The sequence below is a fragment of the Trichosurus vulpecula genome, chromosome 6, assembly GCF_011100635.1.
Source record: "Trichosurus vulpecula isolate mTriVul1 chromosome 6, mTriVul1.pri, whole genome shotgun sequence".
Lineage (NCBI taxonomy): Eukaryota > Metazoa > Chordata > Mammalia > Diprotodontia > Phalangeridae > Trichosurus > Trichosurus vulpecula.
This window is the reverse complement of record NC_050578.1, coordinates 232,593,049-232,737,227: the sequence shown is the minus strand read 5'-3', so window position 1 is coordinate 232,737,227 and position 144,179 is coordinate 232,593,049. Positions and strand designations below refer to the sequence as shown.

Here is a 144,179-nt window from a genome sequence, read left to right as displayed (position 1 = left end):
CAAACCATTAAGGCATAATATAGTAGAACTTCAATTACGGTGGAACTTCAATTATTTGCTGGAGCCCTCTGCCAAAAGCAGAATACCTGACACACTCTTGATTTCCTTTAAATCTTCAAAAGGTAGAGAAAATGGTAAGTAATGCCACTACTTTGAACTTGAATCTGAAAAACAAGGAGGAAATAATTGCTCAAACACAAATGATGTTAATTGTTGGGGGAAGCAACCGTTTCTCTAGCATCCTCTCTGGGGCTACTTTCTCAACTTCTACCAGAATTGGCAGGCTGGTTCTTCAGATAGAGGCCAACTACTACTCTACAGAGGGTTCTAGGGGTAACAGGGATTGAGGTATGTAATGCTGTCACTTATAAGCCCCAACTGGTGTGCTTCCCATTGATTATCAGCCAGATATAATTAACTTATAGAAAGGATGTTTTCTAAGCAAGTACAGCAAGGACAGTTGTTACAGACACCAAACCTCCAAACCAATGGCCTACTTTCCCCTTGTACATACAAGGTCCCTGTGGAGAACGGACTCACACTTAAAGTAAAATGGTAGTGAGGCACATGTGTAGGGATTCCATTTATCAAAGGAATACTCATAGCTCCTGGTTTTTTCCCCTTGTAAGATTTTCATGAATTTTCCCCTAGGTTTAGCTCTATGCTGTATTCTGAAGGTCATTGCCTTTTCAAGTTCTGAAATGATCTTTCTGCAGTGTGTTTAGTTTGTCCTTATATATTTTTTAGCTCCAAATGTGGAAATTTCCATCAGGTACTTCTCTTCTGAGGAAGCTGCTACTGATGATTGTGGTCATTGCTACTGATTCCAACATAACCTGCAGGTCTTCAGACCTTTCAAAGTTCATAATGTCATAACTTTTTCAATTTCCATTTCTGGATACTGGTCTTCAGACCTTTCAAAGTTTGTAACATCATAGCTTGTTCAGTTCCATTTCTGGATACTTGGCTCTCTCTTCTTGGGAAAACTTTCGTTTGACTTTGCCATGTCTTTTTCTGCTCCTACTTCTTTTCGGTGCATCATCTCCTATCAGTCAAATCTCTATGGTAACTTGATCACTGAGGAGGGGAGAAGAGAGGAAGAGGGAGGCACCCTTTCCTCCTCTCCTTATCCCCAGTGATTCCCTCTCAGAGACCTATAATCCAAAACTCATGTAATTTGTGTCTTCTCTCACTTAACTGCCTCTAACACAGTTTGTTGTTTTATACATAGCCCTATGAAGCACAACTGATTTTCTTCAGCTAATTATGAGACGTAGCCTGTGTAACATCATCTATTTTCATTCAATGATCTGAAGCTATTCGGATTAATTCAATTAATTAAGGATTTAGACACATCTTGATTGACTCAGTTGAGATATCTGGGCCTTGTGTGATTAATCGCAGTGGGAGTGAACCTCCACCCTTAAAACTCTACTACAGAGCTTATGATAGAAGAGATGCAAACTAGAAATAGTTTGATATGCTCACTCCAAATCTGGAGTGGCTATATTTTTTAAGAGATTCAGAATAGAATGAAAAAGCATATATTAAAAGCTTACCTAAGTGTCAAGCACTATGGTAAGTCCTGGGAATATAAATACAAAATCTATGTATTTCCTGCTCTCACAGAGTTTGACTTCTAATTGGGGGAGACAACACACAAAGTTGGACTCATATTTATGATCAGTTCATGGGAGACTGAAAGACTAGGGGAGTACTCAGGCAGGGGAAGTAGGAGGGTCAATGGCAAGGCAGTGAAGATCTTGGGGAGACCTGGCAGGGTAAATGATGTGCTGATTATTTGGCTTTTTTCTGACCATACACATGCATATATGCACACACATATGTTTATATATGTAATATTTACATACATTAGCTTTCTTTTCTTTTCTTTTTCTAGTGGGAGGGGGCAAAAAGGGAGAAGGTAGCAAATAAAAAGGAAAGTAAGGAAAGAAAGAATACCTGTGAGGCATCTTTTTTTAGCAAAATGGAGAGAAAAGAATAGAAGGAAAGGACAAACAATTGAGATTGCTTTAAAAGCTAAAAAGTGATCTTATTCTACACTTTAAAAATTAGAGCAAGTTCTATATAATAGGGACTTATAATTTCCCAGATAGTCTTCTTTTTATCTTTTGCTATGTATGTGAAAATTCTCATGCTAGTTGGTGTTAAGTTCAGAATAAAAATTAATTTTAAAAATTTTTCACAGGTTCAAAGAGAAAGCCCAATCAAAATGAAATCAAACAGGGACAAATATAAAAAAATGAGCCTCCTGAAGGGTGGAGGGAGTCATGATGAGAAAACAGCTCCTGTGAAATCTAGGGTTCTAGTTGCCACTTGGGTTCACTGCCCTTAGGCAGTTGTTGGAGATACCCGAGTAAGGCTAAAACTCATTGGAGTTTAGCTCTCTGCATTTTCTTGTGACAGGACAATAATATTTGATATTTCTAAAGCACAGGTTTGACCATGCCAGCAGATTCCTCTTATCTCTAGGATTAAAACCAGACTACTCTGATTGACAATTAAGGACATTTACAATGTGGTTCCAATCCAGCTTTCCAACTTACCGTATGGTCCGATCAAATTGACCTTCTTGGTCTTCCTAACACATAGTGTTTCTTCGCTCATCTTCATGGCTCTCCACAGTCTTCCCCCACGAAATTTATCCTCACCTCCATCAAAGTCCCTAGCTTTCTTCAAAGCTCAGCTCAAATGCTACCTCCTATATGAAACCTTTCTTAATCACTCCAACTGTTAGTGCCTCAGCCCCAAAATTATCTTGTATTTATATTGTATAGTTATATGAGTTTTCTCTCCTAAAAGAATGTAAGCTCCTTGAAGGGAGGGATTTATATTTTTATTTTTGTATCCTCAGCACCTGAGCAGCTAGGTGGTTCAGTGAATAGAGTGCCAGGGCCTGGAGACCTGAAGACTCCTCTTCCTGAGTTCAGATCTGGCCTCAGACATGTACTGGTTGTATGACCCTGGACAAGTCACATAACCCAGTTTACCTCAGTTTCCTCATCTGTAAAGTGAGTTGGAGAAGGAAATTGCAAACTTCTCTACTGCCTCTGCCAAGAAAACCCAAATGGGGTCATGAAGAGTTGGACACCATTGAAATGACTGAACAACAAATCCTTAGCACCTAGCATGGTGTCTGGCACATGTATGGTGCTTAATAAATGTTTGCAGATTGATTTTCTCACTTTTACTTGTCAGTACATTCCTCATGCCCTAGCAGAGACAGAAGCAAATTGAAATTAATCCACAAATAAAAACCCAATTACCTAATCAGATGAATCTTCTATGTTTTCATGCTGGTTCTCCTCTTAGATATTGTTTCCCATGAATGACTGGAGTCTTATACTTTTCTTCTGCCTATGCTGTGCCTGCTGCTCTAGGCTTTGCAAATTTATGTGGGTAAGACTTTTGGGAGCAAAGATGGGGGTGTAAGCAGTAAGTCGCTCTCACTCTCCCGTATTGACCTTGAAAAACCTAGAAAACACTGGCCCAGGAAAAATCCTGGAACAATGGAGTCAGCAGAAAGATGGGGTGCAGCAGTTTTTTTAGCTCGTGAGGCTAGGGGAATTAACAGGAAAGGTCCCTCTTGCTGTGACTGAAGGAGACCAGTATAGGACAGGATTCATCTTGGCAAGACCCACCTCAGCAGACCAGCAGGAGGTCCTGAGCCTCAGGGCGGAGGAGCAGGCAAGAGCCTATACCAGGGCCCTCCCTCCCCAACCTGCCTTTGTATAGACAGGGGAACTGGCAGACACCAGTGAGGGGAAACATCACCTGCACCGTGGACAGGTGTATACCAGTGCCTGAGCCTACCCGTTCTCTAGCACATCCCCCAGGGAGGAGGAGACCTAAAGTGGCCAGACCACCCCCACCCCCACCCCTACACCTCACCTCTCAAGCTTCAGTCTAACCCAGGGGAAATGCGGTAGAACTCCATGTGGCATATACACACACCAGCCAACACCACCAACTTCCAGCTCAGCACCAGGTAAGCTATAGCCTCTACAGCCTCCAGCTGCCAGAACCTGAGGTCCCAACACACAAAGCCAATAAACAGGTCCCTTGCCCCCAGCACAAGAGTGCGGCTCAGTGCCCCCTGTGCCCCAGAAGCAGAGACCAACTTTAAAAGCCAGGAAAAAGGCCAACACCATGAACAAGAAGCAAACGCAGAAAATCAAAGACCATAGATTCTTATTATAGGGACAGGGAAGACCACAACACCTCAAAGTGGAATATGAGCTGGTCCAAAAAAAAGCCCACAAAGCCTTCTTGGAAGAGCTCAAGAAGGATTTTAAAAGTCAAATTAGAGAGGTAGAAGAAAAATTGAACAGTTCCTTTAAAAATGCAATTGACAAAATGGAAAAAAAGCACCCTGAAATTTACATGGGTAAATTTGTCTTTTATCCTTTCTTCTCTTTTTAGAGTCTTCTTGATAAGTTTCACATTCCAGCCATTGCCAAGAAGTCTAGATTCCTAGATTTTAAGACATGGTCCAGAAGTCAAACTCCCAATCTCAGATGCCATCTTGTTAGTTAGCTAGTTATTCATTTCTCAAATCTCCCTTTCTCTCTTGATTCACATACTGTCAATCAACAACAGGAGTGAAAATATCATCTGTGTCCTCATGACCTTCCTTTCCAGGATTTCATAATCTTAAGTGATTCTTTTTCAAATTTTATTATTTATTTACTTTTAAAATGAACCTTTTTAGAGAATACAGAACTTTTAAAAATTCATTTAATTTTTAATTTATGAAATAAAAGAAGTATTTTCATAACATAGTATAATTTTTAAAAAATGATTGCACACAAAACTGCAAATCTATTATGTACAACTTGCTATTCCTTTTAAATATATAATAAAGTTATTATGTAAATTTCTTTTTTCTTTTTTTCCTTCTTCCCTCCCCCCCCACAGCTACCCTAATTAGACACAAATATGTATATATGTGGAAAACCTTCCTATACATACTTGTATTCATTAATTCTCTCATTTTAAAAAATATGAGCTCTGAATTCTCTTCCTCACCTCCCCAACTATAGAAATGGGATATCAACACGTAAAATCTTGCAAAACATATTTCCATACTAGCCATGTTGCAAATAGAGCAAGAAAAACAAAGAAGTGAAAAACCATGCTTTAATCTACACTCATGAAACCAGCAAAGAGTCACTTGTGATCACATTCTGACCATTTCTCCAATCACCTTACTGTCTTTGGGCTGAGAGCTCCTGAAGCTGCTGCCACTTCTGTTGTACTTATCTCCAAGCCCACAGCTGATGCTACCATGTGCCAGGCCAGCCCCAGCCTGGTGTCATAGACCTCTCCTGCTGACCTCCTAAGTTGTCTTGGACTTGAACGATGTCTCATCACGACCTTTTGTTGCTCCTGCCACTCCAGAATTAGATTTGAAGCATTATTTTAAAGTTGCTTAATGGGGAATGTTGGGAGAGTTCAGCTCAATTGCTGCCTGTATTCTGCCTGTACATCTTGGTTCTCTTAAGTGATTCTTAATATGTTCCTTCAAATGTCATTGCTTGTCCCCACAAGTCATAAGCAATGATCAGGTTTGACATGTCTTAGGAGAGTCTCCATCATGTCCTGTACATATAGTAAAACTCTGAGACTTCCAAGGATGGGTTCAGAGGAATGCCTTCCAGCCTTGCTTCTCCACCCCCAACAATATTCTTCTTTCCTCTGTGTCATGACCCAGACAGCTTTGAAGGAAGAAAGATCTTTTTGGGTCTCAGCACAATGTGTTAGCAATCTCATCGAGCTTTCTGCCATCTACAAATGCAATAAGAATATTTTCTATGGCTTCAGCAGAGTCATTGATTGAAAAAAATATTGATCAGCACAGAACCAAGGACAGATTCGTAGAGCTTGCCACTGGACACTTCCTTCTATGTTGACATCAGCCCATTAATGTCTACTCCATGGATCAGATCAATCAACAAGCAATTATTAAGTGTCTTCTCTGTGTCGGGCATTGTACTAGGGTAATGGGGATACAAATACAAAGAATGAAACAAACTCAATTCAAAGAACTTATATTCTAACAGAAAGTTACAATCAATTATTCACTCATTCATACCACTCCAAATTCATGCATTCACCTTGTGCAAGAGTACTCCTAAAATAGTACACCAATGGATCCTGACTATCCCTTTTTTCTGTAAAAACAATGCTATCCTAGATGTCTAATGGAGCACCTTGGATTATTAGCAGCTTGCATAATCAGCATCCCATACAGCCTTGCTATGGTCCTGTTTTTTTGATCCTCTTCATTTCCTCAAAAGCTCTTTTTGTTGTTTTTAGGATTAATTGTCAACATGGACTTTTGTTTTCTTAAAGGAAACTTTAATCTTTACATTTTTTAAATGATTAGTTTTATAAATTAAATATTAATAAATTTAATTTAATTAATTATGCAGTAATTAAATTTAATAAATTAAAAACTTGAAATATTTAAAAATTATCTTCCATATTCATTCTCAGTTATGAAACTGGTGCATGAATCCCCCATACAGTCAAATTTTTTCCTTTTTTTTCTGAATCAGGATCATTTCTGTTTATGTATTTAAACATTATTATTATAAACTTGACACACATCAACAAATATGTACATTTCTTCATCCAAATAACAGAAAAAGAGGTGTGGATATGAGTGTGGCAAAGTGGAAAGAGTACTGGATTTGTAGTCAGGAAGATCTGAGATGAAATCTTGCCTCCCACACTTATTGGTGTGTGACCCTGGATAAGCCGCTTAACCTCACTTCATCTGCAAGATCAATGGCCTCTAAAATCTCTTCTAGGTTGAAATCTATGATCCCATGAAACTGTGGGTCTCATCCATACACAGTCTTTTAAAAAAATAATGTATTTCAAAACTAACATCTTATTTCCCACAGTTTCCCTTCTGAACTTCAGTCTGCTCTCTTCTGTGTATTTTTCCCCAATTGAGAGATTTATTTGTATTTAGGAGAATGTATTAGGCTTCCTGGAGCTAAAACATGGTTTGTGCTGATCACACAGGATTCTGGGACAGAGGGAGAATGATTTTGAAGTCATGGGACTGCTTGATTGCAGGCCTTGGAAACTTGGGGCAGCAACTCCTTCCATTTCATGATGGAGATGTAGTAGGCCTGGGTGTGGTGATAGGCTTCCATATTGCATTAGCATTGAGCGCTGCCACCAATAATGGTCGAATCCCTCTACTCCACGCACATGTTGTGGTTCCCATTCCTCAAGCCATAAAATAATCAGATGCCAAGTTTTTCATCAAAGAGGAGACTTTTCAAAATTCAGTCCATAATATACAATACCTCCAGGGGACATCTTCATCTTGGAAACAGTAGCAGAATGAAGACTTTGCAACAAAACGTTTAGGAACAAAGATTTGCAGCTGATAAAAAGGAAGTATTAGACATGTGGGAATGAGCAGGCAGGGTTAATCTACTTTATCTTTTCTTAGGGTGACTTCTTGGTGTTGCTGCCTTATGATTCAGTCAGTCAATAAGCATTTATTTAGCACCTACTATGTGCTAGGCACCATGCTAAGTGCTGGGGATACAAAGAAAGGCAAAAGACATTCCCTGCCCTCAAGGAGATTACAATTGTTGTAAAAATGATTCATTGATATATTTTTCTTCCATTTTTTGGACATCATTATAACTCCCCTTCCCATGCTTTCTTCAAGTCTTCTCCCCTTTTCAAAGCTCTTCCTGATAAAAAAAAAGTACTTAAATTCAAGGAAAACAAATCCACAAATTGGTTGTATCTATATATTTATTTTAGTGATGTGGAACATTTTTTTACATGGCATAGCTTGTCTTCTTTTGAGAACTCCTTGTTCATATCTTTTGATCTCAGCTTGTGTCTTCAGCATTTCTTTGTGATGAGTTTCCCATTCACCTTGTGCAAGAGTACCCCCAAAATATTAGACCAATGGATTCTGGCTATCCTTTTTTCTGTAAAATAAGGCTATCCTAGATGTCTGGGGAACACATGAGATTATACTGAGTTTTCTCCTCTTTTTCTATCACAAACTCCATGATGGAATGGTCATGTCTTCATGGTTCCTGTTATTTTGAAGTGTGGTTCCTTCTTCCTGGGAGAATCTGGTCTAGAATCGCAGCTTCCTTTGTTCCTTCCTTTAGCTTTTGAGGATTGTAATTATTATTAAGTCAAGTCACAAATTTATCAGTACTTCTACATTGCAGAGAGATATCTCTAGTAGATATCTGCAAAAATTGAAGACTCCCACTATTACAACATTGTGCTTTTATGTTCATCTTATCATTTTGTCCCTCAGTTCCTCATCAAACATGTCTTTCCATCCGAGGGGACATGTAGTTTATTCTCATGCTGATATCTCTTCTTTTTCTTGCACCATTGGTCTCCAACTAAATCTGTGACATTACCCTTTGAGTTCCTGGATTTCTTCATATTACTGTATCCTCTTACGGTACAATATTGTTCCATCATTCCCTTTTATCTATCCTATTCCTTTTGAACAAAGTTCAAAATAAACCCTCCCAGGGCCATATTCTAGTCATGAGTTCCAACTCACTAAATCTGTGATACTTATGAGGTCAACCTTTCCTCCTCAAAATGGGTTCTCCAGTTCATCTTGTTTATTATCCATTTTTTGTGCGTTGATGTATAGACATTGGAGGCTGTGGTTTCATTACATTTAGGTAGTACAGTAGATAGAAAGCATGACCTGTAATTCTGACCTGGAGTCAGGAAGACCTGAGTTCAAACCCTGCTTTAGACATTTGTTAGCTGTGTGACCCGGGGCAAATTACTTTACCCATCTGTGTCAGTTTCCTTGTCCATAAAATGGGCATGATGATGGCACCACTCAGCATTACTCTAAGGATAAAATGAGATATTTGTAAAGCACTGTACATACTTTAAGGTGCTATATAAATACTAGCTATTATTTATTATTATTCTTGGATATAATTTCCTGTGAATTATTTGTCTTCTCTACTGCTATTCTTCTTTTGTTGTAACTGCTACTTTTTATGATTTCAAGCTTGGCAGATATGTGAAGGAAGTTTTTTTTTCACTTCTCTTTTCAGTTTAAAGTCCTCTTGATGTCAGATTTGCAAAAATATGGATCAGACATGCTTCACTGGCCCCTTTTTGGTGCACTTCATCCCTTAACCCATCATCCCAAGTCATTTTTATATTTTCAGCCATGGTTCAGAAATCCAAATCCCATTATCAGACGCTATCTTTTTATTCAGCTATTCACTTCCCCAAACTGACTTTCTCTTTTGAATTGCCAACATCAGTTGGAGGCAGTGATGAAAATTGGCAAAGCGATGAATCCAGCAGATATCTGGATAATTGAAGTCCCCATCAATATAATATTATGCATTCATGCTCAGCTTCTGATTTGTTTCCTGAATTCCTCATCTAACTTGTACCCCTAATATTTTCATTATCTACCCCAATGACCCCGAAATTCTTGTCATTTCCTTTTGTGCTTCTTCTGGGAGCCTGATTTATTCCTGTTTGAAGCACCATAAATAAGTAGGGCTCATCCAGTCTGACAATTCGTGGTAAGCTCTCCATCACATTCTATATATAAGTTATGCTTTGATGCAGACCTCTTTTTTGTTTTTGTCAGGTCAACAATTCACTTCCATGGTTCTCCCCCAGTTAAGCAGAAGAACCCCAGCCACCATTTCTCCTCTTTTCTTCCACAGACCATTACTGGATAGCCCTTTGTATTGTGGGACCTGTGGAATCAAATCATCAATTTTTTAGAGCATAAAAATACTTTCTTCCTAATCTGACTCTGGTCCAACAATCCTCTTCATTAGAACACTGCCAGGGAAGAGAAGAAATTGTCCACTCAGACCTTTGATCTGCAGATTCAGTCTCCATTGAGGTCATCCTCAGTCAACACAAAGATTCTTTATTATCACACAACATTAATCCCAGATTATCGTGGAAAAAATTAGTTTCCCAAGTCCCATGTGATGGATTGGCAGAAGACAGAGAATATTGTGTGTTCTCTAACATACCAAAAGGGACAAATCTAAGCATGCCTACCTTGGGAGGAATGGGCGCTCACTGTCCAGTCCTTCAATTATACCATAATATTTTAAAACAAAGACACCCAGACAGAAGACCTTTGCAATCAGAAATCTAATTACCTAATTCAATCTACTGACTTTATTTTTCTTGTTTCTGATCCCTAGATATTTCCTTTTAATTTCCTGACTACAAGGCTGGGGGGTGAGATGGGATGAATGGAACTGAGACAAAAGAAATTAAACTTGAAAGGGAAGGCACTAAGAACTAGATGGGTAAATTGGGGGTGAAAAAGATGAATACTGTTTGAGCGGAGTCTTGAAGGAACCCAGGGATTCCAAGAGGCAGAGGTGACCAAGTCCCACATTTTCTGGCCAATGGCAGAAAACAATAATACTGGTGAACCCATGGATAAGAACATTATCCTCCAAGGCCACACTGTGTTCTAGACTGTATGACTTCTCCACATTCCATCCTTCTACCTGCTTCCCATAACTCCTTTTTTTCTTCTCTTCCCCCACCAAAGGGTCTTTAAAACTAGTATGATCTACTGGGGCTGTCTCTGTACACAATTCTAATACTCCAGTTTTGTAATGGAACCTCAAGATCTCATCGCTGTGGGTATTCCTTTCCTTGGCAAAGATTGAGACCCAGCTGCTTCTTTTCCACCTTTGTTATTTTTGTCTGTGTCCCTGATCAATCTGCTCGACTCTGTGACACCCTGTCTCTTCCCCATTCTGTGGGTAGCAGTACAAATACTATGGTGGTTCATTATAGGCAGCTAGGTGGAACAGTGGCTAGACCTTCTGCTAGAGTGCTGAAACTAAAGTCAGGAAGAGCTGAGTTCAAATCTTGCTTCAGACACTTACTAACCTTATGACCTCAGGGAAGTCATTTAACTTCTATTTGCCTCTGTTTTATCATCTGTATAAAAGATGTTAATAATAGCACTCACCTCCCAGGGCTGTCATGAGGATAAAATGAGATAATATTTGCAAAACGCTTTGTAAACCTTAAAGAGACGTATAAATGCTGCTGTGCTGCTGCTGCTCTTTTACTCTTACTACATAATAGACTCTTTCCTTTTCCTATTGTTCATGGATGATTCTATGTGGCTTTGAATATCACTATGAAATTAAATCAGAGGTCAATTCCAAAGGGAAATTGGTGTGCTTCCATTTATAAGAGGGTCCTGGTCTCCATACCAAGGGAAATAGATGAAAAAAGGGACTGGAGTCAGAATTTAGTCAAATGAGAATTTCCCATTGGACAAGAATTTGACGTCCATAGGCTAGGTCCCACATCCAAATTCAAGTCAGGCAAGGTCTCCACGAAATCAGAAAAAGAAGAAAAATTGTAAGATGAAGCCATGTTTTCTTGTTCTTATGATTCTCAATAGAACTTCCTATACGACCTTGGGCATTTGCCTATATGACCTTGGGTAAGTTGCTTCATCTTCATCTTTTCCTCATCTGCAAGACTGAGTCAATGCCTGTTTTGTTTTTCTGTGATGCTCACGTTCTGGCCAATCACCCCTGATCTCCTTGCCTACCCCCAACTTATGGAAGGCAAAGAAAGTTGTTCTCCAACATCATTGAAGCAAGGGGACCCTCAGAGTAGTGACCCAGTGCTGGATGAGGGAGCAAGGAGAGGCTTGTGAGTTGAGGAGTCCAGCATACTGCCCTGGATGTTAGTACTCTGGGACAATGTTTCAGTCACCTTGCCTTAGCTACAGCCCTGCAGAGCTTGAAAATGTCCAAAGCATGGTGTAGTAAAAACTTTTGGCCTTAGGGTTGAGATCTGGGTTCAAATTCTGGCCCTACCACTTTCCACCTGTGTGACTGACTCAGGGCAAACTCCTTCTCTCTGGGCCTGAGCTTCCTCATCTATAATAGGAGAGGGTTAGAATTAAATAATTTCTCAGGTCTCTTTTAGGGCAGCTAGGTGGTGAAGAAGATAGAGATCCAGGCCTGGAATTAGGAAGGTGAGTCTTCCTGAGTTGGAATCTGGTCTCAGACACCATCTGTATGACCCTGGGCAAGCTACTAAATTCTGTTTGCCTCAGTTTCCTCATCTGTAAAATGAGCTAGAGAAGGAAATGGCAAACCACTCCAGGATCTTTGCCAAGAAAACTCCAAATGGGGTCAGGGAGAGTTGGACACAGCTGAACAACAGACGGTCTTGTTTATCTCTGACAATATTGCAATGTATTACTTCGGTTAGTAGCTGTGTTTTTTGCAGATTAGAGGAAACACTTCAGTGGACTTATTCCCTCTTTCCCTTCTAGACATGAGTAGGAGATAAGGAATGGATAGAATGCAGAGCACCTCTTTCCAGCTTAGTCTTTCCAGTTTGGGTGCTCTGATTAGTACTTTGCTTGGTAAAGATTAATTGCCAGGGCACTTACAGCAAGTAGAATTGTTTTGCTTTGCTGCCCTCTGGTGGTCATAGTGGTGTAGTGTGGGCAGTAAAAAAAATCATTTTCAGATTTGTAGAGGGTGGGGCAAAACCTCTTTGAGATTTTTAAATGGCTCCATCTACACATGAAGGGGTCAGGAAGGTTACTAAACTGGAAGTAGAGATAATGACCTTGCCCATTGGGTTTACTTTGGTTCTGTACCTTTCCTTTGGCCATTCATCTTTGGCGTTAAATAGGAGAGACTTAGGGCTTAAAAATTGGGGAGCCCCCAAACCTCTACAGGGTGTTCCTAAAGTCTGGACACATATGCAAAAATGCATATTTTCCAGAAATGAAATGAATGAAAATTTCAACATTTTATTTAATTGGAATGTTAACAAATAACATCTTCAATTTGATTTCCATCATTTGTGATGCAAAGATTGATGCACTTTGCAAGATTCATGTGAACGTGATACAATAACTCCACATTTCCTATGTGTCCAGACTTTAGGAACACGCTGTAGAATTGTTGGGAAATTATAAGGCAAATGACCATTACCTGATTGATAGCCTAGTCTTCAGAAAAAAATTAGGGAAGGTTATTAAAGTCTCTGACTCAAGGGACCAGTGCTTGTTCCATGAAGTTGGAAGGGAACAAATATTTATTAAGTATTTATTATGTGCTGGAACTGTGTTAAATGCTTTACAGATATTATCTCATTTGACTCTCACAACAATCCGGTAGGCAGTGAGGTAGGTGCTATTATTAACCCCATTTTGCAGGTATGGAAACTGAGGCAGACAGAGGTTAAGTGACTTGCCTGGTATCTGAGTATAGAATTCAACTCAGGTCTGGCTGATTCCAGTCCTGATGCTCTATCCACTGCACCACCTAGTCCAGTGGAGACTGAGAGGGAGCAGGCAGGCCCAGCTAACAGAGACCACAACCACGGTTCTGGGGACGCAAACAGAAGTAATGAGCAGCTCTACAGCTTGAATGCCCATGTGTTTCCTGTGCATGTGTTTGGCCACACACGTTTTCTGTGTGTGGTCCTCCACATGTGTGTCCTGGCCATGTGTCCCCTCCATGTTTGCTCCCTCTGTGTTCACTTTTCCTACATTTTCTGTGTGTGTGTAAGTAAACCCCAAGCTGATGGGGGAAATCTTTGGTTGCTACTTTTCTTATATTTCATTAGATATCTTTGCTCTCAACTAATGGTATTCTCTGACTATAAAGGCAAATACATTGGTGGCATTCCTGAGGCTCTATTTTGTGGGGTGTGGTCCTACAGAGTGCCCTGAAACTGGGGTACTCACTGAGTTTTTGGGGATAGCCCCAGGGGTAGCGGCCAACTCTTTTGTTAGAAAGTATTTTTTTGTTGTTCAGTCATTTTCAGTCTTGTCCGACTTCGTGACCATCTTGGCAAAGATACTGGATTGGTTTGCCATTTTCTTCTCCATAGGAAGTCGTTCTTTGCACAAAATCAAAATCTGCTTTTCTCCAATGTTCACCCATTGCTTAGCACAGTGCCTGGCATATAGCAGGAGCTTAATAAATGCTTGTTGAATGACTGCTCCCAGTTTTGCCTTCTGGGGCTAAGGAGTCCAAACCTAAGCCTGCCTCCATAAGACAATCCTTCACATCTTTGAGGACAGCTATCTCTTCCCCTTAAATCTTCTCTTTCCCAGGATTTCCTAGTTCCTTCCTCCATTGTTTATGTGGCTTGGTCTCTAGTCCCCTCACCAGTGACCACTCTGGTCACTATTTTCTGTTGCTCCATTTTGTGAGTATTCTTAAATAATCACATCTGGAAGGGAACTTAGTTTACCAGATGGGAGCTGGCCTAGCCAGAGGATTGAAGGTTTGTCAGCTCCTCTGTTCTGCATGCCAAGGTCTCTTGCACTGAAAACCCTGAATTGCCAAAGGTTTTATAGCTGTCAATTCCTTCACTGATTTCCAATGAACCTGAAGACCACTAAAATTCCCAGATTACCTTCACACAAATGGTTGTCTAGCTACACCCTCCATCCTGTATTGGTGCAGTTTCTGTTTTGAACCCTAGTCTAGGGCTTCATCAATACTTCTCTTACATTTCATCTTTTTAGATTTGGCCCATGGTTCCAGACAAGGGTGTGGTGGTAAATTTTTTACCAACCCACTGAAAGGCCAAGATGTACTTTTAACTGTAATCTGCCTTATTAACATTTTTCTCCACATGTTCCTGAGTCTAGATAATTGACAGAACACTAAAAAAGCCCAGATGTGTAGTGTTTGCTGATTTCTGAGGTGTAAATGCTCACACTGGAAATTAATAATCAGAGCTAGTTTTCTTCTCTCTGCCTTGTCCAGGATATCTATCATGTAAGACTTTTGCCACATCCTTTTTGTGATGATCAAATGAGGCAAGATTTATAAAGTGCTTATATTTCTAAAGCTAGAATGTTCCTGGTATATAGTAGGTGCTTAATAAATGCTCGTTCCCTTACCATCTTCCCCCTTGATGGCAAAGAATATTTTGCTTTTGTCTTTGTGTCCCCAGCATCTAAGATAGGGCCTTTGACATAACAAGTGTTTAACAAATGCACCTTGTTTGATTTATTATACCTGCATAAACTTCCACAGCTTTAAGAGCAATCACAGAACAGCAAACAATTCAGAAATGGAAAGGATACCAGAGGTTTTCTAATACAACAGTAATGTGAATTCCTTTCAAGATGTCCCCAAGTGGCCATCCAGTCCTCGCTTGAAGATTTCCAGTGAGAGGACACCACTGCCTCTCAAGGCAGCCCATTCTGTTTCTGGACATCTCTAATTGGATGCCTTTCCTTACATTGAACCTAAATGGGCCTCTCTGCAAGTTCCCCTCTGTGCTCCAAGTTCTGCCCTCTGGGAACAAACAACAAATCTGATCCATCTCCCCTATGGCAGGCCTCCAAAGGCTTGACTAAAACCACTGTCCCCTCTCCTTGGTCCAAGTCTTCTCCAAACTGAACATTCTTTGAACCTTTAACTGATGATATATTGGATGGTCGTTAGTTCTATTACCATCTTTCCTGGACATACCAGCTTGTCACTGTCCTTTTAAAACACACCAAACAGAAAACAGTGCTCCACGCGCAGTGTGGTTACAGCAGAATACAGTGAAACCAGAGTGCTCGCTGGAGTCGGGAAGACCTGAGTTCAAATGCAACCTCAGACACTTAACTAGGCATGGGACCTTGGGAAAGTTAGTAACCCTGTTTGTATCAGTTTCCTCATCCATAAAATGAGCTGGAGAAGAAAAGAGCAAACCATTCCAATATGTTTGCCAAGAAAACCCCAAATGAGGTCATGAACAGCCGGACATGTCTGAAAAACGACTGAATAACAACAGTGGAACTATCCCACCTCTTTCCCCCCACCCCTGTAGTCCTGGATCTATTTCTCTTATAAGGCAGCCCAAGATGCCACTTGCTTTCTTCACACCCAGGTAGGCTCAGTGCAAACTAATGTTTGCCAGAGGAAACAGGGTTGGCTTAGTAGAACTCTACTTAACTTCCCTGGCCCTTTCTCTTTTGCTAGGTAATTTATTTGTCTTGCCAATTTACGGAAAAGTTGAGGTTGGGCTTGGGGAACCTCTAGGTTCATCAGATCTTATGATCAAGATTGCTATGGTCTACGGCTAAAACCTTTCACAGCAAGAGAACCTCAGAAACATCATCTATAAAAAGTGGTTTTTGAAAGCATTGATCATGCATCTGCTCTCTGCCAGGCACTTTGCTGGGTGCTGCCAATGCAATCATGAAATAATCTTGGTTTTCAAAGAACTTGGCTTTACCGGGGGATATAACACATACATCTTCAAGTGTATATTTTGAACAGAACTTGTACAATATAAATACAACATGATTATTAGGGGGAAGACACTAAGTACTGGGGGGATGAGATGAAGCTTCACATACAAGGTAGTGCTTGAGCTGAGCAATCTTTGACATTCATTCATTCGAAAGCTATTCATTCAATCATTCAATTAATAAGGACTTATTAAGTGATTTGCAAGGCAATGTGCTAGGATTCCAAGAAAAGGATGAATGAGTCCTTGTCCCATTCAGTGGGTGAAAGGAGAGAGGCCACATGTTTACATAGAAGAACACATGAAAATGGATGAAAATATACACAAGGTAGTTTAGGGCAGGTACTGGGTGCTGGAGGGAGGGATGCAGGAAAAGTTTCAGGTAGGAGGTTGTGTTACTACAACATGCAGAACACTGTGCTAAGCACTGGGGTGTAGTGTGGGGGGGGATTGGACAGAAGCAATGGGGGCCCAGTCACTGTAGTCAGAGACTTCCCAACCTCCAAGGGAAAGAACACCTACCTCTAGTGCTGTACCATCCACAGCCAAAGATTCCTGCATGCTGGGCACACTGCTTCTTTCCTCCTTCTGTGTAGAAATCTTTCTTTGTATGCAGGCTCTGTTTGGAACTGGGGCCAGATTTGAATGGACTTGGGTGGCTAGGCAAGTTAACCCTTCTGCTTATTAGCTAATAGCTGTAGTTTGCAGCTGTGGAGTTGAGTCTCAACCACTGACAGAGAGTTTCGATGAAGGTGACCAGACAATTTATATTCTTTGATAGTAATGAACGAAAAAATATTTATTTTGTGTTTACTTTTTATTAAGCACTGGTATGTGAATACAAAACCAGATGGTTCAGCGGATGGCACGCTGGGCCTGGAGTCAGAAAGACCTGAATTAATAGCTTGCCTTGGCCTTGGACACTTCTTACCTGTGTGGCCCTGGGCAAGCCTCTGTCAGCCTCAGTTTCCTCCATTGTAACATGGGGATCATAATAGCACCAACTTCACAGGGTTGTTGTGAAAGTCAGATTAGATATTTTATAAATGCTTGGCTGAGTGCCTCGCACATAGTAGGTGCTGTGTTTAATTAATGAATGCTTATTCCTTTCTATCCATTCCATCCCACCAAAGGAGATAGGGCGTACTCAAGGAATTTACAGTATAATGAGAGGAACAAAACATATAGGGGAGTAGTGGCCAAGAACGGTGTTTGGGCTTGGGAAACCACAGAAGCAATGGCAATGGGGCAGCTAGGTGGCACAGTGGATAGAGTGCTGGCTTTGGAGTTAGGAGGACCTGAGTTCAAATCCAGCCTCAGACACTTACTAGCTATATGACTTTGGGCAAGTTGCTTAACCGTCTGCCTCAAACATGGAGTCATGAGCGACCTGGATTGGAATGCTACCTCTGACACCTACTAGCCGCAGTGACTATTCTTATCTGTGAAATGGGAATAACAACTATAGCACCCATTGCACAAGGTTGTAGTGAGGATCGAATGAAATAATGTGAGGGGTAGAGGGGCTCCCAAAAGTCTTAGTGCATCTGTGAGCTGTAACAGCTTAAAATGATACTTTTGGGGACATCCTATATGAGAGCTCTAAAGTAGTATGTTAACTGTTATTGCTATTTGTACTAAATAGAGCAGTTAACATCACAAACCGCAGACCATGTTTTGTTGAAAATGTCAGATTCTTGTGTATCCAAATTCCTGGCTTCTTTGGCAGACTAGCCAAAAGGGGAAAGGATGCTTGAGTCTCCCCTCCAAATCAGTAACGTCCTCTATCATATCCTATGGAACATCTGCTATAGACAGCCTTACGTTCATATGGTCTTGGGGCCGTATATCCAGACTCCACATCTGCAGCTAAGTGGGCCCATGTGGTCTAGACCAATTCAGGCTTTTTATGGCACTGAAGGGGGTGGGGGTTAGTGGGTCAAGGTCAAATCTGCAATATATCCAGAAGGTCCGCTGCTTTCAATGTGCTTTAAAAAGTTATGGTGATGCCGTAGGTGGTGGTGATGACATCCAGAAGGTCTCACACAGTCAAGAGATCTGTGGTTTTGTCCATGGGGGCTCTCCTTCCACCAATACAGATCACAGGATCCTTGTGTTTATTAGAGCGTCTTTGAGAGATGCTGTGTCCGGTAATAGAATCATCACCCAATGGCCAGCCTGCTGGGGCTGAGATTTTCTGAAATCATGGAGGCTGGTGGCACTTAACATAGTTGGCACTTAATAAATGTTTACTAAATTGAATTCCGTGATGATGGATCAATAGTCCAATCCTAAGCCTACAGGCTGAGTTTTGGAAGGCAATATGGTGGAGTGGAAAGAGCTCTGGAGGAGGAGACTGACAGAACTTGAATTCAAATCCTGCCTTTGATAGTTACTTCCTTATGACTTTGGGAAAGTCATTTCACTTTCTTGGATCTCAATGACTTTATCTATGAAAAGAGAAGACGGGGGCAGGTGACCTTTGAGGTCCCATCCAACTCTACAACCAGAATCCTATGACTGCATCCCCCAGAGCTGGCAGAGTGCAGGCTTATTTTTAAGGATAAATGTTTAACAACCGGCTCTACCAAAAAAACCAAAAAGTACATAGGGACACTTTAAAATTTAATTTGCATCATTATTATTTTCTTCATCACTTTCTGAAGACTAGACAATCAACAAAACAATAAATTAAGGCTGAATTTGTAGTGTTTGCCAATTTCTGAGGTGTAAATGCTCACACTGAAAATTTAACAATCAGTAAGAACTGGCTCTAGCATTGCTCTGGCCACACTGAGAAGAAACATTAGAATTTAGGGGACATTAATTGTTATAGGTGTTTTGTAACTTATAATCAGGCACCTCAGTGATTATTCCTTCAGGCCCAAGACTCCAGCAGAGAAGAAAAATGGGAGGAAAAAAAAAAGAGTAGGGTTCTGACATCTGAATGATCACTGAGGAGAGATGAAGAGGAGGTATAAAGTAGCAAGAGCTGGTAAGAGTATAGAGATTAGATTCTCTGCTAGGTCTGACATCCAATGGGCAGCCTAACACAGCACTTCTTAAACTGTGAGTCATGAAAAATTTGGCAACAGTAAAAGGTTTTTAAATGCGCAATGACCAAAAATTAATTAAAAATCAAACACGTAATGAATCCAAGGTGTTTCTGGCAGTGCTTGCTGGTGTTGCATGGCACAACTTCACTACGGCCTTGGTTCGGAACACAAAGCATGCTGACTTTGCATTGTGCATGTCCTCAGGCCATGCAGTGCCAACAAACACCGGCAAACAGAGGGGTCCGTAGTGGAAAAGGTTTAAGAAGCCCTGGCCTAACAGGGCCAATATCAGCTTGGAATGAAACTGAGCTTGGATAAAGGCTGCTTTAGTCTAGAAGAATAACAAGCACAACGCTATATCTGAATAAATAAGCATTGATTTTATTGAATCGTCAATAATTTAAGACTGGTACAATCATCAATTTCATTCTCCATGACATGGGGCATGATCTCCAAGAGACCATTGGCAAATCCCAAACCTAGTGACAAATGAAAATTAAATAGGAAGGGAGAGAAGAGAGGGAGGGAAGATGGAAACATCATACCGTACACAAAATACTCAATTCCTAGTTTTCTCTTTAAAAATGGCTAGAAAAAATTCATCAAAATGCAGCACTTTAATCAAATATTTACAATTTCTATGTTACAATGAAAAAATGTACATCTTATAGAACATATTTCATAAACTGTTCCACTGGAAACATCTAGGTCAAAACAGCAAACCTTCCATTGAATATCCACAAAGTTGGTTGTTTTATTTTTTAATTTGAAATAGATTCGCCACAGTCAAACAAGTTTCAATACACAGAATATTGTAGTTTAAGCATCAACCATGAAATAAAAAATTTCCCCAATGTACAACAAAGGTCTAGCCAAGCCCCTTCCCTCCCCATCCCAGCTTATAAGATCTCCCCCATCTCAGTTATGGCCTGCATATTCTTGGCAGTTTGGAAAGAAAACTTTTGGCTTCCACTCAACCCAACATGAATGTTGCATAGAATCTTGTACATTTCAAAATGAGCCAAACTGTATAAAAAGGCAAAATGGAAGCATTTTGGACAAAGCCCTAAATGAGCAATCACTCTTTCAAAGGTGTGTTATGTATACTTAAAATATGGCCAAATTAAAAAAAAAAATAATACACCCAGAAAACCCTGCTTCCTGAAGCTTTCGAAAGGACACTGAGTTTGTGGTCATAATAAGGACTGAATTACTGGAAGTCACTCTTGCTCACAGTCATCCAAATGATGATCAGGCATTGAGTGATCAATGCAGAGACCTTTCTGTGCCTGGCCACAGAAAGCTGGAGGACAGAGGGAAGAAGAAAAGAGAGGAGACAGGGAAGGGTGTAATTTGAAAAAAATACGGCTTTAAAAACATCATTGGGTGTCTATTCACAAGGTGGCTGGGAAAATTACCCAAAGTGAGAGATCAACTTCATCTCCACCCAAATTCACAGTAGTAGAAAGTAAGGGAATTGCTGGGTGTGAAATTAGCTGAGAAGTCAGCATCATATGTTAGTATAACCGATGATAGGGTTTGTTGTCGCAGCACTGTTTGGAAGGCCAAGGGTATGGCTCTTCAAATCAGAACCCAAACCAAAGGGAGATATCCCAGATCAAGGGTAATTTACTAATTCCAGACATACTCTGGATTTACTGAGATTAAAGCAGTGACAAATTTGACTGGCATTTTATTCACTGTTAGGGCAGTCAACTTTAAGAGAAAGAAAATTATAAGCTCTTGGCAAATAGGAAGTTGTGGTTTGAGCAGGCTCATGTCAAGCTCTTATGGAGTAAAAAAAAAAATAAGGGAAATCACAGGGAGTCATAGCCTTGTTAGCAGAAATTTAAGAGATGCAACAAAACAACCTTGAAAATAAACAATCCAAAACTACATGCAAATTGGTATGTAAGGTTGTTTTTTGTTTTGTTTTTTAAACAGGCAACTTAAAGATCGAACAAGCTCTTAAACATACACCAGGACATTGAAGAAATAGCACACTGGGTTCCTGTAAAGGTGGTTTGTATTGTATGTAGAGTATTACAAGTTTGTCTTTTTTTCCTGCAGAGAAGATGGGTAATTGTCCAGTAAAATTTGCAGCTGTAGACTAAAATGAACCTGACAACAGATCTCGTTTTCCTCCTGCTATTTTAAAGTGGCCACACATCCACAGAAGCGAATCTCTCAGACAAGGAATATTCACAGCGACTTGTGTTCTCCTATTTCACACGAAGAGATGACATTTTAGCCCTGTTTGTTTCATTAGAAAAATCCAACCCCAGCAGATGCGGCACTAACATAAAGGAGCAGTTTGTACAAAATAAGTAAGGCATCGCGTTTTGAAGTTCAGCACCCGAAGAGATCAGAGGAAGCTCGTCCAGATGGAGGCAGAGGCTGGGTTTTCCGGGAAGGGGTAGCCTGCACCCAGTGACCTGTGGCATATATCAGTTCCCATGGAAGGGGAAGTGCAATTCCTTTGGGAGGTGACATCTCACCTCGACGAAGTCCAAGCCTGGCTGCTTATGTCACAGATGTGCGTTTGGAAGGAAGAGGAGGAAGAGGGACTAATGTGGCTCAAAGCTCACCCATGTTTTGACAGCGTGGGCCCCCGCTACTTCAAAGAGACACGAGTGCCCTAGGGCCCAGTTGCAAAAGACTGGGATATCGAGCTGTTAAAATGAGTAATTAAAAAAAATCACATAGGACAAAATGAAAAGCCGATTCCTGCAGCTCTCATTTTCCCCGATGTTTACCAATTTTGAATGTAAGGGCAGGAGAAAAAATAAATTCAGAATCAATGCTAGTCAGAAGGAAGAATAAAAATTCAATGTCCATTTCAGAGGGGGTGGGTAGTCAGGTCTTCAAAGCAGTAGAACAACTCTCACTACACACAGTGCTTGCAGAAAACAAAACAAAAAACCTGATTCAAATATATTCACGTATATATACACACACACGTACATATATTTAACATAAGCATATGTATATACATATATATACACATGATTATGCACGTATATGTGTATATTGTGTGTATGTATGCTGTGTGTGTGTGTGGTTGTGTATGTATATATATCTATATATATATATATATATATATAAATTCTTGTAGAAAAGTACACAAAGGTGTGACAGAATCGAAACATGTCAAACTAAGGTCTCAGGCAAATAGAGCACCATTAAAAAAAATTGTGATTTTTTTTAAAAAAATGTTTCCCTGTCTTGTAGTTTTGCCTTTTGTTGACTCTCACCAAGGCAGGTGCCCTCTAGGGCGCCAGGCCTCTGGAGCTGAGGTTGTTTGGTGGGGCTGCGCTAACGCCCAGCCCAGAGGCTCTTTGTTTGCTAGAAAGCAGCATAGGCTTGATTTTCTGCCCCTCCTTAGCTCCCTCAGTCTCCACACAGTTCCCAGCCTGCTACTGTTTCATTTCGGAGTTTTGAATGGATTTTCCCAACCCCTTGTTTGTTTTCCACACTTCGCAATAATTCAGAAGAATCTTCAGGGTCTCAGGCATAGGAGCTAACAGAGAAAGAAGCAAAGCAAAGAAATCAAGAGAAGAAAGGAAGGAAAGGAGGAAAGAACGAGGGAAGGAGGGAAGGAGGAAAGAGAGGGAGGGAGGAAAGGAAAGAAGGGAGGAAAGAAGGAAGGGAGGAAAGAAGGAAGGAGGGAGGGAGGGAGGGAGAAGGGAAAGAGAAAGAAAGAAAACATAGTGCAGTTGTCCCTGTCATTGAAAGGAAAAAGTCCCAAGGTTGTCTGACTTGGATGCCCGCACCCATGGTCAAGGCTGACAAACGAGGTTTTTTGTTCTCTCAGCTCTAACACTGAGCCTGAAGGCTGGGTTGAGAAGGTGCCTTCGGAGATGGCTTGGAGTATGCAGTGGAAGTGGGAAGTGAGGGAGGAGAAGCATGAGAAGTGGAGAAGGACTTTGGGTTTGGTCCCTGATCACAAGGTGGACTCCAGGGACGAGTCCAAGATGTCGTCCTGATGGCTGTTGCTGTTTGAATCACTGTCATAGCTCTGGGGGCTTGAGTAGTTGGCAGCTTCTTGCAGCCTCATCAGCATGTTCATCTGCAAGGAAGAGGACAAAGGGTTAGGAACTCTCAGCCCAGTCACTCCTACTGCCTCATACAGAATTTTTTTAAAATTTTTTTTAACATTTTTATTTGAAGTTTTGAGTTCTGAATTCTATCCCTCCCCTCCCCCTCCTTGACACAGATATAGGATATACATATGCAATTATATAAAATATTTCCATATTAGACATTTTGTACAAGAAGACTCGAATAAAAGAAAAAAAAATAAAAGAAAGTGAAAATAGCATGCTTCGGTCTGTATTCAAACAATATCAGCACTTTCTCTGGAGGCAGATAGCATACTTCATCATGAGTCCTTTGGGATTGTCTTGGATCATTGTATTGCTGAGAATAGCTAAGTCATTCACAGTTATTCATTAAACAATATAGCTCCACTGTGTACAATATTCTCCTTAATATACTTTCTGAAAGCAATTTTGGAGCTATCCTGATCTTCCCAGATCCCTTATTCTGAAGTTCCTCCCAAGATGGCTCCAGAACCTCTTTGACTTATGTCCATCTAGATAGGCCTCCAAGTGAACCCAGAAACAAAGTAGCTTTCCAGTAGCAAGCAGCTATTGGACGTGTTAAATTCTATTTACTGAAAGTTCACAAGTCAGACTAATCCCTGTTTGTTTTTTTTTTCCTAACTGCTTGTCTAGCTATAGAGACTCAGCACTTTAAGCATCTGGATTTTTTTTCTCACTTCTATTCCAGTTGTGATATGCTTAAGAGAAGGGGTCTACTGAGAGCATCCTAAACAGTATGATGAACCTGGAGGAATCTTGTATTTTCCCATAGCTCTTAGTAAGATTTTTAGAATTTATTTATTTCACCAATGTATTCTCCCAGTAATATCAGAGTGCCAACAATCTTACAAAGTCTGGGCAATGAAGATGACCAAGCAATCTGTTAGAAGACATTAATCTTCAGGCTCCCCAAGAACAGGTGACATTCTCTAAACCCCACTAGTGAAATTGGACACTCACCAGTGGATCTCCTTCTGCATCACTTGGGGGAACCTGTTTACTGGTTGAACCTTCTCGGGGCACAGAGTAGCCATCGAAACCTACATCTTCAGGCCGCAGTTGGAGCAGAGGAGGCCACTCGTGTTGCTGGGGGGTGGCTGCCCATGGATAAGTATCCATCACCCATTTAGCGGGATCTTCCCATGGGGTTCTTCTTCCATAGAGCTAAAACCAAACATGATGAGATTGAAATCAGGTTCAGAAGTATGCTGATGAGGAAATAATGTGGCTTTTGGAAACCTCAGGACTGTGTCTTCTAAAGCTCTTCTCATCTGAAAAATCCTGTGTTGGTGACTTCCTTCTTAGCACACAATGATAAGAACAGCACTAGTCAAAGAGTTCCAAGTACTGAATTATACTCAAATCTTCAGTCAATTGGCACATGGATTTTCCAGAGACTCGAGAAACCAAGATAGCAAAGAGACCACAAGAGGCAGAAAGTATGTGAAGCCCTAATGGGGATTCAAAGGGAAGAGGCAGCTGGAGGCTAGATTTGACTTAAGACAAATATAAGACCCTACAGCTTACCTGCCCTACAGACACCAGAGGGTGGCTTCTGTTACGAATATAATATATATTCATGGGCTTTGCTATGAATCAGCTAATTGCATATCAAATCCAGCTAAGCAAGGGGGCAAAGAGTATGGGAGAAAAAGTAGAAAACAGACACAAAGTACCTAACAGAAATAAAAGTTTGCGTTGGAGCCCTGGAGACTGAACCCTTCCACCCCCACCCTAATCTGTGAACTGATATAGCAAATAGGACAGGAACTAGGCACAAGACCAACTCTGAGTTCCTAGGATCTTAGAGCTTAGAATGAAATATAACATGGTCTTCAAAATCATCTAGGCCATGTTTTACAGATGAAGAAGCCGAAACCCAGAGAGGTTAAGTAGCAGAGCTGTGATCTGAACAGAGGTCTTGACTCTAAGGGTGGCTATTTCTCTGTCTATCTAGATATAGCTATATATACATATTGAACTCTATCTAGATTTTGATGTCTATGCCTGCGGATATTGATATCCATATCTAGGTAGGTCTATATCTATCTCATTCTACTAGGTGTGGAGATGTAGGTATACACACACAAATATGTATGTATGTATATATATATATATATTTATATGTGTGTATACATACACACACATACACACATATTTATTTCAGTACCTAGACTAATAAATATTTATTGAAATGAATTCAGTCATCGCTTTTTTTTAGTTTAGAGCTGGAAGAGGTCTCAGAGGTTATCTCATTCAGCCCCCTTCAGTTTACAGATGAGGAAACTCTTAGAAGACATTGAATCCAAATCCCTTTGTTGACAGATGAGGAAACTGAGGCGTAAGAGTGGTGGCTTCTATAGTATATTTTCAAGGAATGGCAGTGGGTTTGCTGGGTGTGCTGGGTTTGTGGGAGCATAAATTGAGCAGAAACCCTTCAGACCTACAAAACTTGGGGCCTTTGGAACATAAGTGTTATTTATAGCTTTAAGCCATGGATTTCTTCTTCATATGGTGTAAATCTCATCACTCTGAACTTTTTCAAGTCCAGGGGAAAGAGTATTTGACAAATGTACAGCCAAGAAGCTCCATAGCAGGCACTTCAGTGAATTTGCTGACTGCAGAATTAAAATTGATTACCTTTAACATATCAAGTGTGGGGAGGGGATCCATTCTATTAGGGTAAAGGAAGGGATCCGTATCCATAGATGACCTCTCACCTTCCCTCACATATAAAAAATATCTGCCAAAGTTGTTGAGGTCATGCTTCACGTGTTTTTTTTTTGTGGGTGGCCCTTGTTGCATTCCATATGTTACGTTGGGATGCAGCCTAAGTCAGAGTAAAGGCTTTGGGAAAAGCATAATTTGGGTACCGTGACTTGCCTAGGAACACGGGTCACATATCTATAGGCTTTATAGTTTGCAAAGTGCATATCTCAAAATACTGTGAGGCAAGTAGTATACTTACATACTTACATGTTATTATCCCCATTTGACCGGTAAAGAGACTGAGACTTAGAAAAGTTAAGTGACATGTAGTGTACATAGTTGTAGTGCTGTTATATCTTAGAGTTGGATCTTCAACTCAGGGACTAGGATGTTAAATCCAGTGTTTTGGATGGATTTGTTTGCTTTTTCATTACATGTTGTTGTTGCTCAGTCAAGTCCGACTCTGTAACCCCATTTGGAATTTTCTTGGCAAAGATACTGGAGTGGTTTGTAATTTCCTTCTCTAGCTCATTTTACAGATGAGGAAACTGAGGAAACAAGGTTAAGTGATTTTCCTAGGGTCACAAAGTTAGGAAATGTCTGAGACTGGATTTGATCTCAAGACTTCCTGACTCCAGGCCCGGCACTCTATCCAATGCACCACCCCGCTGCCCTATCATTACATGATATTATTTCATTTCACAGAGAGAGCTTTCTATGTGAAATGGAATAAGCTTTTGGACTGCTTTTGACAGTGCTCTCCCAAACAGAAGGCCCCACAACCATGGCATGAACTGCAAGAAAGTGCCATCCTATCCCTCTGACCTGAAGAAAGAGCTAGAGGTCATAACTAACACACCTACTGTATGAGAACCCACAAGTGCTATACCAGAAGCCATAGGAACAGGGTTGGGTAAGAACATGACCTTGGATGGTCTACCTTGGCGTTGTCTGTGATCAGGCTAGCACTAGAACACAGGTGCCCTCCTCTTTCTCTTTCCTTAGAGCAAAAGATTTAGTATTCAGTCTGACAAACGGCCACAAAGCCCTTCTTTCCACCTTCCTGGAACTCTGGGGATACAAGACCAGTGTGAGGCATCAAAGACATTGGACCACAGATTTAGAGCTGCAAGTGATGGATGCCTTAGGCTCACACTGCATGAGGTTTCATTTGGACAATATTCCTAAAAAGAGAGAAAAATGATGGACAAGGAAGAGACTACAAAGCTCTAAAGTCAGAGGATCTGAGTTCAAATCCCAATACTGACTTTTCCTTTCTGTGTGACCTTGGGCAAATCATTTATGCTCCTTAGGTTTCATCTTCCTTATCTGTAAAACGAGGAATTAGACTAGGTGATCTTGAGGTTGCTTCCAGCTCTAGAGAGAGCTAAGAAGCTATGAATAATGGGACAGTGGCCTCAGTTATAAGATGATGCAGTGAGCACATTAATATCACCTTCAAAGACAAATTCACTAGCCTCCTGCTTGTGTTTGGAAGAACCAAAAATCATGAAAAAGGCAGGCAGGTGGCACAATGCTGGGCCTGGAGTCAAGAAAACTCTGAGTTCAAATCCAGCCTTAGATACTAGCTGGGTAACCCTGGGCAAGTCACTTAACCCTGTTTGCCTCAGTTTCCTCATCTGTAAAATGAGCTGAAGAAGGAAATGTCAAACCACTCCAGTATCTTTGCCAAATGGGGTCATGAAGAGTTGGATATGACTGAAAAATAACTGCACAATGACAACAAAAACCATGAAATTAATAATTAGTTGAACAGCAGCAAAGAAAATATATGAAAATTTCAAGGCTCGATGTATGATCTCCACAAAAAAAGAAAAAAAGGTTTCTTACATAAGAATATATCTAAATTTCCACTTTAACTATAAGCAATGAGCACATAAATCCCTGCTTGGGAGGAGGCAAAGAGTGATACAATAAAACACAGAAGTTGGGGGATACATTTCTATATTTCTAGAACAATCTACGGGACCGAAGCTTCAATGGGCTTTTACTCCCATATGAGCATGTCCTATATGGACACTTTGCATGATGGGCAGTTATTTGTTCACAAGTGAATCTATAGGTAAATTTAAAAAGTCAAGTAAAACCTTTGTGCTAAGCTAAAAATCCACATCTGACTAAGTTTACAGAGATGACATCAAGCAGCTGAATTATTGGCCAGTAGGGGGCAACATTGTTTCATTCTCCAAAAGGGAGCTTTTCACTTCCCCCTGCTGAAAGGAGAGTATCTCCCAGGCTGTAGCTTCAGGGCTACAAGTTTGGGGGTACACGGTTCATTGGATCACATATTCAGAACCAGAAGGGATGACTTAGTTACATAGGCTTAGTTGGGCTGCACAGTGCCTGCTGGCGTTCCTGAGACACACGAGCCAGCAGTTTGATTCACTAGTTTGGATGGTGATATCCTGGCTCAAATGTCTTTTGAAAGGTTGTGAAAGCTTGGCTTCACGAAATCAGATGGATAAAAGAGACTAAAATATGTAGAAAAATCTCAAGCCTGTTGGTTTTGCTTTTGCGGTATCTTCTTGAATACGCTCCCTCCTCTCCTCTGACACTGCCTGGACCCTGGTGCTGGCCTTTATCACCTCGCACTAGAACTACTGTAATAGCCTATGGGCCTCCCCCTATGCCAAGTCATCCTCCATCCAGCCACCAAAGTGATTTCCTAAAGCACAGGTCTGACCACATCGCTCCCCCACTCAATAAAATCCAGTTGCTCTCTACCATCTCCTGAATCAAACAGGAAATGCTCTTTTTGGCTTTCAAAGCCCTTCACAACCTAGCTTGCTGCCTACCTTTCCAGTCTTCCTACACCTTACTCCCCACTGCCACATGCTCTTTAATTCTGTAGCATCATCCTGCTTGTGGTTCTCCAAAGAAGATACTCCATCTCTTGGCTCTGGGCATTTTCTCTGGCTATCCCCCATGCCTGGAATTCTCTTCATCTCTATCTACTGTCTTCATTTAAGTCCCAACTAAAATCTCATCTTTTACAGGAAGCTTTTCCAAACCCCTCTTAATTCTAGTGCCTTTCCTCTATTAATTATTTCTTATTTATCCTGTCTGTAGCTTGTTTGTACATTATCTGTCTGTGTGTTGTTTCCCCCACTTCGACTGTGAGCTCCTCATGCACAGGGAGGATCTTTTGTTTCTTTTTCTGTCTTCACTGATTAGTACAGTGCCTCGCACATAGTGGGTAATTAATAAATGCTTATTTATTGAATGGCTATTTTGGGGTCATTTCTTCCCCTAGAAAACCATAAGGAGCTGGAGTGAAATGCCATTCACACGGGGAGTATAGTATGGTAAAAAAGAATCCCAAGCTGGGGGTTAGGAGACATGACTTCTAGATTTATAGAACTTTAGAAATAGAAGGGACTTCTTGTTGAGTCATTTTAGTCATGTCTGACTCTTTGTGACCCCATTTGGGGTTTTCTTGGCAAAGATACTTAGGTGGTTTCTCATTTCCATCTCCAACTCATTTTACAGATGAGGAAACTGAGACAAACAAGGTTAAGTGACTTGCCCAGGATCACACAGCTAGGAAGTTTCTGAGGCCAGATTTGAACTCAGGGAGATATGTCTTCCTGATTCCAGGTCCAGTGCCCTATCCATTGCTGCCACCTAGCTGCCCAGTAGAAAGGACTTTAGGGATCCTCTAATCACAGCCTCAAGGTAGGTAGGTAGTGCTAGGTAGTACAGTGCTGGGCCTAGGCCCTAGGACATGGTCACAATGCAAGGTGATAGAAGGCAGTATGATGTCATGAAAAAAGAGTAAAAAGGTGGTATGATATAATGAATAGAGAGTCAGCCTTGGTTTCTGGAAGACTTGGGCCTCCTTCTTGCCTCTAACATATAATGGCTGTGTGGCCATGTGCAAATCTCACTTGTCTGAGATGACATAAGTTAAACATGAGTTTCAAGCTGTATTAGTGAAGGAAGTTCCCATATCTGGAGTTTCTCAACTTTGGACAAAACCAAAAATGCTTTACTAAGAGCTATCTAAAATGCCCTGGGTAGTCAAGATTGTTTCCTTCAATGTATTTGGCATGATTTCATGTGTATAATTAATATCTTATTGCTTGCCTTCTCAATGGGTGGGGGAGGAAATGGAGGAAGGAGAGAATTTGGAACTTAAAATTAAAAAAAATTAGTTAAAAATACATGATCATTTATTAAAGGGGAAAAAAAGACTTTCAGATATAATGATACTAGAACTGCAGTAGTATTCTTCATACATCAATGGATTATGTGGGGTCTGTGTGAAGCGTAGCATCCCAGGATCAGATATCACATTCTCATCGCCCTATATTTGGTAGAGCCACTGAATGATGCCCAGGTGCCCTCTCCTAAGAGTATCCAGAGGCATTCTAAAGATGACATATAACACAGAGAATTAGTAATAAATGCTCCCTGTCTCCCATAGCTTATTCCAAAAGGACTGAGTACCATTTGAACTATTAGGTGTCAAGAGATTTCATAATCAGTGTTTCCTTCCCAAGAGTGATTGTTCCTATTCCAGATTCCTTGACACTTACAGTCTCATTTGCTTTTTGACAGGCTGGCCATCACTAGGCTGGATATCTGTTCATGACAGATAAAAACACTAAAAGGAAAGAAGTCACTTAACCCTTTGAGCGCTCCCCTGTTGGCAAGGGAAAAGCCTGTTGACATAACCCATGCTGTTCACAAATTCCATGAGAAGCTGGTAGCACTTTTGTCACCACTTTTGGATTGCCAGTCACTGGCCAGTGAGCAGCAAGGCAGCTTTCTCAAGATGATTATGGCGGGAGCAGAAATGTCTAATGGGAAAACATGGAGTCTCAGAGTAAGGAAGCAAAATCTGCCTTTTCCATTTACTGCTGAGGAGGCAAAGTTTATACATTCAACAAGTTTTCTGGCCCTCCTCAGAATCACTATGGCTTTTAGTATAATTCCTGTTCCCTTACCAAATGGGTTTTGGGTAAGAGAGAATAGAAATAGGTGAAATAGGATGGAAATAGGCCATCCGTGCCCATGTTTTCAATGTTCGTTTTTCATATAGTGACTGGACAATCAGTCCTGTCCTTGTCTTAGATCTTCTACCCCTCACCAACAGTCTTTTGGCCTCACAGACTTTAGTCCTGGAAAGGTTTCTGAGATAAACCAGATGTCAGGCATTCTAGGAAGTGTTAGGCTAAACTCAAAGAATGAGGTTATGTTATATTCTGGATCACGTCCTTTTTAATGATGCACTTTTAGAAACCAATGGAACCTAAATGATGCCCCATTTGTCACTGTGGCAACTAAACAGTATTGCAAAGAGAAGAAAGCTTGAAAAAAGAAATTCTGGTGGGGGTGGTGGTGGGGGTGGGAGGAAGGTAAACAATGCCACTTTCACAATAAGAGATTTCTCTTGCTGGGATGTTACACTGTGACTATGATGGGATGTACTACCTGAATGCAGAGCCAGAAGATCCCTCAGAAATCGTCCAGTCTAATTCCTTCATTTCATAGATGAAGACAGTGAGGCCCAAGGTAAGTGACATGTTCAAGGTCACGCAGATAGCAAGTAGCAAAGACAACATTTGAATCCAGGTCCTTTGATTCTAAATTGAATGTTCTTGCCACAATATTTGGTGTGCTTTATAAGGCACATGTTGACAAACTTACCAATGAAAAATAGAGCTAGGGAAGGTGGTTGAGGGGTGAATCTTTTGGCCAAAACATTTTTGAGCTGAAAAACATAGGGGTCCCTGCACTTTAAAATGTTGGGAACCACAGTGTGTGAGGCATTTATTAAGACTGCATGTGTTTGTTGGAGCCTATGAGCTTATGTTATTGTTGAGACATTTTTTTTTCAATCATGTTAGACTCTTTTTGACCCCATTTGGGGTTTTCTTGGCAAAGAAACTGGAGTGGTTTGCCATTTCCTTCCCCAGCTCATTTTACAGATAGGGAAACTGAGGCAACCAGGGTTAAGTGACTTTCCCAGGGTCACACAGCTAGTAAGTGTTTGAGGCCAAGTTTGAACTCAGTAAGATGAGTGTTCCTGATTTTAGATCCAGCCCTCTATGCACTATGGTGCCACCTAGCTGCCCTAGTGTCAATATTTCAAATGTATATTACCCATTTATAAAGGCTATTACAGTATTGCATCCGTTCATGAGAAAGTATATTGCCTATTCATAAGATAATAAAAGATAATGAGATCTCTGGAAATGGTAAGCAATCCAACTTATAAAAACATTCATACCCTATGACCTACTAGTCCTACACCCCTAAAAGGTTATTGACAGACTTTTTTTTTTTTACAAATCTTCCAGCAGCACTATTTGGCCCTAAAATAAAATGGGTCCAAGAACTTGGGGATGATTGGGAGATTTATGGTATATGTATGTCATGGATTATAACGCCTTAAGAGGCAGTGTGACAAAGTAAAAAAAAACCATGGAAAAACTTATTATGAAATAATTCCGAGTGAAAAAGGAGGACAAAAAGAATACATATATTGAATGCAACTATGTCAAAGCAACAACCGTGGCAACAAATCCACATTATGTGCATAGAAAAGAAATGAACATAAAATGATTCAGGGAAAACTGTCTTAAAGTCTTTGAGGTCGAGGTAAACAATCAGTAAATCATGGATGCTTACAGAACTATAGCACTGTTTACAATTACTTTGGGGCTATTTATTTTATATGTTTGCATCTGTACTTGTCATTGGGAGTTTAAATAAAACTTTCATAAAAATTAAAAGTAAATTGAAATTACTTGTCTCTTCATGCTAAACTAATATTTCCCTCAAATAGTTCATATGCATCTGAGTCCTATTGAGTCTGGAAGCAACCCATTTTCTTCAAGATATGTGTGTGTTAATTTTTTGTTTTTAACTTGGGGTCATTTGAGGAAAAAAATGACAAATAACTGACATTAATCCTAATATTAGAGGTTTGCAAATTGTTACATATACGATTTCATTTGATTCTCACAACCAAACTGTGAGGGAAGTAGATGCCACTATTATTTTTAGTTTAGAGGTGAGAAACCTGAGGCTGAAAGGCATTGCATGACTTGCCTAGGGTTACACAGCTAGCAAGCATCTGGGGTAAGATATGAACTCCTGACTCCAGGCCCAGCCCTCTGTCCACTAATGTCCTCATTATGATATGAGTGACCCTGGGTTCTAAAAGGCTTGACCAGTGGAGCACCAGTTCTTGTATCAAACTGGAAAGGCTTTCAATATGGATCCAGTGATGAAATGTCTATCATCCAAAGATCCGTTTAGTTAGGTCCAGAGATGCTAATTAATTGTTTGGTTTCAGGGTGACAAATTTTGGTGCACATAAATTTTAGAAGACTTGCAATGGGTTGTGATCCGTGTCAGTATAGAGAGAAACTCTACAAACAAAATAAGAAAAGTACTACCTAATTATCAAAGATCCAGTTGATACAGGGACCCGTATCTAGAGAAGATGTTAGGGGACCAATCCATTCCCACCCTGAGTAATCCTAGCAACACATTTTTACTAGACCTTTATAATGATTTCCTGACTCTTCAAACATATTCAGTCCATGGTACAATGATCAACCAAAGGACCACACACTGAATTTCTGAGGTCCTTCATCCCAATAACTGAACAGAAATTAACACTACAGCATCAATTTCCCAACAAGCAGTTAGGTAATGCCTTTTTCAAGACTCTATACAATGGGGAACTTCCTGAGGCAATCCATTCCACTTTGGGACAGCTCTCCTAATTAGGAAGATTTTCCTTCACCGAGCTGAAGTCTTCCTATCTATAACTGCCACCTACTGTCTCTAGTTCTGATTTCTGGGGCCAAGTAGAATAAAACTAATCCTTCTTCCACACGATAGCACAGCCAGCCCTTCAAAAATCCAAAGGCAGTAATAATCACGGCCCGACTTCTCAAGTGTTCTCCAGGATCAGCATCCCCAGTTCTTTTCCTTTAGGTTATTTTTGCTCTGACTTCTTTTAAAGTATAGCATTGCTGGCATTAATTATGAAGCAAATCTCTCCCATGTTTTCTCAACATTATCTATGGCTTTTCCAAATGTGCTACAATAGCAAATATTGACTTATTGTAATGCCTACAGTTTAAACAAACACACAAACATTACTAGCTTATGACCCCAGTGGATAACTTCTATCCTGAGTGTTGAGAAAAGAGATTTTGTGAACTGGCTTGAAGATTATTCACCCTGGCCTTCTGCCTATTAATTACTCAGCTTTGGTTTTGAAATACAGATTTAGCTTCTTATAATGCCTTCAGGATCAACAATAAAATTGTCACAGGCTCTAATTTTAGCATAACCGTCCTGCTCCTTGTGCTTAGCAAAAGGTGAAAAATTCATGTATTCATGATCTCCAGCTGCTGCAGACAGTTACTACAGCTTGGAGTCATTTGGCTGGCAGGGAAATTTGTATGCACACCCACTTCAATAAGATAGCTGGATGGCAGCCCATGATCAAAAGCTTTTATAGCCTGGACAAACAGGCTCTCTGGGATGAGGGTGGTTTTATCTGGTTGTCAAAAGAGCATAGTCACAGGAAAGCAGCTCCCAAATGCTCTCCTCACCTGGAGTCCTTCTCTGACAGCTTCCAGGAGATAGGGGATAATCGAGTAGTTCCATAAGTCTGTAAACCAAACTCTCGAACCATCCACATCTATGGGGCAGGACAGGAAGAGCCTAGGGCCTGCAAAGGACAGGAAAAGAAGGATCAGAGACTCAAGTGCGGGTATGACTTCAAACTGAGTGCCCTTGGGAAGCAGTACCATGGAGAGGGGAGTGCTCGAGCAGAGCACCAGGGGATTGATAAGAATTTATTGAAATTGTTTAGATGCCAGACTCTGTGAGTGAAAAGAAAGAACACCCCACAGGGCTCTTATCTGGCAGATCTACTCAAGCGGGGAGGATCCAAAAGGACATCTTCTGCTACGGAACAGCATAGGCCGTCTTGAACATCGGGGTCTCTCTCAAACCTCTTGGGGAAAATCGTTCCATAGGCAGTTCTTGGCCATTTAGGATCTTATTTAAGCTCCTCTTTTTTTCATGGCTTCTTGCCATTTCAGGTACCTCCCCCACTCTATCAGCACCGCCATCTGTGGCTGGCTCAGGGAAGGGAGAAGCAAAACCTACAGCAGCAATTTGGCTCTCTGTTAGGCAGAAGTGGTGAAAGGTTTAGCAACAGAGAAAGTGAAAATGAGCTTTGGGGAATTCTCTGTAAATTTTAATCAGCCATGCTATCTTCTCTCTCCACAAACATGGGAAATTTGGGATTTGGAAGTAGTCATCACCAAATGCGTAATTAGAAAAGGCTTTCACTGTCATGGCATTTTAGGGGGCACCAGAGAGCCCACTATTTGAGGGTGGTGAGAACATTTAGGCATCCACCTTTCAATTTTGCCTCCTCTTTATTCCTACTCATTGAACTGTCACTGGTGGTACTGTGGGTTCAAAGCCTTTTTCAACTCTCACCGATAGTGACGTCTGAAGAGCTATGAGCCTCTAGGAAGCGGTTGAGATGTTGCCAGACCTTAGGGATCCAATCAATGATTTTCACAAGCTCAGCATTCCGCACACGTCCACTGATTTCTGTTTCAATGAGCTTCCTCCTCAGGAAACGGCTGAGAAAACCCTTTACCGGCTCAGTGTGGTTGGCACACAGCACCCATCTAGAAAAAAAAAAACAGGGTTAACATTTCTCAGCAAGTCACATCTCTGGTTGTGACTCTCCAAACTATATTAAAATGTCACTCCTGGGGCAGCTAGGTGGCACAGTGAGTACAGCACTGGCCCTGAAGTCAGGAGGACCTGAGTTCAAATTCGGCCTCAGACACTTGACACGCTTACTAGCTGTGTGACCCTGGGCAAGTCACTTAACCCCAATTGCCTTGCCTTCCCCCCTGCAAAAAAAAAATATCACTCCTGCTCCCATGTGCTCATAGACCTGATATGGAAGAGGGCCTTAGAAATGGCATAGTGGTATACTAGTCAGAGCAAAGGGCCATAGCCTAACAACAGTACCTCCTTGGCCTGTGCTCCCAGTTTGTAACTCTTCTCCTCTGACTTAGTTGTAGTAATTGGAGAGGACTACACAAAGGCAGTAGCTGGTGTTCTTGACAAGTTGAAGGACATAAAGCTATTTAATGAGCTCCTTCCAACCCCTGACCATGGTAGCAGCTGAACAGCAATCAATCAACAAATATTTATTAAACACCTTCCATGGTCTAAGCAATCCTTTCTTTCCCTCCACTCACCTCCCATACTTTTGGAGAAAGCAAGAATTTTAGTCCTAATGCCTGTCATGTGAATATATCTAACTCACTGTGATGAAGTTTATACTTCAGTAGGTCACATTTAGGAGTTATGGGGACAGAGAAGAAGAAAAGGGGGAGGAAGGCTAAGTTCATTTGGGATTGATAATAGATGAACAGAATATCAAGGTCTTATAGACTCAGAAGCTTGGAAGACGCTCTCAAATAACAGCTTTCATCAGTCATATTCACTTTCAGCACTGGAGAGAGGAGATGCCAACAGGTGGTGTACATATGGATTGTTAGGGGTAATGGGCTGGAAAAGGTTAGTCACTGCCCAAAATGGTCTTCTGAAGAGGGAAAGTAAAGGTTTCATATTGGGAGTTAAATTGGGGTCCCAATAATTGTACAGGTAGGGAGAGACCACTATCTTTCATGTCACTCCCAAATTAGGATAGCATAGTTGATACACCTTACCTGAAATTGTGGTGAAGCTGGAGGTTGGGAGTGGAAGAGGTAGCCTGGTTCATTGTGCCAATTATATATGGACTGCAGGGGAGATTAACAAGGAGGAAAGTATAAGCCAAGAAAGAACCACATACGAGAAACATCATTGTATCTGCACCCACGCTGTGGACCTTTTAGCACCTAACTGACCCCCCAGTGAATCACATCAAAGATTAATTGCTGTATTGCTCTATTAATCATTTGGCACTCAGTTGCACCAAGTTATCTGATTGGGATAGTGGCTTACAAGGGTCCATGAGGTTCCAAGTATATCTTTACCATTTATGGTACTTGCAGTTCAGAAGCCCATTGAAGATCTCACCCAAGGAACTGACATGATGGAGATTGTCCAGAATGATGACTAGAGGCATATCCACAGGGCTGTTTTCACTGTTGCATTGATCAGCAAGGTTAGACAGGTACTGGCGTAGTTCCTGTAGAGACCCCAAGAAGAGCCAAGAAGGAACAAGTTGATGAGAGGTCTCTTCATGAAGAGGCCAAACTCTCTTGGGAGGGCCAGGTGATTCCCAACCTTTATTTTTACCCATTCAAAGTTACCCACTCTAGATTACAGATCTAGATCTGGAAGAGGTCTCAGAGCCTGCCATATAGGCCAATCCTTTTATTTTGAAGATGAAGAAAGTGAAGCCCCAGGAGGGAAAGTGTCTTGCTGAAGGTCACACAAGTAATAAGTAGCAAAACTGGGATTTCTCCCCCCAAAATCTGGCTTGCTTTCTACCATACCATTGATTTCTTAACATAGTCTAGGTACCAATGGAGACTTAATGAAAGGCCTGCTGTTAAGTCTTTACATTTTCATAGAATGCTGTTTTTGCCAAACCACATTCCATGATACCTCACTGTTCCATTATACATGATTAACGATCCATAGAAAATTTCAATGTGAATGATTTCCTCTCTCAGAAATATTAAGTTTGAGAATATACATGAGGAAAAAGCACACAGCACTTTCATGCTATAAAAATAGGCTCAATTTTCTCTCCCTCACTTGTGTAGCCTGAGAGCATTCTATCACCTCTCAGTCACTCCCCAGGAGCAGGATTCATGGATTTTTTTTTCAGGTCTCAAGTAAGGACACTTAAGAGACCCAAATATACTCCATGGTTAAATTTTAGTTCGGTAAACACTGATAGAATGTTGGAGTTGAAAGGGGTGGTAGAGATGGACCGGCCCACTCCCTTCATTTTGTAGAATGGGTAAATTGAGGCTCAGAGAAATGGAGTTAATGTCCAAAGTCGAATAGGTAATTAGAAGCAAAGGCAGGACTAGAACACAGGTTCCTTGGTTCCCAATTCAGTGAGTGCTCTTTTAAATTCAAGCTTTATCAATGATACCACTAAATGTCTGGAGGAAATTCACATTGATTAATTCTATTCTAGAATTAGCCAGCAAGGGCATTAGCATATACTGGGAGAACGCTCTAAACAAGTTTCTTGCCCTTTATGAAATTTACTAGGAAAATTAGATTTTTCTGTGGAAACAGTCCAAATTTCAGGGTACAATTACCTGTGGAAAGATTCCCCTGGGCTGGGATTCAGAGGTGTTCATTGGTGGATGCCTTTGTGGTCCACTGCACTAGGCTCAGAAACTAGCTGCCCTTCACTTCACTCCCTGGACTCTTTCTCATCATATAGTCCCTGTTCCTGCCCCTCCAGTTCTGGTAGCACAATCAGATCAACTCTGTCACCACTCCTTTGAAGGGCACATCAGCCCAGTCCCCTGTGCTTCCAGTCACCATCCTTGCAACTTTCCTCCCTGGTCAACATTACCCTCTAGGCATTATCTCCTATTAGAAAGTAAGCTCCTTGAAGGCAGGTCCAGTCTTTGCTTTGCATTTACATTCCCAGTGCGTAGCATAAAGTGCTTAATAAATTCTTTTTCATTCATATATTCATTTGAAATGATGTTTTTCATTCCAGGTTCTTTATAACTGGGGGCTGGAAAACCACAAGGAGGAAGCTGGGAAAATAAACTTCATGATCCAGTCTCTGAAATACATTTCATGGAAAGGTGGCTTTCACTATTTTATGGAAATTGTCAACTATCTAGCAAGGGCCAGGAACAGCTGATGCCTGGCCCCTTAATCTGGTTCACTCACCTTGCTGGATTTGTGGTCTACATTGAAAGTGGAAATGACTCCATCTACTAGCTTCCGCCCCTCTCGGAGGACCATGTATTCAGATAGACGGTTAGCCAGGTATGTTTTTCCAGTGCCACTGGGCCCAGAGAGGATGATGCGTCTGTGCTCCGTCAGGAGGGTGACATACCGCTGAAGGATGGGTTTTGGGATAAGAGATTCAAAGACCAGACAGTCCAGGCTATTTTCAGAGAGGCCTACATTTGGGAGAGAAATGCAAAGCGTAAGACTTCTATATTGTGTTGGGTACCTATCTCATCTCTTCTAAAAATTGTGTGAGCTCTTTGAAGTCAGGGACATGTATGAATTATCTCCTTAGGTGTCCCCACTTCCTTAGAATCTAGACACAATGTCTTAAACATCTCATACATCTTATACATGCTCACATTTAATAATTCACATTTACCTAGCACTTCAAGTCTCATAAAGTGATTTTCCCTACACAAGCTTAAGGAAGTGAATGAAGGTATTATCTCCCAATTTTACAGATGAGGAAAATCAGGCTCTGAGAGCTTAACTAACTTTTTTATTTTAGTGAGCAAGTATCTAACAGCTTCTACATCCAAATCCAACTTGCTTTCTACTGTGCCTTGGTGGCTCTCAGAGATTTCTGGAAATAGGAGGCCCTGGTCCTCGATGAAGAAAATTTCTGTTTAATACAGATAGGAGTCTTCTTGAAAGTAAATGAATGGCTGAGAAATTTCAGATTAGCAATCAGTTTAGATTCTAGTATTTTTAACGGCTTTAGGTACACAGGGCTCTTGAGTGAAGACACTCATCTTCAGGACAGATAGGCTGATCCCTTCATCCTTGACACCCTGCAGATTGAACCGAATTGTCTGCACCAGAATGAACTTTTGTGGAAGAAATCTTTTGTATGCTCTGCATGCCTGGAAGGCAAATCCATTTCCAACATCATACTGAGTTTTGATAACAGAAGGTGGCCAAAGGAACTCTACACACCTGTCAGCAGATTTAAAGTATTTCATTTTAATTTTTATAATAAATTTGTATCCTATCCTTTGATTCAAAGTAACCTACTATATATTTTCCCACTGTAATCTAGGCATTTTAAAAAGAAACAAGCATTTGGGACAGGTGTTCCAATATTAGTTAAGCCTCTATTCCTCTGTAAGAAGAGGAGTTGATGTTTATACTGTTTTATGAGGCCCTGGATATCTTTTGTCTCATTTGATTCTTAACATCAGCCTTCTGTGGTTCTGCTATTATTACCCCCACTTACAGATGAGCCAATTCTCTTGTAAAACTCGTCTTCTACAAGTTACAAGGCTAATGGGGCCCTTCTCATTTAATTTCAGCAATAAGCACAGTCTTGTTAAAAATGTTTTCAGTAGCCCTTTGCAAACCCTTGGGATTAGTTAAAAGGACTGAAGGCATGTTAAGAATAACTGTAGCGAAGGGGGAAAAAATGCATTCTGCCAAGTGTTAAAACAAGGGTGACAATTAACAAGGAGCTCTGAACTCTGCATCTGGCTTAATTACCTTTGATAGAAACTGAGATGGTGTTATTTTCTCCAACCAAATAACCACAGGGTAGCAGTTCAGGAGTCTCTGGAGTGTTGGTCCGTTTGATTTCCCCAATGCTGTAGCCTAGAACACTGTCTGAATTCAGGCCCAGCTGACTTGCTGGATCCACATGAATAATGTATTCCTGGGGAAAAAGCAGAAAAAAATCAAGCCTGATCAAAGCCCCGGCTCAGATTTGTAGGTGACTCATGGTTTCACTGGGTGATTTATGACCATCTCCTCTTCTCTCTCAGACAGAGTCTGAGATGAAACAGAGCTGTGAAGTGAGTGGAGGACGAGCTGGCTGTCTATAAATGCTTTTGATACTTCTAGAATCCCTGAAGGCCTCTACAAATAATGATTTATTTGGTTAGTGATGAAAAAAAAAAAACTTGGAGAAGTTTGTGTACATTTAGTCTGGATTAACTGAGCATGGAAAAGTTAGGGTACTTCTTCCAAGCTCATCCAACATCTCTAGTTACCAGGCCTGAAAGTGGAGTTGGATAATGTATAAGAAGACAGCTCTGGCATGAAGCTTTTATTCCCCTAGAAACTCCTCCTATGCATCTGGGCAAAAATGTGACTAAACAAGTTCCTGGGATAGGCAGTTGGTGGTTGCTTCCAGCAAAGATCAGGGTGCCTGGAAATAGGAGGCCCTGGTACTTTGAAAAGGAAAATGTTAGCTCAATTTTGATGGCAGTCTCCTTGAAGGGGAACAAATGAGTAAGATGTTTCAGATGAGGAATTAAATTGGATTCTGGGGGAAGGTTCACCAAAACAGCAACCTTTAGGCTTAGTTGCATCTTCTTTGGTAAAGAGGAAAAGAACTATACAATGACAGAGTTGCCGACACAAACAGGTCATCTGAGATTGGGGAATAGTTTTGTGGGTTCCCCATGCCTCTTGTTGTCTCCCTTCCTCATCCAGTGAACACTCTGCAGATATTCAGCAGCACTATCTACAAAGGGTCTACATCTATGAAGGGTCCCATTGTCATGAAAGTAAAGATAGCTACCAGTTATTTTACCAGTAGTGGGAGTAGATCTGAACTGACCAATCTCGTAAACATAATAATTTGTAAACTGGCTGGCTAAAGTTAGAGGTGTGATCTTTGACTAAAGAAGGGTTTTCTCTATACAAAGCTAACTTGCTGAGATTGAATCTGGGCCCTTGGTCTCACAGGTTCTTCCCATGGGCCTAGACACATTCTAAATACTTGCTGACTATCATGTGTAGATCTCTCCTCCATTTATTGAGCAAGCACTTATTAAGCACCTACTACGTGCCAGGCATTGGGCTAGGTGTTGGGGATGCCCACAGGAATAACCCCTCACTTCGAGGATCTTAAATCAACTTGTACCTAAATAGTTAAAAATATGTGTGAAGTAGTATCTCAGGTGCGTGAGGGAGTGGGCTTAGGGAATTACAAACCAGGGGAATCAAAATGGGCTTCGTGTAGTAGGTGGTGCTTAAACCAAACTTTGAGGGGAGACAGGAATTCTCTGAGGCAGAGGAGAGGAGGGAGTGCCTTCCAGGCATAGGAAACAAGTCATACATAGGCATGGAATACCATGTACAGGGGACAGCAAGTGAGCAGGATTGACTATAACACAGAGTGAGTGAAGAAGAGTAATATCCAATGATCCTGGAATGATGGACTGGGAACAGATGCCAAACAGCTTTAAATGCCAGACAGGAATTTGTATTTTATTTTAAAGAGAGCCACTATAGTTTCCCGAGAAGGGGAGTGTCATGGTCAGACCTTTGTTTTGGAAATATCAATATGGCAGCATCATGGAGAGTGGACTGGAATGTGTTCACAAGGCTATCTCCAAAAGGTCTATGATAAATATATACACCGCTCTTACATTCAGTAGGCGGTTAATAAATGCTTGTTGAGTGAATAAAAATTTGTCAAACATAGGACTCTGTTCTTTGATTCATCTCTACACAGGGAGGGGACAGAAGTAACAGGTCAAGAACAATAAGATGTCACCCTCCACATCTCTAAACAAGGACTCACTCCCACCTCTGTCACCCATGTATGATCACGAACACCTTTAGGAATCACTTACTTTGAAGAGCCGTCTAACCACCCCATCCAGCACATCCCACTTCGTCTTGCCACTGACTCCAATGCAGCCAATAAGAAAGAGGTGTGGCCTGGAATCCTAAGGGCAAGGAGAGTATTCAAGTGAAGAAGCAGTTATTCATCTTGAGATGACTCAGCAGAATATCTAGACCACTTAGTTGGAAAAAAAATAAAAAAAACCCCAAATACCTGGACGCCTTCACACTAGCTTTCCTTGATATATAGATGTGCTGTCTGTGAAATTGCCTTTCCTTGGTCTGAATGATCTCAGTGCTGTTCACAGTGCCATTCAGATGATACTGACTAGTAAGAGTAAGCTTGAGGGCAGGAAGCATGGCTTCTCTGGGGTCTGTTGGACTCTGACCCTCCTTGGTGCTGTCCATTCTGCTCAAAACGTCCTTCCCACCTCTGCTTAGTCATCTCCCTCTTGTAAAGTCTTCCCTTCAACTCACCTTCCAAACTGTCCCAGAAAGTATGCATGGAGGGACTGCACCTGAATTTAATCTGCTCACCATACATTACTCATGAATATCAATTACCCAAACCTTAGTTTTTCTTTCTTATCTTTTCCTCATATCAGTTCTGTCACCACAATAAGATTCTAGAGGGCCAAGGCTCTGTCTCTTGCCTTGATACCTCTGCCCACAGAGCTCTGTGTACAAAGTGTATGGAATAAGGATCATGTTGGATAGACCTCATACTAAGAGGGTGCTCAGCTAGGAAAACCTGATAAATTATTGGATGAGATTATATCACACTTGGTTTCAAATACTTGTTATGTTTCAAAGAACACATGGCTACAGGGATGAGTGGGGGACATTCTAAAGAGGTTAAGCCAAATCAGAAGAGGGTTCACCAAAGCATGACAATCCTTTGCATTTATCATCACCATTTACATTACTTCTGGACAAGATGTTTCCTACACATCTTTCCCAATCTGCAATTCTATACTCATATTTCTCACCATCAATGTTAGTACAGGATCTGCTATTAAGTAACTTAAATGTAATACCTGATTCTGGTTGGCAGGCAATGACAATTTGGGCATGTTGCATAGTCTAGGCTACAACACTATATTGATCAGAAAGACAAGGGACAATTATAAACATAGTACACATTTATAAAGAGCTTTCTTCCCAATAGCTCTTCAAGTTTCGTAGGCTCCTAGACCTAGAGCCAAGTGGAATCTCTTAAATCATCCAGTCCAACCATTTAAATTTTCCAGATGAAGAAATGATGAGGCCCAGGGAGAGTGACTTACCCAGTATAAAACAGGTGGATGGCATCAGAGCCAGGATTTAAACCCTATTTCCCTGATTCTACTATGCCACGCTGCTGACAGAAATGGCAGGTATCTTCATCCCCATTTTCCAGATAAGGAAACTGAGATTAAAAGTGCCTTGTCAATAGTTCTGCAGCTAATGAGTGTTAGGGTTAGGACTGAAACTTGGGTCTTCTGTCTCCCCCATTAAACTGTGAGTTCCTTGGGGGCAAGGACTATCTTTTGCCTCTTTTGGTATTCCTAGTGCTTAGCACAGTGTCTGGCACATAGTAGGCTCTTAATAAATGCTTATTGACTGCCTGACTCTAAACCCAATGCTATTCCCAAGATACCATGATGCTACAAAGAGACTTGAAGTGGAAAGTTGTGAGGTCCAGCTTTACGATGGTCAGTTCACTTTCAACCATCCATATCATGCTATTTGACTTAAAAGTTTAATCAAATACAAACGGAGACTATTTTTTTCCCACAAAGTAACCATAGCTTTATAAGACCCCATAGGAGAAGAGAAGCTATATTTCTCAAATTCAGAGTCACCCCACATGATCCCCAAAACCAGAGTCTTGCCACAGGTACTAGGAGGATGGCAGAATTGACATGTAAGAGAAAACAGGGGATCAAACTCATGCCCCCCTTCATTATTGGCAATCCCTGTCAATCCCTGCCAGGGCTCTCTGCACCTCTGTAACATATGCCAGGTTTCTCCTCTGCTGTTTATGAGGGCCTTGGAATATAACTGGCAGGCTGGGTCAATTTATTTTTGTCCAATTATTTATATGGTTTGAGTTTTTCAAATAAGCTTAGTGACTTTGAAGTGCTTCGGCCATCTGCGAACTTTGGAAAAACTATTTTCAATGCCTGATGAATGGGGAAAAGTTAATAACAATAACTTTAAAAGTACAATGTGGGAATATTTTTGTATTTGCTAGATGTGGAAAATTCACAAGAAAGGAAAGAACTTCTAGTTCTAATTGTGTCCAAATACCCTACTTTGTTAGGGAGCTCATCTGTGACCTGTTCAATTTCTCTTTCAAGCATAGGGTTATTTAAGTATGCTGTTTCCTCTCTTGTTAATCTGGGAAATTTATATTCTTGTAAATATTCATCCATTTCATTCAGATTGTTGGTTTTAATGGCATATAGTTGGGCAAAGTAGATCTCAGTAATTGCTTTAATTTCATCTTCATTGGTTAAGTGCTCTTTTTTAAAAAGTTTTTTTGGGGGGGGCAGGGCAATTGGGGTTAAGTGACTTGCCCAAGGTCACACAGCTAGTAAATGTGTCAATTGTCTGAGGCCAGATCTGAATTTAGGTCCTCCTGACTCCAGGGCCGGTGCTCTACTCTCTGTGCCACCCAGCTGCCCCTAAGTACCCTATTTTGAATCTGAAATGTTTCTGGGATTATTGAGGGCAAAGAGCAGGGCTGGTTGAGGAAAAGACAATGTTAGTAGCAATAGCAAAAAAACTATAAAGCATCAAGGTGATACAGTTTACAATTAAGTCACTAAACTAGGTATTTCTACCTGGGGGAACGGGAAAGGGCAAAAGGCGATAGGAGCAGGGAAAGGGATCAAACTAACCTCCTTCCATTTCATTTCATCCTGCAAGCTGACAACTATCTTAACATGCCTGCCTCCTTCCTTCCGTGCCGAGCATTCACCAGCGTCATCCAGCAACATGTCTGCGAATGGAAAACACCGACAGCCTCTTTTAGCCACACACGGACAGCGAAGCTGGATTCCTGGCACCACCACGAGGGTGGCAGCAGAATAAATCAGATGGTCCAAGGGAGGAGATGGGACATGAACCAACAGAAACCAATGAGAGGACCAAAGAAATCAAAAGGCTGGTCACACACTCTGTAGAGCAGAGAAAGGCTAAACCAAAAACAGTCACAGCAGCCTCATGGGGAAAAAAAATATAAATTAAATAAATAAATTAAAAAGCACAAGCCTTTGTATGTGTAACAGGAAAAATACAGATCAATGGTATTGATCTTTCCACCAGTCTGGAATCAATTTTGAAAGCAGGAACATCATACAAAGCTATGACCCTAGTGACAAGTCATCATTTTTCATACACGGCATTCATCTGGCAGGTCAGCATTTGAAAATGGTTTAGCACAGGGCAGAAGCTAAGCTTGTAGCTAGGAGAGTTTCGGGCCAAAATTAAAGCCAAGCATGATGACATTCTGAAGGCTGGGCTCATGTCAGTAGCCAACACACACAGATGTTCACACACTCACATACACCCATGTGCTCACACACCCGATGCCTTGGGCCTTTTATTTCATTCTGATCTTTTTAGCTCAGGGCTCCCTGAGGCAACTGGGCCGACTACGGGCCCCGTCTTGCCGGCTGGCCCTGTGGCTTCACTCACCCAGACTGGTTGACTCAGTGAGGTTAAGGCTGTGTTGAGAGAGACCCAAGGACTGCCTCGGGGAAGACGAGATGGACACCTGGGATGGAGCCCGGCTGCAGCTGCCACCATGGTTCTCAGATTTGAGCCTGTCATTCTCTGCTTTTAACTTCTCAATTTCACTCTGCAAAGAATCAAAGAGAGGGATTCCTTCTAGACACATCTAACCTGTGCAACTGCAGGAAAGAATTAAAAAACTTCCACAAACTGTTCCTCCCACTTTTTACAAACGGGCATAGTCCCATTGGACTTTGTTAATCATGTATGCCTTGGGGCCGTCACCCACTTCTTGAAATTCTTGGCAAAGACCAAGAAGGGCACCAAAAATGCGAATGGCTCTCTAAGCACCTAACATTTTAGAGATTTGAGAGCTTTTCCTATAAGCTTTCTCCAATACTTCAAGGCTAGGTATTTTGGTGTGGAAACCCCTCTCTGATGATATAGCTCACACCCTTATAACTTAGTAAATGGTCTTTGAGAGTCACAGTGGCCCCAGAATTTATTCCCCTGTACCAATCTGATGACTCTCTCTGAACTTAGCCTGGTCCTTATACAACACCTCATTCTCATACCTGAAGCATTAGTTCTAGGAAAAAATGCCTTCCTAACCCAAGAGAAAAAAACAAACAACCCAAACTCTACATTCCAGCCTCATTCATTATTCCCCTTCAAATAGTTTTTGTTCCAGCCAAACTTGTCTTATATCTTTCTCACATAAGAGGCTCTACCTCTTGCCTCTGTGCTTTTGCAATGGTTGTGCCCCAGGCCTAGAATGCACTCCTCTCCCCACCTTTGCCTCTTAGAATCCCAAGCTTCCCTTAAAACTCACTTCAAATTCGACCTCCTCTAAGAGTTCTTTCCTCAACCCCACAGCTGCTATTGGCTCTCCCCTCCTATTTATGATTTACATAAGTATGTATTATTTCTGCCTGATAGAATATAAGCTCCTTGAGGGCAGAGACTGTTTCATTTCTGTTTTTATAGCTCCAGTGCTTAGCATAGTGCTTGGCACATAGTAGAGCTTAATAAATACTTATTGATTGATGACTGGTTGGCCCTATGAGAATGTGTTTTTAAGAATTTATGGTCACCTTTCCACTATCGTGAAGCACTGAAGTTGAAGTAGCCTATAACACTGGTCCTTCCATCTAAGCAACTGCAGAGAAAGAACTGATGAGTCTGAATGCAGATTGAAGCATGCCTTTAAAACTTTATTATTGTTTTTTTTTTTTGCTTTGCATTTTCTTTTGCAACATGGCTAAATGGAAATGTTTTGCATGATTGCGCATGTATAATCTATATCAAATTGTGTGTTTTCTCAAGGAAGGGAGGGGGAGGGAGAGAATTTGGAGCTCAAAACTCTTAAAAACAAATGTTAAAAATTTTTGTTTACATGTAATTGAGAAAAAAACTGAAATTAAATATACATTGAAAATGTTTGCTGACTGTTTACCTTCTTTCTTTTCCATATCTCCTGACCCTTTGTTATATAAAACATCATATAATAAATAAGATATTCTTTTAGAAACACACCCACTAATGGTTTCCCAGTTGGGCTCATAGAAATGGGCCAGTGAGGGAAGGACTCTATGAAAACCAGTGCAACCTCTGCACCATCTCCTGGGACATCTATCTTGAAAGCCATTGCAGATTCCATGAGGCATACTGCTCTCCACCCCCACCTTACCTGCATTCTGTTCATGGCCTCTCGGAGCTGGTCGAGCTGGTGGGCTGAGCTGAGGGCTTCTAGGCGGATATCAGTGAGCTTCATCTCCTTGTCTCTCAGCTCATTACGTAACTGCATCACCGTCTCTGCTTCACTATCTGTACATTCTGAAATGCTGGGGAAAAGCCAAGAATGATTAATGGGACCACTTGCAAAGGTAACTCTGAGCGAGCCAATTTATCTCCATGGGTTTGCAATTCAAACCAACAGTAAATGAGGAAAAACTGGATGATGCATGAAGCGTGCTTTGCAAACCTTAAAACACTACGTCAATGTCATTAATTATCATCTTCATCTTCATCATCCATATTTGCTGCATGTTAACTATTTGGAGATTAGGAAAGTGGAGTAACACAACAACGACAAATTTAGGCAGCACTTAAGGTTTGCGAAATACTTTATGTATATTATCTTAGTTTGTCTTTACAATCCTGCGAAGGAAGCACCACAGTTATGATCATCACTATTTACAGATGGGAAACCTGAGGCTAGAAATAATAAGTGAATTGTTCAAGGTCAGATGACTACTATGTGTCTGGGGTGGGGTGTGAACCTGGGTTGTCTTCCTGGCTCCAAGTCTGGGACCTGATCAACTTCAGCACATGGCCTCCCCAAGTGCTGGGAAGGCATTGGCTAGCACTTCTAATAGGTAACCATTAATATTCTTAAAGCCCAGAGAGCAAACATCCTTGAAATTTCCCACATTTGAGGGCTTCAACAAGCAGGATGTGCCACTTACCACCCCTGAATAGCACTCAAACAACCCATGCAAAGTGAGGAACAGCATCCTCAGAATTCAATGACCTCAGTGTGTATACACTGGCGGGCCTCTCCAGTGACTCAGCGTGGTGCAGAAATCTGAAGTCCAATCAAAGAGGGAGGTTTTCTGTTTGATCTAAAGGGCAGATACTTATGACTAAGTAGTATAAGGGCAATTTCTGTTTCCCAAAATTAAGAGAAAAATTTGAGTTAACGTAAAGGTATGGAGCAAAGTGCAATTCTATTTATGTGCAAGACACCTTGTTTGCTGTTTCTTGAGAAGTTAGAAAAATGATTTCCAGGGTGTACCACCTCATCTCCTTCCTACCCTCCAGTCTGATACTATTTTATGGAAGAAACTTCTTTTTAGTGGAGTTGCAGCCCAATGACTCTAATTGTGAAATGAAACTCAGAAATATAATCTATAAACTTTTGAGAAGTTTAGTTGTGAAAAGTTTCCCCCTAGGCCTTCCATAAGTCATTAGTAAGTCACAACTCTGATGTAAACAAGGCAACTGAGATTCCTTGTTTATTCTCCTTCCTTTAATGTAGTGGGACTCTTTTTGCCTCTAGGATAAAATATAAACTCTTCTGTTGGAATTTAAAGGTCTTCACTACTTAGTGCCTTAATTGTGCTTTGATTTTCAACCTTATTGATTCCAGCCTTAATTGTGCGTTGGTTCCTTTCCTTGCACTCCATACTAGAGTCAAATTGGCCACCTTGCTACCCTCCACACATTATTCCATCTCTTATTTCAAGAATACCCTCTTGCCTCACCTCAGCCTTTTAGAGTTGCTTGTTTCCTTTAAGATGAAGCTCAGGCTCTTGTAAGGGGGGGGGTCACACCCCCAAGACTGTTCCTCCAACCCTAACTAATGTAATTAACAAGATGCTCTATGCCATAAAACCATTTAGGGGGTAAGGGAAGGGAAAAGGAGGAGATGAGAGCCTACTGTGTGCCAGACACAGGGATAGGTGATTTTTTTTTACAAATATCTCATTTGTTCCTCACAATAACTCTGAAAGATAGGTGCTCTTATTATCCCCATTTTATATTTAAGGAAACTGGGGCAAAGAGGTTAAGTGACTTGCCCTGGGTCACACAGCTAGTAAATGTCTGAGGCCTAATTTGAATTCAGATCTTCCCAAATCCAGGCCCAAAGGTCTATCCACTGGGGACCAGCTGCCTCTATCTTTTTCAGGTGAAAATAACTGAATTAAAGAATCAATCAGTCAGCCAAATCAAAGGTGTAAACTAGTATTGAACAAGTCTTAAATCAATGTGGGAGAATGAAGTGCTTCAGCCATTTGGAAGTAATCAGATGATTCTTAAGATCTTAAGATGATACTTAAGAGAAAATGTTTCAGGATTGGTTGGAAGAATTGGACACACCTTTGGGCCTATTTCTAAGAAGGGGTCTGAAGAGAAAGTTTGAGTTTGAGTTTGAGAAAACAGATCCTTTACAAGAAGGCAGTAAGGAAGTGGGGGAGAGAGTGACCCTGGAGAGAGGATCATACTCCCACCCCTTAAGACATTTTGTACTTTAAAAAAGGTCAGAAGATTTAGACTTTTTATAGGAGCTGGTGCAGCAGTGGCCCAAGCACTCTAAGAAAAGTCAACTTCAGGAAATGTGACATTTACAGGGCAGAGAGAAGTATAGTTAGGGATTCTTACAAAGGTACCAAATCTCATAGCCTAGAAAAGAGCTACACTTCTGGGAAATTTGGTAAGGACTTCATGAAGGCAGAAAAGGATTTCCATTTAACCAGGAGCTGTGAGGCTAGCCCCTGTAAGCTTGAGCCCACTTTCCCCTAGACTCTATATGGACTTGTGGGAAAGTGCTTCTCAGACTTTTGGGGAAATATTTTTGTACCAACTGGTCTTACTATATACCACATTAGTAAATACCTCTTTCTAAAAGCTAATTAGGTCTGGTTGTCTATCAATGGGGAGTACACCGGGTGGGGGGCTCATGAGTGATATTATTAGAAAACATTTGACCTCTCAGAACCCTTGACCTTTAGAGCTCAGAGGGGAGCAGTAGTCATCCATACTCTGTGAGTCTGGCCTGCCAATGATCATGGGAGTCTACCATCAAGAACAGCATCATGTGCCTATCAACTGGAGAATGGCTAAACAAATTGTGGTATATGATTGTAATGGAATACTACTGTGTTACAAGCAGGCTGATTTCAGAAAAACCTGGAAAGACTTATACAAACTGATGCAAAGTGAGTAGGACCAGAAGAACACTGTACACAGTAACAGCAACAGCATACAAGGATCAGCTGTGAATAACTTAGCTGTTATCAGCAATATAATGATACAAGACAATTCTAAAGGACTCACGATGGAAAATGCTATCCACATCCAGAGAAAGAATTGATGGGAGTCTGAATGCAGATTGAAACATATTATTTTTCACTTTGGTCTGTGTCTTCTTTTACAACATGACTAATATGGAAATATGTTTTGCATGACTGCACATGTATAACCTATATCAAATTGCTTACTGCCTCAGGGAGGGGGGAGATGAGGAAGGAGGGGAGGGAGAAAATCTGGGACTCGAATTTTTAAAAAATGAACGTTAAAGTTGTCTTTATGTGTAATTAGGGAGTAAAATAAAATATTATTTCAAAGTTAGAAAAAATAAAGATGATTGGATAGGTAAAAACCAAGCATTGTGACAAAACTGGGTATTTAGGACTTGAATCACCTTTTTGTCTCACAAAGCTTTGTACCCTAGAACCTAAAGACTTAACTACAAAAAAAATACTTGGCTTGGGAAGCTTGTAGGTGGTTGTCTTAAGAACTGTCTTATTTGTGGGATAAGTAGTTTCCTGATATAAGTGGAATCTCTGGTACCTGCTACATGAACCCTTTTCTTATCCCTCCAGCTTCTACTATTCTGCTTCCCAAAATTACTTTTGTATTCATTTTGTAAATATTCTCTATGTACTTATTTATCTATATATTGACTCTCTTGATACAATGTATATATTGACTCCCTCGATAATTCTTCAAGTCAACGGCTGTTTCATGTTTGTCTTTGTATCACTTAAGTCTGAAAACACAGGAAGTGGTTAATAAAGGCTTGTTGACCAACTGACTGCTTATCTGTTCATCCATAAAAGGACATGCCTACAGATAGACCCCTGGCATGTGAGTAGAGTGTAGGATCATAAAAAAATACTGATGAATTCAATTGCTGGAAAGGTAGTTCTATGAGTTTAAATGATCACAGAAGTGGAGGGGGGACCTGAGGCAGGAAGCTTTACTGTTTCTTGGAGAGAAGACAGAAAAAAACTTAAGTTCAGCAAAGTTACAAAGCTGAAGTTGATTATCTCCAAGAAAGATGTTAAGCATGTGGCTGCTACAGAAATGATCCAGCAAGTTGGCTTTCAAAGTACTGTATACTGGGTTTGTGGCCAAGAAAAACCTGACCTGTACAACTGGTGGAGGGTGGTGGATTCTTTAATTGCCAAAGCAAAACCAATTATAAAATTGTCAAAAGTGATATGATGATATCTTGGGAGGCAGGAAGAAAGAGAAGGAAAACAAATGAACTCCAGAACAGTCACATTCTGCTGTTTTCCCCTCAACTTTCTTTTCTGGTTGCCCGAACTTAAACTATTCATCGCAACAAAGAGTTTGAAAGATGGCACAACGATATTTCATTTATAAAAGCACTCAGTATTGGGGCAGGACTTTCATTGTCTCAGAAACTCTACAAACATAAGTCTATTGAAGTTTTAATTATGTATCCCTGATATAGTGTGAAGACTACATTGGCCACAGAGTCAAAGTCCTATGACCAGTTATGTTATTATGAGCAAGCAGCAAGCTAGGTCCCCTCTCTGAGTCTCAGTCTCCTTATTTGTAAAATTATAGTAATACTTGTACAACCTAAGCTTGTGAGGAAATAACTTTGTAAGACTTAAGGCATGATATGATGGTGAGATGATGATCCACAGGATCCTTGATCTAGAAAGTTGGAAGAGACCCCAGAGGTCATTTATTTAGTTGAGTCCCCTCATTTTGCAGATAAAGGAACTGAGGTCACCCTGCTAGAAAGCATTAGAGGCAGAATTTGAACCCAGGTCTTCTGACTCCAGAGCTAGTGCTCTTCCAAGGGGTAAGCATTCACCAAAGCCAAAACTATGGAATGGAAAGTGCTTATTTAATGTTTATTGAATTGCATAAAAACCAAAAAATCATAATGACAAAGCTGGATATTCATAATTAAGGTAATCTTTTTTCCCCCCAACTTACACATTTTCCAAACTACAGCTAGGTACTCTAAGGCTCAACCATAATCAAGCAAACTTGGTTTGGTATACTTCCAGGGGAATACTGTCCTTTTTGTAATAATCAGTTTCCTGATTTATTTGGAACCATTTGGCATTTGAAGCTCTTCCCAACCATGGTCCCTTCCTACTTCTCCCATTTTCTTACACCTTCATCCCATCCACACACTCTATGATATAGTGACACCGGCCTCCCAAATCCATGCCTTTTGACTAGCTGGCCCCTGTGCCTAGAATATTCTCGCTCTTCACTTGTGCCTACTGACCTCCCTAGCTTCCTTCAAAATGCAGCTCCAATCCCACCTTCTGTAGGAGGTATTTCCTGGTGCCTACAGCTGCTAATGCTTCCCCCTTTCAGCGTGCCTTTGTCTGTTCTCTGTATATCTGTATGTATCTTGTTATTTACATGGTGTTTTCCCCTATTAGAATGTTGAAGGCAAGAAACACCCCTTCTCCCCCACTTCTTTTTTTGGGTCCTCAATACTCAGCACAGTGCCTGGGCACACAGTATGTGATTAATAAATGCTTGTTGATTGTCTGACTGAATCTGCAATATATAAGCATTCCCTCGTGATACTCTAGTGGTCCAAGGGTTCTTAATCTTTTCTGTGTCATGAATTCCTTTGACAGTGTGATAAACCCAATGGATCCCTTCTCAGAATAATGTGTTTTAATTTATGAAATAAAAGATATAGGATTAAAAGGTCGCCAATTGTATTAAAGGCAACCAGGTGGTATAGTGGATAGAATGCTGGGACTGAAGTCAGGAAGACTCATCTTCCTGAGTTCAAATCTGGCCCCAGATACTCACTAGCTGTGTGATCCTAGACAAGTCATTGAAACTTTTTTTTACTATCAGTTTCCTCATGGAGAAGGCAATGGCAAACTGCTCCAGTATCTTTGCCAAGAAAACCCCAAATGGGGGTCACGAAGAGTCACACATGACTGTAAACAACTGAACAACAGCAAATTAAATTGGAAATACAGTTATTAAAATATTAAAAACAAAAGTTTGCAGACTCTAGTTTAAGAATCCCTGCTCTGGTCTGTGACAATTAGATCATTACAGCTCCAGTAAATTGCCAAGGAAGCTTATTTTAGTCTCTATCCTAACTGAATTGGTTTGCCATCGAACTCACGACCAACAAGGCATTTAATTGCTTTCTAACTCAATGCAATTTTTTCTACCCTTAGTCAATACAAAATTTCAATAAACATCACCAGGGAATATGTACTACTCAATGTTTAACAAGCAGAAGGCACTATACTGGCAGTCCTTTGCTAAACAATGGTCAAAAACCCAAAAGAAAGACAAAGTATGTCTCCTCACCTGTACTTAGATGCCCAGCAAACATCTGAAGTCAAGACACATCAACAAACATTTATTAAGCTCCTATTATGTGCCAGACACTGTGCTAAGCTCTAGAGGAAGAGAGGGAAAGTAGTCATCCCCACCAGGACATACACTATCCCTACAAAGAAGCTAACTCACTAACGTAAAGGACTACAAGGAGAGTAAAGTCTTCCAATGTATGGCTTAAGAAAAAAAAAGTTTACCATCAATCTTGGCCAAGTTTTAACTAAGAAGGGCTTTCTAAATTATTCAATTTCTTTTCCTAACTAGTATCAGCTTATTCATTCCAGCCTATTTTCTAATGTTATGTTTTGAAGCTATGGCTGCTGACTGCCTCTCAAGGGTGGGGACTCACTTCTACCTTCCCACAGTTGGCATCCCTTCCTTGCCAAGAAGGTGGGTGTTTTCTGTCACAACCCCTGATTTCCTTACTTTGGTTTCATCCCTGAACTCCCTTGAATTTCCTTATTTTTCACATTCTTACAAACCTTTCAATGTTAGAAATGAGCATTTGCTACGCACCCAGCCTTTGGAAAATTAGACCAAAGACAAACATCTCCAGATTCTATGGACACTGTGGAATGTAAGAAAAGGGCTTTGCCAACCTCACCCAATCCCAGTAGGGAAAGTGGTTTCTGAAAAAGAATTCTTTCTTACAGTCTCTAGTTGCTCTATGTATCATAATCCCAGCTAGACAGTATGCTGCTCTGAGGTGGAGTCCTGTTATCTAATTCTTTCCCTCTGCGACTCTCAATACAGGATCCTGAACACAATACTAGCTAAATAAATATCTGTTAAATGAATGTGTGAATAGTGACAACCTTCCAGTTCTATATTAGGGGCAGATTTATAAACTTCAGCCTGATAATTGGAAGCATCTGAATTCTTTCAGTGTATTATGCTATCAATGAAGTTATTTTTTCCACATTTTCCAGACACTCAGATCAACTAATCAACAAGTATTCATTCCCTTCCTTCCTTTAGAGCTTAGCACATAGTAAGAACTTAATAAATATTTGTTGATGTGACTTAACTTCAGATGTTTGCTAAGCATTTAAGTGCAGGCCTTTGTACCAGGTGTCATATTGATTATGAAGGTAAAAAAAGATAGGACTTCTGCTCTCAAGGAACCTAGAATCCAAGTAGAGAAAACAATATATCTGTATTAAAAGATAACTAACAACATTAGGCATTATGTAGTGATAAAATCAAAAGTGGGTGCCCATGAATAAGGGAATGTCTAAATAAATTGTTGTACTTGAATGTGCCACCTTCAAGTGGGTCTATGGGCTGTAAGAAATGACAAACATGATAAATACTGAGAAGCATAGAAAGACTTCTGTGAACAGATGCAAAGTGAAGGAAAAATAACCAGGAAAACAATTTACACAATGACTTCAAAAATGAAAAGGGAAAGAACAACTACTAAAAAAGCTGAATGGTGAATTATAATGACCAAGGTTGACTCCAAAGAAGAAATAGGAGAAGACACTTCTCTCTGCTTCTTTGTAAAGGTTGGGGGACTTATGGGTGTGGAATATTGTATATAGGATCATACTTTTGGGATATGTCGGCTGGTTTTGCTGAATTTGCCCCCCCCATTTTAATTCTTTGTGATAAATTTTCTGTGGTGGAGGAGGGGAGACATGCATTGGGAAATGCAGGTGATTTAAAAAAAGATACTAATAAAATTTTTAAAATAGTCATAATATAACAGACTTTAGTACTGAAAGAGACATCAGAGATCATCTAGTCCAATCTCCCTTTTTTAGATGAAGAAACTGAAACCCATGAAAAGGAAGTGATTTATTGTTTGTCACAGGCACAAAACTGTTAAGTCAGGATCTGAACCTAGGTTCTCTACCTCCAAATCCAGCCTTTTTTCTATTACTCCATCCTGCCACTCATTTTATGAGGATAAATAGGACATCATACTTTCAAAGCAAAATTCCCTATTTATTCTAAATTGTCCATTGTCTTGACCCTCCACTTTGCGTAGGCTTTTGAAGTATTATCATACTATAAGAAACCACCGTTAATAACTACAAAAAAGTAAAAAGAAAAGAAAAAATACTATACAATGTTCCTCTAGCCCATTCTTCTTCCAAACTTCCCTATTTCATTGAGAGTACCATCATTTCCTCAATTACCCAGGTTCACAAGAGAACCATCTCTCACTCTCCCCTCTCCCTTAAACCTACATTTAATATCTTATGAAGTCTTGTCAATTCTACCTTTACCTCTACAACATTTTTTCTTTCTCACAACAACCACTTTGGATCAGTTCCTCATCAACTCTCACCTGGATTGTTATAATAGCCTCCTACATGTTATCCCTGCCTCCTGTCTCTTTCCTCTTCCATCCGATATATAGACAGCTGCCAAAATAATCTTCCAATGGCACAGGTCTGATGATGTCATTCCCCTGCTCAAACATCTTTATTGGCTCCCTACTGCCTTCAGGTTAAATTACAATGCTCCTCCAACCTATTATTTACAGTCCATTGAAATTTGGCTTCAGCCTACCTCTCTAGGCATATGTCATGTTACTCCCTTTTGAGCTGTCTACATTCTAGCCTAAGGGTCCAGCAGCTGTTCTCCCAATTTGTGGTTCTCTTTCCTGCTTTCTTTGCCTTCTCACAGGCTGTTCCCCCTTGGTTCTTCAATGCATGTATCTTAAAATCCTTAGCTTCCTTAAGACTTCCAGGTGCCCTCTTTCCTCAAATATTACTCCATTAATTTGTTTGCTTTTGTATGGTATTGTTCCATAGGATGTAAGTAATCTGTAGACAGGGATTGTTTTTCATCATTGTCTTTCTACCCCCAGTACCTGCGATAGTGCCTTTCACATAGTAGGTCCTTAATGAATGCTTGCAGGATTAGAATTGGATTTGGGGGTTTCAAAGTGTGTTAGCCTGATTTGCATGGCTGCTCAAAACTCCCTTTTTCCAGTGCCTTGGTAAGTCACTATTGTTCCAATGAGTGATGCCAAGAGTAAAAAAAAAAAAAGAACAATTCATGTTCCCTCTAAAAATGAGTAATCCAACCGAACAAGACCTCCAGGCCACATGAGTAAGCAATATTTAATAATAATCAGAGTTCTAATCCTAACATTACTTTACATTTAGATCATGCTTTGTACTTTTCCTTTTTGTGGCTTAAATAAAACATTTTATTATTGCCTTTTTTTTACAACAGTCATTTTTGTGATCCCTCCCTGTTCTTGTTTGTCCCTTGTAACAAAAAAAAAGCCTAACCAAGCTGAAAACAAAGAGTGCTTTGTGCTTTTCAAAATTATCATACTTCATCCTAGTATAACCCAACTATACTTTAGGGTATCATAGGACAGGAATTATTATCCCCAGTTAATAGATGAGGAAACTGAGGCACAGAAAGTTTGCATGACTTGCCCAAAGTCATTCAGCTAGGCAACAAGAGAGCTGGGATGTGAACTCAGGTCTCCTGACTTTCAGCCTAGTGTCACTAATTCTGATGTGTTAGGGCAAAAACAGCCTTCAACAAGGTGGTAACCCCTGGAATAGTTTTAAAGATTTGATAATAACGATAGCACAGAATATAATAATAACAGCATTCCTAGTTGCAATTGTTTTGACCATGTCATTGTTTCAAAGAAATAAAGATAACTTCATGCTGTTTTTTCCAAAAGGCTTTAAAATTATAGGCTGAACTTACAGAGAGTTTGAATGAGAATTCCTCAGCAGTGGCGTTGAGCCCGCAGAGCCATTGTGTGGCAACTTTGGTGAGGAAGGCAAAGAAGAATCTGTCATCTCCTCTATATCTGAATGGGAGGAAGCTGACTTAGGGGACTTCTTCTTCCCAAAAGCTTGCTTGAAGGAACTGCGTAACTGAAAAGATAGACTGGTAAGCACGGACGGAATCCTAAGAAATGCCCATCCATACCTTTGCCAGGGCAGAAAGACAGACATGCAGACTTTTGAAGGCAAGTGGCAGCCAAATGGCCCACTCTTTCCAAGGAGAAAGGTCACCAATGACTTTTCCCTTTTGATAGGGCTTTAAGGGAGAGGCAGGAATCAGAAACCATTGAAAGAACGGAACCTGGGGAGTGCATTCCATGCCTACTCTTTTGTTTGAATCTACAGGTAGAAACAGCAAGACAGGATGTGGCTCAGCAGATAGATGGATGTTTGGTTGATGAGGTTACAACAGCAACAAAGCGATATGCTTAGACACGGTGATGGATGCCAATGAGGTTAGTCATATGGATGGATGGGTTAGCTTGGTATTTGATGTTTTAGAGTTTGTCTTGCTTACCTCATTGACCTGCCAGAGGAAGCGCAAGCAAAAATTGGGAAGGGGAAGGAAAAAAGACAATTTTTAACAGATAAAGCCAGTGAATGGGGAAAGCTTTGGACTTTTCAGACATAACATGACCAATAAACACCACACAAAGAGCAGGTAAGTCTAATTGATATGGCCAGAACATGAGTATTTGGGAATGCCAGAGGCTTTCTCCATTATAGAAGAGAAGGAATAGTGTTTTTGGCTTCCATGTAGTCCAAATTCTTTCAAATTCTCCCTGGCTGACTGGAAAGCTTCTCACATCTTTTCATGACTATTGAAAAGAACAGAATTCTGCTATTCTTTTACCTCCTTCCATCTTTTTGCTCTTCATCGGTATTATGTCTACTCAAAAACACTGAATCGATTCCACTGTAGGTTGTATAATATTTTCATCTTTAAATTACTGTATTTTTTGGAGTCACTACCTTTTCTCTAAAATCACCTCCTTTCACAAAGAATTTAGTATATATAGACACAGCGGGTGTCCAATAAATACTTGTATGATTGAATCCAAGTTCTAAAACAAAAAAATGGCTCCTAGACTATGAAGACTTTCATCACCCATGCTTAACCACCCAGAGGCTACATAACTAGTTTAAGGTTCCCCAGGTCTGATATTTTTCTTTCTACTCCATACTTTGTGGTCGGAGTTGACAGGAAACAGTAAAACTCAAACCCACCCACCTGAGACCCTGTCTTTCTCTCTAAAATAAAAGATTCATGGGGAAGGAGGTTGAAATTGTTGGACAAAATTGCTTTTGGATGCATGTGAATTGATAATATCTATCCTTTCCTAGTCTCTCAATGTTATGCTTAAGAGTTGCGTTTAAGTTAAATAGACTCTAGGCCCTAGTTCCTAAAGGAAGGGGGAAAATTTTATATGTATATATACACATATATACATATACGTATATAGGCCTATATACATATATACATGCATGTATATATGTATATAGGCCTATATGCATATATACACACACACACACATATATATATATATCACTTATGCCTTTCTTAGAAAAGACATTTCTCCCTTCACTTTGAGAACTAATCAAAGCATTTAACACAGTAGAACTTGACAAATGTTTATTGACTGATTAACTAATTATGTTATGCTTAATACACAAAACAGTTGCCTAGAAACCATTTGTTGTTTTAAAGTTATTTAACAATTAGGGTAGGGGAATTGGGCTTTTTAGTGCTTGTAACTAGTATAGGTGTATCATAACTAAAATGTCAACCCTCTTTCCCATTTAATTAGACCTTGCCACCCATCCAGGATAATGTAAAATGAGTGAGAAGTGTATGGGATGAATGACAATTTCTAGAACATTAAGCAGACCATGATGATAACACAATGATGTTACCCCTCTACCTGGAAGATGGAGACAGGTTCAGAAGAACACAAGACACCCATTATTCTGAGAAGAAAGGAGACCTAGAACACTCAAAGTTCCACCAATTCTAACTGTGCCATTTCATTGAATGCCAGCAGTGGAACCAAGAGAACAGGAGAAAGACTGAGGTTTCTCCCTCAAGCAAAGAGAAAGGAAACAAGTGTAACATATCATCCTTTGGAAGCTCATCATTATTGATTGCACAGCTGTAATGGAAAAAAAAAATTCACGTACATTTTCTGAAGGTATAAAAACGTTACTCATATCACAGTGGGAGATGATTTAATTAAATCTGCCATTTCATAACCAGGGCTCTTCACATCCTCTTTTGAACTACTCGCTGACTGAGAACAATGTTCTACTTTGAGAAATGTAAATATTTCTCTTTTAAGAAAGGATATTAGGGGCATTCAAAAGAAAGGTTGATTTGCCTCCAATTTTGCTCCAGTAAAGTATACATATGAAAAAACAGGCCACTAATTATCAGTGAGCAGCATCCAAAGAAAGACAGGTCTGAACCAAAGAATATGTTATCTTTGGAATCCAGAACCTCACACACAATACGACATGGGAAACATGGGACATTTATGAAATGGAAGGTATGCATTTCACAGTCTAATGGAACAGAAAAATTCCAAGGTAATGGTTACTTAAGAAATTCTATGATCACACTGAGTCCACCGTTGACTGGAGGATACCACTATGTAGCTAAAAATTTGTTAGCTAACTATTTTTCTGTCTTATATTATTAAAAGACTAGTTTCTATAGTAGTTAAGAACCAGTCTAGGTTCTATCCCAACTGCATTCATTTTGGTCGCTTATTCAGTCCTGATGAGTCTATCCATGGGATCTTAAATTAAGAGCTGGAAAGGACCTTAAAGATCATCTCATCCAACAACCTCAGTCTGCAGGTGAACAAACTGAGACATAGACAGGGTAAATGCCTTACTCAAAGTCATGCTAAGAGTAAACAGCAGAGCCAGGGCTCAAACTCAAGTTTCCTCATTTTAAATATGTTATTCTTTTGGGGTTTCTCATCAACATTGTTAAATTGTATTTACCCAATTCTTCCTCTTCTTTTTCTTTGAATCACTCTCGATGTTGCTCCCCACACTAGAGTGACTGGTAGCACTGTTGATGCTGGAGACACTATCTGAAGAGTGTTGTCTTCGGATGCGAAGGTCAGTAGTCTGGGAAGTACCATTGCCTGCATACAAAAGGAGAAACTGCTGACTTAATGAATGGTTTGACATTGGGAATTAGTGGACAAACATATTCTTATATTACTGGTGCTTAATTTAGAAGTATTGACTCTTTTTTAATCAGCACCTGTTAGCAATTGGACATGGAACCTCAGAAAAAGCACTCTTTGCTTAGTCAAATGAGATGTGATGTTGTATCCCCTTCCCCTATACTCAATCTAACGAATTTAGAATTTTCTCTTTTGAAAGGCGAGGCACAAAGAGAATGCCCCTCCAAATTCTTTTCAAATTAGAGGGTGAATTAAACTCTTTATAAATACACTATGGTCACTATGTGACCAATGTCTTATTCCTTGGGGTTGAAATTTTTCAAACAAGAGCAACATTGACTATAAGCAATAAGTTAACCTTATAAGATCACAGATTTAGATCTGAAATCAAGCAGAGATTCCTATTTAGTACAAGCGATTGTTCCTATGTAGATAATGGGAAGCAATAAGAGAAGCGAGTGACACAGACAGGATCTGAACCCAGGTCTTCTGACTCAAAATCCAGCACTCACCTTTGCCATTTGGGGCAATGGCCAAAAATATATTAAATCAATCATTTCATAATGGTGTCGAATAGTCTGAATGAGTGATTTTAATACTTTGGCTCAACCTCTTTTCATAATCTTTGTCTATTCAAGATGCTATTATCTACGTGGAATTAAACAGTGCCTGTGGAGTGGAATGAGTCATACATCAAATACCACTGTTCTAAATGATAAGATGCTATATCCTGATATATTTACTAGATGAGAATACATCTCAATCAAAGATTGACTAAGTAGGAAAAGTTCTTAGAAGCTGTTGGAAGCACTGGAATGATGATGCAAAGGAAGTCTGTTTGAATGGTTGAGAGACTTGGCCATGTTTTGTGGGTCTTCTATAAAACAACAGACCCATTCAGAACTCAGAGATTGGAGCTAGTTGGCAAGGAAAGAGGAATTCTAGCCAAGCCCCTGAGAATCACTTGAGGAAGGCTTGGGAGAGAAGAGAAGCACCTTGTCCTGTCTCACCACTGCCTCAGATCACTGGATTCTGAACTAGTTAGCCATCTTATAGTAGACCATTTTCCCATCAATCCAAACAAATTTCCTGTTCTGTGTCACTCTGGTTCATCCAATGGCTTTCAAGGATTTTATTCCTCCCCTTAGTCTAATGTCTATGAATGATTTGGCTGAGATGTTCTAACTTGATTAAGGTATTGAGTCATAGTATCTAATCACTTAAAGTGGGATAGGGTAACCAACTGATCCACTGACTCAATGATCCCCCATTTTCATAGTAGTATCATTCTGGTGAAAGAAGACTAGATTTAAAGTCAGTCAGAGTTCCTGGATTTGAATCTGGTCCTGGCGCTTACTCCCTGGGTAATCCTGACCAAATTCTCTTAGCTCTCTAGGCCCTGGCTTCCTCGTCTATAAATTAAGGCAGTCAAACAAGATGACCCATGAGTTTGTATTCAGTTCTAAATTGATTAACCCATAATTCTATGAACTGGCAACGCATTTTAAACTGTCTGAGAGTGCCTTATGAGTCTTTGTGGTTCAGCTCTTTCAGTCATGTCTGACTCGTTGTGACCCCATTTGGGGTTTTCTTGGCAAGGATATTGGTTTGCCATATTCTTTTCCAGCTCATTTTACAGATGAGGAAACCAAGGCAAACAAGGTTAAATGACTTGCCCAGGGTCACATAGCTAGTAAATATCTAAGGCCAGATTTGAACTCAGGAAGATGAGCTTTCCTGATTCTAAGCCCAGCACTTTATCCCCTGCACCACCTAACTGCCTGCTTTCTGAGTCATCAGGTTGAAAGCAGCCATACTTTCAAAAGCTGAAACTCCATCCTAGAATTTCCTAAAAGTGATCAAACATTTTTGGGGGGATTTTTGTAGTGTTGCCTATGGAAAAAAGGAAGTGCAACTTTAAGTCTAAGGGATGAGAGGAGATAGATAAATCTTTTTCAATTTTTTTTCTTGGTTTCTTTTAAGAGTAATCCATTTTGAATATTGCTAAAAGATATTTTCCCCTGCCTCTCACACAAAAAGTCAATGTAAAAATGCAATTGGATATACAGCATTTATTTAGAAATGACTTCTTAGGCATAAACTGAAGAAACAAGTCTTACTCTATTTCCTGTCAGTGTGAAAATATGAATGCTTTAGCTATTCTGGTAGTGTTATAGATTGGGAAATTAGCATGAAGAAACTTAATAAACTTTGCCAATAAAAACATATGGTTTTTTCTGTCTTTGATGTGCAAAACAGCAGTGGAAAGAGAAAATTTGAATAATTTTTTTAAAGTTAGCTATTTTCAACCTGATGGTATCTTTCATGAACTTTTGAGATTCCACCAAAAGTTTGATCTCATGCAGACATTGGTAATCTCTCAGAGGGAAGTTGCATCAGATGTTATCAAGTGATGGTATCCTCTGGGTATTGTGCTTCTGCTAAAATTAGTTTCTGTTTCTTTACCTTTGCAGTTGAGCTCAGGTGTGTTAATTACTCCATTGATGGCAGCCTGAGCAGCAGCATTTTGTTTCTTTAGAAGCTCAATTGTTTTTCTTAACTCATTCAGTTCAGAATCCTGAAGAACAAAGGAAAACATTTATGAACCTAAATTCTTATTGCACAGTGGGGAACAGCCACTCAATCTCGAGAAAAGTGCCTAGAAAAGAAGGAGAGCCTAGTGAAAGACTGGTTTTGCAGGGGGCAACTCCAATGGATCAGTAGAGGTTTTCTAAGGACTACAAAACAACCAGACCAAAGAAAAAGAACAGGGTTATATGGGTCTGGTGTCTCTAGGCCATCTGCACTTGGCATTTAACTAGAATGACCATTACCATAAAATTAGACTTACTCTCTACTCAGCAAGGACTAGACTGATACGCAGGCATATTTTTACCACAATTCAGAGAGTTAATTAAGTTCACTTAAGTTAACATGATGACATATTCTAAAGAAAACAACCTGAGGACTTTCCTTCTTAATACCTTACAAGGACAACCAAGTGACATTCTTCCTCATACTTGCCTTCTGCTCGGCTGTCATGGTCAAACTCTGAAGTCTGATTGTCATATTCCCAAGGCTTTGCTCAAAGGCTGCTACAAGGTGAGCCTGGAAGGTAAAGGACACAGAATGGGATTAAGTATTCTCCAATGGAAGGAAAATATGTGGGGTGGAGCATGTACACATACAAACACAAACATACACATGACTGTATGTGGCTTTTTTGAAAGCTGGCTAAATAAAATGTCAAGCGTACTCAAGGGAAATCACATGTGGTGGTCAAGTGAAGAGGAAAGGAAGTATTGTTGGAGTTGTTAATGTTGATGGAACCTACAGTAATCTTTTCTGGAATGAAACCAGTGCTGAAGATCAAAGGGCTAACTTTCAGGTGCAAAGGAGTATATTTACTGACATATCAAGGCTTCATGTGGGGACTATGCTCACGTACCACTATGCTGATGTGATTATTAGGCAGTGAAGGAAGATCTGGGGAACAGCACAGAGTGACTTCTTAGTCATACGGAAATGGTACAAAATCAATTAATCAGCTAACCTAAAGATTGTACACAACATGGAAGTAAGGGATGGGATAGGCATAAAGAGAGAAATTAGAGAGTGACAGTCTTTAAGAGAAGATAAGCAACTCCAATGGCAAATACACATGGTAAAGAAGATAGGAACCAGGAAAAAGCCTTGGTAGATTTCTATATTGGGGGAAGATTGGAATTAGATAAATGAATTACTACAGGAAGAACTGGAAAAGTAAGATTCTAACATGATATTATGTTCAAATTTCAACTAGTTCAATAAAAAAGGGTAATTGATTATGGTAGCCAATGAGAGACTTGGATAGTCAGAGAAGGATAGAATAGAAACATTGGAGTAAGGCTGCATGAAGATAGATGGTTAACTTGGAGAGGGTGGTTTTGGTTAAATGATAAGGATGAAAACCAGACTTAAGGGATTCAAGGGCAGACAGAGGATTTTGATATTTTGGTTTGATGAGCAGAAATATTTGAGGACAAGCTGCCTCTTGGATAGTTGTTTACCTTTTTAAATATAGAGATCCCATTTCAAAGGACCACTAGTTATAATAAATGGGATGCAAGGAGACCTGTTTTTTTCTTTATGAATAGATGCTCTGAATATCTTAAAATAAAATGCCTCCAAGTTTTAAAATAAGGAGATGCATTTAAATTTATCTTTGAGGATTTAGCCTCAGTATGGTGAGAAAAGAATTATATGATTTTGTGAAGGAACTGAAATGAGGGCAACGTCACTTCTAAAATAATTTTCTCACTTGTGTTTCAGAATAAAGAAAGCAAAGATTTTCAGTTACAAATACTATTTCTTTAAAGAAAATCTCATCTCCTCCACTGAGTCCCTTATCCAATATGTTCACTGTAGTATGGAGGTCATTCTGAATTCTCCAAGGCTATGCCAACAGAGAATACTCCAACAGAATTTGTCAAGCTGGACAGGTTTCAAGTATGGAACCAGCAATATATCTGTCATCCAAAGATCAGTCTGGCTAATTATAAAGAGGCTTACCATCAGAAGTTTGGTCACCAGTTAACGGATTCTGTTTTTTGTTTTTGTTTTTTGAAGGGGGAAGGCAAGGCTATTGGGGTTAAGTGACTTGCCCAAGGTCACACAACTAGTGTGTCAAGTGTCTGAGACTGGATTTGAACTCAGGTCCTCCTGACTCCAGGGCCAGCGCTCTACTCACTGTGCCACCTAGCTGCCCCTTGCTAATGAATTCTGGAGGCTATGGCCACCATATATTAATATTAGCACATAGGGGTTGCAATCTAGATTGGTAGAATGAATAATCACACCTGATGAAATAATGGATCCCTGAAGTACAGAGCTACTGTTTCTTTAAATAATATCCCTTTCTTCACCTCTGACTTCATCTCTGGATCCAAATTTTTTAATTTTGTAAGAAAAAAAAATTGACAAATAATATGCCACTGAGAAATGAGCTGGTTTTTTCCAAGTTCAAAAAGAACTTACATTAACAATGGAAAATTAGTTCATAACAGAGGGTCTTATTTTGCTGCTAAATGATAGGACCATTTTTCTTCTGTGTCATAAGAATGATTAGGAAAATATGGGATGGTGAAGTCATTTCAGTCTTGTTCATCTAACACACAATAGACGTCTCACCAAGTACCATATTCTCACATTCCAAATGAAAACAAACATGAATGATATGAAAACATAGGGATAACATGTCCTTGAGGAGTGTGTTCTATAAAAATAAACACAAATCTGTCTGTGAGAAAAATGGCAGACAAATAAGTTACCACTGCCTAGTGTTTGGTATGGTTAAATATTTACTGTAAAATAATACAGGATTAAATGTGATGGACAAACACATTTTTAGAATAACGGTGAGGGTTCTCACTTCAACTGCTATGGAAAATAGAAGAATAATCTCAGAGAGACGTAGTATTACAATGGAATTCAAAGAGGCCCATGGAGTTGAATGAGCTATAAATTCATTCAGCCAAGCTAACTGGCAAGCAAAGGTTATTGCCACTTGATGGCCATTGAGTGGCCAAGAACTTGACTGAATTTAATTCTTTATGGTCTACCTGTCAACCAGGAGACTCAACATCTCTAACTGGCACCTGTGAGGATGAATCAATGCTGATTTGGTAGTGTTGTAAAATTGGCAGGGTGGGGAAGGAAGAAAAGAGAAAAGAATGCCTATGAGACAGTCAGTCACCTAGATCATAAAACAACTGACTGGTTCTTGGAGAGAAAAATAAAAGGAGTTAGGAGAATTGGTTTTATCATGCGCCCAAAGGCAATTAGAAACATCATAACACAGGACACTTAGTCATCTTGTTCTTATGGCAAGCATATACAAAAAGATCACTGTGGAGATAAGTAGAATTTATGAGCTGAAATCTGTTGCAAAGGATTACAAGGTAGAAAGATTTGATGAAGAACTTGATATGATCCTTCCAAATAAGTCAACAAATATCTTCATACTCAATATTAACTATCATCATCAGCAACATCGCCATCATTTTTAAGGCACTTTAACAAAAGTGCTTTACATACCTCTTCTCGTTTTATACTCACTACAGTCCTGGGAGGTAGGTATCATTATTATCCTCACTTACAGGTGAGAAAACTGAGGCAGAGAGGGGTTAAATGGCTTTCTTAAGATCATTTAGCTAATAAGTGCCTGAGGCAGAACTTTAACTCAGATCTTCCTCATTTTAGGTTTTGCCGTCTACCCATTAGACCACATAACTGTCTTGATTTTAATGTGAAGGCAACCAAAGGGGAGGACAGTGAAAAATATTTTGGAAATTTAATATTAATTTATGATTGAGAAGTTAAAGAGTCTTCTTGTACAAAATGACTAATATGGAAATGTTTTACATAATTGCAGAAATATAACCTATAGCTGATTGCTTATTGTCTCAGGGTAGGGGGAGGGGAGGGAGACAGGGAAGGATAGAACTGTAACTCAAAACTTTAAATTAAAATGTTAAAAAAAATTATGGGCAGCAAGATGGCACAGTGGATAGAGTGGTGGGCTTAAAGTCAGGAATAACGAAGTTCAAATCCTTTCTTAGATTCTTGCTAGTGGCATTACCATGGGCAAATCACAATGTCTCCCAGTTGTAGTTTCCTCTTTTTTTTCAAAGGGATGATAATAGTACCTACCTTACAGGTTTGTTGTAAGGACAAAATGAAATTACGCATTTAAAGCTTAAAGTGATATATAAATGTTTGCTACTACTATTGTTGTTTATTGTTACTATTATTATTTAAAAGATGCCTAGAGAAGTGAAAGTGATTTTCCCAAGGTCTTATAATATATCAGTGTGTGGGACCTGGTCCCTGTTCTTCCTGGCTCCTTCATCAGCTTTCTATACACTGGCATTGTACTTTCAGAACAGGGATCATAGACATAGCACCTTATCCCAGGGCCCTTTCTAACTGAGTTCCACAGGAAAGAATGAGGACAAAATAAGCTACAACTGTGTATGTTCTAAAGCACACTAAGAAAAGTTTTATCTTTGAATAGTCAAAGACTAGACAAAATAATAATAATAAAAAGAAGAAGTTACAGAGATCAAAGATCTCTCAGGAGTTTTATGCCTATATACCGCAAATACTCTTCCAAGAAGAGCATTGAAAGTTAGGCATTGTTTTGGTGCTTATATCACAGAACAGAATCAACTGAATAACTGGTTAGACAGGAATTAACCATTAGCTGATGTGGGGGCCATTTCAGAAATAGCTGTCTCTAATCAGACCATCAGTTAGCTGGAGTAAAGATCAAAATCCATTCCAAATTAGAAGAAGAAAGACAGGGGAAAAAAACTACATTCAATTGTAATAGCTCCAATGTGTCTTATTTAAACAAACTGCTGACTCTAAAGTATGGGAAATGGATAAAAGTAAAGACACTGACTCTGATTATCATTTTCTTTCCTTAGAGAAATATAAATGAACAACACTTGCCAAGTGAAAAGACCAAGAGAGCCAGAAACCACCTTAACTAGGACAACCTTGATCTCTTTGCCAACTAGAGACATGGGAGCCAAGGCAACACTAATTTAAAGTGAAGGATCATTTGTAAATAGTTATGGAAGAGGATGGCACTAGACTGTGAGTTACACTTCCTCACAAAAGAGGAAAAAGCTGTCAAGGAGGAAAATGAGCCTGTACAGTGCGCTTGGCAAGAGAATAGTTAGGCCACATCTCCACCAGACTATTTATAGTTGAAGTTTAAAAGACCACAAAAAAGGTTCAAAATAAGACAGATTCAACAGATTCAAAATAAAACAGACAGTGACCTTGTCACAATGTTCATGACAATTAACCCACCACATTTGTACATCACAACCTCAGTATCTGATATGAAGAAGGAAAAAATGGCAGTTAAGCAAATTATATTGAGAAGAATGATTGTCTCTGTCCAAATACATACAGAAGGAATGCCATAGGTAATACAATTTTAAAGGCAGTTAGGTATTGTTGGATTTGTAAATCAATCCAGCTACTATGGACAATTTGGAGTTATGCCCCAAAGTTACTAAGCTGTGCATACTCTTTGATTCAATGATATTATTACTAGGCCTATACCCCAAAGAGTTCAAAGCAAGAGTAAGAGTGTCTGTGTGTACGAGATATTTATAGATACTCTTTTTATGGCAGCCAAGACCTGGAAATTAAGTATATGCTTACCAATTGGGGAATGACTTAACATATGGTATATGACTTAAACAGAATGCAACTGTGCCATTAGAAATGACAAAAGGGGGGCTTTCAGAGATACCTGGGAAAACTTGTATGAATGGATACAAAGTGAAATAAACAGAACTAGAGCAATTTGTAAAATAACATCATAAACACAAACAATTTTGAAAAGATTTAGAACTTTGCTCAATATAATAACCAGTCATGGAGTGATGAAGCGTGCTTCCTACATCCAAAAAGAGCGGTGATGGACAAGACTGTAGAATGAGCCATATGTTCTTTGGTCATGGCCAATGCAGGAATTTATTTTGCTTGACTATACTTGTTACAAGGTTTTTTTGTTTTGTTTCATTGCAGAGTAGAGATGAAAGGGAGAGAAAATAGATTTTAGTTTATTGAAAAAATTAAAAAATAAAGGAACTATGGAATAGATTTTAAATAACAAAAAGAGGAATACGCTATTCTGATTATGCCCAGTTTCTAATACTGTCCCATTTGGGAATTACTTTCAACACATCTCTAAATGTCTGTGCTTGAATTGATCCCTGTCCCTCAACCCTCTGTAAAATCCAAGCATCTTAAGTGTAGGGGCACTGTATCCTCTGCGCCTACCGTGGTAATTGTCACATAGTTGGCTTTTGATAAGTGCTTGTTGCATGAATGAATAAATGAAGGCAATCAAGATACTGACTCATATGTCCCCTTTCCCACTCTAACATCTTTATGACAGTGGTCTACATTCATGTTCTTGATAAAAAGATGGGGATGAGAAATCCTGGCTTTTTGGGGACAATATTCTACAGATGATATGTTTGTAGTTATGTAATTGACTGACAAAAGTAGAAACCATAAGATCCCACTGTGTTTACTATTTCTTGATTATACAACACCTGAGTTAGCAGAGCAAAATCTGTGTTAAAGGCTCTCTTCTAACAAAATGTCGACCATTCATGTTTTAAGATCATAATAGACTTCTGTTCAGAGGCAAGATCAAGAAAAACAAAAGCAAAACTTTGCTCAGTGATCTTTAAAGTGTCACCATTAAGTAAAATATGTATTGATGGAACTGTGAACCAGCCTAGTCATTCTGTAAAGCAATTTGGAACTATGCCCTACAGCTGATAAACTATACACACCCTTTAACCTGGCAATACTGCTACTAGGTCTAAACTCCAAAGAGATCAAAGGGGAAAAGGACCATATGTACAAACATGTTTTATAACAGCTCTTTTTATGGTGGTACAAAATTAGAAATAGAGGGGATGCCCAACAATTGGGGAATGGCTAAACAAGTTACAGTATGTGGATGTGATGGAATATTATTTTACTGAAAGAAACAATTAAGGAGATAATATTATAAAGACAAACCACTTTCAAAGACTTAGGAACTCTGACCAACACAATGATCAAACAACAATCCCAAAAGAATCCGAGTGAAGATTGAGGTGTATACATACATACTTATACACACCTATTTGTCTCCCCTGTTAGAATCTAAGCTTCTTGTCAGTGAGGATTGTTCCATTTACTGTATTTTTATCTCTGCACCCAGCAAAGTGCCTGGCACATCGTAGTATTAATAAGTATTTCATCTTCTTTCTTTGTTCTGGGTTCCAAGTATCCAATTATCATTAATAGTTAATTCATAGTTAGAAGGGAAGAACCTATTTCACACTAACTCCAGAGCTGACAATGGATATATTAAGGGAGACCTCCATATATTTACATTTTTAACAGTAGAAAGTAGGTCTCAATTGGAATGGTGATATTAAAACTGGACCATCCTCCATGATTAGAGGTACAAGAAACATTTCAGATCATTTAATGGGAAAAAAACAAAGGAAAACAAAATAAAAGCACTTGTACCTAATATTTAAGGAATTCTTATTTTAGTTATAGAGATGATAGATCTTGAGCTAGAAGGGACCTCAGAGGCCATCTAGTCCAATTCATCCATTTTAAAGATGAGACTACTGGGGCCTAGAATAGTTAAAGGTTAGTAGTAGATCCAGTATGAGAACTCAGGTCTCCTTACTCTTGGGATTCAATGCTAGTTTAGTGATCATGTTGTGACATCATGCTTGTTTCATTAACAGTTAAATAATAGTTATATAAATAGTTAAATAATAGTTAAATAGAGCTTGTGCCCAAGATCCCACAGATGGTAAGGGTCACAGAAGGGATCAGAACCTAGGTCCTCTGACTGTACCATGTTACCTCCCATGCTTTCGTATTTGGTACATTTGAATACCTCTCTCCTTGAAGGAGCTGTGATCTCATCACTGTGGGTATTCCTTCTTCTGATATAAATGACAGCTCTCTTTCTCTCTTAGCAAGACCCCTATGGAGGGCAATGGCAAAAAACCCAAAATTCATCGCAGAATTTGCTGCTGGGACCATAATTAAAAGCCCTTCCATCTTGGTAAGACTTGCCAGACTTGGATACCACCTGAACAGCTCCAGAGAAACAAGATTCGCCTTCATCCCATGATGAAGCATTGGAGTAGGACTTTAATGGAGACGAGAGAATGAGCTTCATGCTAGAAAGAATAGTTATATTTTAACTATTGGTATAAACTTTCATAAATCAGAAATTCCTTGTTCCACAAAGGTAGGAAGATGCTACAAGGGATAGTACATGGGACTTGGAGTTAGGAGGACTTGAGTTCAAATCTGACCTCAGACACTTACTAGCTGTGCAATTCTAGCCCTGTCGGCCTCAGGTTCCTCATCTGTAATAATAATAGCACTTTGCTCAAGGGGTTATTGTGAGTAACTAGTGATATAATACATGCATATGTAAAGTGCTTTCCTAACCTTAAAGTGTTATGTAAGTGCTGGTTATTATTATGGACTTTTGGTTAATAGAATGGCAATAAAATACCTAACTGAGACTATTATAGGGTAATTTTGGAGTCAAAAGGTCTGGGTTCAAATTCTGGTTCTGCTAACCACTATCAAGGGTAAGTCCCTACATTATCTCTGTGCCTCAGTTTCCTCATCTGTAAAAATGGAATAATATCTCTATTTTCTACTTCATAGGACTTCTGAGGTTCTAATGAGATAAACCATTTTACAAAACAGAAAGTAGGATATAAATGTCAGTTATTATTTTATCTAATCAAATATCTTCTTGACCCCAAGAGCAAATGAGAAAGGCCAAAAGCACTTTGGGGGGTGGTAGAAGAGGCAGGAACAATCCCTGGGATAAATATATAGGAGAACATGGACAAATGCTACATAGGACAAGCAGTCATGAATTAGCACCCCTGGAAGAAATATCCACATCAATAGATAGGGATATGGATCCATCTGAATATTTAATCAGGTCTATTATTAACAAAAGATAGCTTTCTAAAAAGTCAATCTTGAGTTTTGACTTTGAGTTGCTAAGTTTAAATCAAAATCCCAATCTTTACTAGTTAGAATAATGAGCAACATTTGCAAGCATCCACCTCCTAGTACTTACGTTAGCAGTCAGTTGAGTAGTCAAGGCTGAAACCTTCTCCTGGGATGCATCCAACTCCCTTCGTAGCTTTCGAATCTAAACATTGCATTTTAGAGGATTACTTATTTGAGGACCAGATTCTCAGATCCAGAAAGACATAAAATGTTAAGTTGAAAAGAGATATTAAGTCAAGGAATTTCTCCTTACCTCTGACTGGCACTTTTCTTCTGGCTGTAAGAAAAACAAAAATAGTTAAGAGTAGGTGTACATGGGATTGGAGAGGGCCACAATTACCCTAACAGGGCTAGCTCAAATCCTAACTATTTCTACCTGCAAGTCAATATGATTGTTGGACATCAAGACTATATCTTAGGAGTTTTTAATAAGGTTGTCCTGTGTTACTTGCCTAAAGCCATCGGTTAGTGGTAGAGCCAGCATTAGAACCCAGGTCTCCCTACTCTTGGGATTCAATGCCAGTTTAGTGATCATGCCATGACATCATGCTTCTTTCACTAATAATTATGGCTGCCTTGAGCTCATGTTCTGATAGAAAACAAGGCTGTTAAGGTATCCACGCTATACAAAACTGTTACCTGATCATGACTCCCTGCCACCTATGGGCAATCTCCTGCTACTTTCCTATGCATGTAATTGCATTCTAACTTTATGCCTCATTGTCTTGCTACATTAAGAGCTCTAGAGCATGAGTTCTCAACCTTGTATATGAGAATGTCTTGGCCCCAGTGAGAAATTTAGGATGCAGGCTTGTGTTGACCTTGAAGACTACTGTTAGCAAGGGTTTTCTAGACATAAATGACAAAGAAACGCAGCATGGTATAGTAGATAGAGAGCTAGCTTTGGGATTGGGTGACCCTGGACAAGTGTCATCCTCTTTGTGTCCTAGGCAACTCTCTAAGACTATTAGTCACAGATCTACATTGGCAGAAGGAGATTTTTCCCCAGAATTTCCTTAATCCTATGAAATCCCAGTTCCAGACCAAAAAGATAAGCAAACAAAAACTTGCTAAAGTGATTAGAATATGTAAGTCCAAATTATCAGAGTAATTCTAAGTTCATTAATACTTACTGTGGAATAAATGGATGATGTACTGGAAACCAAGGAGAGGGAAGATCCATGAACTGAAAATGAAAATAACAAGCCAATTTCATAACCACAGGGTATATGACCAAAGAGATAAATCATAGGCAATACACTGCAGGAAGCTACAAGCCTCTCTTTGAAAACGTAAAAACAGCTTTATTTCATCATGATTCATTATCCTATTCATATTAATTGTAGGAGGTGAGAAAAACAGATAATGAAGGGAATGATAAATAGCTACTATTTTTACATGGGGGAGGGCATATTATAGTGAAAAATTAGAAAGATCATATTTGATAGAGACTTCTTCCAAGAAGAATCAAGCAAATGAAAATCTGCCTAGAAATACATCCTTCAAAAAATGCTGGTACTTTATTCTATTTTTATCAGGTACCCAAGGAGACGAGTAGTTCTCTTACTGATGAGCACCACTTAAGGAATACATTTTCTCACCACCCAAGACACATTCATTTGTTATTTCAAATGTGATTTGAAAATGTGCTATTCTTCAAGCTCAGGTGTTCTAACTGCTCTTTATTTTAAGAAATCCTAATTACATTTTTGATGAAATCTCTCTAAAGTTTACTTTCAAAAAGAAAGCTCACACTAGCACACTAAAGAATGTTTGAACTGACAAGATGGCCAGAGAGCTTTGAGAAGATAATGCCATTGCTGGGGTGTGACCCCAGCCCTCTGGGTATGTATGGCATGGAAAATAAAGTGCTCAGAGTTAGCAGACAGAATTTTCCTATTCATACCACCAATTGTTATCAGAAATACCTGGGAGAGCTTAGATGGTTTCTGAAATGCAGCGAAGTCATCAATAAGCCAGTGGATAAATGAACAATTTTACCAGAAAACAAATCTTTAATTTGCTTAAATGCCATTTCTAAGGTGTCAGTTAGGACCTTCCACAGCTACTCTTCAGATAGGCATTAAACAGGAAACTACTAATAGGCTACAATGATGCTTATTAATGTTATCAGAGCAGCTATTCTAGTATGGCATCGCTTCTGAGGCAAAAGTCATCATCATCTTCTCCATACTACTTCTATTCTTGTCCCTATCCCAGCCAGTCCTACCATTCCCAATTCTCTTTTCTCCTTTGCTATCTCTTTTGCCTGTGCCCTCTAGAACTAGATCATTTGAAAAAATACTGTCTTTCTCTCCTTCAATTCTTCTCATATATCTTAGATTACTTGTTCTCATGGAAACCTGACCCTCTCCAGAAGGTACTGCATCACTGGTCACCTTCTTCAACACTACTTGCTTCTTCTCATGTTCCCAAAGCAAGAGGAGGAGTTAGTCTACACCTCAGTCTCTGCTGTCCCTTCCAGACTCTCTCTCAGCCACCAACACTCAGCAACTCTTTCTCTTTGAGGTTTACTACATTTCTTTTTGTCATCTGTTCCAGATCCTTATTGCTATCATCTGCTACCCCCTAAACTACTCTCGCTCCTTTCTCAAGGAATTCAGTACCTGACTCAGTCTCTCAAACTCTCCCAAATTTTGCCCTTATACTTGAAGACATATACATGATATATAACATATATACATATACACATATGAAACTACATATATACACACATATAAATACACACCCTTAAATGTTAGATTTTTAGTTCAACTTCCTCAGTTCCTATGCCTTACAATTTCACAATGATTCAACCATTCACAGGAACAGTCACACCTTGCATCAAATCACATGGAGTATTTATGCCCGACCTGTGGTAGAACATTCCAAGCTTGTATTGGTCTGGTCAGCCGCTGTCAGATACACTGCAACTTGACTCTAGCATAGTGATGTCGTCTTGGTCCTCTTTGAGAATGAAGGACAACAACCAACCACCATATAATGGTGCCACATCCATAATTTGACTTAGAAAAACCAGTCTTTAATCAGTTTCCTGCCCTTCCATCTCTCCTCCTCTCTCTTACTCCTTCTAAACTTATTCTTCAATCATACTATGACCTCCAGAATATCAATTCTTTCCTGTTCTCCCTGTCCATCTTCCCTACCCTGCCCTTACTTTCCTCATCTTGATTCTACCTGACCAGTTCAACTGTTTATTGTCCTAAACTCTTGACTCCACTGAGCCCTTGTCCTACCTGTTCATATCCTCCCTATCTAGGTTGTTTCTTCCATCTACCTTCTTGTTAGTTCTGATTGTGTCTAGGTACCCTGTTTTGTTAGGGAGCTCATTTATGGTTTGTTCAATTTCTCTAAAATAGGGTAGCATGGTGGTCACTCACTGATGGCTAAAGGAAGGTCTAGAAGGGACACTGGGAATTGAGGTGTGCACAACTCCCCTGATGCTTACCAAAGTCAGGGAATATGAGAAGAATCAATTAGTGTTACACATTTTAGATGACGAAATTAACATCCAGAGAGGTTAAGTGATTTGCCCAAGGTCACAAAGGTGGTAAATGTCAGAGGTGGGATTTGAACCCAAAGCCAGTGCTTATCCCACTATATAAGCTTGCCTTCACTGCACTGCAAATCTTTATTTGACTTGCAAATCTCTGACTGATTCTCTATTCCACTCCTCTCAGTGGCTGTTCCAAGCTTCCATTCAAACCTTTGATGCTTCTTTTACCTATCACTATCTTGCTTTCGTATCTGAAACATTTCCTGCTCATCTCCAAATCTCCAAATCTTTGACTTCATTTAAGAATCAATCCTGGTGCCACTTATTCCATGAAATCTTCCCTTATTCCTTTTTCACTGTAGTTGGTAATGCTCTCTCCCTCCTCAATTTTCCTTGTACAATACTAATTGGTATATGTATATGTTGTAGCCTCCTTGAGAAGCGATTGTCTGGTTTTTGCCTTTGTACCTTGAGTGCCTTATACAAACTGAGTATTCAATAAATATTAGTCAAATTTGTTATAAGGCCTATATAGGATGGCCAATCAGCAAGGATATTGTAGAGAGGGTCTTTATATCAAATGGAGATCCCTACCAGCTCAAAGTTTTGATAGTTCTATGAAACAAAGGCCCTTTTCTGTAGAGGTGTTATGAACTATGGAAAAAGCATAATAATCCGAGGCAAAATTATAAATAAGATGAAGACTGCTTTAGGCAATATTCATTCATGGTGAACCCATGAAGCCCTCAGACTGTTCTTAGGCTGACCACTGACCCATTATGGGACTCTAACTCAATTCTGACCTTTCCAGAAAAGTCATTTTATAAACAGACCCTAGTAGGGACCTTCACCAATTGGAGCCAAAGAAAGGGCAAATGGTCAGTCTTTCAGGCGCTGAAGTAAACCAGTGGGGGAAATATTTCTGGGCAAGAGGTCCTTAGAACAAACATACTGTCTCTGACAGTGTCATAACAAAATATGCAAAAAACTAACATGGGATTTTTGGATTACTCAAGGACTGGGCTTTCTTCTCCCAAATTGCTAACATTTTCTCATTAAATGTTTAACTTGCTACTGGTGCCGCTGCCTTGGGGGCATTTTCTATGAATACTTAATGCTACTGGGCACCAGAATGACCCATATGGCACACAGGATTCTCACCAATGTCATTATAATATTTCTCTGTATTTAAGTCTTCTTGATTCGTAAACAGCAACAATAAGGCAGCAGGCCAAAGAAGTTGAAAAATAAAAGTCAATTAGGCCTGCTCTGAAGTGTTAGAATTTTATCCTCTTTCAGACAGAAGGCCAGGTTAACCTGTTATGTGGTATAGCTACACTGGAATCAGCGAAATGACATTAATAACACATACAGAAAAAGATTTTTAAAAAAGACAATATGGCTTCCCCTTGATATCAGGGGCTAGCTAGTAGGAAATCTAGTAACTGTCCTGTTTTTAACACTTCAACATTTTTCACTTAAGTCCGTTTCTCTCTATTGCTACCACACCTATTCCCCATCCCCTCACCCCCAGTCCCACTTCTCTTCTCCTCTGGACTGTGGCAATGGCCTCTTAATTGGTCCTTGGCCTCCAGTCTTTTTCTTCTCCAATTCATAATGAACACATGCTACCTTACCAATACAGCTGAATTCTAAAGGGCAGGGGTGACCAGGTCACTCCTCTGCTCCAAAGGTTTGGTGGTTCCCCTGTGCCTTTAGGAGAAACTATAAATAGCCATGTTTGACATTTAATGTTCTTTTCAATCTGGCTCCGGTATACCTTTCTAAAATTTCACATTATTCCACCTCAAACAATCCAGGCTCCAAGCACATTGTCCTACTTGCTGTTCCTTACATAGGACATTCCATCTCCTAGGCAAACCATCCTTCCTTGCCACGCCATCTTGAAACCTCTATCTCAGTCAACACCTTGTTCAAGAAGCTCTTTTTGACTGCACTCACCTTCTCAACATGATGTATATAGTTTGGATACATCTTTTACTTGCTTATCTGGGAACATATTGTTAGTACAGGAAACATATTGGCAGTAAGGACATGTAAGTACAAGTTCTTAACCTAGGGTCTATGAATTACTAAAAAATGTTTGGATGAATATATCTCAGTATAATTGGGTTCCTTTGGAATCTTATGGATTTTATTCTAATCATTTGAAAACATTACTCTTAGAAGGGGTATATAGGCTGCACCAGATTGTCAAAAGGATATGTTACACAAAAAAAGTTAAAGCATCTGTGATGTGTAACATAAGCTCCCTGAGGGCAGGAACTATGTTCTCACTTTTATCTTTGTATCCTCAGCACCTAAACAAAAAGCATCTAATAAATGTTTGTTGATTGACAAATATGTCTCATTTTCTAGGTACTAGTTTTCATGACCTTCGGTGCACTTTTTGAGCAGGCTTCCAAAGCCCCAATGCTGACAGAACAGGGTAGGGAGGGGTAGGATTCAAGCCACTGAATGCAATCAGCATGCAGGCACAAGCCAGAAGAAACATTTACTCCAATGTGGTTGGAATCATTAGACTGAATGAAATAATTGGGTATATTCCAGTCAATGAAGCAATAAAATCCTTCTGACTTCACACATGGGAAATTGTAATCCTCAACCTCCCAACTCCCTTACCAGGTCTAGGACATCACACATGCCTAGGGGATTAGCACTGCCTCTTTGGCCTTTTGGTTAAGACCCAGTATTGTGTCTTCCTCCTGGAGCCTTTATCCTGCCACAATAGGGAAGTCAACTTAAGGATATAACCAGTGTTTCCCATTCCAAGCTATTCTGATAGAGAAAGAAAGAGCCCCAACACAGTGAGGAGGGCTCCTTTGTAGCAGACAGATTTTGGAGCAGCTGTGCATGGCACAGTGGATTGGGTGCTGAATTCTAAGTCAGCAAGACCTGGTTCAAATTCAGCCTTAAACATTTACGAGCTGTGTGATCATGGGCAAGTCACTTAACTTCTATTTGCCTCAGTTTCCCCCAACTATAAAATAATAATAGTCTCTACCTCCCAAGGTTGTTTTGAGGATCTTATGAGACAATATTTGTAAAGTATTTAGCACATTGTATGTATACACATAGCACAAAGTACTAGAACACTTAATACACAGTACGTACACTATAAATGCTAGCTTTTTTGATTCGTTTTTAGCTATACCAGTTCCAAAAATTGGTCACAAAAATCTGAATTAAAAAAAACCACATCTATTTTAAACATCTACTTGGTGTCTCCTATAAATATGTCCACAAATGACCCTTTTCAAGGACTGAATAAAATATCAGAAGAGATATAATGTACCTTGGGTAATTTTAAAAGGCTGTTCTTGGATCGCGCCTGTGTGTCAAATCACAATACTAATTAAATCCAATAAAACTCTACAGCTATGTGCCAATATCAATAGCTAAGTTTTGAGTTTGAGCTTCTAATATCCCTGAAATTTCTGTTTCTGATTACTACCTATAACATATTGAATGGAGTTAATATAGTTTATATATTTTATCTAAGTACAGCATGTGATTTGTCAGAATTTATCCATCTGCCCCAGTGGCAGGGGTTAGGTTGGTAGAGGGATTATAGTTTCTAGGAAAAGAAGAAAAGACAGTCTAATTCTTCCCACATTTGAACCAAACTACTGTCAATAGGAGAAGCCCACTTTGTCTTCATAACATAATATTTCCCACTGGATGAAATAAAATCCATCTGTACCCACAGATCCCAAGAGATCTAAATGTTACATGTTCACAGACCTTTCTGTCTATACTTCTGCTTTAACTCTGCATGAACGATTAACGTTTATAATAGTCTAGACGGTGCTTGTAGTAGAGTTAGCAAGCGCTTTTAATCAATGTCATTTTGACATTTAAGATATTCCACAGTTGTGCCCGCTTAAGGCAGCTTGATTCCAGATTGGATAAGTGAAAGTTATCTGATGATAAAGTAATGAAGTTGGGCCTTTATGAGGCAGATCTTGCTTGTTTAGACAAGTTTCAGTTGTGAATATGGTTCATTCAGCAATACGTGACAACAACAGATTAAGAGGATAGCGTTATGAACTCCAAGGTCAGATATACGAGCTAGTCATTTCAATGACTTATAAAGTATGAAAATTATAGCACACTGCTGAAATCCTTATTTAGAAAATCCAAGCAAAATCTCAACTGCCTAGTTCCTCAACTTATAGCATATGAAACTTGAAATATTACAACTCTATTTCAGATATACAACCAAATTTCTTGCTCTTAAAAGTAACAAATCACTCTCAGAAACTTCACATCCACCTTTCCATAGCCTTCTTTGTCCTAGCAGGCTCTGCTATATGAATTTCCAGACTCCTGCCTACTTGCTAGTTGCAAATGATTCACAAACTATTCATCGGACAATTTAGTTGTTAGGAAAATTAAAAATAAAGGGCAAACAATTTCTCTGTAACTAAACTCTTTAAATCATCTGTTAAGAAGGATGTTTGGAAATATCTAATATCTTGCCTTTCTCATTTATTCTTAAGATCTGAAGATATCATGAAATGGTCTTTTCTTTTTTTTTAACATCTAGGCGGTGTTGGCTATTTGCTACATTCTCCAAAGCTGGGATTAGCAGGGGAAGACTTTCTGCTTAGCCCTTCTCACATTTCCTTCTGCACAACGGGGAAAATGATTCCTATATGAATAGTAGAATTTAGAGGGCACCAAATAAAGGCTTGTGGAATTATTAAACTGCTGTGTACAGGACCAAAACAAATAGCCCTTCCCATCGCCTATTCTTCTCTGGGACATGTCACATCTGTCAATTAGAGGAATGTGGAAAGGCTGCTGCTATAGATTTTGAGCCATAGATTTTGGGGTCATCTCCTTAGCCCAAGGCCTCATTTTTCCCAGTGCCAAGACTAAAGCTAGGGTTTATTACCCCAGAATAAGGGGCGGTAAGATACAAAGAGAAGTTTGTAACATGGATCTTTTTTGTCTTTAGTAAATTTCTGGAAGAGCAGGCTGATGGTCCCTCTATAGCAGAGATTCTTAACTGAGCATCCACACCTCAGCCTTGGGGGAAGTATGGATAGATTGCAGGGAATGTATGAACTTGAATAGGAAAATAAATTACATTTTTATTTTCACTAGTCTCTAACTAAAGTTTGACATTTCCTTAAATTGTTTAAAAAAGGTTATTTTTGAGAACGTTGGTTCAGGGGGTCTAAGACACAAAACAAGTTAAGAATCTCTGCTCTATAGGATGCAAGCCTGCTGTGCCAACTTATGGGATAAAGGAGGAGATGGTAAGTTAGTAGCTAAAACTCAACATGGATCAGAACACTGTGTCACTTCAGACAGCGGTCAGGAGGGTGGGCCCCAGTGCTGAACACTGTATCCCAGGGAGGCCTAGCTGGGTCTTGGGGTCAGCATAGTGGCATCTATTACAAGTCATCCACAAGGGGTACTTTCAGCCAGAGCCTTATCATAATCTCCCAAGGTTTCTCCCAAGTCTGCAGTGACTGTCCTATCTTTGTATAGTCCTACCTTTTAATCTGGGGTAATGAATCCTAGCTTTAGGCTTGGCCCTGCCCTAGGCATTGGGAAGAATAAGGCCACTGGGCTAAGGAAAGGACCCCCAAATCCAAGGCTCAGTTGCTGGTTCCATTCTGACCATATAACCTAGTTATAGAATCTGGGCTCTTGCCTTGCCCTTTTATATAACCAAAGTACCACCACCTCATGCCCCAGTAGCAAGGCTTGGACCATATGTCTCTTCCTATCCTGCTCATACCCCAGCTCCTCTGGCATTTGGGGGTCTGCTTTATTCTCAGCAGCCCTTTAAAAGACTGGAGCCCTGCCCTGTATACCAGTCTGTATAACAGGGTCTTTACTTCTTGCTTCCTGACACTGACTGCTTAAACAATTAGTCACCTGGTGAACACTACTGCCCTAGTGTACACCACTGTACCTCTGATTCCCGTCTGCCCATATCTCAGTGCCTGGCACATGGCGAGTGCTTGATCAATGCTTGGTGACTGATTGATGCTATACTTTCCTAACAGCCCAAATACCTGTCTGGACTCCTCTATGTCAATACCTAAGCCCTTCCCAACTCATCTACACTACAGGGACAAGTCTATTCAGTTTTAGGGTTCAAAATTTGACCCATCTATATGTGACCAGATCTCTAAGACCCTTAAGACCACTGCTCCCAAGACTGATCTCCAGGTTAAGGAAGAGAGATGGCAAGTACCTAAGGAACTCACAAATGAAAAACAAAACAAAACTCCGCCTAGATGAGGCTGATCTGTCTCTTGATATCCTGCTAAGCCTTGTCTTCAGTGACAAATCTCACTAATGACCGCACCCATGGATTATTTGCTGTTATCACATGTACTCAAGGAACCCAGAATTCTTTGCTTACCTTCTTCAAAGCCATCTCGGAAGGAGCCTGAGCGGCTCATGGTCCTACTCTTCTCATCCAAAGACATGGAGCTATTCCGGAAGCGGGTGTCAGTATAGGGATCATAAGGTCCATCTGCATTGGAGAGGCTGTGGGTCCTCAGCATCGTCGGGTTGGACAAGCTCATCTGAGTGGCCGTGGTAGGACTCGCTAAAATAAAAGAAGCATAAATGCCAAATAGAAAACTCACATCTCCATTCACAACTTCTTCATTGACAAAAGGTAAACTATTTGCTAATCATTAACTACCTAGTTATTCCTGGCCAACTTCTCCAACCCACAAACCCCTTTCACTTCCTAAAAGTTAACTTACACAGGGCAAAAAGTAAAGAAAGTAAGGTCAGTCTCAGAGCAAAGTTCTGGGCCTCTGCTTTCTAATTAACAAGTTGGGACATGCCAGGGTCTCTGTTCAGGCATGTGCTAATGAATTACCACTTCAGTTCTCTCTAAAGCCCAAAGCCTAAAATAATCAAATCCAGCTTTGGATCGGCCGGGAACTACTGAGGTCTTTTGTGTCGATGAGACCCCTTAACTCAAAAGAGTAGAGCTGATTTCAAAGGCAACGCTAATCACAGATCCCACTGTCTTACACAGGAAAAGTATTCAGAATGATTTTGAAGAACTGGATGTGTCCTACTTCCACTAGCTTTCACCAACCTTTATGGAGAAGTGCAGAACATTCCCTTATTCCAAGAGGCTCATTTTTTTCCAGGAAGGGTATACTAATTAAAAAGTGCTGGGCTCTAATTTCAATACATGCCATATTTAACCATTTTAAATCTTTTTTTGTTTTATTTTTTAAATTCTGCCTGGAAAATGAACTCCTGAGAAGGTTGGTGTAGTCTTTCTAACACCTAACCAAGTCTTACCACTCAAGGTCCCAAAGCAGTGCTACTTTCCCCATAAAACCTTCCTCAGTTGCATTCTCTGTCCTTTGTAACCACTCTCAGTGCCTATAATCTCTTCTAAGTATTTTAACACTTAATTATATTTCATGTAGCACTTGACTGTATGTAGTCTGGCATGATTTTCTATTTGCTGCATGTATTTTCCAAGAGGACTGACCTTCTGTAGAGATTGCGTCCCAGCACTTTCTGAATCTTTTCCTGCATCTAGCACAGTGGTGGGTTTACAGTGAGCGATCCATTCACATTTACTGAAGTGAATTCCATATTTTCAATTTCATATGAGAAGCCAGACACATTAAACATAAGGATGGGTGACCAAAGCAGAAGAAAACCTTAAAATGTCACTACCCTGCTCAAAGACTTTCTATGGTTCTGCACTACTGATAGAAGGCAGACTAAGCTTCTTACTGGAGCATTCAGCATCCTTTCCTTTTCCCTGCTATGCTCTAGTCTCAATTAATCTTTCTCCTACTACTCCTTCATACGCCCTGCATTCCAACTAAAATGGACTATTTTAGTCCCATTTCTTGTCTTTGTTTCTTTTAAAATTATGCTCCCTTCCTTTCTACCATTTCAATCCTTCCCATCACTCAGGTGCCCGCTTTTCATCCCTGTTCATTTATATCCTCAACTAGCAGAGCACCTCCTATTTACCCCCCAATGCTACTGTGAGGATCAAATGAGATAATGTCTGTAGAGTTCTAGGTACAGTACCTGGCACATAGTAGGCACTTAATAAATGTTCATATCTTTTCTTGCATATACTAGGTGCTTAATAATGCTTTGTTATTATGCTTCTTCCATAGCATCTTAATTCTTTTTCCATAGTTCCTTGCTCAACAACTATTAATCATCATTATGTGCCAGGCAAAGTGCTAGACACAGAGGAAACAAGAACAAAAAATGACCCAACTCTCAAAGGGCTCATATGTTCCTTCCAGGAAGGTATTATCACGTCCTTCTTTAGGTTATTGTTATCTGGGCAATGCCATATCTTACAAGACGATAAGATCTTTGAAGATTCTTGTTCATCTTTCTTCACAAAACAAATCAAAATGCCTTTCATGCACAAATACAGTTCCTGGCACACAGTTGGCATTTAATAAATGTCCAAGAGATTCAGGAAGCATTTACTGAAGCAAATCCCCATGGATTGGGGACGGTGTGGACCTGTCCATCTTGATGATTTTACATACATTCTTCAGTTCAAGAAAATTTAAATTTGGAATATTATAAATGCTGCTTGCTCACTGATGGAACTTCTCCACTTAAGCAACTAGCAAACTCCAGAAATAAAATTCACACTGTCACTAGCCAAAAGATTGAAGAGTAACCATGCCAAGTGCATGAGGATATGGCCCTTTCTAAGTATAAAATAGTCTCTCTGTTTATTAGCGCTCATTGTCATGACCAGTGACTATATAAAAACTCACCGAGCTGGGAGAAATTAAACCTGGTCCCAGAAGGGGATGTCACACTGGAGCCTGACGAAAAGGGGGAATTGGTCGCTGTGTCCTGCAGGCCGCCTGCTGAATGAGACCGCAACCATTCTTTTGCATCTTCTTGAGTGCGAAGTTGGGAGGTGGGGGTGTACCTGAAAGGGCAAAAATGATCCTAGGGTCATTCACAAAAGTTACAAAGGAAATTAACTCCACGGAACCGGAACTGAACTGAATAGATGGGCAATCTCAAGAAAGAAAATAAAAATCAAAGATGATCACGTACCCTTGAAAAACTGAATGGAAAGAAAATTCTCAATATTCTAGCTTTTGTTACTCAGCCGCCTAGATGAATTTCCCATCTGATCATAAGTTATATCTGAATTGAGATCAGTTACTAAAGCGTAATACATGCAGAGATCCATTATTGGGCTACAGGGCAATTTTGCTTATTTATTTGTGAACAAAACAGGGATAGGGACTAGACCCATTATTTTACTGGTATTAGGAGCTCTCTGGTGAGAGAACTCCCTCTATGAGTGAAGGTTGGCACCTTCACCACAGCCTATAGTTTTAGAGAGTTGCCTAGAGCATCAAAAGGTTAAAATGACTTCCTAAGGTCACACAGCCAGTACATGTCAGAGGTAGGACCTGAACCCAGATCTTTGGGACTCTGAGGCTGGCCTATCCACTATAGCCCATTGTTTCTCCATTAATAAAACAGCTTTAGGTAATTTTGACCCTATCCAAATGAAAAAGCACTATGGGAGTCGAGTCTGAGAAGCAAACATAGTTGTAGCCTTGAAAAGTAAAATTAGATCACTTGTATAATCTGGACAATAGCACATGATTCACATCATGTTAGGCTATATATGAAACATGAGCTGTGAAGTCAGATGGGGATCTTTGAAAGATCCAAAAAAATACAGGTTTGAGGGAACCAATACAATCTAGTGTCAATTAAATCAGAGAATCTTAGAAGGAGATAGAACCTTGAAAGTTTTTCTAGATCTTCTAGACCAGGGCTGGGGAACCTGTGACCTCAAGGTCACATGTGACCCTCTAGGTCCTCAAGTGCATCCCTTTGGCTGAATCCAAGCTTCATAGAACAAAGCCTCTTAATAAAAGGATTTGTTCAGTAAAACTTGGACTCAGTCAAAAGGCCACACTCAAGGCCTCTAGAATCTAGACCCTTATTTACTTTGCAGTTTATTTCAGGAATTTTAAAGTGCTTATATAGCCCCAGTACTTCTGGACTCCAGGTATGCTCCACTATATGAATTTTACTACACAGAAATAGGAATCTATAAAATATATACATGGAGGAGGTATACTCATTCACATTACAAATGACTTTGCCTTCATTTTCCTTCATGCAGCCAGGGTTCTTGGTATGAATTTTTTTTATAAGATTTGATGTAACCTTATCTTTGCAGGGTCACATCTGCATATAAAACTGCCTTCAAAATGATGACATTTGGTTAAATTTTATTGCCAAGAGTTCTATAGCTTATTCCCGGTTCAGATCTGCTTAAAACGAATTCAAAGCAGGGCTACAATTTCAATGGAAAAGAATTTCTCCCTGCTCCCCAAATTTACAAACACAGAATACTTCAACATGCTACTGTTTAGAGAGGTTAACTCCCTCCAGGGCTACAAACAGTGTATCAAAGTCAAACACAGACTAACTTTGGTTGCCATTTAAATATCCAAACTGTCTGCTGACAAGTACCCTGAAACAGAATGTGGCATAATAAATCCTCAGATATGAAGAAATGTTTTAGGGGCTCATACTCAAGTGCTACAGGGTTGAGCTCCCTAAGATCTCTAGGATGAGAAGTGAGGGTTATTAGAGAGAAGGTTGGACTGAGAATTTGAGAGACCTGGGTTTTGGGTCCAGACCCATACTTGTTAGCTATGGTTCACTTGGGAAGTCATTAAAGTATTTGAGTCACAAATTCCTCAGAACTGAACAAGAGATAATAATAAAATTTACCCCACACAGAGTCATGTTGAGGATCAGTGAAGCGACGTACATAAAACACTTTGCAAACATTTTGCTAACCTTTCAAGCGTTATGGAAAGATGAGTTATGTGAAACTGTTGGGGTTTTTTCCTCCCAGCACACTATTTGCCCAGAATCTGCTTTATTTTAAGCCCTTGTTGGAAGTATAGCTACCTACCTTACATTACAGGTCAATATGTTTCAGCCTTAAAAATTATAGGTTGGTAAATACACATACACATGACAGCAATGAAACATTCCATTCCACGTCCCATGTGTGACCAAGCAGTTCATACCCAGTGCTGGGTGAACCACCTGCTACAAAGAACAAAGCATTTAAGAGAGCAGGAAAAATGGTAGCAGCCGCCGTGAGATGGGGATCCTGGAAGGAGGGCAAGGAAGTCAAAACCTCTCAAGTGGGCGAAGTGACCGCCATAGCGTAAGCAGGACTGACTTATAGCATTTCATTTAGCCAGGGCTTGCCTTGCTAATGAGCCAAAACCACCCACTTGGTTTGAATAGAAAGGAAAATCCTTTCTGGTGGGTGTTTTCCAAGTTTTCCCCCAGGAAACAGATGTACATGCTTTTGGCACGTCAAAAGCTGATCTCAATTTTCAGTCAGGATATCCTAGATTCAGCAAAGTACCCCTTATTAGCAACATTTTTATTTGGCAAAAAGGAAAAAAGAAAAAAGACCACAGACCATAGGATCATAGATTAAGAGCAGGAAGTGGCCTTAGGATCACAAGGTCCAACTTCCTCATTTTACAAAAGAGAAAATCAGGACTCAGAGGTTGAGTGACTTGCCCACAGTCACACAGGTTAAGTAGCCCCACTAGGATTCAAGCAGAGGTTCTGAGTCCAAATCCACGGTTCAGCACAGTCCAGTTTTTTGTTTTGGGTTGGTTTTTTTTTTTTTTTTGGTTTTTGCCCTTTCTTGCATTGTCCTAGCAAGTAAATGAAAATGCTATAAATCGTGCCCTTTATTCTTGGAAAAATAGTTTCCGTGAGCAGTGCTATAATGGCAAATTTGTCTGAGCTGATTAACCTGGCCACAAAAGCGGCAGGCCGTAGCTCCCCACTCTTGCCCAGTGCCGGTTTTTCAGGATTTAGTCTGCAAAAGCCACAGCTCCTGCTCAAGCAAACAAGCCACCGGATGGGGAGGTAAAGACAGGAGGGTCAGAGGAGCCTGGCCCAAACAGTCCAGCTGTTGAAGCAGATGACCTTCTCCTATCCCACCCTGCTGCCAGCCACAAGAAAGACACACACAGCCAAGTGCCCAAGCCACCACAAAAGCCAAGTATGCTAGGAGGAAACACCAATACCTGAGTCCTTTCTTAGGCAAAGTGTTCCTATCAAGGTGCGGGTCACTGTAGGAGAGTTAAAAGAAAAAAAAAAAACTTCAGAGAAACACAAGGTGGGGGGAGGAGATTAAAAGAGCAGGAGCAAGAGAATGGTATCCACACCCAGACCACATTTTTTAGAGGAAAAATTAACGATCTTTTATCTAAGCAAGCATGCAACCAATATGTACGTACAAATAATACATACATATATACATACATGAGATGACCTGATCCCTGGACCGTTTAGTTATCCATGCATTAGGTACCATGCCATCACCCAGGGGCCAAAGCCAGCACTCCACTCCACACAAAACCAAGGGTGTCCTTTGGCTTTGGGAGATCCACAAGCCAGTGTATTTGGAAAGAAGGGCTCCTTAGTCTGAGTCACCATTACCAAAATTAACTGGAGAGTAGGGGTGCCAGATTCTCCCCTCTATCTAGCCCACCCAAGCTTTGGCTTACTCCTTAAATGCTGGGGCGGGGAGGGGGTGTAGAGGAAGGCGGGGAGACTCTGGAGGTGTGTGAGATGAAGTGGGGGGAAGGGACTACTTAGAGAGTTTTGAGAGGTCAAAAGCTTGTAGGAGTCTGCATATTTGGAATTCAGTTGTAGTTCAAGTGAATTCCATCTGTCTCAACCTCAGTAGCCCTTGCTGCAGTATCTAAGAACTGAGAGCCAGGCCTCTGCTGGGCATGCTGCAGCTTGCTGTTTTCAAAAGGTAAGTATTTAAAGCACTGATTCATGAGTGTGGCAAATTGGGGAGGGGGTAATGCGAGTGGTGTTTTTTTTTAACAGAAAAAAAATCATCTACTTATTCTGTTAAATAAAGTCTACCTTCACCTGTATCAAGGATAAAGTCTACCAATGAAACAGCCATTGGGAAACTTCATGCAAAACTCAGCTTAGCCATTTTCATTTTCTCTATTCTTCTCAGATTCATTGTTTTTGAAAAAAAAATATTGCTATCATCATGGAAAATGGGCACATGGGAACAAAGCTGCCTCCAAGTCAGGACAAGCCAAATCAGAGTGAGCCACTTACTTACAGCAGGAGAAATTGTGGGACTGCACTGGTAGATGGAGACAAAGGTGAGAGAGGTCTGCCAGGTGGTGGTAGGTGGAGTGGGCTGGGCTTGGGGAGAGGGAGAAATAGCATGCCACAGGAAGGCTGAAATGCAAGTGAGAGTTTCTCCTAGGATATTTGAGAAGGGCAAGGGAGTCTCCTGACCCTGCCACCTTCCCTCCAGTTCTCAAAAAGGAAAGGAGCAGACCCTCACTGGCATGTCTGAGTAGCACAAATGATACCAAATCCACAAACACTAGAGAGGGGGCCTCCACCCAGCAGCCTCTCCTCAACAAACATCTAACTTTAGATAAGTGAATGGAAAAACCTGGAGGCCCTGTGTGGTCGCCTGCCTGAAAAGAACATCATTTACCTGTCCTGTTTCCTGGGCAAAGTATTTCTGCAGAACTTAGGGCTAGCAGCAGGGGAAGAGAGAGGGCTAGAAGAATAAGTCCAATCAGACAGAAAACAAGAGAAGGAATATTAGCGCCAAGAATGCTGAAGACAGGGAAGCTGTTAAACACAGTAATCAGAACATTTTAGTTTTCCAAAAGCTAGTTAGGTTTTTTCCTCCCACTTCAAGAAATGCAACATGACTCAACACCAAAATGAAACACTGCCCAGCTGAAGCTCGGGATTTCTAAGTTTCAAATTCCTAGTCTAGGCAGTCCTTCGGGTAGGGCCCCTGCCATCTGCTTGCTACTGTAACAACCCAGCTACCCTGGGGAACTACCCTAAAATTTCCCAGAAGCCTATTAAGGAGAACAACTGTTCTCTTTAATACACAAACTACTTTGAGGCAGAATTACTAAAGGGAGGGAAGAAAAAAGTTGATTCAAGGCGGGGAAAAGAACAAAATGACTGTTAGAAGGATTTCAAAGGGTGAATATCATTTCAAAGGGAAGGAATTAAACCAAAGTCTTCCAACAGCTGTGAGCACTGAGGATGACCAAAGTCAAAAAGACAGCAGAAAGTATATTTTCATATTTAGTGTAATATCAAACTGGTGAGAAATCAGTTTGAGTTCTAGTATTATTTGTAAACTATAACAGTATCAATAGATCAAAAAAGGAAAGAGATCCAAATTTTTTTTAAAAGTTAATTCACTTTTGGGGACTCCTGCTACAACTTTCCTGGTTTTTTAGGATGCTGATATTCTAAATAACTTATGATGACAAATCAAACAGAATGGAAACACTAACCTTTCTGACAGTGTGGTCTTAACACTGTTGGTTCTTATAAAGGGAGTGAGGGAGTCATCCTTGGAAGAGATCAAGCCAGTGGAAGAATTGTGACTCAGTCCCCCTCCGCTGCTGAGGGAGATGTCAATGGATTCACAGCTGGTGTGAAGGCTGCTAATGGACTGGTATCCAAGGCCGTCCTTGCTCACTGCCGAAGAGCTGCTAGCATTGGTGCCCCATGTGAGACTATTGGAAGGAGCAGAGTGGGCTGAGCTGGGGCTAGAGGCTAACGGAGACTGGTTCATGTCAGCATTCTTACTGTACAGTGGGCTGCTGCTCCCGCTGCTCAGAATGCCACTGCCAGAGGGCGACTCTAAGTTGCCTTGCTGGGTCATAGTAGCATGAGGATTAGAGATGACCACTGAATTTTTCATACTTTCAGCTGTGGTGATGGACACTTGTTTAGCAGGCTTTCCACCAAAGAGTCTGTGAAGAGACAAAGCATTGTGGGGATTGAGTGCTCAGTGCCAAAGGCAAAGAGCTTTAAAAGAGATTGGCAGCGAAAAGAAGATAGAAAGAATCTGCAGAAGGGGGATGCTTTCTGTCTTACCAAAATGGCTAACCTTCCATTTTGGGGTATTTCCCAGGTCTGTCCTCCGAGTCCTACAAAAATGATTTAACTGTAGCTCCAAGCTAAAGAAGGTAAGGAATGGAGGTGTGAGGAAGGTAGTGTTTGATTCAATACCGTTCATTATTGGGTGCCCATCCTGTCACTCCTTCAATAATTCATTGAAAATGCAGTAGAGCATTTTGTAGATGTTGGGGTGGCAAAGATACAGAAGATTCTATTGTTGCCCTCATGGAGCTCATGATCTAGTAAGAAGAATAAAACCTATGCAAATCACTCTAACTAGATGAACTGAAATAATTTGTCATGGTCATTTTGGTTTCCTAGGTTGTTGGATGAAGTTTGTTTTTCCCAGCCTTCATGCACAGTACCTGAAATTAGGAAACACTGGCCTAACTGCCTACATCTGCACCTGGAAGCCTGGAAAATCCATCTTTCATGGAATTATTTGTTTTCGTGGCATCTGTTGCCTCTCCAATGACTAGAAAGCACTCGTCTGGCATTAACACTGGATAGCCTGAGCCTCAAAACAACAACTGGAGGAGTGTTAAGTAGACAACAGTCCTTACTAGTCACATAGGTACCAGTTTGCTTCCTTCTCCTACAGATCACATGCCCCACCTTGTCCAATTATCACATAATTGTGTACTATCAGGCATGTGCCATGTGTGTGAATGGAATGGAATGGGAGAAAAAACATGATCTCCTCATAGCAGGTCAACAGTATTCATTGCCTTTGACTGCAAAGTAGACATCATATAAAGGCAAGAAATATATCCCACCTATTAAAATGTGTGTGTGTGAGTGTGTGTGTGTGTGTGTGTGTGTGTGTGTGTGTGTGTGTGTGTAGGGGGAAAAATCAAACTTAAAGTTGTAGGACCTAAGCATTCAAAAATCTTCCAGGGAGAGCAATAACTAAGCTCTAAGAACACTAGATCACTGTTTTCCCCTGAAATCAGCCACAGGATTTTAAGGTGAGTTTGATCTTTATATCCAATGCAGTCCTACTAATCTCATTTACCATAAAATTATGCTTTATTATCTGCTTAGCTATGAGATAACCGATGCCTGACGAGAAATGCTTTCAGTATACAGGTTCTTTTGACAACCAGAGAATGAAGGGTTTAATCAATTAGAGAAAGGAAAATAATGATATCAAATATTAAATTTTCCAAGAGTTAGTTGAAAAGTGCTCAGTGTAGTGTCTAAGAAGCCGCACACATTTTCAAGTCTGCGATTATAGGAGCCTATGGGTCTAGGAAAATGCCTTTGTAGTTACTAAAAGAAATTCCTACACAAAGTGCATATTACATATAATATATTAAGTGAGAAGCAATAAAATGTTTCATTTACCAGGCAGTATGTTGGAACAACAAAGGGTACAAACTTTGATTCCCCTGCTCAAAAAATAGTTCTTGAAGTTTAAATAATCAAGTCTAGGCAAGTAAGAGTAAGTGTTGAATTGCTTCATTATACCTTTCATGGAGATTGGTATTTAGGAAGCCCTTTCAAATGTTCCTATTCATCAAAAACAAACTTCAGTCCTTATTTGCTATGGTGGGGTCTCACCTCTCTGGACAGCATAGAAGACATGAGGGGGAAGACTGGGAGCTGAGGTACTCTCCTGGCCACCTACCCTTACTGAAACAGAATGATGATGGTGGGGGGTGGGGGGGGAGCAAGGAGACAACCCAGTGTTACCTCCAAAACATGAGAATGGTGATAACTTAAGAGACCAGACAGAAATAAGGGAATCAGACCATCTCTCTCCCTAGAGAAAATTTGCTCTAGTGTGGGAAATGGAGATGCAAATTGGCTTTGGAAGACATAAAGGAAATAATGTTCCTTTCCCAGAATCCCTTCTAATCAACACATTTGCCTCTTCTCATCCTTTCAAAAAAAAAAAACCAACAATAACACAGTTTAGGGCAGAGAAAGTGAAGAGGGATTGATTCATTTGAATTAATATCTCGGTTAGAATTTTGAGTGAACCACAACTTCTACTAGGTATACCAGGTGGGTTTTTTTTAAATATGACCATTTTATGGGACCAGAGAAAACTCTGCTATGAATCATCAAAAAAGGAAGATTGTTCTTAACTTAGCAACTAATGCTGAGGTATGCCCGGCAAGGTATTATAGAGTGGCAAGCTTCCTCTTCTGCCTATTTGAAAACATCTAGTTTTTTTAAAATTGGCAGCCCAGGGCACCAAAATGATCTAGGGCTAAATGTTTTCTTTGTTTTACAGCAGCAGTGTCCCAAGGGCTCATCGGGTTTGAAAGTGAGAAACAGAGGTGGATGAAAACAGCTGGCCTGTTACTAACAAAACAGAATGCAAACTGCCCAAGACAATCATTTCCATTCCAGTCAGCATCATCTGAACTGAGAGTCAAGATACAACTTACCTTCGTAGCGTGGGAGATGCTACATCTGGGTACTTGGCTCCTGGAGGATGGGTGGCTGGGGCCACATTGGATGCTGGCTGGGATGCTGGGTTCACTTTAACCGAGTTACAGGAAGCTACGCTCTCATTGTCAGAGGAGATTCCCTTTTCCTTATCTGTCTGATTGATGAGTCCTGGCAGAGAGCTCCCCAAGGCTGCCTTGGAAGGCTCCCTCAGTTTGGGCACAGGCAGACCTGCTGATTTGCTGCTCACATTGGAATCTATGCTACTGGTGCTGGATCTATTACCAGCCCCATTGCGGCTACTGGACTTACTGGGACGAGGCAGACTCCTGTACTGCAGATTTGTCCTTGTGCTTAGGGCTAGGTAGCCATCGTCCTGGTTCTGGGCCCCATCCATGCTTGTCTTTCGACTGGCGGACCTCCCCACCAGCCCAGAAGACTTTGGAATCTTGCCCAGGGTGGCTGATCTACTGGTGATGGTGGCTCCGCTGGCTGTAATCATGGTCAGCCCAATGGTGGAGCCACTCTGTTTCTTAAACCCAAAGGCGTTGGTATTAGCAGTAGCCGTCCTGGCGCTATTGGGAAGAGGCTTTTTGGATTCATCACCACTGCTGCGGCCTGCATCTGATGGAGAGCGTTTCACCTGTGTGGTTTTAGGGGAGAGCCTTCCTTTCTCTGATACCTTTGCATCATCTGTTTTTCCTAAGAGAGAAATCAATGTGTGAGACTCCAAAGTCAAGACACAGAGGAATTCAATCAATATATGAAACACCTTCTTGTGAAGGGATGATACTCCCAAGGGAAGATAATTCCCTTCGAGAAGCAAAAGAAATAGCTTTTAAAGGAAAGAACCTTGTCTGATGCTATTGTGTTATATCTGTTAGCAAATACCTGTTTTTCACAAACATTTAAAACACTTTTGGTAAAGAGAAGTCACTGGAGCACTTAAACTGAAATCTGGAAACCAAATGTCTCTTCTCATTAGGATCCTATTGGTGAAAAGAGCCTTTGAAGTCATTTAATCCACCCATCCAATTTTACAGATGAGGACACTGTGACCCAGAAAGGTTTAGTAACATGCTCAAGGTCATTCATATATTAATTGGTAGAGCCCGAATTTGAACCCAGGTCATCACTAGCTAAAATACTGCCCAGACATTTCTGTGGGGTGTACCTCTTTAAACAAACTGTGCTTGCTTACTGCACATTTTCCAAAGCATTCATAATAAAATTGCACAGGCATAATTAGTTTGAGAAATCAGTGTAGTCTTTACTTGGTACACAGTTTAACTAATTTGATATATCTGACACAGATATTTTAATAGTTTAATAGGTTAAAAATAAGTTATTCCAATTAGGCTGATTTGAAGAATGGGTATGTGTGCAAATACATACACGCATATATATGTATATGTGTATACATACACATTCATTCATAGGTACATTTTTGAAAGACTACTAGAAAATATACTGCAAAACACTCCCCCCGCCCCCCCCCAAATGCAAATCCATGAGGACCTAGAAAGATGTCATTATAAGAGTTACTGATCCTTGGTTTCAAAGGCACACCATTCTGGTCTGGGAAAGTTTCCTGCTTTGCCTCACCTGTCCCTGGAGTCTTCAGTGTGCCTGCTGTGCCAGAAGTCTTGGTCCTCGGCATGGTGATGCCAACCTGGGCTGACATGCCCCGTCGCCATGAGCCTGTCTGGGAAATAACTGTGTTCTTTCGCCCTGAGGTGCTCTTGTCAGACTCATCGGACACATCGGAGGGGTTCCGCCGCCATTTGGACCCAGGCTCCATCTTTATGCCGCTGTCAGATCCCCCGTCTGATTTCTTGATGTCATCACCAGACCAAAGAGAATTCCGCTCCACTTGTGAATGCTTCTCAGTGTCAGTCTAGAAAAAAAAGGACCCCAAGTTAGTTCTCCCCAGACCCCAGGTGTGAAATGCTACTCGTGAAAATATCAGTGTTTTGAATCAGTTAAAAGGAAGGAAAAAAAGAGATTGATATCTATTCCTTGGGCATTACAAAAAAGAAAGTTTTGGCTTCATGCTTTGAATTCCTTACTCAAATTCCCTGCCTTCTTTGGGTTCAAAAAAGGTAGAGAAAACATGATGATATCTAAGGAGATTAAGAGGGAGAGGAAAACAAGGAGAAGGTATAAAGGAGAAAGAGAAAGTGGCAAAAGAGATCCAGAAATTAAAAAAAAAACACTAACAACAAAAGAGTCCAAGTAATTCACCAAGGATGTGCTGTGCTTTCAATATTCAAGCCATTTGCTTCTCCAGGCTGCCATCCTCAAACTCCATATGCCCCCAGTATCTCTGTGTATTCAAACACACTCAGCCAGCTTCTCTTTGTTCTCTGGATTCCCTATCACTTGACTGGCAGTTACATTTCTAGATACAGCACAGTTCTGCAGCCTTCCTCGTGGAGTGAGACATGCTGAGGGGCTGCTAGCTTTACCCTAATATGCCAGAGACACAGGAGCTAAAAGGAATGAATCCCAAAATAATACTTCCTCAAATGTTAAAAGGCAGAGGGGAATGATCAAAGCAGATGTGTGTAGAGTTCAAACCAAAGCTTTATTTATATGCTGTTAACTTATAATTTTTAACTGATTTCTTTTTAAATTTTTACACCATCCATAACTGAATAGATCCTTGTTTCCTCCTCAGTGAGCCATCCCTTTAGAACAAAGATTAAAGATAGAAAAACAAATCAGGAAAACTGAATAACGTATCAACCTCTTCTAGTAGAATATGCAATATTCCACCCACATGGTTCTCTCCACTTCTGCAATGAAGAGACCATAAGATCTTAGATTTAAAAATGGAAGGGATCTTCAAGGTCACCTAGCCCAAGCGCCTTGTTTCACATTTGAAGAAATTAAGACCTAGAGAGGTTAAGTGATTTGCCCAAGGTCACAAGGTAGCAAGTGGCAGAGCCAGGATCTGAATCCAGATTCTCTGAGTCCAGATTCCAGATCCATTCCATTGAGTGAGAAGAATATTATATTTATAGCATGCTTTAAGGTCTACAAAGTGAATAAAAAAGTAGTGCAAGTACTACTAGACCCATTTCACAGATGAATAAACTGAGGCTTAAGGAAGTGATTTCCTTCTTAGAGTCACATAGCTAGTCAAGGTCCAAATCGAGGATTCAAATGCGGTCTCAGGGACCATTTAAATCTCAGCTTTCAGCAACAGGGCCAAGCACTGAGGAGTCTACTATTTCCCCCCTATAATAGGGCTACATTGGATCCCTTTTGGGATGGCTATACTATGTCTCAACTCAAGGCTTTGTAATACTTCAAAAAGGGCCATGGGGCTCAGGGGAAAAACTCTTCAAAAAGAAGTTTTCACTTGAAAAGACTTGACAACATAAGATTATTGCACCTAGAACCTTCGGAGTGGTTTGGGATGCCTTCTTTCCCCCTATAATGAGCCAGCCCTGAAGGCTAGAAGCATTCACTCCCTGTGATCCTATGAGAGTCAGCTCAGGCTCTTCTGCAGCCATGGCTCCCTCTCCCTCTTCTGAATCTCTGTCTGTTCGCAATCTGCACGGTTCATTTGGAAATTTGGATAAATTAACTTGTTCAGTTAATGCTGTTTCATCTACTTCTCCGCAGACTGAGCCCTATCCATTTTGAGATCCTCCACTGTACCTATCACAGAGCCTTGAATATAGTAATGTAGCTCAATTAATGCTTACTGATTAATTTTATCTCCTAATGTGCCCTGAAGGAGCCACTTAGAATGCGCCGGAGGCTAGACCAGTGGGGAGAAAATAGGAAATTGGATCCCACTTACTAATCTCAAGGCAGCAGAAGCAAGCAAAGAATTACAGAAAGGAGAATGAATGTGTAGAACACGGTCACAAGACTTCCCCATTTCAAGGATGGATGCAAGACGAGCCCACTGTCCCAGCTCTCAGATGGCCTAATGGAAACTTCCATAAAAAGAGGGTTTCCAAGTTTTCACTTCTGGACAATTGACTTTTAATGTCTTTGTCAAGATGAATGTTGACATCCTTCCATACTAATCTAATTGTATTAATTTTTTGTTCAGTTTCAGTCATGTCCCACACTACATGACCCCATTTGGAGTTTTCTCAGCAAAGACAATGGAGCGGTTTGCCATTTCCTTCTCGAGTCCATTTTCCAGATGAGGAAACTGAGGTAAAGAGGGTTAAGTGACTTGCCCAGGGTAACACAGGTAGTAAGTGCTTGAAACCAGATTTGAACTTAGGAAGACTCATCTTCCTGACTACTGGCCCAGCATTCGATCCACTGTACCACCTAACCCTCCCCAATTGCATTAATTATGCAAACAATTTTTTTTAAATTCTTTTTTTTTGAATTCCTTTATTTATTTTTAGTTTACCACACACGGTTCTACATGGTTTTGAGTTCCAGTTTTTCTCCCCTCCCTCCCCCCTCCCTCCCCAAGACGGCATGGAATCTCATATAACTGTCATGTATAACTTCGCATTGAATTAATTTATGCACTAGTCAAGTCGTGGAGAAGAATTTTGACCAATGGAATGAATCATGAGAAAGAAGAGACAGAACCAAAAAAAAAAACCCAAAAACGAAAACAAGAAAAGAAGCAAAAAAGGCGAGCATGTAGTGCGCCTCAATCTGTATTCAAACTTCGCAGTTCTTTCTCTGGATGAAGATAGCATTCTTCATTGTGAGTCCCCTGGAGTTGTCCTTGCCCCTTAGGTTGCTGAGAGAAGCGCAGTATGTCAGGGTTGGTCCTCACGGAATCCATATACCTGTGGCTGTGCACAACGTTCTCCTGGCTCTGCTCCGTTCACTCAGCATTATGTCGTGTAGGTTTTTCCAGGTTGTTACGAAGTCTTATGCAAACAATTTTAGAGCCGGAATGGACCTCACAGACGGTCATCTCAATATTACTCCAACCTCCTTCATCACATCCCTGACCACAATAACCATGTGTATAAAACACACCTGTTACATATATAATATTGTTACATAACTATATTATATATATATATATTAATGTTTCTATATTTAATTTCCAAAGTCCTCTGTACATACTTTGCATCATCCAATCCTTGCAATAGACCTGTAGCCCAAATACTACCATACACATTTTTTATAGATGAAAAAATTAGGACTCAGAGAGAGTTTGAGAGACATGCTCATGGTCATATAGTTAGGATTCAAAACCAGGTCTTTTCTGACTCCACATCCAGCACCCTTCCCATCACACCGCCGAAGACCACTAACGTCACAGAATTCACCACCATGTCACATAGAGTCCATTCCACTTTTGTTCCCGCAGATTTAATTGTTAGGAAGCTTTCCCTTGACAATGTGGAAACATGTTTCCTACAGATTATCCTTTCTGACCCCTTCCTTTACATCAGAGAAAATGACCCCCAGAAAGGAGAAATTACTCACCCAATGTCTCCCATGTAGATGAGCGGGATTCAAAATCCAATTCCTCAATGATAAACCCAGTGTTCTTTTCACCAGACCACACCACCCACCTCCAAAACTCTTACCAGATGGCTTTAGTTTTGCCTTTAGGGGTCCAGCTGAACATGTCCTAATGCCAATGCACATGTCAATTCCCTCTTTCACATAAGAATAATAATACCTCGCATTTACATAGTATCTGATATGCGCCAGGCATTGTACTAAGGGCTTTACAAGTATTATCTCATTTATCCTGAAAACAACCCTGGGAGGTGGGTGCTATTATTATACACATTTCACAGGTGAGGAAACTGAGGTTGAGGGACTTGTCTAAGGTCACACAGCTAGTAAGTGGCTGAGGTGGGATTCCAACTCGGGTCTCCCTGACTCCAGGCCCCAATGTTGTGTTCATTCGAACACTCTCACATATCCTGAGAAAGGACTCCAACTTGTGCGCCGGGAAACCTAGATTCCAATCCCGACTCTGTTACCCAGGGTCTTTGGGCAAGTCCTTTTTCATTGACTCAACTTCCTCATCTATAAAATGCTAAAGAAGATGACTCCAAAGTTCCTTGATTTGATTCAGTGATCTGGTTTTAAGCCCCTTTTAATACACGCCAATTTCTGTGATCAACTGCAGAGAAAAATAAAACTTAAAGAAGAATGTGCTATATGTAACCTATATCAAATTGCTTACCATCTTAGGGTGAGGGAGGGAGAGAATTTTGAACTCAAAATTGAAAAAAAATGTTTAAAATCGTTTTTACATGCAATTGGGAAAGAATAAAATATTGTATCCAAAAGACCTATGTGCCAGCGCACAGACCATGGGGGAAGTGGTAGTCTACATGTGATTACTGTGGGGGAGACAGGAATATTTATCCACTTTTTGTAAGCCCTGAACTCCTGCCATCAACCCCTTCACAAAGAGCCTTGTAACATCCGAAGGGACAAATTGTAGAAATAAGGTTCTAATCAGCTCTCAATTAATCATCCAAATGGGAGAACAAGGCATTGTGAGAAAGGTGGCCAGATGCTGGGGAGTACCGTTCCTTCATTTCCCCAACATCCCAACCCTTGGTACTCTGAATGCAAACGTGATCGCTACTTCATTCATTCAGCAAACATTTATAGGATAAATTCCTGCTGTGTGTTAGACATTAAAAGGGATATAAAAATAAAGAAGATAGAGGTTGGGACTGGACCTCTGATTTCACAAGTGCAGGAAACTCCCTCTACCAATGCATGCTGGGATCTTGTTTGCATCCTATAGTATTACAGAGTTGCCTAGGGCTGAGATGTTGTGATTTTTCCCAGAGCCATACAGGTGACGTGGGCAGAGATTAGAAACCAAACTAAAGTTTTCTGGCTCCAATGCCAACTGTCTATCCACTATGTCATGCTGCCTCTCACAAACAAAGGGAAAAAAAAAACAGCACAATGACCCTCCCAGCAAAAAGAGATAGTTAACATTTGTGTCATTACAAAAATATTACTATGCCAGCCTTTGGAGCATTATGAAGAGTGGAAAGCATCTTGAATTTGGAGACAAAGGATCTTAATTCAAATCATGCCCTGGCACTTGTTACCAGTGTGACCTTGGACAAGTCACTTAACATTTCTGGGTCTCAGTTTCCCTCATTTGCTAAATGAGGGGACTGTGTCATAGAATCACAGATTTGAAGCTAGAAGGACCTTAGAGTCTACATAGTCCAATACCCTCATGTGACAAGATGAGGAACTCCAGAGAGTTTAAGTGACTCGTTCACCTAGTTTGATGCAGAATTTAAATCCGTGGACTCAAACCTAACTCCAAGGCCACTGCTTTATCCATCATGCTATGCTGACTCTAGAAAATGGCTTGTTGTCATTCACCCATTTCAGGCATGTCTGACTCTCCCTGACCCTATTTGGGCTTTTCTTAACAGAGATACTGGAGTGGTTTGCCATTTCCTTCTCCAGCTCATTTTACACATGAGGAAACTAAGACAAACAGGGTTAAATGACTCGCCCAGAGCCACACAGCTAGTAAGTGTCTGAGGCTGGATTTGAACTCAGGTCTTCCCAACTCCAGGTCTAGCACTCTATCCATTGCGCAGGTGGCTCCAAAGATCCTTTCCAGATATCATCCTATAATACACACACACACACGCATACATGTACACATATACGTGCACACACATGCACACATGTACACATATGTACACACATGTACATGTAAGCTCATGCCCCCAGTCATCTGCTCTGCACACAGACCTAATCTACCCTCAGTTAACAATGATCATATAACACTAGGGTGAAGCTAGGTCAGGAGTAAAGATAATCTAGAAAGCAGTTAAACCCCTCATCGATAATTAACTTTAAGCTACTGCCCCACGGTTATTACCATTCTCCCCTCCCCCAATCTGGCTGAAGAAATCGCTCTTGGTGTGCCACAAGCAATGAACACCCCATATTTTTGGAAAAGTACCTTTTTTCTATGTTTTTCTCTTTCTTCCTAGCTTCACCCCCATATTTTCTTCTTTCTTCCCTTTTGTAAAAGGGAATATTTCAGAATTCATATCTTGTTTCTCACCAAGTTTCATTGCTCTGTGCTCATATCTTTTCTTCCTTTGGCATAAAGATCTGTATTCCTATTTGATATCTTGTGTTTAAAAAAATCACTGAGAATCTGAAGGTGCCAAATTTCAGGGTGAATAGTTTCAGAAAAATGACTGCATTATCATTCTATCAGTCACTAACATCCTTCTGGGATGCCAGGTAATGGCCCTTAACATTCATCTGTAGAATATGGGAAAGGGAGAGTGGTGGGTTGCAAGTCTCCTGAAATCAGATCTTTAAGACGCTCCCTGGTTAGGGAACAATGGAAAATGACTGTGAAATCGTTCTTTTAAAAATCCTTACTTTTTTCTGGTTAACATTTGTTCAGGTTGGCATTTGTTTCACTCCTCATGCTTTAATTCTTAAAGCTTTCTGATGAGATGCTTGCAAGATGAACAACAGGAAATTAAACATGTAGCAAAGGAGGATAGGCCACTCTTCAAACACAAGGGACAGGTCTCAGAGCAGTAACTAGATTTGAATATGTCACAGGGAAAAATCACTTCCACACCCTCCAGATGTTAACTCCGTAAATCTTGAACAGAGAATCTAACATGGCCTTCTCGGCCCAGGAACAAAGACTTAGGGAGTCATACAATACACAATTTAAGAGCAGGCCTTGCTCCAATCTCGAAACAAGTAAACAAAAGAGAAACCACACACTGAAATCTTTCTCTGCAGAGTTACCGGTTATTACCAGCTACTCTCAGTCAAAGGCCTTGATAATTCCAAATTCCTTTGGCTCTGAAACCAGCTGTCTAAGGACTATCTTGAGGCATTTTTCCCCCTTGGGAGTGGTATGCATCTCAGGGAAGTTAAGTGTCTATGAAAGAGGAAAACTAGAAGAAATCTGCAACGTTTTAATGGATGGTTTGTGCTAAGGACATCAACTTGCTGGGAATATTTAAATTCTCTAATTTCCCTGATTGGGAGGTGACCATGCTAGGACAGTATCCCAGAGTATACAATGTACAGTAAAGATTTAAAGAAAAATACACACATACATAGCACTTACACACAAATACTGCTCAAAATGAAAACACATGCAGTGACAAGCAACCCTGGAGGCTATACCCAATACCTCTCATTAGGCAGTCACTGTTTACATTTTTGAGAGACTTAATCATATGTAAACCCTCACATGTCCTTTATTCAGCATTATTCTCAAAGAAAATGGGCACTCAGAACAAGGAGTTTTCAATGAAGGGGGTTACCTGTAGAAAATGAAGGCATACTTGGTAGAGTTGGATGAGAAGGAAATAGAAAGACTAAGGAGATCGTGGAAAAAGCAGCCCTACCTCGAGCCCCCTCTGGGAAGCTTTACCTAGCTTAGTATTAGTCATGTGCTTAGTAACAGCCCCCATGACTGTGGTACCAGTTATATGTGTTCAGGAAGTAAGAGCTGATTATTAGCACAAGGGGCTTTGAAATCGTAGGACAGGATGTGTGTGGAAACACATGCCCGTAAACCCTGTTGCTGGAGTATTTGAAGCTGGTGGATCACCTGTGCTCAAGAGTTCTGAGCTGCAGCAAGGCTAAAGCTGATAAGGTGTCTATACCAAGACTGGCACTAATATGGCGAATTCCACGGGAGTAGGGAGCCGCCAGGCTGCCCATGGAAGGGACAACTGGGCCCAGGTCAGAATCACAAAGCTTCCATGTCAAACAGTGGTAGGACTGGGCACTTCCATCTTGGGCAACACAGGGAGACACAGTCTCCAAAAAATGGGAGAGGAAAATGAAGAGGAAAGGAGAAAATGGAAAGGGGAGAGAAAAGGAGAGGAGGAAGAAAAGAATCATAGAACAAAGCCAACAATGTTGGCATAACGGTGTGACTAAAACTAGAAACCTACGTAAGTCAAGAGATTGGAGTTTTGGTCCTAACCTAGTCAATGACTATGTGGTATATACTTCAGCTTCCTACAATAATATCTTGAAAAGAACAAGGATATAGAGTTAGAGTTGTTGTGATTGCCCAGGTATGTCTGATTCTTCATGACCCCATTTGGGGTTTTCTTGGCAGAGATACTGGAGTGGTTTGCCATTTCCTTCTCCAGCTCATTTTACAGATGAGGAAACTGAGGCAAATAGGGTTAAGTGACTTGCCCAGGGTCACACAGCTAGGAAGTGTTTGAGGCCAGATTTGAACTCAGGAAGATGAGTCTTCCTGATTCCAGGCCCAGTGCTCTATCCACTGTGCCACCTAGCACCTGCCTCAGAGGCAGAGAACAAGGTTCAAATGCCAGCTCTGATACTTATTAATTATGTGGCCTTAGGGAGACCACTTTCCAATTTTACAGACCTCAATTTTCTTATCCGTAAAAATTAGGGGTTGGAAAGAGCCCCAGTGGTCCTTTCTAGTTTTAAATCTATGATTTCATGAACATTTAAAAATAATTTATTTTATTTTTAATTTATGGAATAAAACAAGTATTTCCATAATCTACTGTAATAAAAAAATACTTTAAAGGTAAAATGAGGTAAAATTTAGTGAAAGTATTCCCTTCAGAAAGCACTTCAGAAACAAATATGATGTAGTATCCTACCAGAGTCACAAAACGTTAAAGGTAAAAGACAGAATATCTGACTCAAACTCCTTGTTTCAGAAAAGAGGAAAAATAAATCACTTGCCTTAAGCGAAACAGATGTAACATCAGAGCTCAGACCAGAATTTAGGGTGACCTAACTCAGATTAGTAACCCTAATTAAACTTCTACTCTTGTATTCTCTCCACAGCTGTCATCATGTCAAGATATTTGAACCTGACTTCTTTTCCTTGAGCCCCAGTTAAGAGTTAGCAAGGCCTCCAAGAGGCCAGAAGCCCCCTTAGCAGTGGTGGGCCCTTTGGGCCTGGTCCACTAACACACCCCCCCACCCCAGTCATTCTGTTCCCTTCCTCCAGGTCTGCTGCTCTTTTCCCAGAGGGCAGCTTGGGACTGGTTCCCCATTCCCCATGGGGACAACTTACCTGCACATCTAAGTTTTTTCTCGAGGAGGCTGGAGTGTTGGCATAGGAGCTGATGGAGGAGCTGGTGTTGATATCATCAGTGCTGAGATTGTCTATGGTGTCGCTGATCCCACTGCTGACAGAGCTGCTGTCATCCCAGCTGCAGAAACCAACAAATCAGAACATTGGAGCCTTCTGCCACTCGAGCCATGGAGGAGCAAGCACAGACTAAAAGCACCACCCCTGAATCCTCCCAATGTAATAAAACCGCAGAAATAAAGCTAGTTTTCATTTGTTGTGACTCATCTGCAGGGTAACAACTCTCTGTCTGCTGGCAGGAGAGCTAACATTTCAGTGATTTATTCTGAACATTTTAATATCTGGAATAATGAATATATAATAAACGCCATTCTTATGATTGGAGACAGGTATAGGGCAATCCCTGGGGAGGAAAATTCCCTCTACCAATTCAGGTACCCATCTTCTTTGCATTGTACAATATTAGAATTCACTGTGACAATTCCAAATCCTAGGCAAGTCAACCGCTGTTTGCCTCAGTTTCCTCAACTGTAATATTATCACCTACCCTGCAGGGTTGTTGAGATGCGATCTTTGGAGTTTTTTTTTTAAGAAAAGCCTGGTATAGTGCCTGGCACATAGTAGGCACCATATAAATGCTTATTCTCTTCCCTTTATCCACTATTATATAATGCTTCTGTTAAGATTGTGGTCAACAAAATTGTTATATGCAATCGTTTGATTATAATCAACAAATTAAGCATACCATATAATTATACATTTGAATAAGTGGATTTCAACATGTAAAATATCTATAATAGCTGAGTTACTTACTGAACCCCTCTAATTTTTTTTCTTCATTTCTATATATGTGTACATATATTTTCATCTAATAGAGTCAAAGTATAAGCTATGTTTCCTTATTTTCTGCTTTATTTTATATCATTCCTATGCAGATTATTCCTGATTTTTTATATACTGGTAGCCATATAGCACAGTGGACCCGAACCCAGGAAACCTGAGTGCAAATTTGGCCTCGAATATTTACTAGCTATGTGAACCTGGGTAACTCACTTAATCCCCCACCCCCTTTCAGGTTTAGTTTTCCCATCTGCAAAGTGGGAATGATAATAACACCTACCTTACAGGGTTGTTGTGAGGATCAAATGAGAGAATATTTGTAAAGCTCTTTGCAAAGCTCAGGGAATTATGTAAAATACCAGCTGTTTATTATTCTTATTTCTCAGATTTATCCATCTTGATTGCATTATAGTATTCCATTGCATTGATCTGTTGATACTGTCATTCCCCAACCATTGTACAATGGCTAACTTTTTTAGTATGAGTTACAGGCTACAAGCATTAGATGCCCAACTTCCCCCATAAGCCTTTATGTTTTGTAGCAAATTGAGGTTGCTTGGTTCATAGGTGCTTTTCTATAGGCCAGAGTGCTAGACTTGAAATAAGAAATCCATCTCTGATGTTTATCAGTTGTGTGACCCTGGCAAACCATTTACCTCTCTGAGCATCTATTTTCTCAGCTGTAAAATCAGAAAAATATTGGCACCTTTCTTGCCTAGTTATTGCAAAGATCAAATAAGATGATGTATATAAAGCATTTTTCAAATCTGAAAGTATTATATAACTATGGACCATACATATTCCCATCACCAATTCTATAGGTCAAAAGGACCTTACTTAAACCTATCATTACCACCCAGGTTTACTTGGATAATAGATTCAGCAGGCAGAGATTATTCCTGGAAAGTGGTTGAGAGAGAAAGAAAAGAAAAAAGAAAGCAAAGTATGCATGGAGGACTCTGGTGGGGGAAAAGCAGATATTAGATGAAATCTCAGGTTTCACTGCCACAGCAAAATGGAGAAAGTGTCAACTTGTTGGAAAACTATAGCCAGGTAACAACTGAGCAGCTTCCTTGGTAGCTACAACTCCTATCCACGATGCTATTCTGTACAGCTTCTACAACAGGTTGGAAACAGGGTCACTCAGCATCCAAGAATAACCAGGCAGTCATAGTCCCTAAAGCAACTGAGAATGCCAGTATTGTTCAACTAGCCAGTATACTTCCTGACTCTCCCATGCCCAGCTATGCCAATCAGGTAAGGAGACAAATGCTCATTATTTAAAGTTTCTTTCCATGACAATCTCCTTCAACATTCATCCTTTTTTCTTCCAAAATCCATTTAATCAAGTTGAAAACCCAGGGAAAGTCTGCAAAGTAACATGGTGGAGTAGAAAGAGATCTAGTCTTAGGATCTGAGTTTGAATGTGACCTCTGACATGTCCTTACTTGGTGCTACGGGCAAGAGTTTTTTGGTTTGTTTAATTACTCTGAGACTCAGTTTCATTATCCGGAAAACAGGGATAATACTCGCAATCATCTTACAGGATGATTGTGGAGACAGTGCTTTTGCAAACCTTAAGCTCACTAAGTAAAGGCGAGTTATTATTAAATACTTGACAAGCAGAAAAAAAAGTAGGGGTCTTAAAGCTTAAAGCCACATGGCCTTAGGAAATACCTTATTTAACATGTACCTACTAGAAAGGTGACTCAAGAAGGTACATTGGATCCATAAACATAATGACCTTGAGTCATGTTTTTCCACTTCCCGAAATGACAGAATCCCTATCATTGTATCACTGGAGAGTCAGGAGATCCGGGGGAAAAAATGCTATCATACATCTCCCCTGCGAGGGAGATAGTCTATTATTATTTCAATTTGACAGATCAAGAAACTGAGGCTAGAGCTGGTGAAGTCACTTGCCAAAGGTCACATGACTGGAAGTACAGAAGTTACATTAGAACTCAGGTCTCTTGACTCCAAGTCCAACGTTCTTTGATTAATAGGGAGATCCATGGTTATAACTGCTATAAAAGTTAAGGACTTAAGGTCTCTTTGAAGAAAAAGAATGCTTATATAACTTGGGGGGCAGTATATGGTGGAGATATTGTTAGTGTTCTAGCAACAAATTTTTTGCTCTGGAATCCTGTTAATTTGTTTTGGACTCATGACCTGACTTCTATGTGATCTTCAGCAACTTACTTCCCTTTCACCAGACCTCTGTCTCCTAATCTGGAAAATAACAGGGTGGACTACATGACCCTCAAGGCCTCATCAGCTTTAAATTCCATAAACCTTCCTACTGATCATCCTACTTCAACAGAGTGTTCTGTGCACCCACGGCTGACGAGCACACTCTATTCTTCCCACGTTGGTGTTGAGTACATCATGCCCTCCTGCTTTGGTGATCGCATGTAGCCTTTGGGAACTCAAACCAGAACCTTTGTAGAATGGACTGGAGATGAAGCAGAGAGAGCAGTAAGGAAGATGTTGTGGTAGTACAGGTGAGAGCTAATGGGGGTCTGAAATAGGGAATGGAAAGCATATGGAAAATCTGAAAGATGTCAGAAGTGACGAGATGTTGCAACTGATTGAATGTGTCCGGTAAACAGAGGAATCAGAGATGACTCAGATTTCTAGTCTGGGTTACTGGAAAGGGGTGATGTCATCAATCGAAATAATGAAGGAGAGACAGGTTTTGGTGGAAAAGTGAGTCCAGTTTTAGACATGTTAATTTTGATGCTCCTGCTGACGCAGACAAGGTTCATTCGTTCAACACGTAGCTATCAGATGTCTGCTGTGTTCAAGGTCCCATGCTAGATACTGTAGGAGAATGCGTCTAATAACTAGTGACTAAAAATCTGCTTGGATATGGAGTGTTTCCTTAATATTATAGGAATTGCAACTCATCCCTGACTCAATTCAGAAACAGAAAGACATCTAGCCAGAAATACACCTGAGAAGAAACAAAGGCAAAGTGTCCATGCCATCCAGTGACTGATTGCACAGTTGTGGACAGTCAGCCCTGGTCATGGGACTAGGTCTGGCAACTTTTGGTTAAGTATTATGTTCTATAGACAGTATTTCATTGAGGGGAGGAGAGCAAACAGAGGAAATGAAAGGGAAATTAGAAAGAGTGAAACATGAATATTTCCATATAAAATCATGAAATAACTAGGCATAGAAGAAAAGATACAAAACTTAGGACCAAGGAGTATGTTTCTTTGGCCTCATGTGCCATCCTTATCAATGACCCAATGGAGAGAATCTTAACGTGTTTGTGTGTCATGTACTCCTTGGGCAGTCTGGGGAAGCTTATGGACTTCTGAAAATAACATTTTCAAACAAAGAAAATAAAATACATGGGGTTACAAAGGAAACCAATAATATTAAAATACAGTTACCATAATTTAACATAAAGGCGGATGGACCCCTGGCTAAGAACTTCTAATCTAAAGTAAGAATAAAGAGGTAGATGAAATATATAGTAGAGACATAATTAGCAGCAAACATTAACATGGAAAATAATAAAGTGTACAAACATCAAGAGATTTCAAGCGGTTAATAAAATGAGATAAACCAAAAAGAATAAGGATTCTACCCTCTTTCTCTCTGAAAGCCTATCAATAAAATGCAAGCATCCACTAGGCAAAAGGGAAGGGAAAGGAGAAATAACATGAAAACACAAACGGCTGTTGGGTAGAGTGAACTTAAATAAGTAATGCCAAAAGAGATAAAGAGGTAAGAAAGCCTTCAGATCAACTAGAATTTACAATGGGAAAGTGGTTTAAAAGGTTAATGGTATTTTAGGAAATCAAAAGAGGTAATATGTCACAGAATAGCAAGCTAGAATCAGAGGAAATCAGACCTAGAAAGGCCCTTGGAAATCCTTAATTCAAAGCTCCCGTTTTAGGAATGAGGGAACTGAGATTCAGAAAAAAGGTGATTAGTCCAAGATAACAGTCAGAGAATTGGAAGAGATCATGCTCCTTTCCTCATCCTTATCCCAGGACCAATGGTCCTTCCAGAAAGATGATTTTTATTAGTCCACACTGTTTTCTATATGTGGGCCCTATAGTTTACCATCTCTAGACTTTTGTGCATACGGTGCAATCCATCAAGGCCGCTCTTTCTCCTCCACCCATCTTTAAAATTCTCTCTCTCCATGAATTTAAGGCCCAGCTAAATGTCAGAGTCTCCATGAAGCCTTTTCCTAAAGTCCTCCCACCTAAAATATTCTCTTTTGGGGGGCACTCATTGAGCACGTTCTATTTCTCTGACGATAGTTATTGCGTTCTGCCTTCCATTAGAGTCATCTGGGTACATGTCAGGAAACTAGTCTGTTCATCTTTGCCATTCCTATAGCTCTGGTTAAATGCTCTTAAACACAATAAATATAGACTATGCATTTTGCCTAGAATGTAAGCTCCCTAAGGGTAGATACTATTACTTTCAGACTTTCCATTTCTAGCACCCAGAACAGTCCCCTATCCATAGCAAGTGTTTAATAATTATTTGTTAGATTGAAACTGAACTAAATGAATGGACCTAGAATCCTAGAGTCAGAAATAGGCACCTTAGTAATAAGCAGTTAACAAAATTGAAGGACTACAGAGGGGGGAAATTGGAAATAATTTTAAGGGAGATGTTTCTAAGTGGACATTGAAAGGTATAAAAATACTCTGAAAATCTTCAAGACACAAAGAAGACAGGAGAATCAGGGAATAGTAGACATGATAACTTGTAGTATCATGAAGCTTACAGATTGGGTACATTCTTGAAAGGAGGCACATTCATTGCTTAGGAGATCAAGGCAAATGAATTAGACATCAGCATGTCCCACCTGACTATGAGCTTTTAGCGCAAGGTCTGTGTTTTACTCCGTTCTGTATCCCTCATGGTGTCTAGCACAGAGTGAACACAGATATTTCTTGACCATGCTCCATAAATCACCTCCAGGATCAACTGTAAGATTCCGTTTAGCCTTCAAAGACCTTTATAACCTGCCCCACTACCTTTCAGTCTTCTTATATCTTACCCCTCCACCACATACTCTACAATCCAATGACAGTGGCCTCCTGGTTGTTCCTCAGACAAGACCCTCCATCTCTCAGATCTGGCCATTTTCTCTGGCTGTCCCCCAGGCCTGGAAAGCTCTCCTTCCTCATCTCTGCCTTCTGACTTCTCTGGCAGCCTTCAAGTCCCAACTAAAATCTCATCTCACTCTCCCCTAATTCTAATGACTTCCCTCTGTTGATTATTTCAAACTTATGTTATAAACGGCTTGTTTGTACACAATTGTTTGCATGCTGTCTACCCCATTAGATTGTGATCTCCTTGAGAAGAGGACTTTTCATATCTCCAGCACTTGACCCAGGGCCTGGAGGCACGTTGGAGATGCTTAATAAATGTTTATTCACTGACTGACTGATCACATGTAAATCTGTAGGTGACACATTTGGATCCTTCATCCTTAGCTCCTTCTGAGCTGGCTCACCTTAACTCTACTTCCCAGAAATACTTCATTTCAACAACGAAGTATGATGTTGAAAATTCATCACTAAAATGAACAGCAACATCTTTGGCATCTCTGGAAGGAATCAAAAGATATTATCATTGGGAAGACTAATGATATTGAATTGGACTGAACTGAAATAGTATTTGGGATGCAAAAGGTGGAGGAAAATACTCATCTGTTCTTGAAGGAGTTAAAAAAGGTCTTTTGGATGTTGGAATTTTTATCATTTGTACATAAAAATCCTGAACTGGACCAGAGGGAGGCTGGGCTAGATGGTTTATAAGGATTCTCCCAATGCTAAGACACTGTGCTTGTTTTTACTAAGTGTGAGTATGTTAGGTAGCCACCTAGACAAAGGAAAGAGGAAGGACACTGGGTTTACTCCTCTTAATGTTGGCATTTCTGGATCCTGTGCTCATGATAAGATCTCTGAAATTGGGTTGAGGCCCAATGATAATTTCTCATGGCTGATACAACCCTCAGTAAGCACCTCAGGGGAATTCATCCTTTAATTAATCATTCAACAACTCTTCCACAGGATAGAGATTATAGCATATAGATTTTTGGACCATCATTCTTAGCCTTCTACTTCTAAGTAAGTAAGAAAAAAACCCACCTACCATTAAAATAATTCAAATTATTTTAACACCTCAATTAACAAATGCTCTGGGAACAAAATCCTTTTTAATGAGATGATTATGGAGGGGTGGGTGGTAGTGGTGGTGCTGGGGAGTTTACAGCCTTCTTAGCCAGGGTTGGCAGAGGCAGCAGCTAAAGAGGAGGGGGCAAGCAAAGCTTCCAGTGGCCCAGCCTAGCAGAAGACCACACCCTAAAAATGCTTAGATGGTTAGATCACATAGGAGTGGCTTCTGGATTATACAGAGGCCAAAAGTCAGCCAGTCATAGTCTGCTTTGCTTGGAGGGGATGCTGAGAAGGAAGTTCCCCATTGAGATACTTAGGGAAATCTATGTCTTGGAACACTATTCCAGATAGTCAGCAATACAGTGCTGGACCTAAAATCATGAAGATCTGAGTTCAAATATATTTGATCAGAATAACCCTGGGCAAGCTGCTTAATCTCTGCTGACTCAGTTTCCTCATCTGTAAAATGGGAATAATCGTAGCACCTATCTCCCAGGGTTGTTGTGAGGATAAAATATGATAATATTCATAAAATGTTCTTCAAACCTTTACTTCTACCTCTTTGAAATGAAATTCCTTACAAGAACTATGGTATTAGAAATTACTATATCCATTATTAGAAGTACAGTGATTTGGAGTAATTAGTCAAAATGTAAATCTTAGTGAAAATTCTTGACATAAAATGTTTAAAGTAATATAGTTCTGTCACTTTTAACTACTGGTGGTAGCAAAAGATGTTTATTAAATCTTGTCTTATAGAGATTGTGGGGGATTTTCATTAATTATAGAGAAGCAGATATTAAAAGAGAACAAAGAGCTCTCACTCAGCTCATATCTGAATAGGCATCTTCCCAACAATACCTCCAACATGTAGGTCATTCCTTTATCTAGTTTCTCTGATAAAGATCTCATTTCTAATATACATAGAGAACTGGCTCATATTTATAAGAATAATATCTAGTACCCAAATGAAAAATTATCTAATGATATAGACAGTTTTCAATAAAAGAAACCCAGAGTAGCTATAGTCATATAAAAAAATGTTCCAGATCACTAATAATTAGACAAATGCAAATTAAAACCATTTTGAAGTTCCATCCCACCCATAAGACTGGTAAATATCACACATGAAAGAAAATGACAAGTCTTGAAGGAGCTATGGGAAAACAGGGACACGGTTGTACTGTTGAGGAATCTGTGAATGGGTAGGCACACTGGAAAGCAATTAGAACTTGTACACAAAAAGTTAACAAACAGTGCATGCTTTTTGATTCAGCTATATCACTACTAGGCCTATATCCAAAACAGATCAAAAAAAGAGGAAAAGGTACAAAAATATTTATACCAACTCTTTTTGAGGCAGCAAGAAACTAGAAACTGAGATGAACAACGACTGGGAAATGGCTGGGCAAATTGTGAGATATGAATGGGATGGGAAAACGTTGTGTTGTAACAAATGAAGAAATACATGATTTCAAAGAGAGATAGGAAGACTTGCACGAACTGAAAGAAGTGAATGAGGTAGAGAAACAAGAATAATTTATATCACAAAATCAATATAAAGATGAACAATTTTGAAGACTTTCAGAAATTAATGAAGAATGAAATGAACATAATCAGGAGAATAACTTATACAACAACATCGTAAAGACAAAACAACTCTGAAAGCTATGAGAACTCTGATCAACACACCGATAATCCATGATTCCATAGGACCTATGATAAAGCATGCTATCCACTGCCTGACAGAGAGGTAATGGACTCAAGACACAGAATGAGACATATATTCTTTAAACACAACCAATGAGGGGATTTGTTTTGTTTGCTTATGCAAATTAGTTACAAAGAATTTGGTTTTCTTTTTCTTTTTTCCTCAATGGGTTTGGCATAGGAGGGAGAAAAAAAAAGATTTGTTAATTTTTTTTAAAAAAACACGTTTTAATTTAAAAAATACAATCGTGATGAAAAAAGAAAACCTGACAAAAGAAATTTTAGCTTAGGTAATGTAACTTTATTTTAACTTATGTAACTTAATTTTAGCCTACGTAATGTAACTTTAAGAGGGGATAGAATCTTGAGGAGTTATAGCTTAATTGTAATTCTGGAGAGTTCATTGTCATGGCTATAGAGAGATAAATGAGGCACAAAGAGAAAGGACTAAGAGGACTTCTTTCTTGAGAGAGTCAAGTGTCTAGGAGAATCTGAAGAAAAGTTCATTTAACTCTTGCCCTGCAGAGATGAAATATTCTGGAGGAGATAACCTGAAGAAAATTATTTCTTGTGAAATTCTGATTACCATCCTGAAAAAAACCATGTTTGCAGAGGTACATGGAGGAGTCAGTAATTGCAATTTATGGTTAAAGGATACTCTTGCTGGGATCTTTCTTATCTGTGTTACAGTGTTGAAATAGTTGACTTGTCTTTGTATTATTCGTGGAAGTTAATAAATTGCATAGTCAGTAAAAACTGAAGTTTGTCTAAACCTATGAGATGGAGGTTTGATACTGAAAGAGGGAAGGAAATTTACAGGAAAACTGTAAAAACTGTAAGTGGGGGCTTAGAGCTAATTAATTAATTGATACCATTGCAAGTATCTATTAATTTATGTGGAAATATCAGAATATATCCCTCAATTTTCTAGCATTTTAATAAGGAAATAAGCCAAAGGCAGTTAGATTAGAGAGAGATGAGGGTTGGTGTGGCCGTCGAATAGGGGTAGGGCATACACAAAGCTGACCCTGAACCCTGCCTGCTATACTGAAACTGAACTAAAATCTGTTCTTCTGTAACTTCCTTCTATCATCAGCTCCTAATTTTGTCTGCTGGGGCCGAGCAACAAAAGTCTAATCCCTCCTGCCACATGTAGACCCTTCTATTATGTGATTGCAACAATACTTTCCCATCATAACTTCTCTTTCCTGGCTAAACAACCCTGGTTTCTTCAATCAGTCCTCATGTGACATGGTTATGAGTTCCCTCACCATTCTGGTTATCCTTCTCTGAGTGTGTTCCAGTTTGTCAATTACCTACTAGAATGCAGTGCTCACAACTAGCCAGAGACCCTGAATCTCATACATGGAAGAAATCTTAGATGTTATCTAGTCTGTATGACATGTATGGTACTTACTATGTGCTGAATACCATACTTTGCAAATATTATCTCATTTGAACAAACCACCCCCCTCCACCCTGTAACATGCAGAAGTGATCATTCTACCTCCAATATTAATAAAGTTCACTATTAGTCAGGAGGTGGCCCATTAGATAAATATAATTAATGCTTAGCATATTGATTTGACTGTATAGCCATGAGTACTTTTGAGGGTATTGGAAAAATTTCTTCTTTTTTTTAAACTATCTTAAACATTCCTTCTTGGTATCTTGTTTACACTACTACTTTGGGTAAATTTCAGTCTGGCCATCAGCCCAATTATTATTGGAGGCTGAATTAATGAGGCCTTACTGCATTTGACTCTGAAAATAGGGCAAATGACTGGCTTCAATGTGTTCCAGCAGGGCTCAGCAGTTTGCTGAATATGTTCCGCTCCAGGCCACTGAAATTCCCTTGGGTACCATTGGCAGGTCTAAGGCACAGGAAAAGGAAAGAAATGGAGAAGAAAAAGAAAAATGGAATGGGAGAAGAGGAGAAAAAAGGAGGGAGCAAGCAGGGTGTCAGAGGGAGCACAGAGAAGAGAAAAGAAGGTGATGTAAAAGGCACATTTATAGTACAGTATCATGAAATGACTAAAAGGACATCCGTCCTTTATCTCTAAGTCAAAAGCTGTGCTCTGAAAGATCATGACAATGTCTCATCTAGCTGGCAGAGTCAATAGAGAATATGACCACTGTCCCTTGCCAACTACTGAGCAGATTGATGCTTGTAGAGTTTACAACAGTTCAGCCTAGAGTACTTTCTTTCCACAAGCCAAGTTATACTCCTTTCTGAAAGCAGTCATTTCATCTCATATATGGGAAAGGGTGTTGAAGTCATTGGATGGAAGGAGGAAGCAGGAAGAATCACATCAGAATCTAATACAGCATCATCCTGAAAAGCCATGAAAGCCTTCTGGGCTCTGGAGTTCCTTCCTGGGCTGTAATCTCCTGCAGAGCCCATGGAAATGCAAAGCCCTTCAGAGAGGAGCTGGGACAAAGATAAATATCCACTCTGCAACTGCAATGGGGTCTCTAGACATCCTTTTTCATTCAACGGAATAAATAATGTTAATACTACTGACTGCCAGAATTCCCCAATTCTTACAGGAATAAAGAACTCAAAATTACAGTACTGAATTTGCCTTATGCTTTTGGCAACTGTTATTTTTCAATGCAAATATGAAGAGATGTAGTTTGAAAAAAAGCAGGGGCATTTTTTTCTTTTGTGTGTCTCCAGAATTGTGCGGGCTATTTAAAATTATTTAATGTTGAAAGTTATTTGTGGAATTTATGACCAGAAATCCTGGGGCCAATCATCAACACTGCCACACAAACTTCACCATGTCTTCTGCACTGTATATACTACCAGAACACACACAACACATAGAACAATACATAATATGGACTATTACAAATTTTTTTCCATGCATAATCATATTTCATCCGTCTATGATTTTTTATCACTCTCAACCTCTTGCAACATGTCTTTTATTGTAAGATTAATTTGGTCTTTAAATCACTCAAACAACATCTATTATGTGCCAGGCACTGAACTAGGCACTCAAGATAAAAAAAGAAAGAGAGAGGGAGGGAGAGACAGACAGAGAGAAAGAGAGAGAGAGAGAGAGAAAGAGAGAGACAGACAGACAGAGACAGAGAGAGAGAGAGAGAGAGACAGAGAGAGAGAGAGAGATAGATTCCCAGTACTCAAGTACTTTACATTCTACTGGACCACAGATTTAGATCTGGAAGGGTACTTACAGATAACTAAACATGGGATTATAGATTTAGGGCTTGGAGGGATCTCAGAAGTCTGGGTCATTATACAGAAGAGGAAATAGGCCCAAGACATGTTAAATACTTTGCCCAAGGTCACATAGTCAGTAAGTGGCAATTATCAACACCATTCTATCACATTTACTGTTTTCCAAAATACTGTAATCTTTGGAAAGCACTGATAGTTTATGGAGACAAAAGGAAATGTTTTTTTTTAATTTGGGACCATTATTAAAGATCTCAGAAAACAGTAAGTTCACATCATGGAACAGAATGTACCTCATACTAAATTAGACAACACTTACGTAAGCTATGATGAGTGGCCATGATGATGCTATCTTGTCTCAAAGGACTGTGACTAAACTTTAGCTAATATACTCTCATAACCACTCTTGAAATACACAGAAATTGAACAACTTCAAAATCCTAATAATGCACTAATCATCCCTACTCCATAAAGGACAATCTAGCTGCAATAAAAAGCCTCTTTTTGGAAGGAGACAGAGAGGATCCTGGGAAACCACTGGTAAGGAAAATCATTAAAGCACAGAATGTTAGAGAATCAGTAGTTAAAAAAATAAATGCTTCTTATTTGAAAGAATTAAAGATCAAATCAATATTCTAAACAAAAGATACTTCAAAAGAGATTGAGAGCCATAAATACGGAGAATCACAGACTTAAGAAATTTGATTATGCATGGAAATATTTGTATAATTGCCCATATTATGTATGGAGCACTGAGCTTAACCATTTCCATTTCATTTTGCAAGTAAAGAACTTGATGTCCAAAGATTTGTCCAAGGTCCCAGGGCAAGTTAGTAGCAGAGACTGGACTCCCCAGTCTAGCAACATTATTTGCAATATACCATGCATGCTTCCTATAAAGACAAGGGTTATTTTGCAGGAAAAATTCTTAACTCTTTTACCACCATTTTTAATGAGGTTCCAATAGGAACCCAAAGACTCCTAGAAAAATGAATAAAGAATTGAGAAAAAATTAAAATTAAATGGTTCTTTTCAAAAGGACACACCAAAAAGATCAGATTTCATTGTCTTTTAGGAGATACTGACATCATTGTGTCAGGAATCCAAATGCCACAGATCCCTTCTCAAATGGCTTAAACCAAAAATGTTAAGATATGCCTGCCTATAAAATATGAAGGTGAGATCATCGCTAATTTTTTTCAGCTCCCAACACTTCCCACTCTACCAAATGTCTCCGAAGAGCAAGTTTGTCAAAGAATCAGCCCACTGTTCCTTATGATCAGGACCCCTGAGAAAGGATCCTAGATTTTGATATCACATTACTCTCTGTGGTTAGTTACTGTTATGGAGCCAAGCACCAAGAAGAAACCTCTAACAGACATGAATTCAAGAGGTGTGATATTTATGGCCATCCACAAAACAAATATGGGCAGGAGGAGACAACCCTCAAGCTGAGAAGAAAGAACATGGACATTTTCCCACTAGAATGTCCACATACAGGAACAGAGGGACCCAGTTTTCAAGGAGTTATTCAGGGTAGCATGTATTCATCAGTATGATGAATCTGGATCTTCTCTGCATTCTCCAGGAGAGGCCTTGTTAGACTACACATAAGATAATGTTATTTACTCAAGGAAAGACATTTTAAATGATGGACAGAAGCAATGAAGTGCACATATCAGTGATCTCTCTTGCCTGACTCTCACTCATTCCCTAATACATCACTAACATTTAGCAGAAACAAAGAATTATAATATGTTTCTCAGGGGAGATTAGGGGGAGGGTGGGTGATGGTTTGTACCAAACAATCCTGCCAAGTCCCTTATACAGGTCAGATGTTTGCAGAGCGTCTCTCCAGCCCACAAGGATCCAAATGATCTTTTCACTTATCTGCCACCTAGAGCAGTGTTCATAAGCTCTACTCCAGGCTTATTCCAGGTGACTAATCTCACACTACTGAGCAAAAGAGGGTGGTGTCAGAATACAGGCCTTACCTGCTCCCATTTCCAGCTCTCAAAGAAGCAGCAGCAGCCCTATTTATATCCTCAGAGTGCCCCAGCCAGACAACTGTATTAAGTTGCAAAACTCCTGACTGGTGGGGGACTGGTTTCTGGCTATTGTTCTGACCAATTATTCCGGGGGAAACTCTAGTGCCTTCAGGGCCTCGGGAGACATCAAGGTGGAAGAGTGAGCATCCCCAAATGCAGAGGTCCCCAGGAAGGGAAAGGAGGCACCTACAGGACAGGAAGGTTAACTCTTTGTTCTACAATGCAGGTTTACCTTTTCTATACAGTTCAGAAACTGGTGGGGCAAGGGCCCTCAGTCCCTGCTCCTACTGGCCCTTCCAAGAGACCTGTTTAATGGTAACAACTCTTTTTAAAGACTGTCTGTGCCAAAGAACATACTAATATGCAATCATCCCTTAGGAACAGGAAGAACCCATCAGGAAAGCACAGAACCAAGCAAATGCTGTTCTGAGAGTCCTCCTCTTCCTACATGTGACAGAACAGAACCAAGGCTGCAGAATTCCTGATACCAAAGAAGACAAGCTCCATTTAAAGTTTACAAGTAAATCCCACCTAAAGTCACCTGCTATTGGAGGGTAGAATATAGAAAAATTTCTGGGACTGCTCCAAGCATGGATGTAGAAATGAGTCCAAATTTGGGGTCCAGAAAAAGTGTGAGAATGGAGTTTTACTAAAAAGCAAATATGTCAAATCCTTCTCATCTATCAGTGTGCAAACATGCCAGCAGCATCCAAGGAAACTCCAGGGGGACAACAGGGGCTAGATATGGCTTACAAGTATTGTAGAAAGGAATTAGGCTTTCTACAGGCAAAAAGGATTAAAATGAGAAATGTTCTCTCTCTGTCTCTCTCATCCTTGTCTGTTTTTCTCTCTGTCTTTCCATCTCTCCTTTCTCTCTCTCCTTTGTCTCTGTATGACTGTCTCTCCCATGTCTTTGGTTTTTTTCTGTCTCTTCTTTGTCTATTTTTCCTTTCTCCCTCTTTCTCTCCCTCTCTTTTGTCTTTTGTCTATTTTCCCCTCTTCCTCTCCCTTTCTCTCCCTCTTTCTTGTCTATTCCCCCCTGCTTTTCTCTTCCTCTCTGCCTCTTCCTTGTCAATTTCCCCCCTCCCTCTCTCTTTCTCTCCCTCTCTCTGTCTCTTTCTTATCTATTTTCCTCCCTTCTCCCCCTCCCTCTCTTTTTTCTCTCCCTCTCTCTGTCTCTTGTCTATTTTCCCCTCCTCCCTCTCCCTTATTCTATCTCTTGTCTATTTCCCCCCCTCTCCCTCTCTTTTTCTCTCCCTCTCTCTTTCTCTTCCTTGTCTATTTCCCCCCCTCTCCTTTTTCTCTCCCTCTCCCTCCCTCTGTCTCTATTCTTGCAGTCACCACAGTGTGAAAGAGTTTCTCCATACTGACTGTGCCAGGTGCAAGGACAATACATTCAGGATTTGGAGGGAGTAGAGAGAGAGAGAAACATGAACTCCATGATAAAGGGGACTTGGGAAATTTTACAAAGCTGAAAACTCCCTGGGTTGGGTTTCACCCTATAGTACCTTTGCCCCAATTGTGTAACTCATTCCCAGCTTAAGTAGGTGGTCCCTATTAAGTGTGAAATTCCTCCACTCTGATGTGGGGGGTGGGGGGAAGGAGGAGACCCCTTTGCTTGAAACCCCACAACTCCCAGCCAGGGTGACTTAGCCTTCCATTGTTTCAGGAGACATCAGCTTGCTTGGTAAGCTACAGCTAAGACTTTCTTCTCCAAAATTCTGGGACGTAAGTTCATGGAATACTGTGGTTCAGGGAAATGTGTGCATTAGGTGACGCTGCTATGTTTCCCCCCTTATAGGATGTTTTCCCATAATAATGTCTAATATTGATAAAGGAGTTCAAAGTTTGCAAAGAGCTAACTTGCATCTTCCCATGTGACACTCATAATAACCCTCTGAAAGCCTCTGAAGGAGGGAAATCCATGTCTGGGGTTGCTATAACCAGGGAGGCCCCAAAGCAGAGAGGAAAGTTAGGGATAGCCTGGACTTTTCTCTGCTGTCTCCTCCTTGTCCTGTAGTCTTCCCCCTTTCCCTCCAACTTCTGTTTAGTCATTTTCAGTCGTGTCTGACTCTTCGTGACCCCTTTTGTGGTTTTCTTGGCAAAAATACCACAGTGTATGCCATTTCCTACTCCAGATCATTTTACAGATGAAGAAACTGAGGCAATCAGGGTGAAGTGACCTGCCCAAGGTCACACAGCTATAACCATCTGAGGCTGGCTTTTAACTTGGGAAGAGTAGTCTTCCTGACTCCAGGCCCAGCATTCTATCCACTGTGCTGCCTAGCAACCCCCTCAAATTACTTAGCATATATTTTATACAAAGACATATAAGGTACCATGGGTATAGTACCAGATAAAGAGTTAGCCTCAGAGTGAGGAACACCCAGGTTTTTCAGGTCCTGTGTCAGACATACACTGGCTGTAGGAACCTGGGAATATCACAACTTCTCAATGATCTAGGTCAGGGCTGTCCGACCTTAGGTTTTTATTGAAACAATAGACAATATATTTTGATTTGCCATTTTACTGAGAGCTCTGCAGGAGCACGGCTTCATTTACTAAAGAATTTATGTAAATTTCTATGCTTGTAGGCAGCCTCATAAATTGCACTGTGGGCCGCATTTTGGACAGCCCTGATCTAGGCAACACTGGAAATTTTGAGTTACAGGGGAAGTGCCCACCTGCATTGGTGGAGGGGGATAGCTCACCTGGGAGTTCACTATACCAATGAAATCACAGATCCAGGTCCTGGTCCATAAAGGATAACTTCCCCAGGGTTACACAACCACTAAGTATAAATGGTAGAATCTGAACCCAGGTCGTTCTGATTCCAAGTTTAGTATTCTACCCATTACACCTGGCTTCCCAATTTTGGGATCCATTCCATTTCATTATAGATTTGAATGATTTTCAATTGACTTTTAAAAGCCTTATAATATGGTTTACTCTTTTTTTCCTTAAAAAAGGAAAAAGGATTTATACTAAGCATAAATCCACCACCACCACTCAGTATAATTTAAGTTGGTTTTAAATACATAAGTGTGGGACTTTTCATTTTCCTTACCAGAAATCGCAACACAATCAATTAATCCTTCCAAACATCCTTCTCTAGTAAGTGGAATTGAGCCCCAGTCAGGCTAAAAGCCTTGCCCTCAGGCCTAGTTCTGGTCAGGAGGAGACTGGTGGTCCAGAAAGGTCATCATTCTGCTCTCCAAGCTGCTTCTCACACAAAGCTGCCAATGACGTCAGGGGGAGTTCCACATATGCCCAGAGCACGGGTGGTTTAGAAAGTTTAGGAAGAAAACTGCTTCACACTAGAAGGCACCCTGCCAATTGATCTTGCAGTTTTGGTGTGAAGCAACCCCCTTCCCCGGCCTCCTCTTCTACCTTTGTTCTTCAGGCTAGTTGAGGCTGGGGGTGGGGGTTGGGGAAGGGAAGGAAACAACATAAAAAAAATGCTGTCTTTAAACCTAAGGGGAAGGCTCAACCCCAAAGCAAGCCTATAGAGTTCCCAGAACAACTTAGCGAGGGCATATGGGGGCAGCAAGTGCCAATAGCTCAAAGCAAGATTAACACATTAGGGTGTGAAAAAAAAACACCTTCCTTTCTGTCGTCTTCCTACCAGGCTCCAAGGAGGAAAGGAATATCTCATAAATTAAGCCTCCTCAGAGACTAATTGCTTCACCATACCTAGGTGTCTCAAAGAGCAAGGACTAGGTGGCACAAGGCCAACTTCAGGGTCACTGTCCTTTTCTCCCAGGCACATTTTAGTACCCTTTTTATGGACTGCTCAAATCTACCTTAACTGTCCTTTTACCCCAGGCACATCTAGTACCCTTTTTTTTATGGACTACTCAAATCTACCTTGACCCTAAAGAAAAAAACAACCACCAACCTGTGGAAGAAGCATTAGAAATATATATTATTATTCATTTTCCACACTTCCCTTATGTTTCAGACAGTACAGATAAACAGGTAGAAACCACGTCAATTCATCATCACAGAAAGGGACAGAGTCCAAACTAGAATTACCTCCCTGCTATAAAGTGTGACAGTTTGCGAATATGAAACTGAAAGGAAGTGCACCTGATAATAACCGGATGAATCCTTAAGTAACGCAGGTATACTTGGGTAAGTCCCTAACCTTGGGAACAAAGACAGCCCTCCACTTTGGAAAGCACACTTAAACCCTGAAGCATGAAGACTTGTCTGGGCTGAGTCCAAATAGTCAAGGGTACCAGGAAAGTTTTGTTATAAAATCAGATTTAACCTGTCTTTTCTGTTATGCCACCAACCAGGTACGGAAAGCCTCCTTCCTGAAACACCAGTTTTCTCTCATTTTGTAGGCTTATGTGCAGAAAGAACAGAGTCAGAAATTTAAAGGCTTAGCAAATGGAACCACCAACATTTACCAGCAGTAGTTAAATGCCCTTAATTCCAATGGACCCTAACCACATTTGCAAAGCATTTTTAATCAGAGTCCTATGATCAGATCTCTCTCTCTCTCTCTCTCTCTCTCTCTCTCTCATACACCTCCCCCCCACCCCCAAGTCGACAGACACAGCTCTAGAAGGGGCTGAAATCAAGATCTGAAACAGCCTGTATTGTGAGCACCTCAACTCCCAAGGCTCAGTGGTTCAGTTTGATAAGATGATTCTGAAAATATTTACATTAATCAAGGACACTGATCTAACTTACTGTTACAATCAAGGTTACAATGAAGAAGGAAAGGCTGGGGGCGGGGGTCCGTTTCAGACCCGGCATACTTTCCAGTCCGAAAGCCACAATGAACTTGCTAATTTCATCATGTCCTGAGTCAATCTCCTTTTAAACATTGCCCCTTTAAGCAAGGTAACCCCTTTCAGAATATCCCGAAAAAAACCTCCTACCTTGCAGCACCCCCAAGCCAAAGCATATCCCTCTTCTGTGGTCCATGGAGAGCTCCAGAGAGAGCCTCTGAATTCGCCTTACAGGATGGTAACAACAGCTTCATCAGCTGGCTGGGCCATCATCACAGTTTGCCAGAGAATCCAATTTGTCATTTGAATAATATGCTTTTCAAGACGAGCAAGGTTAGCTTTCAACGGAGCCCTCAGCAAACCTGAGAGACACAGGAATGAAAGGGCCAGCCAGAAGGTGATCATCCCCCGACTTCCCGGAGAGGAAACCTGATCCCCTTCCAAATTAACCTCTGAAGTGCCGAAGTAGAGAGAGAGAGGTCAAGGCGAGGGGCTCCTATCAAGTCAGCTGTGAAAAGTTGCCCGGGAGCGGAGAAGTTGCTCAAAAACTCTGAAACAGTGATTACCGTAAATTCCTCAATAAAAGTGCCCGAGGAATATAATTGCAAAGGATGGAATGCAGCCATTCATTACGTTCAAATCCCCAATTGTCATAAAGGAATTAAGCTGGTTCGAGTCACACAAAAGAAATGAAAGAAAGCCCGTCCTCGTTGTGCCAGTTTCAATAACTGTCACAGGCATGCACAAATCAGCTGTTAAAATTCCTAGCTCAGGTAGTGGAAGCCAGAACAATGGGGAACCGAGTCTGAGAAAGCAGTACAGACAGGTATCAGTACAGTTAACAGCTTTATAAATTGCTTTGAGTAATGTTTGAGTGTTGATAGGACAGCAAGGACAAGAGCTTTGGATTCCTCAATTTAGACCCCTCAAGGAAAAAAATAAATGCTCTGCTTCCTGGCTCTAGGAGAATTGTGCTCTATGGGGATGGTAGGAGAGGGTCGTGATTCTGTTAGGAGATGGGGGTCACACCTGTAATTAAGGAATTCAGATGGGATCGTGCAAATAAATACACTGAACAATGACCAACTGTTGTGTGTGGTTGCTTTTTAAACACTAAGAGGCCCCCAAAGCAAAATAATGCTCTAGCCACATGTGTATTTTACCTCTGCTCACTCTCCAAAAGTCCTACCCAGGGTGACCCCTGGCAGCTTTCACAATTTTTTTTTTGAAAATTTCTCTCCAACTTTAGAATTGAGCTTCTCCAGGGGGCCTGACCCAGGGGTGCGGTTTAGCTTCTTTGGAAAGGAAGCAATCGATGTTTCAGGGCAGGGGCTCTGTGTGGTCTGAATTTGTTCAGCAAATAGAAATCTTTCAAAAAAGAATGAAGTACCTTTCCTCCCCCTCCCAAAATGGGAGGGGATAAAAGGTCAGGGTAGGCTACTGCAGCCCTGGTGAAGAAACAAGCAAAAGAAGCTTTGGAATACAGATCTTAATCTGGTTTTTTAAAAAGAAAATTATTCTCAGCAGCAGTTAATCATTTACAACTCGTCTCTCCATGTTTTCCCACTTTTAAAACTGCTAGGAGCATCTGGGATGGGAGGGAGGAAGATGCTAAAGAAATGGGTGTGGGAATCATTGGGGTCACAAAGCCCAGGCCCACTGAACAGAGACCTACGCCAGGGCAAGAGCTTTGCTAACAATGAGAGTGTCTTTGAAAATTCCTTAAAGCAAATCCTTTCTCACTTTACTACCTCCCTAGAAAGAAAGGGATCTTGAACAAAATAATAACAGAAAAATCTGATTTATTCATAATCTTACTGATCTCTATTGTAGTCTGGAAAAGTCTAAATGTGCCTAAGTATCACAAATTTTAAAAACAAATCAATGTTTCATCACATCCTATAAGTATACCTTGATTTAAGAAAACATAAATATACAAAAATTCACATTTACCAAAAATATAGAGAATAGATAGATATTCCCTCTTAAAAAGGAAAATTTGATTCATGAAGAGATAATATTTTTAAAAATTAAAAGAAGATAAATCAGCAACCTTCTCCAGAGCATCTGAATAACAATGATGATGATGTCACTGTTTTTTTGGTGGGAGCATACCTTCATTCAACTGTTTCTAGGTCTCCTTCCTTTTCCTTTCTTTTTGGCTAAAAGTAAAGGATTCATGCCTCTGATATGAAAGCCTCCAATCTATTTGGAACCGTGGGTTTAAATCCAGATGAATCTTTTCATAATTTGGAAGGCATCAGAAAATTGTGCTGAGAGATGGGCAAATTCAGAAAACTGGATAAAACACCCCAAACCTTTGACCTACAAACATCATGAATAGTAGAGATATGATGGCCCTCTCCAAAGGAGCAAGTTTTAAACCAACATTTCTAGTACACTCAATCCCCCACTTACAAACTGACTGTATTCCAAAAGTCATCTGGAACCTTGAAAATATTTTCCCCAAAATATAATGTTAGGTTAACAGGCTAGACTATAGAAGCCTACCTAAAGAGTTTACATCAGCAATGAAAATTAGTAGAAAGAAATACTGGTGTGATATGTTAAAAGACCATGATTTCACCCACTGATGTGGAAAATAAAAACAGTAAGGTATATTAACTTAGATATAAAAACACCAGCTCTTAAGTCAGAACTGATTTCTATTAGTCAGCACTAAGATCCTGAAAATGTCACTTCACCTTTCTGTGCCTTGGTTTCTTTCTCTGTTAAACCACTCAGGTGGTGGGACTGGACAATCTCTGAAATCCCTTTCACCATTCTCTAACTCCAAACCACTCTTCTCAACCTCAGATAGAAATTTTGAAGGTATGCGTCAATTACTCTCATTTTGATGGTGATCTTTTTGGTTCTGCTAATTTTGGTAATAACTACGTAGCAATTTAAAGGATGAGAAGTGTGTGCTAACATGCTCTCACTTAAGCATGACAATAACTCTATGAGGTAGATGCTACAGATATTATTATTGCCAGTTTATAAATGAAGCTCAGAGGGTTTAAATGACAAACCTATGATCAGATATTCTCAGAGGCTACATTTGAACTTCTACTTTCTTGACTCCAAGTCTTTACCTCAATCCCATGTCACATACTAACTCTTATGAGGGACATTTTAGAACATAATGGTAAAGAATCCTTTGGCCTCAAATCCTGGATCCTAATACTTATTTCTCTGCTCCAGGTTATTAAACAATATGGTTAATAGGATCTCAAACTGAAAGTCATCAATGGCTCCAAAAAATCAATATTTCTGGAATGGTCTCTGTATGTTGAGACATATGAAGCTAAAGAGGAAAATTAATCATTTTTAGGATGTTTGAATCTTTGGGCTGAATATATATTATTGGTCATTACTATTGTTAAAATATTATTCAATGTCACTGTCAGGGAAGCCCCCATAGAATGTGACCCTCGGGGTATATGTCTAAGACACAGGGTAACGGGTCAGATCACCCCTATAACAAAGTCTTAGTACTTCTAAAAATAAACCTCTTTGGACTGAGTTCAACTTAGACCCACTTTATACTGAATTCCACACAAAGATAGGTCATGTTATAGCTCCAGTGGCTTTAGAGTATTTCCGATGGATTAAAAATAGTTTCAATTTTTTTTTAATTTCTTTTTGAAAAACCTTAAAGAGCCGTTCACTTGTTTGCCCAAGGTAAGGGCCTGATTGTGGCTTCCCATACCCTTTAGGATAAAATGCTAACTTCTCAACTTGCTATTTAAAGCCATTACTAATTAATTGTCTCTGGGCTTCAGTTTCTTCCTCCATAGAGTGAAGGGGTTGGATTTCTAAGGTCCCTTTTAGCTTTAGATGTTTGATGCTATAACCCAACGGACAATGCAGTTCCCTACATTTATCCTCGTATTTACATGGCTGTCTCCAGACACACCAATGTCTCCAGGGCTTTTTGTGGGTTGGACAGCTAGAGCATCTGGTAGTGGATAGAGAGCTGGGCTTGGAGTCAGAAAAATCTGGGTTCAAATCCACTCTCTTGGCCTTACTAGTAGCGTAACTGCAGGCAAGTGAGTCACACAAATTATCTCAGCCTCAGTTTTTTCCTCTCTAAAACTGGGTCAACACCCCAGATAGAAATTTTAGGAAGGGACATTCCCATTCCATATAAGGAAAATTTCTTTAAAATTAGCTGTTCTAAATTTAATGTGTTAGTTCATAAAGTGGTGAGTATTCTAATAAATGAATGAAAAAGCATTAAGGACTATGAGGTATACAATTAGAAAATCAGAGACAATCCCTGCCCTCCAGGGGCTTTCCAGTCTAAAGGGGGAGATAACCCATATATTGGCTACAAGAAGAAAGAAAGGTCCTATGGCTCTGAGAGCTGCTAGGTAGCTCAGTGGAGAGAGGGCTAAACCTGGAGTCAGGAAGACTCATTTTCCTGAGTTCAAATCTGGTTTCAGACACTTAATAGCTGGGTAAGTCACTTAACCCTATTTGTCTCAGTTTCCCCATCTGTAAAATGAGCTGGAGAACAAAATGGCAAACCACTTAAGTATCTTTGCCAAGGAAGTGCCAAATGGGGTCCCAAAGAGTCAGACAAAACTCTAACAACAAAATGGCTTTATTGTACATAAGTAAAAAAGTTGATAATACATTTTATTTACTGTTATTTCCATTGGCACTACCATATTTGTTTCTAATGTGGGACCATTTGACAATGCCAAAGACCTCAATGTAGAGAAGACTTTAGTGAAGACCCAGGTCTTCAGTAGCTGTGGCTTTAGGGGCAAGGGCTAGAGTACATTTCCACTGGCTACAGTGAGTTAGCAGTTGGAGGTGGTGATGGTGGGAGTCTGGCTCTCTGGTACAGGTTAGACCTCTTGTCTTTCTCTCCCAGGATTCTTTGCTACTTCCTCTGAGCTGGATTGCCTGCCATATCCCACATAAAATTGGAGTTCTCCACGAAAAGGTTTGAAGATCATTTTTTTGGAGAGGCTATATTACAGGGAATTCATTCTTCAGGTAGGAATTGACAGAGAAAATGCTGCAGTCCCTCCCAGTTCTAAAATCCCAATGTCTCTTGGGTCCCAATAACCACAAAAAAGCCTGAATATTGAAACAAAAGTAGGTGTGGTAATTTACTATATAAAGAAAGAAATAATTCAGGGAAATGTGAAAACAAACTTTGGAACAAAAGAGTTCATACTTTATATGTGTGAGAGGAGATTAGCAGATAGCTAAAATGTTAATTTCTAGAGCTGGAATATTCTTCTTATAAAGTTGGATTAATGATGAATAAAAAGGAGACCAGTTTTCAGGGTCGTTTTTTGCTCTCTAAATCTCCACCTATGTTAACCTCATATCCTAAATGTCAAAGTATTAGAAGAACTAAGAGAAACCTTAAGATGACTGGAAGGGGAGCAGAGGAAGTCAGGCCAGTTCAGATGTTTTTGTCTGTGGGTCTTCCCATCGCACCTTTTCACTGTTGTTTATTTCCACTATACCTACTGCTTACATTGATGCCCATACCTCCTGGCCTGACTCAGGCAGCTTGCTAAACTTCAATGCCTCACTTAGGTCTGAGCCTTTGAATTTCCTCTCCCTTTTCTCTCCCACCCCCAAATCCCTTTCTAATGAAATTTTTTTTTCACAGAATGATAGAATCATATGCCTTAGATCCCACCCAGCTCATCCACTTCATTTTCTGTATCAGGATAGTAAGATAGAGATATACAGGTGAACTAACTTCCTGTGTTAAGCATTTAGTTTTGGTGGTGATTTGTGATTTTGTGGGTTCAGAATTTTCCTGGTGAGGAAAGTCCATCTCTCAATGCACTCCCCATTTTACTCCCCCCACTTTAACTCAAACTGTGCTCAACTGTCAAAATGATGTTTGTGAAATACAGGTCTGACCTATTACTCCCATATTCAATAAACTTCAGTGGCTGCTTATTACATCCAGGCTTAACTATGAAATTCTCTATTTGGCTTTTAAATCCTTTATAGACCCGGACCCTTCTCCTATCCTTTCAATCTTACATCCTACCCTTTTCCAGGCCAAAATCTGCGATTCAGTGATGGAAACTCCCTTGCCCAACTCCCATTGTTCTTGCCGACTGTCCGCCACCCCTAGAATGCTCTTCCTCTTCATCTGTACTTTCTGGCTTCCCTGATTGACATCAAGTTTCAGATAACATTCCACCTTTTCCAAGAGGCCTTTCCCAGCCCTCCTTAATCTTAATGCCTTCCCTCTGAGTTTATCCCCAATTTATCCTGTCTATATCTTGTTTGGGCACAGTTGTCAGAATTTTGTCCACTTCCTAAGATTGTGAGCTCCCTGATATCCAGAACTGTTTTGTTATTGTTGTTATTTTTTTTTGTTTCCTGTTCTTAGAACCTCCAGTGCTTAGCACAGTGCCAGGTGGGCAGTAAGTCCTTAATAAATACTAGTTACTGACTGACTGATGGCTTAATATGTTCATTGTGTTGAACCTGCCCAAGGTCATGTGAAGAGCTGGTGACAGACCAGGGACTGGAACCCAGGTCTTCTGTAAACTTCTGAAAACTCTTTTTGTGCCAGGGCTGAATGAATCTGCTCAGTGCAGAAAACTGTTAATTGATTTTCAAATTAACTGGAAAAAATAATAAAATCTCAAAGTTGATTTAGTTGCCTAGAGCATGGTACAAAGTGATGCCAAGGATATACGCTTATCCTAACACTGATCACTTTACCTGGACTGAAAGGAGAGGGAACTCATTTCATCGGTCACCCGTTTCATCTGAAGACACAACATAAATAGCTATAAAAACTCTGACATTTTTAACTTAGAAAGTAAGCTCCTTGAGAGCAAGGATTGTTTCATTTCTGTCTCTATATCCCCAGCACCTAGCAAAGTGCCTGGCCCATGTGCTACTTAATAAACACTTGCAAAATGAATTCATTTCAGTAGCTTTAAGGTTAGAGGACTTTGTATACATTGTCTCACTGCATCCTTCGATAGGGTTCTCATTACTGACGATCACCGTTTTCCCGCTGAGAGAAAGCAAGTGCTCAAATCTCTTTGCTTTTTGGCCAATGACTTACTTTATTTGTTATATGTTGGGTAAATATGAAAAACTACCATGTCTTCTAGGCAGCAGTTCCCTAGGTAAATTAATACCTGGAGGTCTTTCTACTTCTCTCAGGAGCTAAAGTGTATTATAATAGCCCTATATTTAAAGCTACCTACAACTTATCTCACCAGATTGCTATTTGGAAGTATGAACAAAACACCTTCCTGAATGGCAGCCATAATACCCTTAATCTTCTCAACTTCCTGATATTTTAAACTATATTTATTCCTAAGAATGGAATGGGGCCTTTAGATCCTCCCCTCCCTCCTTCCCCTCTTTATGTATCTAATGCCATTGAATCTTCAGTATCAAGGTGTTCGGTGTAAAACCTATTCTTTTTCTGGGGAGTCAAAAAAGGTAAGGAAATGGAAAATAGTCTTCTTAAATTCAGTCTTTTTAAAGAGCTGAGCATTTATTTGTGAATAATAGTTTCCTTTTAAAGAACTTCTTTCCAAGTGTTCAAACTGGGTTTTTGATGAAGTTCAGGATTCTGCCTTGAAAGTCCAACTAAAAGAAAAAAAATTCTAATCTTTCTACATGAATATGATGCTACTCACTGTGAGTGTTTTCCAGGTGGTGGCAATGAATTTGCACAAGAACATCTCTTTCTGCCCAACCTCCCTGGGTGTTGATGGAAAAACAGTGTGGTAGACTGGAATAAATCAGGAGAGACCTAGCTTCAAATCCTGCTTCTGACACTTACTAATTATGTGACTTGGAGCAAATCACCTAGACTCCCTAAAACTGTTTCCTCAGCTGGAAAACAGAATGATGATAATAGGATACTTGAGTTATTTATATTACAGAGTTGTTGTAAGGATCAAAGGTCTTTTTAGCAGCGATAATGGACAAAAATAGTGGGCCATTCAGTCGTTTTTCATTTGTGGCCAACTCCTCATGACCTCATTTGGGGTTTTCTTGGCAGAGATAATGTGGTTTGCCAATTCTTTCCCAAACTTATTTTACAGATGAGGACACTGAAGCAAACAGGATTAAGTGACTTACCCAGGGTCACACATTTAGTGTCTGAGGCCAGATTTGAACTCAAGGAAGATGAGTCTTCCAGATTCCAAGTCCAGCACTCTTTCCACAATACTTCTTTGCTGTGCTAGTGGGCCATAGATACAGTATTTTCTGGTGCAAAATTTTATATAGGGAAAGTTGGTTATTTATGGGTAGAGGGGACAAGAATAGTTGGGAATAGGGTTTAGGGTATGTGTTGGGTTAGATTAGATAAAGCATCTATTCAGTGCCTTCTAAGTGCAGGTGACTGGGCTAAGCCCTGGGAATGCAGATAAAAGTAAAAGACATGTAGTTCCTACTAAATAAAAGACATGTAGTTCCTACTCTTATAGAACTTAAATTCTAATGGAGAGACAATATAGAAAGGGATCTAAAAGGGGGGAGGTGTACCCAAACAGAGGCAAGGTAGAAAAATGGTGCAGAGTCAGTCTATATGTATCTAGTATACATGAACTCTATCAATGCTTTCCAACCTTTATGAGGAGGTCTCATTTTTCTAATATTAGAAAAACAAAATCTACACACCTCTAGCAGATGACATGTACTGGTTAATAAAACTTACAAAGACCTTTACAATGATTTTATATTTAATTATAGGAACATCAACAAAGGAATAGGGAGAGGGCTGGACCCATGATTTACCTGATAAAGGGAACTCCTGGATGAAGAAACTCCTTCTACCGATGCCTGCTGGCATATTCTATACCACTGACAGTCTCAACCAGTTGCCTAGATCAGGGCTTCTTAAACTCCTTCCACTTGAGACCCCCCTTTCAAATTTCAGCAGCATTCATTGGCATTGCATGGCCTGAGGGCATGCGCAGTACAACGTGCACATGCTTTGTGTTCAGAATCAAGGCTGCAGTGAAGCTAGAAGCACCTCAGATTCATTATGTGTTTGATTTTTTAATTAATCTTTGGTTATTGCACATTCAGAAATCTTTTACTGTTGTGAAATTTTTCAAGACCCCATATGGGGTCCACAGTTTAAGAAGTACTGGCCTAGATCAGTGAAGTCAACTCAAATAGAAACAGGCCACTAAATCATCCCTAAGTATCCCTGCTGAGCACATATTGACTTAGAAAACCACGTATTAACATTATATACATTTTACTGTATCTTGTATTTATTTTGTTGAATTTTTTCAATTACATTTTAATCTGTTTGGGGCAGAATTTGGGAGTATTGCATGTTTGACACCTCTGACCTACAACACTGAGAGGGAAGTGACTTGTCCAGGGTTACACCTTCAGAATGTGTCAGAGATTTCTAGGCCTTTCTAGCTCTGAAGCCAACTCTTTTCCTTGTGCCATGTTACCTCAACGCACACTTAAAAAATAGTAATATGTGAGACAGATTAGTTATTCTTCAGAAACTGTGTGCATATAGTCTTGGAGACTCATTTCAACAACTCCACAGCTTGTGGCCCACAAATTTGAGACCACTGGTCTATCCTGAGTTTTCCATTTGTACACAAGTGAAGGTCTATTGTTTTCTGCTCAGATTGTAGGACTGAGGCTCGCAACACAGATGTAGCTTTATGATGGACCCAAATTCTTGATACTCACAGTAGAAAAACAACAACAAAAAACGGAATTATTTCATTAACCTAAAGGTGGACTCTCATTCAGTCACACCTGGATAGAGATATGGTTAGTTGGTTCATCCTGCCTATACTCTTTCCGTTAAGGAATTAGGAGCACGCTTTCTGGGGATCTCAGGTCAAAAAATAAGTACACTCCATTTTCACTGGAAAATAATAGCCTGTTTCTGATGGAAAAGCATAAGCCTTTCAGCTGCTATGTAATTAAGTATAACAGAGACTGTGATGACACAAAGGCTTGAAACTACGTGATAGGATTCCTAAAACAATAGTGTGCTTATCAACTGACTAAAAACTAGAGTGGGTCTGTTGTATGCATTCTTAATGGATAACCTGTAGTCAGTCCCTAAGTGACAGGAAACACCTTCAGAGCTATGCATTGAGATATCCATTAATAACCAAAGGTGTGGCTCTTGGTCTACACAATGGACCATGTGCGCCTCTCTCATTAAAAAGCTATCAATGCAATATCCAATCAACTCAGAATAACCCATCAATGAATTCTCTTCTAATAAATTTCCAAGAGCAAAGAGTAAAAGTGGGAAAATTTCAATTTAAAAAAGCCAGAGACTGTGAAGGGCAATATCCAAAAGAAGTCCAAGACAGAAAAAGTTACTTACAAACTAAAATACTTATAGCACCATTTTTTCCCATGGTAAAACAACTGGAAATAAAGAAGATTCCTACTAATTTAAAAATGACTAAACAAACTTCAGCTATCAATGTAATAGAACATTACTGAACTATAAGGGTGATAAATACAAAGAATTCTGAGAAGCATGAACAGACATCTGAGCTGATGCACAGCAGAGTGAGTAAAACCAGGAAAACAATATAAACAATGATTACAACAGTGTAAATGGAAAGAATAAGAAGATAAAAGTAATTATATGTCATGTTATTATAATGACCCAGAGAAGAATCAAGAAAATGTATCATCTTTATAGAGGTGGGGGGAGGGGAGGAAGGGGAGGTCTATGGGTATAGAACATAGCATATGCTATCAGATCCTGCTAAGGTATTGTTAGTTTTACTCAACCTCCTTTTTTATTCTTTATTACAAGGGATGGCTCAATAGATAGAGGAGGGGAGGGGAGAAAAGGGGATATGCTTGAATATGAAGATCATGTGAAGAAAGGAAGGAAAGAAGGAAAGAAGGGAGGAAGGAAGGAAGGAAGGAAGGAAGGAAGGAAGGAAGGAAGGAAGGAAGGAAAGAAAGAAAGAAGGAAAGAAGGAAGGAAGGAAGGGAGGAAGGGAGAAAGGGAGGAAGGAAACAAGAATTTATTAAGTGCCCACTGTGTGCCAGGTACTGTGCTAAACACTTTACAAACATTATCTCATTTGATCCTCACAACAACCCTGCAAGGCAATCTTCAATGATCAGTTGAGAAAATTGAGGGGGAGATTACATGTCTTGCACAGAATCACATAGCTAGTGTCAGAAGCCTAATTTGAACTCAGGTCTTCCTGATTCTGGGTCCAGCACTCTATCGACTGTGCCCCCTAGCTATATCATAAAAACAAAAAAGAGAAATTTAAAAAAAAAGTTATACAGGATCTCATATGAGGAATTATTTTCCTAAGAGGCCATATTCAGCAGATTCTAAGCTGACAAATATAATCTGTATTTATACCTTTGGGAATCCTTAAAGAGATGCAAATACATTCAAGTGGGCCAATTCAAATATGAAACTGCATTTCAAATTTGCATTATAAACTTCATACAGAATGACAGAGAGAGGATGGTCACTTGCTAGGAATATTATAAGGCATTCCTTTTAAGGTAAGGAATTAGATTTGATGGCTTCTGAGGTCTACTATATCTCTGAGGTTCAGTTATTCCATTAAAATTTTTTTTCTTTAAACTCACAAAATACCCTGCAGCCCCTTGTCCATGCTTATTTCAGATGCTCGATAATGCCTCAATGGTGCCAACCCCATTCAGTTTTCTCCACTGTAAAATGATGGGGGGTGGGGCTGGGCCAGATTGTCTCTGAGTCCCCCATAGCTCTATATCTATGATTTTATGTTCCTATGACAAAAACAGCTTCTGATTGGAGACTGTATCAAATGACTCCAGCTTTGTTTTCTGATGCTTTTGACTCAGAAGTTCTAATTCCATTTAATTAAAAAATAATCATAATCACATTCACTCAAATATCACTTGACCAGGTAACAATGCTTTCATACGGTTTATGTTCCTCGTGCCTCCATGATACAGAAAAGGAAGGCACTATTATTTTCCATGTTCACATAAGGAAACTGTGTCTCAGGGAGGCAAGGTGACACAACCAGTAAGTGGCAAAGCCAGAATCAGAACCCTGTCCTCTCAGATTCCTAGTTCATAGGGTCACAGGCTTCCAGAGTTCAAGCTGGAAGGGACTTAGTCCAACCTCCTCATTATACAAATGAGGAAACTGAGGCCAAGAGAAATGAATGATTTGCCCAAGGTCACACACCTAGTAAATATCGGAGGTGGAATTTGGGCTCCAGAGCCATGCACAGCACTCCCAGTGCTCCCGGATACTCTAGAGTGAACATACATTGACTAAGCCTTTTCTTGGGGATGGGTGAAGTGTTACCACTCAACATGGTAGCTGGGTAAGAGAAAGAGAGCAAAACATCCATTAGAGAAATATGACTTTTTCCTAATTTCACTTTATAAATGCGTTCAGTCACAAAAAATTGGGGAGACTCTGTGGTAGAATTCAGGATTGAATTTTCAGCTACCAGAATCAAAATAACAGAAACTGGAAAAAGAAATACTCAAATCCGTTTCCTCCACTTTAAAAGGGGGGCTTTGGGTGAGATGGCTTCTGAGACCTCTTCCAGCTATCCATCTAAGATCCCATGAATTACAGAAACCTTATACTGTGGTTAATTCCCCCTCTAAATGCCTGTGGCCCAGATACAGCCCAGGCGTGAGTTTTATCTAAGCGTAGTAGCATAGATATAAAGTTGGAAGGGGCCTCTGAGGTCATTCAGTCTAAACTTTCATTTAAAGATAAGGAAACTAAAACCCAGGGAAGTTAAAGTCTTTGCTCATGAGGTGCCATCTACCTTTCTTGTAAGCAGAGCCCCAAGGGTGCTAAATGAAACTGTTCCCTTCATCAAACATCAAATCTCTCCCGCTGGCAGCTCTCAGAGATCTTCCTAGAGAAGAGAGTGGCAGGCACCTTGGCTGAGAAATCTAAAGCTCAGCCTAGGATCCAAGGCTGGGAGCTGCCCTTGCTTCTAAAAAATAGGCATAAATCCCAACCAGATTCATAGGGTTTGAGTGAGAAGCAAGGAATACAAATGTCTTCGTGCATTTCACAAACAAAGCACTTCTTGGTCCTCAGATAACCATCTGAACCAATATATCCCAAGTGTGGAACTGGGGCTCCTGGGATGGTCCTTCTAATATTGACTTTCCCAAGCAAATCAGTCACCTTTGGCCAGGTGCTGATGAACAAAGCAACCAGTGACCAACTCTAACTTGCCCCTAGAGCCTAAAAACATATTGATAGGCATAATAATATCCAATAAGCATAATAATGGTAAACCTGACTTACCATTCAAAGAAGAAATGACTTCGATAATATCTGAGTGTGTCTAACCTGCCTGTCAAACTTCTCCAGCTCTGAAGTCAGATGTATGTGGAGCACTTATGAATCAAGTTGGCTAAATTTAGACTGCAAGTATCAGTCCCTTTCATGTACTGTGTTCACAGATAATGAGAGATCCCTTTTCTTCCCTGAACATAATACTTTACATCCTGATAAGTTTTCGAAATGTGATCAATGCCAACAGTGAATCTAAAGGTCTCAAAAGGTCATGGACTCTACCTCTGTAGCCAGGAAGGACTATTTCTAAACTACTTTGGATAGACAGTAATAGCCAACCTATGATTTTAAGATTTTGAGAAAAAATGAAATGTCATAACTTTGCCTCATAATTTATTACTCTATTTAAGAAACCACATTGTTAGAAACCTTATTTTTTAACCATCCTTCCTGACATAGTGGGATGTACTAAATATTCTAATAAATTAAATTTATTTAAAAATAAATAAAACACAGTTTTGGGCACAGCCATTAGAGGACTTTGTTTTGCCTAATTAAGCATATTTGTTATGTGGGTATTGTCCTTCCTTCTCTTTCCCCCTTTTTTCTTCTTTTCTCCTTCCTTTCTTCCTTCTTTCTTATTTTCCTCCCTTCCCATTTTCCTTCCTTTTTTCCTCCATCTCTCCCTCCCTTCCATCAGAGGGTAGAAAAGGGGGTGGGAAGGGGAAAAAATTATTAATTGAAAAAAAAACACCTTCTTTCTGCTAAATCTCACCTTGGGGTCCTTCTCCTCTTCCTTTCATTTAATAAGTGAATAAAACAAAGAAAACATTTTGGGTTTGAATCAAATGAAGTTTCTACTGTTCTCCTAGATGAGGCATAAGCCCCTCCTGGTGTCATTTTCCTTTTATCTCAAGTAAAAAAAATCTTGCATCCAAATAAGATCTAAAAGAAAGGGTACCTGATGAAAAATCTTATATTACTTCAAACCCATCTGGCTAAACCAGGAACAAAAGTCACGGTTGATGCCTTCTCTAGTGGAGGCTATAATTCTTATAATTTGAAAGGATTAGTGATCTTAGATGCTATCTCCTTTCATGACCACCTTAAGTTACTCTAATGTTTCAGCTTCAAGATGGGCACTTAGATTAATGACCCTTAACTTATGGAGGTATATTCTGAGAGACTCCAGTATAGTCTTATCAAAAACATTAAAAACCTTGGAGCTACAAGACACCGACATCCATTCATTTTCCGGACCTTCTAACTTGACTGCATTTTCCCCCTCAGCAGAATGCAGAATCCCAATTCTTACAATAATGGCTTTATTGCAACACTACCTTCTTGCAAGAAATATGATTAATCCTCTGGTCTGGTTTTTGTTAATCCCTGGGAGAAGAGAAACTCAGTCCCAGGGAAGTTAAAAGGTTTGTCTGATTCACTATTAATTAGCAGCAGAGGTCTCTGTAGGACCCAAGTCTCCAGACACCTAAAATAAGGTTCTTTATTCTACACTCCTTTTTCCACTAGAGAGATTAGTCAAAAAAGCCTAGGCAATGGATTGAGGGAAACCTGGGTTCTAGCCCCAACTATACCAATTAACTTTGAACGAGCCACTTAATTTTTTAGTGCCTGAGTTTCTTCTATTTATAAAGTAGGGATAATGATATCTATCCTTCCTCAGCTTCTTTGGGGTTAAAAAGAGATATTAAATGTGACTATACCTCAAAAATCAAGAGGCAACACCGTATAATGGAAAGAACACTGGCTATGTAGTAAGAAGATCTGGGTTCAAATGCCACCTTGGCGCTTAGGAGATAGATAAGTGGCATAGTAGATTGACTTGGAGTCAAGAAGATCTGAATTTAAAATCTGCCTTAGTCATTTGTTAGATTGCAACTCAAGCTCTCTCAGTCTCAATTTCCTCATCAGTAAAAACAAGGATAGTGATGGCGCCTACCTTACGAGTTTGTTGTAAGGCTCAGATGAGATATATACACACATACATACATATATATTATATAGCATATATTATATGCGATATTATGTATTATATATAATATGTATTATATATTACATATTATATGTATTATGTATAATATATAATGCATATTCTAGATAATATATAATGTATATTCTATGTAACATATATTCTATATAATATATTATGTATAATATAATACATATTATATATGAGATTATATACACACACATATATATATATTTGAGAAATATATACATATGTTTGTATATATGTATGTATATGTGCATGTGTGCATACGTATATCTTTTTAAATCTTAAAGAGCTAGGTAAATGTTGCTGTTATTGTTTTTGTTGTTGTTTTGCTACCAGTACGACCTTTGGCAGACCACTTAACTTTCTTGGCCCTTCATCTGTAAAACAAAGGGGTTACTCTAGATGGCCTATGAAGTTCCTATGATCAACTTAATAAAAATTAAGATGACATAATGGTGAATGGACATAAGAACGGACATACTGAGCTAAGTTTTCTCACTTGTGCAGACTTATAATGTTAGGAGCACCTAGAGGGTGAAGTGGATAGGGCACGGGCCCTGGAGTTAGGAAGCCCTAAGTTCAAATCTGGCCTCAGACACTTATTAGCTGTGTGACCCTGCACAAGTCACTTCACTCTATTTGCCTCAGTTTCCTTGTCTATAAGATGAGCTGGGGAAGGAAATGGCAAACCATGCCAGCATCTTTGTCAAGAAAACCCAAAATGGGGTCACAAAGAGTCGGACATAACTAAAAAGACTGAATGATAAGATTCTAAATTTTAGGAATGTTATAGAATAGCATTATCGACAGCAAGAACTCACATTTATGGAGCATTTTAAGATTTACAAACAAAGAAATTGGGCAGTGTTGTAACAGGGCAATAAGTGCTTTTTAATGGCCCCTTCAAGTGAAGTTTGCTATTCTTTAGTCTGCAGAAAAACACAGAAATAATGGCCTACGAATTATGTTTTCTTTCAAGTGTCCCTAAAGTAAACTGATGCTATGAGTAAGTAAACATTTCATCAGAGAGGGAGTGCACGATTTAATGAGTAAAAAGGCAGGTTACATTCCCTCTTCCCACAGGTATTATCTCAGTTTTGGCCACCATCTGCAAGTAAAGTACATTGTCAGTTCATTCCCCAAGAATTGAAGTTAAACTGAGTTATTATTATTATTATTTTTTGCATTTCAGCTGGATGCTCTTTATTGTGTGCATGTGGATGTGTGAAGGAAATCAAAGCACTAAGAAGCAAATAGCTTTCTTTATTACCCTCCAAAAATGGGAAGCAGGGCCAATGACATTTTAACTTAATGGATTCATCCACATTATCACCGTTTAATAGTTGTAGTTCACCCCAGTGAACATGTGGAAAAAAAGAACAGAAGTCATGAGAATATATACACGTCACAATGGATTTTACTTCCCACAAAGGTCTAGGACATTTGGAAGACATATGTGCATGGAAACAACTGCTGTTGGGAAACCCTGACCTGCTATCATTTCTTGGAATGGAATATTCTTGTTGGCTAAATATTTGGGGAGTTTCCTTGCATGTAGCACAAAAGCACCCTGATACTTGTGAAACTTGTCCCAGAGGACTTAACAAGAGACTCAGCCTCGAAAAGTCTCTCAGGTTGGCTGAGGTACTGCTTCTTAGAACAATAGAGGTTCATACCTTCCAGTTTGAGGTAATTTTAGGCCAGGATGCTTCTTAGAAGCAAGAAGGGACTAAGTTTGGGAGACTTAGTTTCAGGGTCCTTTATCTGAATGTCATTTAATTTGCTGGATGAGTTTTTTTTTTTTTGGGCGGGGGTGGATGACAGCATAGGGTGAAAGGCCTAGATAAAGTATACAATGAGGGAGGTATGATTAGTTGGCAATTGCTCTGAAAATGACCTGGGTTTTTTTGGGCAGGGGCTATAAACTCAAAATGAATTTGCAGTGTGAGACGGTCACCAAAATGGATGTGATCTTGGGTTGTATTGGGAGAAAGTAGAGCTCCTAGAAACAAGTATCTGATAGTCTCACTGTAATCCCACCTTGTTAGATTTCATATTGGATACTGTGTTAAGTTTGGGCATCGTGGTTAAAGAAAGGCATTGATAAACTGGAGAGTGTTGGAAGAAGAAGAACAAGGTGGTCGAAGGCTTTGAGTCCATATCACTGGAGGATCTTCCAAAGGAACTGGAGATGCTTAGTTTAGAGAAAAGAAGACTTGGGAGGGACAAGAAATAAATGTCTTCAAATATTTAAAGAACTGTCATCTGGAAAAGGGACTAGAGTTGTTCTCTTTTGTCCCAGAGGGTAGAACTTGGAATGGTGGGTGGATGTTACAGAGAGGCCAATGGGTTTGATGTTAAGAAAAATTCTCATCAATCAGTGCTGCCCCAAAGTAGAGTGGCAAGCCTCTAGAAATAGTGGATTTCCCCTTCTTGGTTGCATTCAAAAAAGCTGAATGATCATTTGCTGGGTAAGTTATTAGCAGATTCATTTTTTGGTTGAAAAAGATATTTGGCAGGGAGAGGAGGGACCATAGCAGGAAAACTTCATACATGACCACTAAGAAAACAAATACCTAATTTCTGCAAGTTGGCAGATACCTGTGTTTCAACATTGCCTGTCAGAGAGCCTGGGCACACTATGGGTGCACATGAAGACTATCCTCCTCTAAATAATGCCAGATAAAAGGAAGCAAATATGTGTCTTGTTCCCAGGGATATCACTGCAGACCAGCAGTGGAAGAACTAAACCCCTGATGATTAAACACTAGACAAAAACATAAACAACCTGGGGACGTAGCCAGAAGAGTTTTTCTGTACAAACTAAACAGCTGCCATCTGACCCAAAAGGATACCTTATAAATAAATACCTTTAGCCATAAGCAGCAAGTTTCAGCAAAGGAGTTTGGGGATATACTAAGAAGGTGAACCTGGGTGACTTGTCCACTGAGAATTCTGAGAGGGTGAGAAGGAATTCACTGAATTCAGTGAAGTATGAGCTTACCCTATCACCCCTCCCCCCCCAATTAAGATTAGAAGTATAGGAATTTAAGAATACCTCAAAAGACCAAGACAATTTTTTGTTAATTAACATACCTGGTCCTTCTAGTACAATCTACCTCTAATTGCCCTATCTATAAAATAAGGATAATAACATTTCAACATCTGCAGTATCTACCTCCTAGGACTGTTGGAAGGATAAGATGAACTAAAGCCTCACAAAGCAATTTTCAAACTTAAACTTGCTATATCGATGTCAGTAATGATTATTTTTAGCAGATTTTTATTGATCTCTTTTGTTTTTAGGTCACCTAGGTTTCTCCTGATATCCTTCCCCACCTCCTGGAAAGCCATATTCTATAACAAAAAAAAATTAAGAAAAGAAAAAGAAGACCAAAAGAAATCAGTAAACCTGATTAATATATCAGAAAAAATGCATATCAATAACTATTGTTGTATTGCTGTTGTATGTGTGTGTGTGTGTGTGTGTGTGTGTGTGTGTGTGTATTCTTTATATTATCATCTTTCCCACCCCCAATGGCAAGAACTATAGAGCAGAAACCAACTCTCCAAAGAGGCTAGAAGTTTCTTGGAGGAAATCTGCATTTTAAGACTTCTTAGCTCTCCCTGCTAGTGCAATGATTTTTACAGAATAAACAGTTTATCAGTTGTCTGATCAACAGCTGTGGCTTTCTCCTTCCCCCTCCATGTGCTTTCCCAAGGCCCAGCTTGGATGTTCCTATTCCAAGGCTAACACCAGATGAGAAGCACATGCATATAATATACATATATGTACATATTTATATATATGCTGAGACACACACAAAGAGCCCCTTAATTAAACAAATTTACCTTACTCTAATTGTCATGTTCATTAGCATAACAAGTACTTCTTATTAACTGAGAAAAACCACTGCAAGAGACTCCCTGCAGTGACCTTTTGAAAGGGCCAGGTCCTTTCCTTCAGGCCACAACAGATTTCTTTGTCTCCCAGTAACCCACTTCCCCTTTCTTCCTCATCATTACCAGCTCAGCTCAGGGAGGTCTACTAGTGTCCCTTAGATGAAAGTGAGAAACAAGTGCCTTTCTGGATCTTCAGATTGAAACCCCAATTCAGTGCCACTCCCACTTACCCCACCCCATCCTGAGTCTGCCAAAACACACACACACACACACACACACACACACACACACACACACACACACACACACACAGTTCCCCCTCTAGAATGCTGTTTCTTCACTTTCCTTTTTAAAAGTAAGTTTTTACTGCTATTTTCTGTTTCATACATCACAACAGTATCCCATGCACCCTTTTCCTGCCTCTCCCAGAGAGCCAGATGGCAAATAGTATTTTTTTTTTTTGGAGAGGAAAAAGGATAAAAAAAAGTCAGCACAACTGACTGATATGTTGTTGAAAAAGTCCTAAACCATGTATGATACATAAAACTTTAGAAAGAAGTCTTACTGGTCTCTCTACTTCACTTTGTTGCAATTACTATCTTTGACTGTGGCATTTATTCACTCTTCCTGTATTTCTGTTATTTGGGGGTGTTCAAGAAGCAAAGAATCTCTTCAGTTCTGACTTTCTCAAAATGTTTCAAACTCTTTTTTATCATTGAACATCCATCTTTTGCTCCGTATGATTAAGCTCAGATTTGCAAATCGTCTTGGGTTGCATAGTGAAGTGTGAGCTCCCATGTTCTTTGGGACACATAATTACATTCCTTCTCCCTTTTTCTAGTAGGAGCAGGATACTCCCATGCTATTTGAATGTCCTTTCCTTTGTATTTGAAGGTCATTCACCTGATGGCCAATGGAACTTGTTTTTGAATTAAGCTGTTAAATATAACTACTATGTGTGCTGTAGTTTGCAGCCTTCCATTTTTTTTGGAGGTCATCTGTGAACTTTTTCCATTGGAGTTTCCTTTCCTAGACTTAGCAGTTCTCTTCTATTATTTACTTCATTGTAGTGTTAAAGTTTTTTGTCCTGTCATGTTTTAATAGGAGA

At 40.0% G+C, this 144,179-nt stretch overlaps 1 protein-coding gene across 1 annotated transcript; it reads right to left on the bottom strand.

Annotated features, from left to right (window-relative positions):
- Positions 1–23,026: 23,026 nt before the first annotated feature.
- On the bottom strand, positions 23,027–124,258 carry NAV2 (neuron navigator 2). The gene is made up of 27 exons (XM_036763321.1): positions 124,029–124,258; positions 105,155–105,293; positions 95,740–96,031; positions 94,134–94,836; positions 91,122–91,586; positions 88,839–88,883; positions 85,503–85,663; positions 83,123–83,311; positions 74,330–74,382; positions 73,450–73,473; positions 73,264–73,338; positions 64,587–64,670; positions 64,029–64,140; positions 61,372–61,517; positions 58,283–58,455; positions 48,129–48,282; positions 46,403–46,565; positions 45,604–45,704; positions 42,727–42,822; positions 40,628–40,796; positions 39,086–39,321; positions 37,246–37,400; positions 36,937–37,008; positions 35,681–35,877; positions 34,780–34,898; positions 24,428–24,631; positions 23,027–23,433 (listed from the first exon to the last, which is right to left on the bottom strand). The coding sequence occupies exons 1-27, from the start codon at positions 124,130–124,132 to the stop codon at positions 23,308–23,310; spliced, it is 4,557 nt and encodes a 1,518-aa protein (XP_036619216.1). The 5' UTR covers positions 124,133–124,258; the 3' UTR covers positions 23,027–23,307.
- Between the last annotated feature and the right edge of the window lie 19,921 nt (positions 124,259–144,179).

Bases quoted from the DNA above. Each gene is read 5' to 3' on its own strand.
- NAV2 (XM_036763321.1), bottom strand. From the start codon at position 124,132: ATGAAGCTGTTGTTACCATCCTGTAAGGCGAATTCAGAGGCTCTCTCT. The intron at 94,837-95,739 runs GTGAGGCAAAGC...TTTCTCTCTTAG, and splicing joins ACTGAAGACTCCAGGGACAG to GAAAAACAGATGATGCAAAG. The intron at 74,383-83,122 runs GTAAGCAAAGAA...TTTCATTTTCAG, and splicing joins CCGAGATGGCTTTGAAGAAG to TTCATGGATCTTCCCTCTCC.